The following is a 144179-nucleotide window of genomic DNA, read 5'->3' on the forward strand; positions in this document are numbered from 1 at the left end:
TGATAGGTGAATTATTGTGTATCTCTTGTCTTTGTGTCTTGTTGTCTCCGCCCACTCCTGTTGCCAGTTGTCGGTAAGCTGTACTTGTAATTGCAGTCCAGGTGGTATGCCCCTTTACAGCAGCTTCTTTGGTTATGCAGTTGGCAGCTTTTTTGTCAGTGATCGCACAATGTTATTTCTCCCAAGGACTTATCGGAAGCACTTGAATAATCCTGTGTACAACGGAGTTTTCATGGAAAGAGGTTCTACAGTTTTTTAAAATTATGTTAGAACAAATACAGAGTCACTGAGTAGAAACTACAGAGATGCTGTCATTAGTGATCAGAAACATAGTGCTTCTAGTATAGCAATAAATTCTGCGGTCTTGATATTTGCCTCTATTGGCTATTTGAATAATCCCGATATTTTCAGACATGGAATGTAGAACGCGCTTCCAACAAAGACACTGTTTTGGAGCCGTCACTATCGATATAGAATGCCTCCAGACACTGTCTTAAAAACTGCACCATAGTTTCATTTTTAATGTGAACATTATGATCAAAACTACTGCAAGTTATTACGTTCACCTGCTTCATTTTAATAGGAATGGGATGCTAAAAAATGGTTCAAATGGCGCACTATGGCACTTAACATCTGAGGTCATCAGTCCCCTAGAACTTAGAACTACTTAAACCTAACTAACCTAAAGACATCACACACACCCATGCCCGAGGTAGGATTCGAACCTGCGACCGTAACAGGTGGTACTCTCATGGTCAACAAAAATGGTTCAAATGGCTCTGAGCACTATGGGACTTAACATCTATGGTCATCAGTCACCTAGAACTTAGAACTACTTAAACCTAACTAACCTAAGGACATTACACAACACCCAGTCATCACGAGGCAGAGAAAATCCCTGACCCCGCCGGGAATCCAACCCGGGAACCCGGGCGCGGGAAGCGAGAACGCTACCGCACGACCACGAGCTGCGGACATGGTCAACAGGATCCTGCAATCTGTTCCTTACAAAATATGTGTGGGGCCAGCTTGGATGTCAACTATATCAAGGATATCAAGAACCAGTTAGTTGTGGGCCAGCTTGCCGCATGTATGCATGCAGACCAGATTGGTTGGTTGGTTGATTTGCGGGAGGGTGTCAAACAGCGAGGTCATCGGTCCCATCGGATTAGGGAAGTATGGGGAAGAAAGTCGGCCCTACCCTCTTCGAAGGAAACCATCCTGGCATTTGCCTGAAGCGATTTAGGGAAATCACAGAAAAACTAAATCAGGATGGCTGGGCTCAGGTTTGAACCGCCGTCCTTCCAAATGCGAGTCCAGTTTGCTAACCACCATGCCATCTCGCACGGTCAGACCAGATGGGGTGCATCATAGTGATATGTGGGCTCATTGCTGTATCTTCTGGCACCACAGCCACCAACCATACAGTCATGTTCCGCGGATTGCTGCAGGTTGAGCCTGCTAACGACACTTCCTATGGCGCGCAGACGAAAACAATCCACAGCAACACACAAATACACTGTGTTGTTTACAACCAAGCCTCCACCACCGCCACGGTACTATGGCTCTTACCTCGCCGCCAGAGGCAGCACTACTGCCACAAACAGGGCTGCCAACGTGGCACTACCTCGCTTCTGCAAGTTATGTGCCTCTGTCAATATCTGTCCACCGGACGAGTCTCAATTCCATTGCTCAACCACTTTGCAGTCAGTTCAGACTCCGGACTTCATGCCACCCTACGCCTAGCTGTTCAATTGCATTTCTTCCACCAAGTGCGTTCTATGCTCCGTGCTCCACGCTAGCCGCGCGTAGTATTCCTTAGTCGCAGTTAGCGCCCCGAGCATTCTGTGCTCTATGCCGGAGACGCCTAACAGTCAATCAATTAGAGTCCACCGCGGCTCAGTGCTTCTTGGCACTTCATCTTTCACTATCTCTGAGCTCACCACCTCGCAGGACAGTATCACTTTGGACTTCATTCAGATAAGAACATTCCAGCACAACGTCAGTGATTACCTGTTGGGGCATTCCTGTGCTTCGGTGATTAATTATCAGACTGAATTGTGCAGTGCAGACCTGTTCCAAGAAACTTTTATTGTATTTTGTTTATTAGACTCAATAAAGTTCCATTGTTATTGGCTACCTAGGCACATCAATCTTAGTAGGTTGTTCCTCTCAGTCATTAACACTCATGTTGCCGAATTCTTCGTAAATGTGATTTTGTAGTCACTGAAATAACATCACATACCTGCTAGGAGGTATCAGATAGATTATATAATGGTAAGACAGAGATTTAGGAACCCGGTTTTAAATTGTAAGACATTTCCAGGGGCAGATGTGGACTCTGACCACAATCTATTGGTTATCAACTGCAGATTAAAACAGAAGAAACTGCAAAAAGGTGGGAATTTAAGGAGATGGGACCTGGATAAACTGAAGGAACCAGAGGCTGTAGAGGGTTTCAGGGATAGCATAATGGAACAATTGACAGGAATGGGGGAAAGAAATACAGTAGAAGAAGAATGGGTAGCTCTGAGGGATGAAGTAGTGAAGGCAGCAGAGGATAAAGTAGGTAAAAAGACGAGGGCTAATAGAAATGCTTGGGTAACAGAAGAGATATTGCATTTAACTGACGAAAGGAGAAAATATAAAAATGCAGTAAATGAAGCAAGCAAAAAGGAATACAAACGTCTCAAAAATGAGATCGACAGGATGTGCAAAATGGCTAAGCACGGATGGCTAGAGGACAAATGTAAGGATGTAGAGGCTTATCTCACTAGGGGTAAGATAGATACTGCCTATAGGAAAATTAAAGAGACCTTTGGAGAAAAGAGAGCCACTTGTACGAATATCAAGAGCTCAGATGGAAACCCAGTTCTAAGCAAAGAAGGGAAAGCAGGAAGGTGGAAGGAGTATATAGAGGGTCTATACAAGGGCGATGTACTTGAGGACAATATTATGGAAATGGAAGAGGATGTAGAAGCGTCAGGAAGTCGTTTCTGAAAGTATTCGTATGGAGTGTAGCCACGTACGGAAGTGAAACATGGACGATAAATAGTTTGGACAAGAAGAGAATAGAAGCTTTCGAAATGTGGTGCTACAGAAGAATGCTGAAGATTAGATGGGTAGATCATATAACTAATGAGGAGGTATTGAATAGAATTGGGGAGAAGAGGAGTTTGTGGCACAACTTGACAAGAAGAAGGGACCGGTTGGTAGGACATGTTCAGAGGCATCAAGGGATCACAAATTTAGCATTGGAGGGCAGCGTGGAGGGTAAAAATCGTAGAGGGAGACCAAGAGATGAATATACTAAGCAGATTCAGAAGGATGCAGGTTGCAGTAAGTACTGGAAGACGAAGAAGCTTGCACAGGATAGAGCAGCATGGAGAGCTGCATCAAACCAGTCTCAGGACTCAAGACAACAACAAACCTGCTAGGACATTCCAGTGCTTCGGTGATTAATTATCAGACTGAATTGTTCAATGCAGACCTGTTCCAAGAAACTGTTATTGTATTTTGTTTATTACACTCAATAAAGCTCCATTGTTATTGGCTACCTAGGCACATCAATCTTAGTAGGTTGTTCCTCTCAGTCATTAACTCTACACTCATGTTGCCGAATTCTTCGTAAATGTGACTTGATTTTGTAGTCACTGAAATAACATCACATATCCTCTCAGCCTGTGAAGTTTCATTTCATTTCTTCCTCCTCCCTCCCCCCCTCCCCCCCTGGATCCTTTATTTTTCTGGTCAGGCAGTGTACCTATATTGATGAGAACGAGAACGTGAAGTGGTACTCACATGTGACAGATCTGAAATGTTCAAGCTCTCCAGCTTTTACATTGGTGGTATGGATAATAGCTTAACATCAACAAGTTGACTTATTTATCGTGTTTTCGGTCACTACTGTCTTACGGTGTCACAATCAGAGACCTGGAAAATCCTGAATTACTGAAGAAGTGTCTGCATTGTCAGACTCAAAATCCCAATGAGTCGTTCAATAATCTTGCATGGACTCACTTACTAAAAAATGTTTTTGTTGCAATGAAGACACTAAAGTTGGGGGGGGGGGGGTAGTGATGCTGTTATGACTTTTAATGATGGCAACATTGGTAGGGTGAAAGTGCTACAGCATATGGGAATTAATCCTGGAGCAAACTGCATCAGTGAACTTGAACGGATGGACAAGGTTCACATTAATAAAGCAGAGTATGCAGCACAATTGGCCACTAAGGAGTACAGAAACAAAAAACAAAACAAAACAAAAATCTTGGAAAAGGATCAAGAGGATGATATACAGTATGGTGCAGGGTGCTTCTGAGTGACTAAAAATAAAAAATTAAGCATGCATTAAGTGAGTTACAGTCTTTTGAAACTTTAGAAGCAGTTCCTGAAAAGTTACATTTTCTGTTGCATTTTACCCTAAATCTCATAAACCATTTCGAGTATAGTATTCAAATTTTCAGGGAGTAATAACATACATATCCTGGGTCTACTGAACTAAAAGAAGAACACAATGTTATGTATACTTAAAATTATTTAGGATAGTGGAAAAAAAATTACACAAAATTTTAACAGTGTAATTAAAAAATTTTATTTCCGAAAGCAGTGGCTGAAATGCAATTGTTGTAGTTCAATAGACTCACAACATACAGTTTAGTGTCCTGTAAAAGTTTCATGTCAATGGTTACAGTGATTCCTGAAATACAGGGAAGCCAAGTCACTAAATTTAACATTGTCGGGATAGGGCGTCCCTACTCCTCTATGGTCAAAACAAAGAGTATTCACAGGAAATGAGGGAAAAAACAGTTCTACAGCAAAAGCTGTCTAGTGATGCCTAATACAGAAGTTGCATTAAGAAAAAAATATGTTAGAAGATGTATATCTGGAGGACCGCAGTATACACCGTCCGCCATGGGAATGATTTCATTTCTGGAGTATAAGTGACGTCAGCGCAGTAACTACGGTGACAGATTGAACTAACAACTGTAAACAACAGATGGGCATTCGATCAGTCAGTTGTGCTGCCATAGTGTGCAACGTCGTATCAGGAATCACTATGGGGCAACGAACTGAAGATCTGTAAACAAAGTGTTGATAATATTCTTCAGAATGGCTTGAAGAAGAGTAAAGTGTGTCCATCGTTTGACGCATTCACCTCGATTTCCGACCGAGAACAAAGACGTGTGGACATCTGCCGCGACCTGATTGAAATGAAAAGTACGGACAGTTCATTTCAGAGACAAAAATCCTAACGGGTGACGAGCTCGATGTTATCAACAAGAACCTACCGCAAAACGATAAAGTACAGATTGGGTCTCGGATAATTCGTCAAGACCAAAGAAGGTGCGAATGTGACCTGTAAGCTGAACAAAATCCCAACGTTTCTCACAGTTTCACATTGTTGTATGAGAGTTCTGTGCGTTGTGCTCAGGTGGGGCGAGACTATGTAGAACACCTGAAACATTAAAACCACCAACTTAACTTTTCACTATTTTTTTATTGATCCAGTTTAAACTTTTTGGACTGACAGGGTATGAAAGTAAAATGTTGATACTGAAAATACTATAGAAAAAATTGGAACATACTGTCGTTGAATATCTCGAAAAATAAAGTGGATAGTTTATGTACGAAACTAAGTGATAATACAAGGAATAGACAAACAGGTATTTCGATGGAGAAAAAATGTACAGCATCATAGGGAGTAATAGAGAGAAGATATTGTAGATGCAGGCAAAGAATGCAATATTACAATAGTCTATGGAGAATATTGATTCAGTAGGTGAGCTCAACAATACTTCTGTGGTGAAAAAGCAGAGAGTAGTTCTAACCCATCTTTCGTTTCCAATTGCTATTATGCGATGTTAAATGTGCTGCATATAAAATTAAGATTTTTCTGGTTCTCAAAATACATCCGGCCTGAGAAGTGCAGTAGAAGTGAGAACCAGCTACAATTTTCCTAACGACACTATCTACGTCATATTTAATCGCCGCTGTTTAATAGGCCACCGTCAAACTATAAGTCTTCTCTGTGATTGATTGGTTTCATTAGCGTCCACTAGGTGCTTTCGCCGCCACAGGCATTATTTGGTGTGATCTTACTGTCTTATTGTCAATACCGTTTATCAGGGAAACGTATGTCGTGTATTGTTCAGGCATGGGTCAAAATTAATGAAACGCTCCTGCAGCCACGTAGTAGGTTTGTGAGATCTGAAACACTGATAATCGCAAATCTCATTTTGTCGAACGCCGAGCTGTAACAACAAGGCAATCAGAGGATGGCCCCTCACTTTCATGTCTAGAACAGGGGTAGGAAAGTAATTTTTAGTGGGGTCTGGATACTTTTGAATATCCGTATCGAGGTCCGAAAAAAAGCAACTCATATTCCTTTCTAATATTATTTTAATTTTCACTCAGAAAATAATATGAACTGCAATAGGTAGGCACACATGTACTCAAAAATCGATGGGAGGAACTACATTTGCGGTCTTGGGCCAGTTTTCTTTTTTTTCTTTTTTCTTAAGTTACGTACGCTTGGGGAACAGGTAACGAGAAGAGCGTCTGCAAAGTGGGCGACCGTTAATCTTGAGATATACTGGTTCTTAAAAAAAATCATTTTTAAAAATGAATTACGTGAATGGCTGTAGCTTGGTCATAAGTTGCATTAGGAAGTATCCTTTTTATTTCTCGAGACTTACTAGTTTCGGATAACGGTGTCCATTTTCAAACCATCCGCGTCGCGTGATTATTCAAGCGAAAACCTTTGTACAAAAACTGACCCTACAGAGATGATAAAAGCAGCGTTATGGCCGGTTCAACAGTAAACAGACCACATGCGACAGACAGTGGAACGTAAGTTTCACAAACATATGCGGAGCCAAACATAATAGCAGGTAAATAGCTAATTTTTTGCAATTCCTTATTTTTTTTTTTTTTTGAAAGGAAGTAATTTTCGTCCTTCAAATCCATTATCTCCATTTTGAGGAAAGGCTTTGAATGGCGGAACAACTTCGCAGCCACACCAGTCCATTTTGCCGCTGGAGAAACTTCAAAAGGCGATTTTCAAAATCGCGACATCTTCTCTATGTCTGCGAAGTCTTGGCATCGTGCTGCAGATTCCTTCCAGAGATCGGACTAAAATTTGAAAATACTGCAATGTCTGTTTCAGAATTATTTTTATATTCAAGAATTGCTGAAAAGTGAATACATTCTTGAATTGCATTTCTTTTTCAAAGATATCCAGCTTGTGACTGAAAGAAGACATGTTTTGTATCAGATCGTGTATTAATTTCCCATTTACGTGTAGCTCGGTTCTGAGAGCATCTGAGCATTCAGACTTTCTTTCAGGAAAGCTACAGATAGAATGTTGCGTTCGTTGGTAGGAACTCCAGATACTCCCTAGCTTCTTGTCTACGAAAGAGGTTACTCCTCTGGTTTGCCAAAAATATTATATACAGGGTGTTACAAAAAGGTACGGCCAAACTTTCAGGAAACATTCCTCACACACAAAGAAAGAAAATATGTTATGTGGACATGTGTCTGGAAACGCTTACTTTCCATGTTAGAGCTCATTTTATTACTTCTCTTCAAATCACATTAATCATGGAATGGAAACACACAGCAACAGAACGTACCAGCGCGACTTCAAACACTTTGTTACAGGAAATGTTCAAAATGTCCTCCGTTAGCGAGGATACATGCATTCACCCTCTGTCGCATGGAATCCCTGATGCGCTGATGCAGCCCTGGAGAATGGCGTATTGTATCACAGCCGTCCACAATACGAGCACGAAGAGTCTCTACATTTGGTACCGAGGTTGCGTAGACAAGAGCTTTCAAATGCTCCCATGAATGAAAGTCAAGAGGGTTGAGGTCAGGAGAGCGTGGAGGCCATGGAATTGGTCCGCCTCTACCAATCCATCGGTCACCGAATCTGTTGTTGAGAAGCGTACGAACACATCGACTGAAATGTGCAGGAGCTACATCGTGCATGAACCACATGTTGTGTCGTACTTGTAAAGGCACATGTTCTAGCAGCACAGGTAGAGTATCCCGTATGAAATCATGATAACGTGCTCCATTGAGTGTAGGTGGAAGAACATGGGGCCCAATCAAGACATCGCCAACAATGCCTGCCCAAACGTTCACAGAAAATCTGTGTTGATGACGTGATTGCACAATTGCGTGCGGATTCTCGTCAGCCCACACATGTTGATTGTGAATCGAGCAAGTATAGTACATACTGACGAAACTAAAATGAGCTCTAACATGGAAATTAAGCGTTTCCGGTCACATGTCCACATAACATCTTTTCTTTATTTGTGTATGAGGAATGTTTCCAGAAAGTTTGGCCGTACCTTTTTGTAACACCATATATATATATTCAGATAGGAAACTCTTTGTGCTTAAGAGCAGAAGGGGACCTCATAAAATTAATCAACTTGGTCAAGCCATCTAGAGCAGGCATTGTCTGGAAGGGGAGCGACTGTTAATATCATTTACTACTGTACTTGAAACGTTTAAGTACTACGGTACAGCCAAATTAATCTTTAGACTTGCCAGCCAACTTTAGAGACAATCTTTAATACTGTCAGACAACTTTAAACTGTATATTCTGGTGATGCTCTTGTTCATTTGAAGAAGGAAACCGGAGAACAAAAAATACAAACTGCTACTTGCGGCTGTTTTCGAAACTTGGTCAAACTATCTATTACTCATATCAGAGTGGTAATACGTTTACCACAAAGGGCTGTCTGGTGTATTGTGCGATGATGAGATACTAGCCCGGCATTCTTTTCCTCCATTCTCTCTACTACTCCCTTTTCTTTGCCGATCATCGCTTTCCCACATGATTTACTTTCAGTATCCAAAAATCACGCAAAAGTTGGCATTTGTTAAAACATCATATGACTCATCAAGTGCTACGGCGTGGCAAGGTGTCTTCTGCATAAGTTTGTGCAAACTGCTTCTACCGCCAGCAGCCAGAATTTCGGTGCTTCTTGTATTACTTGTTGCGGACAGTGAATACCATGAATTGCGGCAACAACGTAATTTTTTTCTTCAAAAAGTGCCGCGGTAACTTCCAGCATGATAATTCCTTTTTTCCTATCTCAGAGTGTGGAAATGGCTTCTGCTGTTTATTAAGCGCCCAAAACACACGCAAAACCTTTTCAGCAGATTTTGCTTACACGTTTATAGAGCTATTTTGTAAGGGCGTGCTTTTTTTGCAAGAAGGTGGAGATGCCTACAGATTTTTTTTTGGCGAGCTCCATTCACCACCCAGAGGAAAATTTTTATGGAACTGTTGATGAGATTTTCGGTAGTGCCACTTTAAATTGGCACGTTTAGGACAAGCGACAGTTTTATTCCATATGAGACAAACTGAAATAACTCCAGGCCTATCACGCAGCGTAAAAAAAATTTCAGTTCACTCAGTTAAAAACTTCCTATTGTCACTATCATCTTTAGGTATTTTGGGAGGATCCATATCGATGCAAAGAAACGTTATTAGCTTATTTTTATCACCAGACCAATTAATGACAGCTCCGTACGAAGTCGCAACAACACTTGACGAAGTGACGATGAACTTTGTCTATTTTATTTAGGTTCGTTCTTTATAATGATACCGCCGCCCGGCATAAAGCGCGTGCCGACGCACTGTAAAGGAGACGCTTCCACGTCACAAGTCGCCCCCGCCGTGTACACCCACCCGAAAGACAAAATAATCATTTCACATCAGAGTTTCATAAAGTGGCGTTAAGCTTTCGTTCAAGTTATTAACTCAAAAACTGTGTTAAAATGAATATGCTTGCCCGGGTTATAAGAGGCTTCATAGGTTGCCAGAGTCAGTGACGGACCTATAAAATTTCCTATTTCATTAAATAAAACTTTTGGCTTCGGGTGGCCAGAGCAAGTGTGGATCAAATACAAAACGCTGTGCCGGCGGGCCAGCTAGCTCCCCTTCGCCTCCGCTCTCCAGCGCAACCATCCTGCGTTACTCGGCATAGCGATTGTGTATTGAAACTACCTAACAACCGTCAAGAACTCAAATGAGTCTCGCTATTACTTATAAAATACTATTAAAAGTGGTAGGAGTGACACTCAAAAGTATTGCTATCTACAAAAAAACATTTTTTTTAAATAATTTTCTTCGATATACTTTCAAAATATTTTTTGGCGGACCAGTTTTTGGCCTCCCGGGTCCGGATCTGGATCACGGTCCGCCAGTTGCCGACCGTTGGCCTAGAAAGAAAGAACGTTACTAGTCCATTAAACACCGGGCATGCAGCCGCACAAATAAAATTTCTTCCACTGATATTTCGGCAGCGTATCGTCCGGCCGTCCTCAGAGTGAGTCGCACGAGCCTTGCGGCTCATTCTGAGGATCTTTGTTGATCCATTATGGACTGTGGGACAACGGCTGGCATGTATTTCTTGATGCAATAATTTAGCAAGAACCGTATGTATTGTAGAAGTTTATTTTATGAACTTCTTTTGTGCTACCAGTCCGTGTCACCTAGCCACCAAGAGCTCTTTGCAAAGCAATTTGATTCACAGATCCAGTTATATGGCTCCTTCCGTGTATAGCGATTTTACGACTATGACGTGTGGGGCCTGAAGATGGCATCAGTGTAATGCCGAAACTAGGATTTACGTATTTTCTGTGCACCTTATGAGTAACACTACTATGTAATGGCAATGCATCAACTTCCTGCTGTTGGCAGAATAGTGACTAGATTTTTATCGTCTTCGTGTTTAATTTGTGTTAGACAGTTCAGTCATCTAATGATTATTTTTAATTTGATCAAAATATATAGTAAGAAGTGATTCGAAATGTGATGACAATTTACACTGTTGCTCCTGTTAAAATGTACCACCAACGGGGGTAATAACATTCTGTAACCAAGGTTACTAATATACACTGGTAGTGATACGCTGAGTGATGGCGAGGTTTGAGGCGTCATGTCATGGACTGCGCGGGCTCCCTCGGGCATGGATGTGTGTGTTGTTCTTAGCACAGGTTAGTTTAAGTAGTGTGTAAGTCTAGGGGCCGATGACCTCAGCAGTTTGGTCTCTTAGGAATTCGCACATTTCAACTGGTAGTGGTCCAAAAACTATGCCAGTAGATGGCCGTTCCATGTGGCCGACAAGGGTACAAAAGAAGTGGTGTTCACTTCTTTACTCTGAGAGTGAGTGACGCCAGAAACCATTTCCAGAAAGTTAAGTGATTTAGACAGGAATATAATTTACTTTAACGCCGACAACAAATTAAATACGTGCATTAGTGTATCGTTTAGTCATGCCGTTAAAGGTTTGACTTTTCTTTGCGTATTTTTTCAGAAAACACGAAAAGATCGTAACTTCGCGAAGTCGCGCTTAGGCTTAAATTTTGTAAACGTGTTTCTTTCTTGTTTCACGGCAATTTAACTAGTTTCTCGGTAACAAATAAGTAAACTACCGTAAATAGCGTATAACTTCATTGTTTTAATACAGATTTCAGAAAAACAGCGTAACTTTATATAAGAAACTTGCTTATATACATTTGTTTATAGGCCTAATTCTCGTAACGTTTTTGGAGAATCAAAGTTAAAGTATCTCGTTTAATTGTCCTTTTTTTCATTCCATCGAGTGAAATATATAATAAATAGCGTATACCTTCATTGTTTTAATACAGATCTCAGAAAAACAGCGGAATTTTAAATCGGAAACTTGCTTATATACATTTGTGAATAGGCTTAATTCTTGTAACGTCTTTTTTTTATTTTCGGTAATTTAATTGATTTATTCTAGCTAAAGTATTATTATTGCCATGAGTGAGAAGTGTCTGACTTGCCGTAGAATTGTTAGTTCCGGGGTTTGGTGTGATGGATGCAGTAATTTTTTTCACTGGGGGGACTGCAGTGGCGTGGGTGTCGGGAAAGTGGATCAGGCTCATCAGTGGTTATGTAGGATTTGCAGTAGAGATAGGAAGATAGTGGAATAGGAGGGGAAAATTGCTGCCCTTCAGGCTGATCTAGATCAGGCTAGGGAAGATCTGGAAAGGTTAAGGAGGGAGAAGGGCAAAGAGAGGTGGGAAGTGGCAACAGGTAGCAGAAGGAACAGGCCTAGAACTAAGTCTGACAGTTTTGTGGTGAATGTCAAAAATAAGTTTGACCTGTTGCTTCAGTTAGAAACTAATGAGCCTCAAGCAGAGGTAGGTGTAGACAGGACACAACAAACTTTCAATAGTAAATTGAAAAAGATTGTAGGAAAGTCATCGAAAGGGAAGAAAGTTTTGTTGTTAGGCAGTTCTCATGCCAGAGGTGTAGGCCAACTTCTGCAGGAGGAATTAGGACCAGAATACCAGGTCACAAATTTTTTCAAACCAAGTGCCAGTCTGGATCAGGTGACGGAGGATTTAGGTTCACTCTGTAAAGGATTTACCAGGGAAGACACCGTGGTTATTGTGGGAGGGCCAGGGAACAGCATCGACAGAGATCCTGGGTACAGTATAGAGTGTGACCTGGTAAAAATTCCGTCGGCATCGAGACACACCAATGTTGAGTTTGTATCTGTCCTGAGACGCCATGACCGGCCTCATTTGAACTCTTCTGTTGGGAGGGTTAATTTGGAGTTGGGACGGCTGCTTGGGTCAGGTGCGGGGGCTCATATTGGTGTGGTTCCTGTTGATTCTCTCAGTAGGTGGGACTATACCAGGCACGGTCTACATCTCAACAGGAAAGGGAGGGGGAAACTGGCTGGGGTAATAGCAGGAAATTTAAGGGTGGGAGGCACTGCCATGAATGGTAAAATACCAGTGGTTACAGGTGTTGGAGCAGCACCATTTTTAGGATAGGTAAGACAGAAAGATGTCAAGTTCTACGAGAGGTCAGGATTGAAACAAATCTTCAGTTTAGGAAAGAAATTAAGCAGCACAATTCTAGCACATTGGATCACCAATCGCGGCTGTCAATTATAAATTTTCACCAATCACCAGAAATTTTATCTCCACCAAGTTGTATCTCAGTCCTAGGTAATTGCATTGATGAATTAAAGTCACCCAACCCAGTTGACATAATCTGCCTCTCTGAACACGATGTGACCACTGGTATAGGAACTAGGCCTAAGCACAATGAGAAACTCAGACAGGAGAGTACTGCAAATGTTAGAATAAGGAAGGGTTCTCATAAAAGTATAATTAAAAATAATGTAAGTATATTTCATCAAAATATTGGGAGTTTAAAGAATAAAATAGATGAGCTTCTGGTTTGTTTAGAAGATTTAGAAGCTGAGGATGAAATAGATATACTATGCCTGTCTGAGCATCACATTGTTACCGATATGGATAAGGTAAATGTAAGTGGGTATAAGCTCTCTGCACATGAAATGAGAGAAAATATGGAGAAAGGAGGAGTTGCCATATATGTCAAAAGTGATCATTGTGCAAAAAGTATAGAAACAAAAAAGTTTTGTGTACAGAAACATATAGAAGCATGTGCCTGTGAGCTTAAATTAAATAAAGACACATTTATAACTGTATATAGGTCTCCATCAGGAAATTTTCATCTATTTCTGAAAAATTTGGACTCCTTGTTGTGCTATCTGTCAGACAGGGGGAAGCAAATTATTATTTGTGGGGACTTCAATGTAGATTCTCTGAAAGAGGGTAATAGGAAAAATGACCTTGAAGTATTACTCGGTTCTTTCAGTTTGACACCCGTTGTTGATTTTCCTACTCGGGTGTTAAAGGATAGCAGCTCACTGATAGATAACTTCTTTATAGATCAAGATAAGTTTAACCAGATAAATGCTCAGCCTGTTGAGAATGGTCTTTCTGATCATGGTGCACAGCTAGTTACAATATATGATATAGCTCCATTTAGTAATACTAAACAGTCCTCCAAAGTAGTACGTTCAGTCAACGATTTAACAATTGCAAATTTCAGGGAAAGCCTACAGCAGTTAGACTGGGATGAGGTGTACCGTGAACCTGATGCCAATTTAAAATATAATTTATTTCATGACATTTTTGTAAATGCATTTGAAAACTGCTTCCCCAAGAAAATAGTTAAATATATTTGTAAGAAACCTTGTAACAAACCATGGCTTACTAAGGGTATAAAAATATCTTGTAACCAGAAAAGGGAAATGTATCTGACAGCAAGAAACAGTAGTGACCTAGAAACTATCAAACATTATAAAAACTACTGTGTTACATTAAGGAAAGTTATTAAAAAATCCAGAAATATGTGTATCATGTCTGAAATCAGCAACTCTGATAATAAAATTAAAACAATTTGGAATATTATTAAAAGAGAAACAGGTCAACCAAGAGCACAGGAAGACAGTATTACCATCAAATTGAATGAAAACTTTACGAACAAAAAGTCAGAAGTTGAAAGTATTTTTAATAATCATTTTCTAAATGTTGTGGATATAGTAGGATCCAGGTGTTCATTAGAAGATGCCAGGCTGTTAATGGAAGAGGCCATACCTACGCAAGTTGATACAATTGAAATCTCACCCACTTCTCCCTCTGAAATTAGGAAAATAATAAACTTGCTTAAAAGCAAAAACTCACATGGAATTGATGGCATTTCCAGCAAAATACTAAAAGCTTGTTCTCAACAGATAAGTAAGATTCTCAGCCACCTGTGTAATAGCTCTCTGGGACAGGGCATTTTCCCTGATAGACTGAAATATGCTATTGTTATACCTTTGCATAAAAAGGGGGATAGATCTGATGTCAACAATTACCGTCCAGTCTCCCTTCTAACAGCTTTATCCAAAATTTTTGAGAAAGTAATGTATTCAAGAGTAGCTTCACATATCTGTAAAAATGAAGTACTAACAAAATGTCAGTTTGGTTTCCAGAAAGGTTTTTCAACAGAAAATGCCATATATACTTTCACAAATCAAATTTTGAATAATCTGAATAACCGAACACCACCCATTGGGATTTTTTGTGATCTCTCAAAGGCTTTTGATTGTGTAAATCATGAAATTCTGCTAGACAAGCTCAAGTATTGTGGCATGAGTGGGACAGTGCACAAATCGTTTAATTCGTACCTAACTGGAAGAGTGCAGAAAGTTGAAATAAGTAGTTCTCATAATATGCAAAGATCAGCACATTCCTCAAACTGGGGAACTATCAAGAATGGGGTTCCACAAGGGTCAGTCTTGGGTCCTTTGTTGTTCTTAATATATATTAATGACTTGCCATTCTATATTCGTGAAGAGGCAAAGTTAGTTCTCTTTGCTGATGATACAAGTATAGTAATCACACCTGACAAACAAGAATTAACTGATGAAATTGTCAATATTGTCTTTCAGAAAATTACTAAGTGGTTCCTTGTAAATGGACTCTCACTGAATTTTGATAAGACACAGTACATACAGTTCTGTACAGTGTATGGTATGACGCCATTAATAAATATAGACCTTAATCAGAAGCATATAGCTAAGGTAGAATATTCCAAATTTTTAAGTGTGTACATTGATGAGCGATTTAATTGGAAGAAACACATTGATGATCTGCTGAAACGTTTGAGTTCAGCTACTTATGCAATAAGGGTCATTGCAAATTTTGGTGATAAACATCTTAGTAAATTAGCTTACTACGCCTATTTTCACTCATTGCTTTCATATGGCATCATTTTTTGGGGTAATTCATCACTGAGGAATAAAGCATTTATTGCACAAAAGCGTGTAATCAGAATAATAGCTGGAGTCCACCCAAGATCATCCTGCAGACATTTATTTAAGGAACTAGGGATATTCACAGTAGCTTCTCAGTATATATACTCTCTTATGAAATTTGTTATTAACAACCAAACCCAGTTCAAAAGTAATAGCAGTGTGCATAACTACAATACTAGGAGAAAGGATGATCTTCACTATTCAAGATTAAATCTAACTTTGCCACAGAAAGGGGTGAATTATACTGGCACTAAAGTCTTTGGTCACTTACCAAATAGTATCAAAAGTCTGACAGATAACCAACAAGTATTTAAGAAGAAATTAAAAGAATTTCTGAATGACAACTCCTTCTACTCCATAGAGGAATTTTTAGATATAAATTAAGAAAAAAACGAAAAAAAAAACAAAAAAATATTAAAAAAATAAAAAATACAATAAAAACACAAAAAAATAAAAAAGTTGTTATATTAACTTAAGTATGTTGTTAAATTAACTTAATTATGTCATGTATTGGAAAATTTGACTCGTTCCACATCATTAAGAAATATCGTATTCATGATCCATGGAACTAGTATTAATCTAATCTAATCTAATCTAGTTTAATCTGTCTCGGGTTAAAACGCAAACATGTGTCTTACACAGTGAGAGCAAATAGCACTCTTGATGGTGATCTGTTGATCGAATGCTTGGGCTTGGTACCTTCCACAACACTTCCGAAGAGATGTAGATGCTGTGTTGGCTGTGTATTTCGCTCTTTCACTCCTATACTGCCATTGTCACAACACAAAAACATTTGGTTATCAGTCATAGGCTATAAACGGTCACATTTCGAGCACAACACTCATGCTATTTCTAGGAAAACTGCTATAATACGCAAATAAAGAGCTCCTTTCCCATTTGTTAGCTGAACACTGACTGTAAATGTTGTGGCCAATAGTATTACACTACATAACGATTTTCTCTTCTACGGAAAATGTCATCTAAAACACTGTCAAATTTATGAATTTGTATTATACTTTATTTTATATAAATACTGTTTTCACATCCATTTAAGAAAAACATTGACACCATAGTCTTCCACTTGCCGTCTGCCATTCTTGCTCACAACATATCCATCAGGACGTACTACCAGTAAGACTGGAATTGATGTGATGCCGTATTTCATTCGCAAGAGCCTGTAAACAACAAATTGTTTTTGTTACATGTTCTATAATCAAATCTGTTTGGTTATATACCTCGTCTGTATAAAGAATTATGCGTCGGAGATATTTTATATCATCCCATAGAAGTCAATAAAAATCACTGACCACTGATGCCAATTTCTTTGACATAATCACTTGCGTGTTTACAAATCTTAAGAAATTACAGTTTAATAGTGCAATATACATGGTGCATCCTTCTCAAACTGATGAATATACATGCAATATGACTTGCTGACAAGTACTCTTGATGAGCAACCACAGCAGACATACAGAACAGATAAATTAATAGGAAATATTTATGGAATATTTTGGAATTTCTGAGAGCAATAGCAGCAAAATTTGCAAGACCTGGAGAATTCTGGTCTTCAGCGATTTATTGAAAGAATTATAACAAGCGCTGCAGTCATATTGTGATTACTATACTTAAGCTTTCAAAATACCCTCAGAGGCAGATGCGTGAGTACATATCAGAAGTCAATATTATTAAAAAAATTAACCCAAAGTGTATAATATTATGGGTCAGTTGTATTTTGATAGAGCAGCCACTGATATGTCATTCTCTTTGTTTTGGCAGGCATTTGAATAATTAATAACATAGTTCTTGCTTAATTATATAATCTTCTGCTAATTTGCATGACATACACTTTGTGGGGTATCAATAAATGTACAATCCAATAGTCACAGTTCCAGTTTTATAGATAAGATATGCACCATTCACTCACAGATAAAAATGTATTAAAATAGCATATTGTTACCTATCAAATTAGTTTGGTAACTGCATGAAAATCAATAACATGTATCAGTGTATTGAGTAATATGGGTCAAACCAACCTTTACTTTATATGCTGTAGAGTAAACCATCACAATAAAGCTCCTTAATTGTATTGTCAATCATGGCTCCATTAAAATGAATATTCAGCGGTCCTTTGAATTGAAAGCTTTCATAAATATATATACATTAAAAGAGAAATATTTATGAAATGAGAGTACATTAATAACACACCAATATTTGTGTTATACACACTGCATAAGAAACACTGCAAGATTTTGCTTTCTGATTTACAAAGATGTTAATAATCCTGCAGTAAGTGTTATTTAGACCACATGTCACATTAATGGGTAATGTAAAGAAAGCTGTACATGTCAAGTCATCAGTCTTGTGGCTGGTTTAATACTTCCTTCCTCTCCTTAACAGGATCCCACTTGAGATCCAAATTAAGACCCAATTAATTCGAGAACGATTTAGAAAGAAATTGTCATCCTAACTAATTTAGAAGACATCGTGAATATTGTAGACATGTGTAATCAATTGTATGGTAGCTGCTTCTGCATAAAGGAAGGGAGGAAGATTAGAGTTTAACGTTCCATGGAGAATGAGGTCATTAGAGATGGAACAAAAGCTTATGTCAGAGAAGACTTGGGAAGAAAATCGGCCGAGCCCTCTCAAAGGATCCATCCAGGTATGTGAGATAAGTGAATTAGGGAAATCGTGGAAAATCTAAATCGCCGGTGGATTGGAACTGTCGTCCTCCCGAAATCATCGTGGTGTGCTAACCAATGCTCCATCTCTGAGATTTTGCATCACACTGAACATGGATAATTATTCTATCTCTAAATGAATGTCCAACATCCAGGACAGGGAAGCGACACTGAATCTCGGCACACTTCTTCACTCTATTTTGAAGAGACCATAACTAAATTTAAACTGGCTCTGCACACTAAAAATCTTTGGTAGCCACAGAAAATACATTTTGTTCATTATTTTAATGCATATGTGATGTTGTAACTACTGGTATTAAAGGGTTATAACCTGTATGTAATGTAATCGTTGGTACACAGACCAGCATCCCCGGAATAACTGAACGACACTCGCATAGTTACTACAGTATAGAAGGTCAGAATATATAAACATAAAATGTGGAACTTATGGCGAATTTTTTCATTTGTTTTGTCAACAAAATGGTTCAAATGGCTCTGAGCACTATGGGACTTAACATCTGAGGTCATCAGTCCCGTAGATCTTAGAACTACTTAAACCTAACTAACCTAAGGACATCACACACATCCATGCCCTAGGCAGGATTCGAACCTGCGACCACAGCGGTAGCACGGTTCCAGACTGAAGCGCCTAGAAGCGCTCGGCCACACCAGCCAGCTCTAGTCAACATCCGCACTGTTGCTGTCACCAGGAATCTCACATCTCATATTGCTCAGTACTTCCATTTATGCTATTCCATAATTAGAAGAATAGAGAAAATAATTAGGTTTGACCAATTCCCATACAAGAGAAAACACAACAATACAGAGACTCAAAGGAACAGGAAAGGTGAGATTGAAAACACTGAAGAAGGATTGCAAAATATTAAGAAAAATTCTAGGCTCAAACATACAGATGAACAATACCGAATCAGAGGTAAGACAAAACAGAAATCCACAGCGACATTAGAAGTCACAGGAGTAACCAAACAAGCTTCGTTCTGGGCCATTTGGTTAGTGTTGGTTGCCTACATCAGGGGCAGGTATGCACTCAGGGGCAAACTTATTGTTCTCCTTTGATTGACAGGTACTTAACCTATTGTTCTCCTTTGGTTGACAGGTCATTAACCTATTCTTCTCCTTTGATTGACAGGTCGTTAACAATAGGTTTGCAGTGTGTTTGCTCTGTTCAGTCCATCTGTTGGTGGACCCAGCTTCTAAAATAGAACACATCTTCGGATGTAACGTGTGGTTGGTCCACCTACGAGCCCTAACCCTATCCTACATTTCACACCTTTATTTAGCTGAGCGACAACCGATTGCGGTGTGTGCATCTAGCAGTGAAATATGGGGGGAAGAAACATTTGCTGGTTCTCTAGACATGAGAAACACCTTAGTTGACTTTGTAAATTATAGGGATGATTTGGAATTTGTTACATCACCGACATCAGTATTTGTACGTGGAAATATCAGTTTCTTCTATTTTTTTCGAGTTTTCGAGTAAATGTCTTCACAGACAGGATAAGTTTCTAGTTACTCAGTGGTTTACAGCACGTTTCACCTCGCTAAGGTTTCAGGTTTCTAGAGAACTAATTTCCAGTCTATATCTTTGGAATTATGTTGCGCGAGCGATACTGCTATGCAAGCGATATTGCTGTGTGCTTGATATCGAGAAGTATCGCGAAAACGATATGATATTCTGCCAAACCATGCGAAATTACGTATGTTCTTGTAATCGAAGAGTCTGGAGATGTGAGTAGAAAAGCAGGCAAGCACGCAGGTCGGGGCCGGAAGCAGTAAAGCTTTTGTGCTGAGGGGAGCCGACCCCAAATTTGTAGAGTTCTGAGAGTGACTTTGGTCCGCTGAGGGCGCTCTGGTCATGCATCAGGAGTGGATGACTACCCAACCTCACGGGAAATATCTAGTGCAGCGAGAAGTTTACCTACACTGCATGTGCTTATGCCGTCTGTGTTTGTGGCATATGTATGAGTGTCTAGTAGTCGATAGCTATACAAATGATGTAAAAGGGGCGATTTTGTATGGTGCAGGATACGAATTGTATGTTTACTACATTGACATGGTACGCGGTGTTATATTATTGGGTTGGAGATCCATTTCATGCTCTAATATTCAAGCTCCTGTCCTCAGTGACAGAGCAGTGTAACTGAGTAAGAGTCTTTCCTTATTTGATGATCTGTGGGCCACTTTGCAAGGTTTAATTGTCACTACAATATGGTGATTTGTGCAAAATAGTTTCTTCCCACTGAAAGTCTCATCCGCAGAAAGAAAAAAAATAGGCAGACAGTGCTTCCACACTGGTGGCATCAGTAATTCAGCAGGTAAATTCAATAAAAGCCAGTCATAATGCTCCATTAATTCACAAGACATCCTTTGTGCCAGAACATAGGAGTGTCTACAGACTGATTTGAACAAGATGGAGGCAAGGTATCTATGGAAAGTTCTGAGAAAGCAAGTGTTCAAAGGCAAGTTGAAGCAGACAATCTCTGGTGGGAATGCAGTCGCTCATCCGCCATTATGGCATTAGGACATCACCAGACCAGTAGCTGTAGGATATCGAAAATTCCCGCCATTTTTCTCTTCTGTTGGACAGTGCTTCGAATTCTGTTTGTGTAATTGTTCTGATCCCCCCCCCCCATTCTGTGCTTAGACAGTGCTCTCTTTCTAAATAACAGGGTGCACAGACATGATGAAGGCTTTTAGCAGCGAGAACTTTTAACGTTTCTGAGACGTATGTTGACAGCAAAATGGTTCAAATGGCTCTGAGCACTATGGGACTTAACAGCTATGGTCATCAGTCCCCTAGAAATTAGAACTACTTAAACCTAACTAACCTAAGGACAGCACACAACACCCAGTCATCACGAGGCAGAGAAAACCCTGACCTCGCTGGGAATCGAACCCGGGAACCCGGGCGTGGGAAGCGAGAATGCTACCGCACGATCACAAGCTGTGGACTGTTGACAGCGGGACAAACATTTCATGGTGATGCGACAGTCACGTTGGGCAGGTAAACACGTTTCCATGGCTAGATGCAGTCTGCATGTCGCGTTAGGATCGCTAGGAACAATGCACCCTGTGCTATTCTAGGAAGCATTGGAACAGATAGGTTAAGTGCCAGTCAGTCAAAGGGAAAGATCCTTTTAGCACGAAAATAGGTTAAGGACCTGTCAATCAAAGGAGAAGAATAGGCTCATGGCCTGTCAATCACAGGAGAACAATAAGTTTGCCCCTGAGTGCATACCTGTCCCTGTGTAGGCAACCCACACTAGCAAAATGTGCCAGAACGAAGCTTGTTCGACTACTTGCAGATTCAGATTCTATGGACACATTAAAAGAATGAACAGCCTTACAAAACAAGAAGTTTATTGTTTTAACTACAGAGGCAAAGTCAAAACAGATGTGATGAAATGGGTTGGCGAGATCAAAACTGATATGAAATTGGCTGGAAGTACTTCAGAAGATGCCCAAAACCTGTGAAATCTTCTGGTCCAGAAGTCACAAATGGCAAATTGACCAGGGCAAAAACCCACGAAGAAGACTAGGACAACAGCATCTGAAGAGAGAAGGGAAGTTCACTGGGAGAGAATGAAACAATTATGGGCACAAGACATGGAAGATACAGTCCTCTGAGTTCTCTGAATAGTCCTAATGGACTTATTCGCAAATAATAACAGAGCTCTAAGAATATCACAGTAACATGGAACTTCTTTAAGAATAGAACTGTATGCCTGACCAGCACTTCGTCTTTCACAGGGAAAATGCTCTTACCGATTATACACCAAGACACGGCCTACGATGCGCACACACACAGCCTCAATTATTCCACTACTCACTTACCATATGACACAGAAACTCCCACGGATGAAACAATATGAAGAGGAATGGCTTTGCGACAGCTTAGGTTTCCTGTTTTCCTGATGTATCTTTGAAGATGCAGTGGAAGGTGTGCTCCTTTGAAACATCGTGACAAATTAAAACCACGTAATGGAACCTACTCGTATAACCTTTCTATTCGCAAAAAAAGCTCTTGCTGACTTTTAATACATAGAGAGCATGTTAATGACACCTCTTTTCTGGCTTGGGTCATGATCTAACACCTTGCGCAAGTATCTGGTAGCCTGTGTCCGGATTTTGGGATGAGCTGCGGCCCAGGTTCTCATCATTTCTCGTAACCAACACATTAAGGAAGAGTAGCTGTTCAGTCTTTTCAGTCTCCAAAGTGACTCCGATACTGGCCTGGAGGCTGTTCAGATGTCTTAGTAAGTCACTGAGTTGTTCCTCACCATGGCTCCACACGACGATTGTGTCATAGAATTTTTACGTTTGCAACGAACGAAGTACAGATCTTATCTTTCTACATGTTCCAAAAAGAAACAGGCAACCTCTACAACAAGTGGGCTACCATTGGCGACATCTTCCAAATGTTCGTTGAAGTCGAAATCCCCCACAACGTTATTGTGTCTCTATATTATAGATAATCTCAGGAACTACTGGTGGAATTTTCCTACAGTTTTCACTAAGTTATCGAAAGGTTAGTGTGGAAGGTTTGGCTACAGAATTTTTTTTAGTAATGATGCGTGCATAATAAATATATTTTTATCTGTGTCATATTTAACTGGAGTTGGGAGTGACCTCTCGTAATAATGATGGATGCTGAGAAAAACCGACCAGTTAAAACCAGTTTCGGTATTTTAGTTCTGAATAACCGATATTTTTCGGTATTGGTCTGTTCTCTATTATAACACGGTTTCTTTTATTTTTACTAATAACCGGGTAAAAAACCAAAATATCAATAAGTCAATGCAATTTTTCGTTTTTAAATAAACCTTTTTAGAAGAACGAATAATTTTTATTCCTAAAATCCGTATTGTCTTGAAATATTGCGTTATTATAGAAAATGTGGAAAGCGATCAGCGATATTTTAATAACAACGCTGACAGAAACGAGCAACGAACACACGGCATAAGAATTGGTACAACACTGCTGAGACAATGACCTGTTACTACGTGGCACGTGACTACATGCAGTGCGCGAGACTTGCCCCATACGGTTTATATGGTAGTTACTTGCTGTTGTTGTCGAGCTTTGGTTGTGTTTCAGAATGGCACAATATCTAATCTGGAAGTATTTTACGAAGTGCGATATTAATGAAATACAATGCCACATTTACTTTAAAATATTAATAACAGGAGAAGCCACAACAAAACTGCCACATCATATAAGGAGAAAACTTAATTCCTTCATAGTCTACAATAAAGTACACCCATTAAAAATGTTTTGCATCACCTCAGTTTCCAGAACTCCTGAAGATAGACGTTGACAGTGGATATTGTATCACAGAAACAGTCCCTTTGACTGTTCAGAGATGTCACTAAATCCGCCCAAAGGTGTAAACAACCATGCATGAGCAGCGCCTATTAGACGAAGGCGTTCCGACAGCCGATCAGTTCCAGTCATTCCACCAGGAAGAAGGTACACGGCTCGTGTCGTCTGTAGTTCAGCCATGCCCAGACGGTCAATACCGCGGTTCGATCGCGTCCGCATTGTTACTTTGTGTCAGGAAGGGCTCTCAACAAGGGAAGTGTCCAGGTGTCTCGGAGTTAACCAAAGTGATGTTGTTCGGACATGGAGGAGATACAGAGAGACAGGAATTGTCGATGACATGCCTAGCTCAGGACGCCCAAAGGCTACAAGTGCAACGGATGATCGCTACCTACGGATTATGGCTCGGAGGAATCCTGACAGCAACGCCATCATGTTGAATAATGCTTTTCGTGCAGCCACAGGACGGCGTGTTACTACTCAAACTGTGCACAATAGGTTGCATGGTGCGCAACTTCACTCCCAACATCCATGGAGAGGTCCACCTTAGCAACCACGACACCATGCAGCGCGGTACAGATGGGCCCAACAACATGCCGAATGGACCACTCAGGATTGGCATCATGTTCTCTTCACCAATGAGTGTCGCATTTGTCTTCAACCAGACAATCGTCGTAGACGTGTTTGCAGGCAGCCCGGTCAGGCTGAACGCCTTAGAAACACTGTCCAGCGAATGCAGCAAGGTGGAGGTTCCCTGCTGTTTTGGGGTGGCATTATGTGGGGCCGACGTACTCTGCTCGTGGTCATGGAAGGCGCTGTAACGGCTGTTCGATACGTGAATGCCATCCTCCGACCGATAGTGCAACCATATCTGCAACGTATTGGCAAGACATTCGTCTTCATGGACAACAATTCGCGCCCCCATTGTGCACATCTTGTGAATTACTTCCTTCAGGATAACGACATCGCTCGACTATAGTGGCCAGCATGTTCTCAAGACATGAACCCTATCGAACATGCCTGAGATAGATTGAAAAGGGCTGTTTATGGACGACGTGACCCGCCATCCACTCTGAGGGATCTACGCCGAACCGCCGTTGAGGAGTGGGACAATCTGGACCAACAGTGCTTTGATGAACTTGTGAATAGTATGCCACGACGAATACAAACATGCATCAATGCAACAGGACGTGCTACTGGGTATTAGAGGTATCGGTGTGTACAGCAATCTGGACCACCACCTCTGAAGGCCTCGCTGTATGATGATACAACATGCAATGTGTGGTTGTCATGAGCAAAAAAAGGGTAGAAATGATGTTTATCTTTATCTCTATTCCAATTTTCTGCACAGGTTGCGGAACTCTCGGAACCAATGTGATGCAAGGCTTTTTTTGATGTGTGTAGAAAGTAGCTGATATGTTGACTGTATCTACATAATATGCTTTTATCTGCATGTAGCTTTTGGAAACGGACAAATTAACATAAAAAATAGTTCTTCAACTTCGGTTTTCCCCCGTTAGTGCTGACCATTCGTAATGCCCAAGTAGTGATATGATGCTCGATTGCAACGTGATTTTTGAGCAGAGTTTCAAAAAATTATAAGCAATAGGAGAATACTTACGATTTTTTGGTAGTACTTAACCACTTATCACTTTTCGAGAAAAGCTGCAAACTTGTAAGTACGCTGTTTAGGTTTTTTTATTGGTAACGCCACCTCTCTATGAAAATCACTGGCTGTGCAGTGTGCAGTCTGTGGCTAGTTTGCATTGTTGTCTGCCATTGTAGTGTTGGGCAGGTGGCTGTTAACAGCGCGTAGCGTTGTGCAGTTGGAGGTGAGCCGCCAGCAGTGGTGGATGTGGGGAGAGAGATGGCAGAGTTTTGAAATTTGTCATGAACTACTACATATATTATGACTATTAAGGTAAATACATTGTTTGTTCTCTATTAAAATCTTTCATTTGCTAACTATGCCTATCAGTAGTTAGTGCCTTCCGTAGTTTGAATCTTTTATTTAGCTGGCAGTAGTGGCGCTCGCTGTATTGCAGTAGTTCGAGTAATGAAGATTTTGTGAGGTAAGTGATTTGTGAAAGGTACAGGTTAATGTTAGTCAGGGCCATTCTTTTGTAGGGATTTTTGAAAGTCAGATTGCGTTGCGCTAAAAAATATTGTGTGTCAGTTTAAGCACAGTCTTGTATAATTGTTCAAAGGGGACATTTCATATGTCGACCCTTAGCCGAGGATACTTCACTGGAATCTTCTGATTTTTTCTTGTAGTTTGTGTAATTAGTGTAGCTATTGTTTATTGCTAGCGCGTAATTGTAGAGAGAATCTCCTTTGTAGTTGCAGTCTTTCATTGTTGTACAGTAAAACAGTTGTGGCATGCATGTAGATTTGCAGCAAGTATTTCGTAGCTGCGCTTGCAATTAACTAGATATTATTTTCAGTGCTATGTTAATGTGTTCTCTTATTGTTGCTCTTCAAATTGTGTTTTTCTGTGTTATCGTGTGAAATATTGTGACAATAATGGCGTGTGAAAAACGTAATACTAGGCTCCAAGGTAAACTGAGGAATGACAGTGAAGACGAAAGCAGTGTGTTAGCGCCACCGCGTAATGAATTAACTAATGTTCAAAATAGTAATTTGGTAATTGTGCATAGGGAAATGGAGCGGGCTGCAAATAATGGTGTAGGCAGTGAAACAATTAGTGAACAGGGAAGCATTATCGATCGACCAGTCGGCAACAGCTCGCCTCAGGAATCCGAAATGACAGGACACAATCTCGCAAATACTGTAGATTCAGGTTTTGGGTCCTCACCGTTTTCTCAAATGAGTCAAGACACATTTTCTGCTTGTGAAAATGTTGCCGGTGAAAATGCACCGCAAAAAAGCATAGAGAAACAGATTCCAGACACCAATACATTACTATTGCAATTAATGCAACAAATGGAACAAAATCAGAGACAAATGGAACAAAATCTTAAAAAGTTAGACACAATGGAACAAAATCTTCACACCACGCTTGAACAAACACGTGAAGATTTGACTACTGAGTTACATAACATCGAATCGAAATGTCAAAAAGTCTGTAATGACGTAAAAACACAAATTTGTGAGCATTTCCAACCTATTTTTTCGCGTCATGAAAATGCATTACAGAATCACGAAGCAGCCATAAAAGAACTGCAAACTATTGTTCATGAAAATCATGACACTTTGCAAGCTGAAATTGACTCAGTTGCATCTACCGATTCGGTTACGCAACTTGCAAAAACTCAAGAAAACTTAAAGGACACAGTAGATACGATTTCAACACAAATGGACACTCTGAAACTTGGTTCAGAAAAACACACTGAGGAAATTAGTACACTATCGGAGAAAGTAGCCGAACTTTCGGATCAGTTCACTAACTTATCTGCAATGGTAGATGATGATCTGAATGACACAAGACCTGTAGCTTTCACTGACACAGAAGAGTATGAACAAATTAGAAAATTCAAACAAAATCAAAATCAAATCAATACACAGTACAAAAGAGAAATCCGGGAAGTACAAGATCAGTTGACGCAGGTAATACAAGAATTACATATTTCAGAGGACACTCGCGCTCCAGTACGGGAAGAGGGACATAGAAATACGGAACAACCACAAAATAATAACACAGGACACTTCGGTAATTATGAAAGAAATTGGCAAGGCGCATTGGATTTTGAGATGGAACCGCCGACACGACGTAACAATGACCGATATCCTACTCGCCGACACGATGATTTTGACTATAAGCTGTTCATTACTACATGTAAATTCAAAACATTTAAGAATTCTGGCAACGACATTCATCCACAAGCATGGTTCCATCAATTCTCTCATTGTTTTCCTCCCAACTGGTCGTTAGAACACAGATTAGAATTTATGTGTGGCTACTTAGAGAATGAACCAGCTGTAAGAATGCGATCGGACATTCACGATTGTCACAGTGAAGGAGATTTTTATCATGCCTTCCTCTCAGCATATTGGTCTCAAGCTACACAAAACCGAGTAAAACATGGCATCATAATGATGAAACATTTCGAACAATCTGAATTTTCCAGTCTTGTGAAATATTTTGAAGACATGTTGCATAAGAACCAGTATCTTTCAAACCCATACAGCCCCTCAGAACTCATCCGCATTTGCTTAATCAAATTACCTGAACATTTACGACATATTATTTTAGCAAGACGTTGCAAAGACGACATTGAAGCTTTTCAGGGGCTGTTACAAGAATTAGAAATTGACACAGACAGTCGCGGGATGCGAAAACAGGAAAACAATCACTACAGGTCACATCTGTCACAATTCCGTGACGACAGAAACAATAACTGGACACGACAAGTCTATTCTTACAACGCAAATCGTGACCAAAACAGACACCACCCATATGACAACCACTGGCAGAGTAATAATAGTTACAGAGAAAGATCGCATTTCCGTAGTAATGAATATGACAGAGATTACCTTAGAAACAGACAATATGGGAACCAAAACAATTATTATCAAGGGAGACAGAATAACTTGAGACGCAACAGTTCAGTGCGCAGTCACGATTCAGGAAGAAATTCTCCACCACATGACCGACAAGAAAGAAACTATGTAAACTACCGACATAACAACAGACCTGAATTTTATCAGAACTGGCGGGATTCAAACAGAGCAGGGCACTTTCGACAACGCGAATTTGCAGAAGCTAGGTCTCCTAATCCCAATAACGGCGCGCACCAACAAAGAGACAGACAATGACTCGCACCGCAGGCAGCCACCTTCGCCGGCTGGCTCAGAGAAAAATGACATAGACGCTAACCTTAAGAAAAATTCCAGTATTGTTTAACGACGTATACCGCATGATAATTGCGTTGAAGCTGAAACTCTGCGTACTAGGAAGAGTAAAGGATTGCACCACATTTCACATGTAAAACCGTTTATTGAAAGATAATCTGCTTTTTAACTTTGTCTTTGCCATATAACTTTTCACTTTACATTGCTAGTAGGCTTTGTCAGACTTAGAATCTGTTAACATACAACAATGTTTGAAGTTAAATATCCAGTCTAGAACCTAGGGAACATTTTTAAACAGAAATTACGAATGCATTGTTATAGTGAACAGACGTCACAGTGTTATTGTGTGTGTACATTCTTGCTTGTTAGTTGCACGATTACGTAACGACTATAAGGCTCACATACTTAGAACATTTACCAGTACTGCTAATGAGATTTTAATGCAACATTTTGGTTTACTTGAAATTTGGTGTATCATGAGGTAAGTACATTGGCTTCTGCAGAACTTAGCTTTCGGAGGACGATAACTACGACACTTCACAGAGATTATCTTACAGCAAGACACACATTTAGCGCTACAGGACACGTATTTGAGTGATTAATTTCGCACTTAAAACATGCATTTTTTAATATATTTGAAATACAATGATACAAGGGTTTTCCGTGATATATTTCATTCCATTGCAATAATCTGTAACACCTGAGGGTATAATTACATTAATCCTCAGGGGGGTACACGCCTACTTTGTGTACCATGTGTTTGGCAAGCACAAGGAGCCCTAGCTAATATGGTATTTGCTTATACAACTTTACACATCGGTACCATATTTCTCTAACACACAAGTTACACAGCTATCTGATCATTTAACTGGGAGATAAACTTTTTTTTACTATGTCAGTGACACATGTTTACGCAATTACACAGTTGGGTAACTTCACACTTACGAAATTGTATTTTGTCTGTACTTTGTGAACTGTTCATATTTTTTCGGAACCATTGTGACACTATCAGAACTTTGAATTATGTATTTGGTATGCGATCGTGATTTTTAAAGTACGTTTGAAGTAGATGACACTTTTGACATGAGCAGAGAATTTTTTTTAGGTTTTGAAATTACTGAAGGAAGCTATGACAATTTTGAGATTTGGCTGAGGTTTCATGATGTTATGATGACGATGTGTATTACACAGTTGCGGTTTGTTTATGATCAATAAGCTGATGCTATATGAGGAATTTGATTATGCTACGTATTTATTATGACGAAATATTGAAGAAGTGTCGACGAATATGTATATGTGTAATAAGGTAAGGAATAATGAGTAGTAGTTAGGGACTCTGGTTTGTGAAAAAGGTTGTTGGAAACCAAGAATCGTACTTTAAGAGTTATGAAATGTATGTAAATGCGTGAATGTATCACAATGCTGGCGAAAATTTTTTGGACACTGTTATATCAATAGGATTTTGTTTCTACAGATTTGTAACGCAATTTCTTGACCTGTGAAATATTTTTACATGAGACTGTCACTGTGGCGGAAACTGCCGTCGTAAATATTTCAGCAAGAAAGGTAAGTGATCTTGGCATAATGCGTTTTGGGTGCCCAGCTGAGAGGTAGACGTCTGACAAAAGAAAGCCATTAGGTGCAAAAAAAAAAAAAAAAAAAAGGTCCATTATCCTCGCTATTGACATTCCTTTGTAGAAAGCATCGCAAATACGACACGCTTGAACTTGAAAACATATGATTACACTGTGGAGCTCTTAATTTATGATATTTACTGAAAGGAAATGATGAGAAACATTTTATGTCTATTGTCTTGTTAGTTGAAAGATTGTTTACTGCATTATGAAAAGCCATATGCCTAGTGAATGACGTTTGATGCCTTGCTTTGCCTATTTTTTTAATATCTAGTTTCTAGCTGCACTGCAGGATTGGTTAAAACAAAATTTAATATATGTACTAATATAGTTATTTTATGCCTACAGATCCAGTCAATAAGAAATTAATGATCTACTTCCAAGAAAACGAGGGCACATAAATAGACATTTCCCTTCACAGGAATTGCATAAATAATTTCTTTACGATTTGGTAACTTATCTGCTAATGTAAGTTCTCGTGATGCATCACTCTAGTGTTAAGATGTGACATAGGTATTGGACATGGCCATTTTTAGTGTACTATTTTTTCTGCTTGAGCTTTGTCATGTTTAGGTATAAGTTATTTCATTTTCTGCTATTGTCTGCCAGGCATAGTGCTACTAAATTTCACCAAGCATTACTCTGTTAAGCCAGTTTACTGCTGATTTATTTTTCTTGTTTGCTGCTCATTGCCTTATATTAGTTGTAATTTATGCTGCTTGCTTTGCGTTTTGTATTTTTTATCATTGCTGTTTGTATTAATTGTTTTGTGCTGCTGCATTGCCTTGTTCCTTAGTTTAGCATCTGAGCTCAGTAGATTTAAGTTAGCTTAAAATGGGGTAGGCTATATAAGAGACCGAGTTGTGATGAATTGGAAGAAATGCATTGAGAAGCTATAAGAAACAGATTTGGCAAAAATGAGTATTGTGCACTGAGAAATAATCATTTTGAAAGAAATATGAATAGAATACAGAAAGCAGGTATAGATAAGACTTTTTGGGAATAATGATGAATGAAGGGAGATCTCCAAGAAGTAAAGAAAGTTTTGTTTGCAAAATACTGCAGTAAAAGAAACCCTGTCCTTTCCTTGTGTTATCCCACTATGTGTTTGTGTTCCCAGGTGTATTTGTGTTTTTCCTGTCTTTATGTGTTTAGCTAATAAGATTTATGTTGTAGCATTTTTCAAATACTATGTTATTTATCTTGTAAAGATGTTTAGACATTATTTATTCTGTTTTGTTTTAATGCTCATGTGTAAAGCTGATGTTTCAAAAGTTATTCTGATCTTTTATGTAGGTACTCATAATTCCTGTAACAATGATGTATATGTTTATTTTTATTCTTTTGTAAAGCCTGTATTGCTACAAATGTTATCTGTATTGTTATGTTCTTTAATGATGTATTTTGTACTTTTGTTATTGTATTTTTATGTTAGCAAATTGTAATTGTTACCAGTTCTTCAAATTAAGTATCATTTCACTGCACACGTTTCTGTTGGTCATAGTATATGCACAGTATGCACAGTATGTGAGAAGTTGGGACTGTTAGTGCTTGCACGTGTGTTAATAATTCATCAAGGGACTGGATAACAGCATTTCTGGTGCTAAGGACAATTCCAAAAACTTTGTGAGTGCACAAGTGGTGGTTATGGACTTGCTATATTATCCGCAAGACTCTTCGATGGTGATTGTGCACCTGCACAGTCGCAACAGATCGCAACAGATGGCTGCTGGCCATCTCTACAAGGACTACAGTGGGTCTGCATCTTTGATGACCCACCAATACCATTATCTCTACAAGGACTACACTGGGTCTGCATCTTTGATGACCCACCAATACAATTATTTCTACAAGGACTACAGTGGGTCTGCATCTTTGATGACCCACCAATACCATTATTTCTACAAGGACTGCAGTGGGTCTGCACCTCTGGTGACCCACCAATACCATACTCTCTACCAGGACTACAGTGGGTCTACTCTGTGATGACCTACCTACCAATATTCTTCAAAACTTCGAATGACTCTGTTGTGGGTTTGCTCTGTTGTGACCCATTACCTGTCTGCATGTCAAGAGTCAGCGCTGTCTTTCCGTTGGAAGGACAACACTACTTCTTCAAGACTGCATGGAAATCCACTACTTCTGTGTGCAATTTCTTTTACTAATGAGACTTTGTGAAAAAAAACTGTAATTACTATTATGATGAATGATCAGGACTGTCTTTATGGACTGTGACAAAATTTTAGCTTTTGACCAACATTGTATCAATAAGTGTGTGCATTTGATTTCTTTGTTATTGTAATTATGAAAAATTTTTTCAAATCTGTATTGGCCAGTACCCAAAACAATTTGTAAAATTTTTTGTGGGGAGCATGGGGGCTATGTAAGTAGGCTGTTTAGGTTTTTTTATTGGTAACGCCACCTCTGTATGAAAATCACTGGCTGTGCAGTGTGCAGTCTGTGGCTAGTTTGCATTGTTGTCTGCCATTGTAGTGTTGGGCAGGTGGCTGTTAACAGCACATAGCGTTGCGCAGTTGCAGGTGAGCCGCCAGCAGTGGTGGATGTGGGGAGAGAGATGGCGGAGTTTTGTAATTTGTCATGAACTGATATATATATTATGACTATTAAGGTAAATACATTGTTTGTTCTCTATTAAAATCTTTCATTTGCTAACCATCCCTATCAGTAGTTAGTGCCTTCCGTAGTTTGAATCTTTTATTTAGCTGGCAGTAGTGGCGCTCGCTGTATTGTAGTAGTTCGAGTAATGAAGATTTTTGTGAGGTAAGTGATTTGTGAAAGGTATAGGTTAATGTTAGTCAGGGCCATTCTTTTGTAGGGATTTTTGAAAGTCAGATTGCGTTGCGCTAAAAAATATTGTGTGTCAGTTTAAGTACAGTCTTGTATAATTGTTCAAAGGGGACGTTTCAAACTGTGGATGAACAAAGTTTTCTCTTATTTGCCTGTTTAATTTAATATTTTGATTGTATGTACCTTCAAACTGAGTGAGTCAAATTTTACAATCTTTGTTCGATTACTGTGTTTACTGCAGGAAATTATAGGCATAAATCCCGAAACTAGGCTGTTTCAGAAACCGGTCATTTTAAGCGGTTTTAACACTCGGGCTAAATTGGCACTGAAAAACCGATATAATCGAAAACCGGTCGTTTCAGCATTAACGACCATCCCTACAGAGGAGGCGGTGTCTAGCAGGAATGTTTTACATAGCGGGCTAGCTATCGACCTTGATGACGGAGACGTCCAACATCCTGTCACCCACTCGTGGTTTCACCATCCTTGAACCATTTTCTATGGATGCTCACCACAATGGCTTCGCCATTTCCGAGATGCCCGTTTCCAGGCACCGTACCATCAGTCTGTCCTTTGTCAAAATTGCTTATGTCAGTGAATTTCCTACTTTTCGGTACGTGTCGTCGCTTGAGTGGTTCCTCTTTCTTATCTACTTCACTTATACGGAGTGTTCCACAATTTCTATTACAGGTTCAGGGGGTAGAAGGAACTTTGTATTGTATTGTATGTTATGTTAACCGGGGGCCTAGAAACGACGGAGATGCTCCGTCCCCGCCACAGCCACAGTGGCCCACAACCCCACCACGACTACTGCAGTCCGCTTCACCCTTCTGCTGCCCCACACTGAACCACTCTTTCAGGGTTATTGTGCGGTTCGGCCCTCTGTGGACACCCCCTCCCCCGCCCCCTCCAGGGAGAGTCTCACACCAGACGATTGTAGCCCCTATGTTTGCGAGGTAGAGTAATGGTGGTGTACGTGTATGTGGAGAAGTTGTTTGCGCAGAGTCGCCGACATAGTGTAGCTGAGACGGAATAAGGGGAACCAGCCAGCATTCGCCGAGGCAGATGGAACCACAGATTGGCAGGCTCAGTGGACCTCGACACAAGTCCGCCAGGCAGATTCGTGCCAGGGACCAGGCGCTCCTTCAAAATCCGGAAAGCCGCGCGTTAGGCCGCACGGCTAACCAGGCGGGCCAGAAGGAGCTTAGTAGAAAAAGTTTTGGTAAAAAAAATGTACCGTTTGTGTTGTGTTGGCAGAAGAGCCAACACCGTGTTACTAGAGGAGACCGAAATGCACGCGTTTTAGCTCACGCAGGCTGGCGTGAGGAGGGAAGAACTATATTGACGTGAGGTGTGGAACATGATGAGGAATTAGAATTCTGAAAGCGGACGTAAGTAGTTTGATACTTAACTTTAATCCATTAACGATGAACGTCGCTCTTGATGGTACATGAGTCACAATATTATCTGTTCACTTATAGTAACTGAATATGGCGCCTTGCTAGGTCGTAGCAAATGACGTAGCTGAAGGCTATGCTGAACTGTCGTCTCTGCAATTGAGAGCGTATGTAGACAGTGAACCATCGCTAGCAAAGTCGGCTGTACAACTGGGGCGAGTGCTAGGGAGTCTCTCTAGACCTGCCGTGTGGCTGCGCTCGGTCTGCAATCACTGATAGTGGTGACACGCGGGTCCGACGTATACTAACGGACCGCGGCCGATTTAAAGGCTACCACCTAGCAAGTGTGGTGTCTGGCGGTGACACCAGAGTTTGAATACAGAATAAGTTTGAAGATCGGACCACTTTCAAAAATCCTTCTTCACGGTATGAGATGGTAGACCTGGGCAACTAACATATCGAGAACATTTTGCGGTTCGCCTCAGTTCATTAGGCGAATCGGGTGGCTATGACATCGGCGTCATAACAGTATCATGTTCCTGGAACAGTGGTTCCCAATCTGTCTGAGGCTGTTAGCTCTGATTGCCATAAGAAATTAACTAATAGCCCCTTCGCACCTCACTCCTCCATTATTAGTATTAGCGTCTAACTAAATCTTGGAATAAAAAAGAATCTTTGGACGCTTACACCGTTAAAATGACGAAAGGCAAATGATATTTAGTATTTGTGGGTGTTTTATTAAACCAAAAACTAATGAGTCAATTGGTACTGATTGTTCCTCACAACCTGCATTTATAGAATGGTGAAACATTTCCCAGTGCATTCCTAGTTCTACCTACAACTCCTCCTCAAAGAAGAAAGCTAACTATCCACAGTCAGCGTAGACACTTGTTGCGAAATATGCTCCTCCTCCACCACTCCTCTCCCAAGTGACACTTTATGCTCTATTGCTGGAACTACCTACAACTCGGAGAAGGCACTTTCATGAAATATTGAAGCGTACGTGATGTATATGTCTCAACTTACCTCTCGTAGATACTTGGTACAAACTACGAAGTATGTGTGTAGGGGTGGGTTAAACGAAAAAAGTTATGTCCGCACATTCGTTTCACAACCTCTAACCTCTAGACATTGTGTCATCCGTTAATATAAGTGTTCGGAAAAAATGTGATTATTGGAAGCTTATATAATCAGAGTTACAGTCTTGCGAAAAACTAATGCTCTTTTAAAAATAAATTTAGTGATGTGACCGAAACACAATTGAACACTTTCGTTTTTATCCCTCAGAACATTACATGTTACCGCTGAGGGGGTAATTACCTCTAGGTTGGGAACCAATCTCCTGGAACCTCTATTCCACAATTCTGTCGTTGCGAAATAAGCAGTTATCCTGCTGAAAAATGCCGACTATAATAACAGCTGTGGGAAACTGGTACTTTCGTGACTCGGAAGGGTGACTACAATTTTCCATGGAAGCGCACCTACATTTGTGATCCGTGTTCATCAAAGCACGCTTAGCAGATCTGGTATGCGATCAACTTCTGTAGAGCACAGGGGTCAGAGCTAATTTTCTCCGCTGCACATATCGTGAAACGGGAAATTCGAAAGTGGTCTGATTTTCAAACTTATTTTACATCCAAACGAAAAGTTTGTCTACTAGGTCCCATCTACAATCCCTGGAATCCGGTAATGCGAACTATGAAACGCCCCATAAACTTCCCTTACCACTAATCGTGCCCCCAGCGCCACTAGGTGGCATTCAGTTTTGTGGTAAGCAGTGATTAAAATGTTTTGGTTCGTCAGTGTATAACTATCATTGAGGATATGTGACTATTCTTGTCCAGACATGAGCTTTCTATGGACATGTGGTTCTCGCCCTCTTCCCAAACTGCCACTATCTTTCCCCCAATCTTACTCATCTCTTCCCCTGGCTGACAGAAAAGTGTGACAAGATAGAGAAATCAGAGAAAGAGGGAAAATACGATTTCATGCACAAAGAAGCAATGGATTTGACATTCAGGGAAAAGAGAAACAACAATGGACTAAAGGAAATAGAGGCAGCAGACGGTAAAATGGTGAGTGAACCCCAAGAAATAATGAGAAGATGGGAAAAATATATAGGATGCTATACTCTGTAGACAGCCGACCAAGTGAAGAAGACCTTGGGGTAGAAGAAGAAGATAAAGTTGCAGATGACGACAAAGGAAGTGCAATACTAACTAGTGGGATTGAAGAATTTATGAAGGAGATGAAAAACGGAAAGACAATGGGCATTGATGAGATTCCTGCGGAACTGTTAAAGTCATTGGAGAAAGAAGAGAAAAGGGAGTTGACTGAATTGTGTAATCAAATATAAATAACAGGAAAATGGCCAAAGGACTTTACAGAAAGTATGTTAATACCTATAGGAAAAAAAAGAACAGCAAACAGTGTGAGGGACATAGAACAGTGAGCCTGATATCGCATGCACCCAAAGTCTTGCTAAGGACGCTCAACAGACGGCTATATGGAAAGCTGAATTGCATAATAGGAGATGAACAATTTGGTTTCAGGCGAGGAGTGGGAACCAGAGATGCCATTGGGCTACTGAGAGTGATAGGGGAGAGGTACATGGAGAAGAAAAGGAAGGTGTATGTTACGTTCATTGATCTTCAGAAGGCTTTTGACTGTGTCAGATGGGACAAACTGATGGAAATCTTAACGAAACATGGAGTTGACTGGAGGGATAGACGGCTAATTAGAAATTTATATTTGAACGAGGGAGCAAGAGTAAGAATAGGAGGTGTGATGAGTGAAGAAATTGAACTGGGAAGAGGTGTAAGACAAGGCTGTTGTGTATCACCAACACTGTTCAATATATATCTGGAGGGAATTATTAGTGACAGTTTTGATGGAAGGAGAGGAGTTTGTATAGGAGCCGGAGATTGGAATGTATAAGATTTCCAGACCACATGGTTGTGATGGCAGAGAGTGCAAGAGAGATGGAACAAATGTTAGATGTTCTAAACACAAAATTAGAAGAATAAGTAATGAAGATTAACAAGAAGAAAACGAGAAGCATTGTAATTGGAGGAAAGGGGAAAAATGCCTTATGAAAATAGGGGGAGAGAAAATAGAGCAAGTGAATAACTTCAATTACTTGGGAAGTGTAATAATAGATTATAAGTATTGCTCAGAAGAAATTAGGAAAAGAATTGCAATGGCAAAAGGAGGATTCGAGAGGAAACTAAAATTACTTTGTGGATCACTAAACAAAGATCTGAGGAAAAGACTTTCCAAATGTTACATCTGGAGCGTTAAACTATATGGTGCGGAGACCTAGACATTGAGGAAGGAAGATGAAAGAAGATTGTAGGCACTAGACATTTGGATATGGAGGAGAATGGAAAAAGTGAAGTGGGAAGACCGAGTAAGGAATGAAGAAGTATTAAGAAGAGTTGGAGAAGAAAGAAACATGTTGAAAGTCATCAGACGAAACTAGATTGGACATTGTTTGAGGAGGAACTGTTTATTGAAGGAAGGAATGGAAGGAACGGTGGAAGGAAAAAGGGGGGGAGGAAATATAAGATATCAAATGCTGGACAATATCAAAGGAGGCAAATATTCAGAAATGAAAAGACTGGCTATGGACAGACAAAAGTGGAAGAGGCTTAACCCATGACAAGACCTGCCGTAAGGCAGAATACCATACATGCATACATCCCCTCGCTGAACCCTTCCTCTTATCTCTTCTGTTAGGTTGGTGCATAAGTTCACAGAATTTTTGTTTTGCATGTTGGTATTCCCGTTGCTATTTATTTATCCATTGTCAATTTTTATTTGTAGTTAACTGTTGCTACTGAAGTTTACATATTGTCGTTCGGAGTCAGTTGGTGGAGCTGTGAACGTGATAAAATGTAGTGCCCAGTGGAGAAATCTGAATATTTCCGACATGTTCTTCTATTTGAGTTCAATAGAGGGGTGGCAGCAGCGGAGGCACCCAGAAACATTTGCGTCGTTTATGGGAATAATGCCGTTGGACAGAGCGCGGTAAGAAAATGGTTTCCTCGTTTTAAGGAGGATCGTTTCGACGTTAGTGACTCTCCACGTTCAGGAGTTTGATGAATATCGTTTAAACACATTAATACACAATGATCCATGTCAACGTACTCGAGAACTGGCAAATGTGATGAACTTGATCATTCCACCCCCATGCAACCTCCAGACGCTATGAGGAAGGTTCAAAAATGTGCTGTATGGGTACCGCATGATCTAAGAAATCAGCCGATGGCCATATGTGCATCTCTCATTGCTCGCCATCAATTGGCTCGTGAACAACACCGAGTATTCCTATACTGTGCCGTTACTGGTGTCGACATACGGCGTCTTTATACTAACATAAGGACAAGAAAGATTAGTTGAGCGCAAAAAAAGCAGCAACTCCCCGTACAAAGACCTAAAAGCATCCCCATAATGTTATGCATCTGGTGGAACATCGATGGTGTGGTGTAATACGAATTACTTCCCTGAGGTGTAACCATCCCTACTAAGTTTATTGTCACCAACTAATACATCTTGCAGACGCTATCCAAAAAAACCGACTGGGAAGACTGTGTGAAGTGATGTTACTCCACGATAACGCACGCCCACATTGAGCTAAACTGACTAAAAACACTGCGCAGGAGTTGAGTTGGGAAGACATTTCGTCCTCACCTTATTCAACTGATCCTGAGCCCTCACATTTCCACCTTTTCTGCTCTTTATCAACGTTCAAAGAACTCCCTTTCCAGTTGAAAATGCGCTCTGTACATGGCTCGACGAGTTCTTCGCCTCAAAACCAAGTGATTTCTACAGACGCTGAACCGAAAAGTTACCCCAGCATTGGCAGACTTTTGTACACAGTGAAGGAGAGTATATTATTAGTGACTAAAATCTCTGTTATGTGTCCGCCCCGATAGCTGAGTGGCTGCCGGCACAGTAGCTCAGCGTGTTCGGTCAGAGGTTTAGCTGCCCTCTGTAATAAAAAAACTGAGTTAATGGATGAACGACGAACTGAAACGGGTGTCTTGCGACTTCCGCCCCGAGCAGATGCAACGAACTAAAAAAACTAACAAAATGAGATTAAAAAAAAGAAGTGGTCAGCGCGGCGGTCTTTCATTCCATTCCCCCAGTCCAAATTCACCAACTACTTTTTTCTTTTCTTTCTTTTTCTGCTGTCAAGTTCCAGTCCCCATACACAATTTAATTTTTATGTCCCTCCACTATCTGAATTATTCTTCATCAACTGTTGAGCCAGTTGCATGTAAACTTGTACTGCTGTGGAGAGTGTTGGCTTCATTTCTATCTTGGCCTCTTTTAAAAGGTAATGAAAGGTGTCATCTTGACCCAGTACTGGGGCAAGATGACTTTGACAATGAGACAATATAACTACTCAGTTACCAATTGAATCCACTTTTACTCTGAGAAGGTGAAAAGCAGTCTGCCCATTAATTAAACATTTGTAATTTTGTGTTACTGAATAGGATGTAATGAAAGGATTATGGTTTTGAAAATTAATATCCCAGCATAGGTATTTTTACTAACAGAAACTACACACAAATGTTCCTCCTTTAAAGTTTGAACAATCCTCATACCGTCATGTGTGGCATTTGCAACACACTATCCAGTCTTCTGATGGAGGATCAGTGTAAATCCCATTGCATACAAGACACCGCACTATACTACCGTTGGAAGAGTTAGCTGACATCATCAGTGTCGAAACTTCAAACAGCGTAGTTTTTCCGTTATGGATACCATACTTAGATTCCTTGGTACCAATACCTTTCTTTTTATCCTGAGTCTCTTCTCTTTGTTGCTCTAGACTTTCTAGTTCCATCTTATGCGATTTAATTGAAGGAAGGAGAAAATATAAAAATGAAGCAGGCGAAAGGCAACACAAACATCTAATAAATGAGACAGACAAGAAGTGCAAAATGGCTAAGCAGGAATAGTGAGGGGTCCAAAGTAAGGATTTAGAAGAATATTTCTCTAGGGGCCGCCTATAGGAAAATTAAAGAGCCCTTTGAAGAAAAGAGAAGCAGCTGTAAGAATATCAAGAGCTCAGACCGGAAATCCAGTACCAGGCAAAGAAGGGGACTATGAAAGGTGAATGGAGTATACAGACGGGCTATACAATCGAAATGAACACTAAGGCAACATTATAGAAAGGAAAGAAGACGTATATGAATATGAGATGGTAGGTATGATACCGTGAAAGGAATTTGCGAGAGCACTGAAAGACCTAAGCCGAAACAAGGCCCTTTGGCTAGGCCATATTCCTTTACACCTACTGGTATCCTTGGGAGAGTCAGCCATGACAGACCTATTCCACCTGGAGTGCAATATGTATGAGACAGGCGAAATATCCTCAGACATCAAGAAGGATGTAATAATTTCTATTCCAAAGAAAGCAGGTGCTAACAGGTGCGAATGTTACCAAGTAATCAGTTTAATATGTCATGGCTGTAAAATTCTGGTACAAATTACTAACGAAACAATTGAAAAACGGGTAGATGCCGACCTCGGGAAAGATGTTCCGATTCCGGGGAAATATAGGAACACGCAATGTAGTACCGACCTTACGACTTCTCTTAGGAGATAAATCATTTGTAGACTTAGCGAAAGGTTTTGACGAGGTCGATTGAAATACATTCTGTGAAATTCTGAGCCAATCAGGGATAAAAGACAGATGCTGGTTGTAAGAGTCGAGGGGCATGAAGGGAAGCAGTGGTTCAGAAATTAGTGAGAGAGGTTTGTAGTACATCCCCAATGTTATTCAATCTGTACATTGAGCAAGTGATAAAGGAAGGAAAAGAAAAAAACTAGATAAATAATCAAGTTCAGGGAGAAGAAATAAAAACTTTGAGGGTTGCCGATGACACTGTAATTCTGTCAGAAACGGCAAAGGATGTGGAAGAGCAATTGAAAAGAAAGGACAGTCTTCTGAGGAGGATATAAGATAAACATCAACATAAGAAAACAAGGGTAATGACATGTAGTTTAATTAAATGAAGTGTGGTGAGGCAATTAGATTAGAAAACGTGACTATAGGTAGCAGATGAATTTTGCTATTTGGGAAATAAAATGACGGATGACACCCGATATAGAGACGAAGTAGAATAAAGACAGGCAATGGCACAAAAAGCATTGCTGAAGAAGAGAAAATCGTTAACATCTAATTTAGATTTAAGTATTACAAAGTCTTCTCTTAAGGTGTTTGCGTACAGTGTAGCCTTGTATGGAAGCGAAAAGCGGACGATGAACAGTTGAGACAAGAAGAGAATAAAAGCTTCTGAAATGTGTTGCTACAGAAGAATGTTGTAGAAATGGAGAAACAAGAAATGTATAGTGCAACTTGACTAGAAGAAGGGATTGATTGATAGGATACATTCTGAGACATCGAGTGATCGCCAATTTAGTATTGAAGCGGAATGTTGGGGGTTAAAATTGCAGAGACAGATCTAGAGTTGAATACAGAAAGCAGATTCAGAAGGATGCGAGTTGCAGTAGTTATTCGGAGGTGAAGAGGCTTTCACAGGGTAAGGCAGCCCAGTCTGCAGACTGAAGACCACAACAGCAGATACTTGATCGAAGTTTCGGTAATAAACACAGGTATGGCACTGAGACAAACGTGTTTCGGAAGTCAAGATTCACCACATTCACCCCACTTATGCTGTCCAGGATAACCACTTACTGGGATGTGGAAATGAGATAATGTTGTGTTTGGGGGAGGGGTGGGGTGGTGGGGGGTGGGGGCAGCTCTTGAACTGAAGAAGAACACAAGATCGAATGCTGAGTGGTGATGTTCAAAGTGCTTACCTTTATTCATTCTATTGTTTGTACTTGAAATTTTTCATAGGAGACAAAAATGAGCAACAGCCTTAAAAGACTTGATGGTGGTGTTACAGAACTGCCACAAAACACTGTGATCAAGATGAAATGTTAACGAACAACTATTTTAAAAAGTAGATAAACTTAATCAGGATAAAAGAAAATTATATGTAATGATATATGACAAAGATAAACGTGACTGTAACAATAAGGAACCATTTGTCATGGCATATAAGTGAAAGCTGTAATAAAATTAGATGGCAGATGGACCAAGGAAGATCTTTCTTAGATGGCAAGAGTTAAGATACATAAGACAATGTACTAGAATTAAATCAGGTGACGCTGAAGGAATTACACTAGAAAATGAGAAACCCAAAGTAGTAGCTGAGTTTTGCTAAATGTGCAGCAAAATAATTGATGATGGCCAAAGTAGAGGTCATAAAACGTAGGCTGCTATAGCAAGAAAAGCTTTTCTGAAGAAGAGAATTTTGATAACGTTGAGTGTAAACTTAAATGTTAAAAAACCTAACTTAAAGATATTTTCTAGAGTGTAGTGTTGTACAGTAATGAAACGAGTTCAGACAAGAAAAAAATGGAAGTTTTTGAAAAGTGATGTTACAGAAGAGAGAAAAAGATTAGATGGGTAGATTATCAGATGGTTGTGTCGAATAACTGCTGACAACACACTGAACTAAATAGGGGAAAAATTGGCATGACCTGACTAAAAGAAGGGAATGGTTGATAGGGCACATCCTAAGGCATCAAAGAATCGTCAATATAGCACTGGAGAGAGGCGTGGAATTAAACATTGCAGAAGGAGACCAGGGGACGAATATAGTAAGCAGGTTCAAACGAATGTGAACTGCAGCCGTTATACAGGAATGTACAACCTTGCAGAGGAGAAAGTAACGTGGAGAGCTGCATCAAACCTGTCTTTGGACCGAATCCCTCAACAACAACCAGAAAAGACCGGGACGACAAACTACTGGAGAGCAGGTAGATGCCAATGTAAACAGTAGAAGAGTAACGTGGATGTTTTATAGATGAGGACTGTATAATGAGCGAACGTCTACAGGAGGTCTTTATACAACAGTGGATGAAAATGGCTAATAATGATCCACATTAAAACATAACTGTTTTCTGTCTTCGTTCTGTGTCCTTACAATGTGACAAGTTTCCTCAGAGTTACTATCTCAGTGACAGTGAATGAGGAGTTTACTACAATAGTGCTCATGCTGTTCGCTGAAACATAGAAATGGTCAGGTTCCTGTGGTTCATGATGATGTTCAGAAATGTTTCGAGTAGTGGCATGTGGACTTGAGTGGAGTGAAGTGCAGTTCATTCTCATTTTCAAGACGGTTTGTCAAACGGAGCTACAGACCTATAACACTAATGTTAGTGCGTTGTGGAGTTATGTAAGAGGTTAAACGCTTACACATTATGAAATTTCTGAAGACCGAAAATCTCGTCAGTAGTATTAACAAGGATTCCACGAAAAATACGATCACGTCAAACCCTGTGGGCTCTATTCGTTCACGAGACCAAGAAAGCAGTAGATACTGGCACCCAAATTTATGCCATGACCTCCAGAAAGCGTTTGATACAATTCCATACGATCGCCCAAAGAACAAAATACAAGCGTACACTCGTTATTAAAAAAAAAGCTTTGTTGTAAACCATTATACAAGAAATGCAGCACAATGGGGTATGCTGAGGTTAGACGAATTTAAAACATAAAATTAATTTGAATTTCAATTGAAATACGATATTGAAGGAGCTAAGAAAAAATTATGTTTAGAATTATTGGGGTCCAAATACTAATAAACACTAATAACTGGAAAGCTTATAGAGACTTTGTGAAACACCAATTAAACAAGGCCAAGTACCTAGATGATCCATTATATGAGCAACTTTCAGTGGAAGTGATAATAACTCAATTACACTGTAAAGTAAAAGATAAAATTTTAGGCAAGCACTGGCGAAAAGTTAATAACCAATTAGATTACCTTAAACAAACAGATACTATAGAAAAGTAGGCAGAAAGATAGTGTTCCAGTGGCAATATGGTAAAAGTAATAACGAAAATAAGTACAGTAACAACAATACAGGACCAAAGGATACAAGAGCAGAGAATACTGAGTAGTAAATAATAGCTTTAGACAGTGTTGGAGATATTATTATTATTATTATTATAGTAATAAAAGGAACTAAAATTACTGTAATATACAGAAAGGAAACTAGTAGGCTTCCAGGAACAGGTTTGGCCCCCACAAGCAAATGAAAATGAGCCACAAGTAATATGTCCACATTTGATAAGATATGACAGAGCAAGTAATTTAAAAAGCGATCTGTTAGAAGAACATGTGTTGTCAGTTAGAACCTATATACAGCCAAAGTCAAAACAAAAAAATAGAAAACATTTGTGTAAATGTGGTCCTAGTTTCTGGTAGTGAGATATGCATGACTGACCAACAAGTCCTAGCCCTAGACCTCCTATGAGTGGAGTAAAAACAGTGTGAGTTATTAGAATTTTAGGGGAAAAAATACCTGCAGAATTATTAGTAAGATTGAGTCTTCAAGGATATGATTTTGATTATCGATGTTTCTTGTAACAGGGTTAAATGTCCCAATAGTTACAGAAACACAGTTTCTAATAGAACAAAAGGTTTTGTTAGATTTTAATAACATTTCTGTATGGGACAGTTGGTACACTAGAAACACTATATTTTCATACAGCCATTTTATATAAATCTAACACATCACTAATAACAGAGACAGAGTTACTGTACATAACTGTAAGGAAATTTATGTAAATAATCATAATATGAAAACAAGTGAAAATGGCATTATGCACGTTATTACTAATCTACAGGGACTGGATTAAAAGAGAAGGCAGATGTGATATCATTCACTGTTAAACACATATATATTTTTCTTTCTAATGGGGATAATGAAAGATTTTGAGTGTACTAACAGCAGCAAAAGAATCAATATGAAAAGAAATTGGTAGGTCATCAAGTGAATCTTGTCGAACCATCTGACAGCAGTTATAACAACCTGTTAGTTGTAGTTAAAAACATAATGAATCAATATGTTTAGTACTCAGTGTCAGGAATGTTAACAAAATAATAGGACCAGAATGAGATAAAAAAAATTTACATGAACAAATTAATTAGTAGAATGGACTTAACACAAGTTATTGTCTAATTCAATAAAATACAAAGTCAAGAAAATATACTTTGTTTCTTTTTGAAAAAAGATCATACAATTTTATGGTATTACCACTTGATCTCAATATCTCAGTTTCAATATCTATCAGAACTTCAGACAAAGCCATAGGTAATGACTTAAACGAAAAAATCTTAACCTCTGTTGGTTATATAGTGATCATATCTAAAAGTTGGAGTGAAAAATTTTCAAATCCTTGACCCACTTTTCACTAGATTGTACTCAAGCCATAACAGTTAAATATTCTATGTTGCAGTTTGGATGAAATGTTTTTAGGTCACTTAGGAAGTATTGAAGGGTTGCAGCCTGATCAATATGGATTAGATGCAATAAACAAGTGTCCTGAACCATCAAACAAGATTCAGTTAAGAACATCCTTAGGAGTAATAGGTTTCTATAGAAAAAAATTTCCCTATGCTGTATTAAACATGCCACACTTAAAGGCCCTGCTTAAACATAACACACCTTGGCAATGGACACAAGAATGCAGCACAGAAATTAAAGGAATAGAAAGCAATTATTAGTTCATCCAAATTTTGAGGAACCTTTCTATGTAGTGGCATGTCCTTCAGAATATGGCATAGGATCTCGCCTACTTTAGGAGATACACATATCTAATAGAGTGAAACATTGTCCAGTAGCATTCAGAAGACAATTACTGACAAACCAAGATGGGAATTATGATCACAGAGATGGAGACATTATCTGTTGCATGATCATTTAAGAAGCTAAAATACTTGATTATCAGGAGAGGAACTGTAGAATACAGCGTCCACAGAGTGCTAAGATTTTTACTAAAAAGTAGGCTTCAACACAGCTGATCAACATGGCAGGCTCTATTCCTCCGAGAATCTTTTTTCGATATGATGTAATATGTAATATGCTTACAACGAAACAAGAGTGTAAAACAGAGGTAATTTTGCTGTATACTTGCCAAAAGTTGACAAATATGTGCAGGATATCAGATTACTTTGTAAGAAATTGGATAATGATCAACATAAGCATGAAATGTTATGTAACGATATGTAATATATAATACAAAATCCAGATGATAATAACACAAGCTGGAAAATTCATGAAGAACTACATTTTCATAAAAAATGTCAGGACTATGCAGTCCTAAAAACAGCATTACTATAAACATGTAAGACACACCTATTTTGGAGCAAAGAAGTGCATAAGGTATACAAGAAAATATTATTGCAGAAACATTTCCCAACAAGTCAAGAAATTATTGACTTCATGTGATACTAGTCAAAAAGTTAAAATACAAACTTCAAAGTGGCACACCTTGTTCTACACCGTAACACAACAAACGTTATGGTCGACTGCCTTGAGGGTGGATTGGAATGGTGTATATCTTCGTCATTTTTGAACCCTGGTCTAAATTAGTCAAACTGTACCGATGGAAGACAGCTCTGACCAACAGCATTATTTTAAGCTAACTGATAATTATTTCAAACATGTGGGGAAACAGCTAAATAGTTTAAAGAGTTTTGAGCTTAGTAAAAAGTAAATCACAACTTAATTTCTAAGTACCACCCACAAGCTAACCTGGATGCAAGAATTACTCATAAGCTGAATAAGTTAGGATGGATGAATTGTGCAAACAAACATTCCAAATGGATAGAGTTAGTGGGAGGCTTTGAAAAGATATTAAATGAAGTACTCCACTCTGTAACTAGAATGTCGCTTATGGAAGTGCTAGGCAGACAAATAGAGAAGTATTCTCATTAGAATGTATAGAATGGCCTGAAGTAAATGAGCATCTGTAGGCTGTGTCAATGAATAGTGTTAAAGAGTTGTTAAAGAAGGAGAAAAGAGAAAAAAGTGATAGAGAACAAGTATTTTGGTACTCTAAAAGGTAGTGGATCTAGTTTTGGCTAATAACAACAAAAGTAGTTTGACGAATGAGAAGTTAAGAGTTACGTTTTATCCCTTCTGTGGTTACAAAAATACCACATCCAAAAATGACGAAATTACTGGCACAGTAACTAAAAATGTGAAAGGCATGTACAGTACTAAATATTTAGGGCCGTTCATAGTTAACGAATCCTAAGTAATTATTGCTAATATGAAAACTGAAAGTAACAGAGTGTTCAAAGAGCTTCCACAGTAATTTGGGAACATAATGGATATGAATAAGATTTGATCTCTTAATGATTCATTTTTATATACAACTTAACAAGACGGGATAAAAGAAATGCTATTTTGTAAATGTTCATTGTTGTTGTTGTTGTTGTTGTGGTCTTCAGTCCTGAGACTGGTTTGATGCAGCTCTCCATGCTACTCTATCCTGTGCAAGCTTCTTCATCTCACAGTACCTACTACAACCTACATCCTTCTGAATCTGCTTAGTGTATTCATCTCTTGGTCTCCCTCTATGATTTTTACCCTCCATGCTGCCCTCCAACGCTAAATTTGTGATCCCTTGATGCCTCAAAACATGTCCTACCAACCGATCCCTTCTTCTAGTTGTTCTAGAAGTTGTGCCACAAACTTCTCTTCTCTCCAATCCTATTCAGTACCTCCTCATTAGTTATGTGATCTACCCATCTAATCTTCAGCATTCTTCTGTAGCACCACATTTCGAAAGCTTCTATTCTCTTCTTGTCCAAACTAGTTATCGTCCATGTTTCACTTCCATACATGGCTACACTCCATACAAATACTTTCAGAAACGACTTCCTGACACTTAAATCTATACTCGATATTAACAAATTTCTCTTCTTCAGAAACGATTTCCTTGCCATTGCCAGTCTACATTTTATATCCTCTCTACTTCGACCATCATCTGTTATTTTTACCGAGCGAGGTGGCGCAGTGGTTAGCACACTGGACTCGCATTCAGGAGGACGACGGTTCAATCCCGTCTCCGGCCATCCTGATTTAGGTTTTCCGTGATTTCCCTAAATCGTTTCAGGCAAATGCCCGGATGGTTCCTTTGAAAGGGCACGGCCGATTTCCTTCCCAATCCTTCCCTAACCCGAGCTTGCGCTCCGTCTCTAATGACCTCGTTGTCGACGGGACGTTAAACACTACCCACCACCACCACCACCCACCATCTGTTATTTTACTCCGTAAATAGCAAAACTCCTTTACTACTTTAAGTGTCTCATTTCCTAATCTAATTCCCACAGCATCACCAGATTTAATTTGACTACATTCCATTATCCTCGTTTTGCTTTTGATGATGTTCATCTTATATCCTCCTTTCAAGACATTGTCCATTCTGTTCAACTGCTCTTCCAAGTCCTTTGCTGTCTCTGATAGAATTACAATGTCATCGGCAAACCTCAAAGTTTTTACTTCTTCTCCATGAATTTTAATACCTACTCCGAATTTTTCTTTTGTTTCCTTTACTGCTTGCTCAATATACAGATTGAATAACATCGGGGAGAGGCTACAACCCTGTCTCACTCCTTTCCCAACCACTGCTTCCCTTTCATGCCCCTCAACTCTTATAACTGCCATCTGGTTTCTGTATAAATTGTAAATAGCCTTCCACTCCCTGTATTTTACCCCTGCCACCTTCAGAATTTGAAAGAGAGTATTCCAGTCAACATTGTCAAAAGTTTTCTCTAAGTCTACAAATGCTAGAAACGTAGGTTTGCCTTTTCTTAATCGTTCTTCTAAGATAAGTCGTAAGGTTAGTATTGCCTCACGTGTTCCAACATTTCTACGGAATCCAAACTGATCTTCCCCGAGGTCCGCTTCTACCAGTATTTCCATTCGTCTGTAAAGAATTCGCGTTAGTATTTTGCAACTGTGACTTATTAAACTGATAGTTCGGTAATTTTCACATCTGTCAACACCTGCTTTCTTTGGGATTGGAATTATTATATTCTTCTTGAAGTCTGAGGGTATTTCATGTCCATAGCGAACAGAAATAGTTGAGTTACTAATATAAGGGGTTTTTAGGGGTCTTAGAACCTGGGTATGCAGCTGACAGGCAGCACGTGAAGTGAATACTATTAAGGAAGCAATATGAGGTTGGTATGGTGCCATTCGCAAGAGGTTGACTTCAGAAAGAGCAACAAGAAAGAAATTCTGTTGAATATTAGTATTGAGAAGAATATAGTCGATGGTTGTCAGTGGAAGTATGCATAGTAGTACACCATTGCTGGTTCTTCTATGGTGATTCTCTTATTGCATATACTAATCTGATTTCTTCTGTGTGAAGATGTTCTTCACAGTGTATACTTTCTCTTCCTACTTAGAATTGTCAATGAAACAGACATAATTATTTGTACATATGACTCCACATGTTCATAAGGTTCACTGTTATGCACTTAACGTCCTCTATGAGACTCATGTTTGTACTTTAAGTGTCAATCTAATAACAAAATTTTATACGTCTATTGTGACAAAATTGTAGCAGAAATGAACAAATAAAGAGCTATGACCATTATTTACTTATTAGTAAGTTTTCTTTTAGTGTCTGCATTTTGAATAAGCCTGATTTCTGGGACTGGATTGGCATGATGATGTTTGGAGAAGAATAAGAAGTAGAATAATTGGTTATATTTGTTGATATTAATCAGAAACTCGGAAACAAACTTCAATTTTCTCATTTATGCATCAACAAGATTAAAAGATTTCGAGTAAAATAGTGTTCAGTTGTTGGAAGTTTTGTGGCAGCCTGCTGTACTCTTCATAGACTCTCCATAATAGGTACTAGGACCAACCTGTTTGGGGTCTGTAGGGGTGAAGCTGACGGAGTCCACTCTGTAGAATCGATGGTTATCATTATTCTTCCGCCCACCAGAGAAGTCCCTCCCCCCCCCCCCCCCCAAAGGGAGAGAGTTCGGTGGAGGAGTTGGCAATAGCATCTGTGTTTCCAGCTGTTGTCTTTTTCTTCAGGTCTGGCATCCCTAACCCTCATTTCCTTAACCTGTTATCAAGGGATTGTCTGTGGTAGTGGCGACCTAGAAAGCTTCTGCCAGTGTAATTGTAGTGTATAGTATTTGTAACTTAATGAACGGTTGGAATTTGTTGACACATGCCCATGCCCATCAGTGAACCGGTAAGTTCACTAACACTGATAATTAAGAGGGAGAGAGAAAGAATCGACTACATGTTAATCAAAGACCACTGCATATTTATCGATGGTGAACTGTAATCCTGAAGAAATACTTGAATGCATCTTTTAGCAGACTGTGAATGACTCACTGGAAGAGTTATATTTTATTTAATATCTCTTCTCATATTTATCATCGAGAGTAGTTGACAACTAATTATGACTGACAACTTCGAACACCAATAAGTTGGAAGATTGTGATATCTGAATTTTAAATTTAAATCGCATCCGGTGCCAAAATTGTCAGGACTTAGAATATTATTTTTTGGGTGACCAAATTTTTGTGCAAAAAAACCGGATATTTCTGAAAAATAGAAACGAAAAAATGGGACAATACAGGACAACAGTTAAAAAGAAACTATACTTCATGCATGTCAGCACTGCTTTAACGAGACAAACGAAAAAAAGGTCATCAGTCCCTTAGAACTACTTAAACCTACCTAACCTAAAGACATCACACACATCGATGCCCGAGGCAGGATTCGAACCTGCGACTGTAGCTGTCGTGCGGTCCAGACTGAAGTGGCTAGAACCGCTCGGCCACACCGGCCGGCTTAGTGTTAAGATTCTGAGAACGTACGTTCCGAGAAGTGTCAACCAATATACATACTGCTTTGTCCTATGTGTACATCGCGCAGATACCATGAAGGTAAAGTCACTGTCAGCTGAACATTTGTGGTAAGGACTCAAAAGTGCAGTGTGTGTATCATATGTTTTTCGTCATTTTCCGACGGAGTGAAAGAAGTCGCCTGCAGTAAAATTGTAGCCGTTGCCACTCAGCCGATCAGTTATCATGGGAGTTGAGAAAGCATACGGTCAATGGCGAAAAACATACAGAGAAGCACGGCTAGATGAATACGAGGGGGGGTCAAAGTTTTGCCATTAGTATTTTAATTATTATTAATTAAATTATGTAATTAATTTACTTGCTTGTCTGCAGTACTGGTGCAGAATGAAATCCCCACACCATAGTACCGTAGCCAAACGGAAACGGTACATTCCACTGTTATAGTGTAGTGTCCTAGCAAATTGTTTCGTGCGTTTGCTGAGTCTGTGGAAGCGTACAGCAACAATGCTCCATACTTAGCAATCGTATACAACCGCTCACCCGTAAAATGATCCACAGCCAAAGACTGGAAAACTGCACAGGTCACACCATTACTCAAGAAAGGAAACAGGAGTAAACCGATGAGTTACAGACCCATATCACTAACGTCCAATTTGCATAGGATTCTGAAAAATATACTGTGTTCGAACAATATGAATTACCTCGAAGAAAACGATTTATTGACAAATACCTAACACGAATTCAGAAAATATCGTTCTTGTGATCACAACTAGCTCTTTATTCTCACTTGTCGGTGAACGTCCATCAGCTCCAAACACACGCACTCTTTTATTTTCACGAAGTAATGAGCACTATCGACAGCGGACGTCAAATTGAGTCCATACTTTTTACATTGACAGGAGGCTTTTGACACCGTTCCCCATAGGCAATTCCAATCAGATTGTATGCCTATGGAGTATCATCTCAGTTTTGCGACTGTATTCGTGATTTCCTGTCAGAAAGATCATAGTTCGTAGTAACTGGCGACAAGTCACAGAGTAAGACATTACGAATAGTCAGTTCTAAAAAGTGAAAACTGAGGTTGAAGAACTGTATTTTCGTGTTAATTTGTCCGTTCACCAGAGCTACAAGCAGATAAAGACATGTTGTGTAGCGACAGACAGGTGATCAGCTGCTTTCTATTTTTATTGCAAACTATGATTGAACTATTAAGCTTTAAGTTTTCTCCTTATATATTCTGTCACAAATTCGTGGTGGTTCCTCCCTTTTTAATCTTTTAGATCAAGCGGAGCATTGTACTCCATTGATACTACACTTCGTAAGAGAACAGCGAGGAACTACCATATAGACCAGATGGGGTAAGTCTTGCACACTGCATGTATAAATGTACCATACAATAGGCCACCGCAACATGGAAACAGGTACATTATTGTCTCTGCAATTCCATGCCACTTCTTTTCCATGTGTTTGTTGCTCGTTTCTGTCGGTATTTTTATTAAAACAGCACTGATCGCATTTCCCATTTTCTATAATAACGCAACATTTCAAAGCAAAGCAAAGTTTACGAATAAAAACTACCAGTTCGTGAAACGAAGCTTATTTAAAAACGAAAAATTTTAACACTGCTGCAGTTACTTATTCATATTTCAGCTTTTTTTACCCAGTTATTAGTGAAAAATAAAAAACACTTGCTATAACCGAGAGCAGACAAATACCGAAAAATATCTGTTATTGAGAACTAAAAGACCGGTATCGATTTTAACTAGTTGATTCTTCTCACCCCTACTGTGCATACAGCTCCCCAAAAACGTTGTAGATCCAGCTGTCATCTGACAAGGAGACGTTAAGTGCTTCTTTTTGAACTCCTATCGTGTGACACTAACATAATATGTTCGTAAAGGGTAAATAGTCACAGGAGCATACTACGAACTCTCTTTAGATTAAAGGAAGTTGTCAAGACATATCTTCGCAGGAAGCTATCCAAGAGAGTTTTCTCACAGCATTATGGTTGAATGCTTCCTCGACAGCCTAATGCAGATGTCTACAATCAAGGGCTCCACCAAATCACCCCTTGTTAGGATTGGAGGATAGACATGTAAAGGTCTTTCATAGTCTCTGCTCAATTTGTTTCGATTTGGTAATCAGAAATTTATGACTGTCTCTTGCAGTTCCTCAGTAAAATTATCAGTTTCGTTTTATTTTTATCGGACCCTGAAAGAAAGTACCAAGCTTTTATAATTAAAGTGCAGCAACTCACAGAGGTGGCTGTAATTATCCTACGGCAGTGAAACCTGGTAGAGTTCATGCAGAATAACGTGGTCAGTTGATGCGTTGCGTGGGGAGAGTGATAGTGGTGGGGGTTGCGGGCAGGCGCTGTAGGGTAAATGCTGCGCGCTGGAGGGGAAGTGCAGTTGTAAACACAAGCCTGTGTTCACATCATCCAAAAAGATTCAGTGTAACCTCTGCTTCGGTTAGTATCTAAAAAGTATTCTGCTGAAAATGCAACAAAAGCAGCGATTTATTTTTGTCTGACTTGTTAACCATTTGTAACTTTCAGAGAAGCGTCATGAGTGGCGAATTTTGATTAACACCTATATTTCTCTTGTTGCCATCGTATAATTTGCTTCGTTTGGGAAAACTCAGCGGAGTTTATATAGTGTCACCTCACTAACATGTTATGCAGACTCTGTTGCGAGAGAATTCTGAAACAGTGGTTTATTCAGTGTATTGAGTGAGCAACTGATGACAAGTAAGGTCAATGTTTTACAGAGAAGCACTTCTGCGGTGTTAAAATAAACGCGTAATGTCTTCATTTATGGTATTCCGAAGTCCACAGTATTTCTCATTTCATCAGCAATTCCATGGCCCATCAAAATTACATTCTTTCATCGAAACAGTCTGTAATTAGTGGAATGACACGGTAGACAATGAAGTTTCGCTTAATAACCACATGGCAAAACACTCTCCTCTTTGTATGCCATCATACGCCAAAATCTCATTTAGATATCTCAGACCGTTTATGAAATTTGAGTAACGTTGCGGATATTTCACTTATATGACCTTATCGCTGACGCGCGATATAGCAAACGAGTGTGCTACATCAGATAAGTTTTCTCGAGATTGATGACAGAGACCTCCACCAAAGTCTAAAGAAAAATTAAATATGCTAGCTAAATTCCATACGCAGCAGCATACGACGTAATATGCATAAACGCAAAGTCATAGCGACCCCTATGTTTTTCGAATGTTGCGCAGTGTCTTACTTAATTGCATATAACACAATAACTACGAGAATTGACGAAATGATGGGCACATCATCAGGAAGCTGACATGCAAAGCTATATGTAAGGCAAAAATGAATGTTTTTACCGAGTAGTTCCTGTAAAATCGTTCGAGAAAGACTGCAGGACGTGCTCTTCGATTCTGTCAGCACAGCGCGTCGCGAACAGGCTGAAAGCGGACAATGTCGACCTCGTCTTGTGAACAAACGAATGAACTCATCCAGTGCCTGAGACGGAAATTGATCACTGCGCATCTGTCACCATATTCTGCGTGAACTCTAGATATGCTAATGCATTAATGCGGGACCGATTTACGCTGAAAAAAAATTAGTTCCAATTTTGGCCACCAGATGCAAATCTGACGCTGTACAGCACCTCGTCGATGTCTCCGGTGCTCACGTTGAATAAACTGTGTAATCAGCGATTAATAATAAAGTCAACATTATGCCTTTCTCACTAGTCTGACCATGTCTGCCCACATCCCACTCGTAATCAATTACACATGGAAACATTTCTGTACGTCTTTCTTGCATTTTTGCACCTAGTGGCCAAAACTGGAACTACTTTTTTCTAGAGTAAATCGATTCCGCATTAACGCAATGGAATATGTACTACGTTTTGCTGCCACTCGACAATTACAGCCCACATTGGGCTTCTGTGAGTAGTTTCATTTTAATTATAAGAACCCGATACCTATAGTTTGTCGGCCTTGCGTCAGACAATACTACCGACATGACAGCAATAACATCAAACCTTTGGTCATATCTTGAACCGTAACTGTGGAAAGCAGATTTGATTACGAGAATCTTGTGTATTGGAAGAAATAGCTTGAGTTACAACTAAAATGTTCAGTGCCTCTTTAACAAAATAACCATTTTTCAGAAAGAAAATGCATCTAACAATCTGAAAACCGGTCTGCAACTGAAGTGGAGAAAAGGTTCACAGTACGAAATAAAAGATAAACATTTATTGTAAATAAATGGAAGACAGCATCATACAAAACAATCTTTAGCTATACACAGTTGACTCAATAACCTACTGAAATTTTAAAAAATCAGTTCTACACATAACGCAGATGGAGAGGTAAAAACTGACTCATATGCTTCATATGACATGGGGTTTTATTGAAACAAAAAATTGTACACAAAATGACGAACAGAAGGCGCTTCGTATGATACAAAAGCAATAATTAGCGTAAAAATTGACTTTTAGCAAAGACTATTCTCTTTATAACGAATGCTGAACATGTCGAGCGTTACTGATCAACACTACCGGTAGTCGAGGATAGTGTTGTGAACTGCACTGTACAGCATGTCACTAGGTACGGTGAGAAATTGCCGTCGGATGTTGTCTTCCTGCATCCCTAATGAGACCTCAGATGTCACGCATGACAGACTTGGCCACGCACGCGATCCACACCCAACGATGTGCGCAAAAGATCTCTTACCCGTGTAGCAATAAGGGGTGGAGCGCCATCTTGCATAAAAGTCGTACCTTCCAGTAGGTGTTTATCAGCCAGGTTAGGGATGACCTGACTTCCTCTCCGACTGTTGTTGTTGTGGTCTTCAGTCCTGAGACTGGTTTGATGCAGCTCTCCATGCTACTCTATCCTGTGCAAGCTTCTTCATCTCCCAGTACCTACTGCAACCTACATCCTTCTGAATCTGCTTAGTGTATTCATCTCTTGGTCTCCCCCTACGATTTTTACCCTCCACGCTGCCCTCCAATACTAAATTGGTGATCCCTTGATGCCTCAGAACATGTCCTACCAACCGATCCCTTCTTCTGGTCAAGTTGTGCCACAAACTTCTCTTCTCCCCAATCCTATTCAATACTTCCTCATTAGTTATGTGATCTACCCATCTAATCTTCAGCATTCTTCTGTAGCACCACATTTCGAAAGCTTCTATTCTCTTCTTGTCCAAATTATTTACCGTCCATGTTTCACTTCCATACATGGCTACACTCCATACAAATACTTTCAGAAATGACTTCCTGACACTTAAATCTATACTCGATGTTAACAAATTTCTCTTCTTCAGAAACGCTTTCCTTGCCATTGCCAGTCTACATTTTATATCCTCTCTACTTCGACCATCATCAGTTATTTTGCTCCCCAAATAGCAAGACTCCTTTACTATTTTAAGTGTCTCATTTCCTAATCTAATACCCTCAACATCACCCGACTTAATTCGACTACATTCCATTATCCTCGTTTTGCTTTTGTTGATGTTCATCTTACATCCTCCCTTCAAGACACCATCCATTCCGTTCAACTGCTCTTCCAAGTCCTTTGCTGTCTCTGACAGAATTACAATGTCATCGGCGAACCTCAAAGTTTTTATTCCTCTCCATGGATTTTAATACCTACTCCGAATTTTTCTTTTGTTTCCTTTACCACGGCTCATTTTATTCATGATTCTCATGCAACGTCACTGACGTGTTGCCGTCCGCCGCTATCCGTTGACTAGTTTTTGCACTCGTTTTTGGTTTCAATAAAACTCACTGTCATTTCAGGCATAAGTGTCAATTTGGGAATACTGAAGAATGGGGTACAAACCGTCGGCTTCGAAAAATGGCGTCACGAGTTACCACAGATGCTGCATTGTAAAGGCATAGACGAATGTTGGGAAACAAAGGAATGTAGTACAGAGAAAACAGATTCTGTATATACAGGGTGGTCGGAAATTCCCGTTACAGACTTCTAGGGCTTGTAGAGGGGAGTGAGTACATCGTTTTTTGAATAGGAACCCATGTCCGGAAACGTCACCCAGCGAGACTACAGAGCGTCAAAGTTATGGGAGCGGGCGTCTGTAAATGTACGTATACACATGGTGCTTCCGTGAAGATGTTACAGACTTTCTACGATGATGGAGAACGATAAATGTGTTAATGTGAAGTAAGGATCCCTGTACTGGAAACGAACGAGTTGAAAGTCATAAACGAAAACCGTTCTGAAACCTCTGACAGTTGAACACATGTACCGGTTCTCGTGTTCCGAAGAGTGTAGGGTTGGTAACTCAGAGGTGGAAATATGGACAAAAACAAGAAAAAATGTCCAGTAAACGTGGGCTCTAAAATACATATCTGAGGAGCTATGACCATAAGTTCATCTTGACTAACGTGAAACACATCTCTATTGACCAATTGTTGATAGTTGTTTAAGGTACGCACTTCAGAGCCCACGTTTATTGGATATACGTAACAATGGCTTGGAATACCTCAGCTGACGTAGATAGGTACTATCCTGTACTTCAGTATATCGGCGTAGGTCAAATGAAGTATACGATACAAATTTTACGTACGTCGGTTTTCTCACCTTCGTACTAGTGAGTCAACAAACGTAAAATTTGTATCCAGTGCTTAATTGACCTACACTAGTACTGGTGAAGGTGTCCGCCTTCGTGGTCTCGCGGTAGCGTTCTCGCTTCCCAAGCACGGGGTCCCGGGTTCGATTCCCGGCGGGGTCAGGGACTTTTCCTGCCTCGAGATGAGCCGGCACGGTAGCTCAGCGTGTTCGGTCAGAGGGTTAGTTGCCCTCTGTAATAAAAAAACTGAGTTAATCGATCGACAACGAACTTAAACGGATGTCTTACGACGTCCGCCCCGAGCAGATACAACGAACGAAAACAAACAAAATGAAAAAAAAAAAAAAAAAAAAAAAAAAAAAGATGACTGGGTGTTGTTGTGTCGTCTTCATCATCATCATTCATCCCCATTACTGTCGGAGGAAGGCAACGGCAAACCACCTCCATTAGGACCTTGCCTAGTAAGGCGGTGCGGGTCTCCCGCATCGTTCCCCTACGCTCTGTAAAGAAGCATGGGACTTCATTTCCATTTTCACTGGTGAAGGTGAAAAATGCGACAAACGTAAAATTTGTACCCCGTACTGCAGCTGACTTTTATAGATCAACTGAAGAATAGGATATAACGTTCATAGTACAACTAAGGTACAAGATGCCAGTGTTATGTATGTCGCTTGTTTTGCTTTCACTGGTATTAGTATCCTGCTATTCAGTGGACCTACGAGGTACAGGATATGTATCAATTGCAGAGGAAACAGAAATTGGTACGACTATCAGACAGAGATATAATTCAAAATGTGTGCAGAAATTATTTAAAATTACCACAAGCGACAAAAAGCATACACAATTTCTATTTCTTAATAACACAGTCATGTACAGGGCTATTACAAATGATTGAAGCGATTTCATAAATTCACTGTAGCTCCATTCATTGACATATCGTCACGACACACTACAGATACGTAGAAAAACTCATAAAGTTTTGTTCGGCTGAAGCCGCACTTCAGGTTTCTGCTCGAGAGCGCAGTGAGACAAAATGGCGACAGGAGCCGAGAAAGCGTATGTCGTGCTTGAAATGCACTCACATCAGTCAGTCATAACAGTGCAACGACACTTCAGGACGAAGTTCAACAAAGATCCACCAACTGCTAACTCCATTCGGCGATGGTATGCGCAGTTTAAAGCTTCTGGATGCCTCTGTAAGGGGAAATCAACGGGTCGGCCTGCAGTGAGCGAAGAAACGGTTGAACGCGTGCGGGCAAGTTTCACGCGTAGCCCGCGGAAGTCGACGAATAAAGCAAGCAGGGAGCTAAACGTACCACAGCCGACGGTTTGGAAAATCTTACGGAAAAGGCTAAAGCAGAAGCCTTACCGTTTACAGTTGCTACAAGCCCTGACACCCGATGACAAAGTCAAACGCTTTGAATTTTCGGCGCGGTTGCAACAGCTCATGGAAGAGGATGCGTTCAGTGCAAAACTTGTTTTCAGTGATGAAGCAACATTTTTTTATTAATGGTGAAGTGAACAGACACAATGTGCGAATCTGGGCGCTAGAGAATCCTCACGCATTCGTGCAGCAAATTCGCAATTCACCAAAAGTTAACGTGTTTTGTGCAATCTCACGGTTTAAAGTTTTCGGCCCCTTTTTCTTCTGCGAAAAATACGTTACAGGACACGTGTATCTGGACATGCTGGAAAATTGGCTCATGCCACAACCGGAGACCGACAGTGCCGACTTCATCTTTCAACAGGATGGTGCTCCACCGCACTTCCATCATGATGTTCGGCATTTCTTAAACAGGAGATTGGAAAACCGATGGATCGGTCGTGGTGGAGATCATGATCAACAATTCATGTCATGGCCTCCACGCTCTCCCGATTTAACCCCATGCGATTTTTTTCTGTGGGGTTATGTGAAAGATTCAGTGTTTAAACCTCCTCTACCAAGAAACGTGCCAGAACTGCGAGCTCGCATCAACGATGCTTTCGAACTCATTGATGGGGACATGCTGCGCCGAGTGTGGGAGGAACTTGATTATCGGCTTGATGTCTGCCGAATCACTAAAGGGGCACATATCGAACATTTGTGAATGCCTAAAAAAACTTTTTGAGTTTTTGTATGTGTGTGCAAAGCATTGTGAAAATATCTCAAATAATAAAGTTATTGTAGAGCTGTGAAATCGCTTCAATCATTTGTAATAACCCCGTATTTTTAATTGCGATTATGACGCTTTGCCACAGATCATAAAGTATTTATTATCTACGGCTCGAAATAAACTAATATTTGTGTACAAAATATGACGTTATTGGCCAAAGCCGATGAGTTGCATGCCATTCTTCACTTGACTTGTCAATTTTTACCTCCCTACCCACATTATTCAGTGAACTAGTGCAAGAGACTTCCTGGCAGATTAAAACTGTGTGTCGGACCGAGACTCGAACTCGGGACCTTTGCCTTTCGCGGGCAAGTGCTCTACCAACTGAAAGCTACCCAAGCACAACTCACGTCCCGTCCTCACAGCTTTAATTCCGCCAGTACCTCGTCTCCTACCTTCCGTAACCAGCGATACATCAGTGTAATTTAGGGTTGCCATCCATTCCAATAGATCGGCACCGTCACCATTATGGACCTTCTTGTCCCGACATTCCGCCAATACCCAATTTAGTCCCAAATTTCCAAAATACTGTTACGAGCTTGGTTTAAGTACTGAAATATCGCCATCTGTTGGTGCAAGATGTAAATGGAGCCTCAATTAGTTTTATTTATGCAAACAAGTTTATGTTGACGAGGTCGTCTCACAGATGTCGTTGCATGTTGCGTAGCCTGCACGACGATGCAAACACCCTCTAGCTCTAGTGTCGTCATTCGAGAAAATACCAGACAGCTCCAGTAGTTCGGGGCTGTAACTATTTAAGTGCCTCACTGAAGAATGGGGCAGTTCCCATTTGAACAGCGATCTGATAAGACATTCTCTCTAAATGTACTACGAACAACGAAAGCACTTTAGTTATCTGTACTGAGAACAACCTGTCCAGAGTGCAGATTTCACTTTTTTTATTCATTCGATGGCTAGTTTCGGGCCGGGACCCATTTTCAAATCATCGTACTGGGCAGAAAACGAAATTTACACACCTGTATAACAAGTATTGCCAAATTTTAAGCACATGCCAAAAAACATAATATATTGTTTCAAGAGTTGCGTAACATAGTCAAAAATATATTTCCGAAAATGCAAAAAACTATTTCAAAAATGTACAGACGAACAGTTCCAGCGCCTACAGTAACTGGCAGTCCACTTCTTTCGCTACAGTAAGGAAATCTTGGGAAGCGGCCGCCCTATCACGATACAGGAAACCTTTTGTATTTATTACAGTGTTCTCCAACCGTCAAAACCATCTTGCCGTCCTGAGGGATGTTAGCACATATTATCTGTACGATTACTCCTGAGTAACGTATGGTTTCTCTGTTGAATATAGCAGTTCTTACTTATTTGATTATAAAAATGATGAAAAATCGTTTCCAGTCCAAATTCAATAATTTTCTTGTATTACTACTGACAATATATTATATAAATTCTTGCAATGTTGCCTACTTGACCCCCTCCCCTTTTTGCGCTCCATCTTCATACTCCTCCTCTCTCTCCCCGTTTCCCAGCCCTCATTCCTTCGCCCCCCCCCCCCCCCACGACCCATCTCATCTCCTCCTTCCTCGTACAACCACGCTCCCATCCTACACGCTCATGAGTGTGTTTGTACTTTGTCTTCGTTCAGGATGGCAAGTACATTTTTGGTGCTTTGTAAAAGACAACTTTGTGGTTTGATTTCTGTTTCTACCTGGGACATTTTAGAAGAAGATGGATGAATAGGATACAGCTTTGGTAGTTCAACTGAGGTACAAAAAATGTTCAAATGTGTGTGAAACCTTATGGGACACAACTGCTAAGGTTATCAGTCCCTAAGCTTACACACTACTTAACCTAAATTAAACACACACACCCATGCCCGAGGGAGGACTCGAACCTCCGCCGGGACCAGCCGCACAGTCCATGACTGCAGCGCCTTAGACCGCTTTTTTTTTTGCATTATGTTCGGTATTGCTCGTTGTGTTTGGTCTAGGCGGACGTCACAAGATATCCGGTCAAGCTGATCGTTGATTCCTTTACTTAGTTTTTTATTACAGAGAGCGAGCAGCCCTCTGACCGAACACGCTGAGCTACCGTGCCGGCTTTTTGTGTCATCCTTGCGCAGGGGCCATGCTAATCTTCTCTGTATCGTTCCAATTTTAGTATATGTACCGCCGAAGTGAGTACTCTCTGCTAATCCCGCGCGGCAACTGAGGCACAAGATGCCAGTGTTATGTATGTCACTTTGACCAACGTCATATTTTGGTCACAAATATTGGTTTATTTTCGAGCCGTAGATAATAAATAGTTTATGTTCTGTGGCAAAGCGTCATAATCGCAATTAAAAATAAATGAATGTGTTATTAAGAAATTTTAAATCATTTTTGCACACATTTTGAATTATATCTTTGTCTGATAGTCGTTCCAATTTCCGTTTCCTCTGCAACTGATTCATATCTTGTACCACGCAGGTCCACTGAAGAACAGGATACTAGTACCCGCGTAAGCAAAAACTTTGTGGATTAATTTATGTTTTTACCTGGGAGATGTTAGAAAAAGTTGTTTTATCATCAGATATTTTGTGAAGTTCGTTATGGTAAAGGTTTCACTCTTGTAAATGATTGGAAGTGATGATTCTTTAATCTACTATTGTCTGGTGTCCTTTAATACTAATGTTGTCCACATTTAATGATTTTTATGTGCCAACACGGCATGCAACTTCTTAATAGGCGCCGTATACAGGCTGTTGTGTTTTACTGTTAAGAGATTTTTAAGTAATTCACTGATCTTGGTAAAGACGTTAAAAGTATTAATTTCATTTCATTGCAAATTTATACGTTTATTGTCTTAATTGTTGTATTTTTGATGGTTGAAGAACATTTTAACCAACGCAAAAGGTTTTCTATATCCTGACAGGGCGTCCCTTTCCCGAAGTCTTATTCAGTTCCAGAATGAGATTTTCACTCTGCAGCGGAGTGTGCGCTGATATGAAACTTCCTGGCAGATTAAAACTGTGTGCCCGACCGAGACTCGAACTCGGGACCTTTGCCTTTCGTGGGCAAGTGCTCTACCATCTGAGCTACCGAAGCACGACTCACGCCCGGAAGAGCTTCTGTAAAGTTTGAAGGTAGGAGACGAGGTACTGGCAGAAGTAAAGCTGTGAGTACCGGGCGTGAGTCGTGCTTCGGTAGCTCAGATGGTAGAGCACTTGCCCGCGAAAGGCAAAGGTCCCGAGTTCGAGTCTCGGTCGGGCACACAGTTTTAATCTGCCAGGAAGTTTCTTATTCAGTTCATATATGGGGAAGTGCACAAGCTGGCTACTTAAAAAGAATATTCACAATTCAGAAAAGGGCAGTGAGATGGATTGCAAAAATACCACGAAAACAGACCTGTAGGCAAGCTTTTGTACACTATAATATTATGACACTGTATTCACTGTACAGGGCTATTACAAATGATTGAAGCGATTTCATAAATTCACTGTAGCTCCATTCATTGACATATGGTCATGACACACTACAGATACGTAGAAAAACTCATAAACTTAAATTAGTAAGCACTGGTGTCAATAAGCTTACGGCGATCACATAGACTATGTGATCGCCGTAAGCTTATTGACACCAGCACTGAAGATGGTCACTAAGTGACCGTAAATCGATTTTGCGATAATAAACAAAAATATACGACCAATGCTGTCTCTCCTTTCAAATAAATTTTTATTGCTTTTCTATACCCCCATCTCAGTGTCCCGACGAGGTCCAAGCTAGATATGGCAACCCTAGTGTAAGCTGCCTCCTTGCTCTTATTTGAATGGTATCCGAAACCTTGAAGCTTGCAAATCTTACTTCTAAGACCACAAATATAAAATGTAATAGTATCAGCAAAGGTACACACGGTCTTACGTCGTCATCGTATTTCACAGCATACCAATGACCATGGCTCTCAGAGAAGTGTTGCAACATTTCAGATTCACTGTTATCTGCTGATACGTAAACTACCTGGATAGGCAGCTCAAAATTCATTGCTTCCTGTAGATTGTTAAGATACATTACTGAAGCTCTTCAGCACAGAGAATAAAAATACGTTACTCCCTCAGACTGGTACTCACTTCGTGCACAGCTCTCAGTTTTTCAACGAACAATATGGAATATGGACACCAAGCCGCTGCAAAGTAAAGGAGAATGAGTTTAGTTCCTTGTAAAATTTCTTCCACAGGAATTGATGCACCATTTTTGTCTATCAGAAATTTTCCAGCCAACAAATTCATAGCTTTGATTCATATAATAAAGTAGTGACTGTGCTGCGTAGCAGAGTGCAAGGTCAAATGAACGAGTAAATAAGAGCACAACTCTGCGTGAAATTGAGAAGGAAACTGAGGCAGGCACATTTCATTATCTCTGACACGTGTCAGTGAAGTTCAGTAGAGCTGAATAATTACTCTTTGGTATCTTTTCGTTACTTGTACGTATTGAGCCTCTATCACATGTTTTATTGCACATTTAATTATCTTCCACATTTTTCGAGACTATATCTGCTACCTAGAAAACTTTACAGTGCCGAATTTCTATAAAAATATATGATATTTGACGTGGATTTGTAATTATTCCAGCAGGGAGAAGTATGCAGGATTTGAAATCAGTAATTACGTGCATCCATATGTCCAGCTTTCATTGGATGTAGAATTACAATTACATGAACGTAAGCGTAAAATCTACGTCATAAAAATTATCGGATGTCTTACTAAACCAGCGAAAGCACGCAAATAATCTAGTTCTATTTGAATTAACTGATTTTAACCCTCGATTACTAAACCGGATCAGCTGAAGAATGGAATACAACTCGTTATCATTGACCAGTGACGTCATATTTCAGTTACAGATATTAGTTTCTTTATTTTTGAGACGTCATTATTCAAAGCCGACGGGTTCTATCCCTTTCTTCAGTATTCCCCTGAGACCCCGTAAAATGTACAATTGCAGATGGTATGAATTCGCGGTTCCCGTCAATCCGGTATTGCCAGTATTGTGTGTAAAACAGGACATTTTGTACTTATTTTGTATGTGACAAGCCATTGGAGACCTTATAATCGTAATTAACTAGTGCATAAACGATAAATTATGACATCCTTTGCCGCGCGGTCTAGGGATTGCGCGGACCCTCCCGCCGGAGGTTCGAGTCCTCCCTCGGGCATGGGTGTGTATATCGTTCTTCGCATAAGTCAGTTTAAGTGGTGTGTAAGTCTAGGGACCGATGACCCCAGCAGTTTGGTCCCTTAAGAATTAACACACATGTCATCTTTTGAATAAACCTGGAGTAGTAAAAGTTACGATGGTTTAGTAACAATGTAACATTTTCCCCCGTTTAGTGTTTTAAAGTTAATACACTTTTGAACTATGGTACAAGGGGACCACAGCTACTTGTCATCATCGATTTCGTCTAAATTAGTGGCTTATGCAGGGCTTGACGGAAGTAAAAGTGACAGGAGCAAGGGCTTTAGATGGCATATTTTTTAAAAACAGCATTTTTGGTGCGTCTGTCGGGAGAGGCATCTGCCTTTTCTGTCAACCTAGCAGCTCGGTAGCGCTTGGCGTAAAGCTAAGCGTATGGAGTACAAGTCCGCAGGGTGTGAATCGATTACCTATGCGGGAACTTTACTTTACTTTCAGTTTTTACGTCACTTAACTTCAAATAAGCCGAAATAATGCTCTGTATATCACATTTACTAATACTTCAGAAAAGGTACGAAAAGGAATGGCAAAGGAAAATTTGGAAACGCAAATAAATTTCCAGGAAGGGATTATTACACGAGAACTTCGAACATAAAATCAGATACGTTTATTAATTTACAGTTGATGATTTACGCCTACTGCGGTGGTATTCATCGTAAAAGCAGGGGGAGAAGTAATTGTCTCGACATCTGACACATACAATAAACGCTGCACTTTTACAATTATATGGTTGTTCACTTCTGTAGAAAACATACTTGGTTTACATTTATAAAAAGTTCCCTCTCACTGCACAGTTCGGCAGCTAGCCATGGGTAACCCGTTGTTTGCCAAATATTGGCCAGGATTGTGGATGATAAACAATAGGACGTATTTTGATGCATTCTTCTCGGCGTGTGATTTTTTCCCATTCTCGATGGGCCGATCGTACCTGCACTGGGAATCTAGTGCTCACGTATCGCTGCTGAGAGCTGCGGGAAGGTCGAAATGAAACTAACAGAATACGGAGTCCTGTACGCTTTAATTACAACCCTTTCTTGGAATGTTATTTGCAGAGTCCTTTTACGCGCTTTAAGTGCTATCCTTTCTTCGAAATTTATTTGCAATCGCAAATTTTCATTTACCTTTTATTTTCATGCCTTTTATAAAAATATTAATAAATGCAGCATATTGAACATCATTTCGGCTAATTTGCAGCGTTAGTATTGTAAAAATTGAAAGTAAAAGAAAAAAGTTTACTTATAGGTTTTCGTCCGCACAATTTTCGTATTAGCATTTTGTACTCTTTGTACTACGCCAAGCGCTACCTGTCAACTACATTAACGTAGGCCACTCATAAATGGCTTTTGCCTCATCCGACCCGTATCAACAATGCTGTGTCTTCGAAATGGCTGGTCACCTGGAGTTCACACTACGGTCACTTTCATTTATGACCAAGCTGAGCATAAGAAGTCCGTTCAAAAAATTACGGAACATTCGCAATCGTGCCAATGGTGTGTTGGAGCGAAATGCGAGTGCCATCCTTGCACATGCCTGTGTTTAATGTGCAACTCCCGGTAGTTTCATTGTTGTATGTCTGTTAGTTATTGTTCAGTGCTGTATTGAGTGGAACGTTGTGTCGCATAGTTTGCTAATTTCGAGATGCATAGTTACAGGAACAATGCGCCTGCATTAAATTTTGCGTGAAACCCAAGAAAACCTTTACAGAGACACACCGAATCATGCAGGAAGCCTACGTTGATGAGTACTTAAGCCGTATTCGATGCTACGAATGGTTCACACGGTTTAAAAATGGCTGGACGGAAGTTAAAGATGATCCTCGTTCAGGACGCCCTCCAGCGTCTACCGATGACACTCATGTCAGGAATGTCAACGAAATTGTACGTGCCAGTCGAAGATTGACTATCAAGAGATTGCAGAAGAATGCAATATTTCGGCTGGATCATGTCATGAAAATCTGACACAGCGTCTTGCAATGAATCGTGTTGCCGCCGAGTTCGTCCCACGGCTCGTGATCAGAAAGATCTTCGCCTCGCAATCTGTGAAGAGCGGGCCGGCCGGTGTCACAGAGCGGTTCTAGGCGCTTCAGTCTGGAACCGCGCAGGTTCGAATCCTGCCTCAGGCATGGATATGTATGATGTCCCTGGGTTAGTTAGGTTTAAGTAGTTCTAAGTTCTAGGGGACTGATATCCTCAGATGTTAAGTCCCAGAGTGCCCAGAGCCAATTGAACCATTTTGTGAAGAGCATTTGGATCGTGCAAATGAGGATGAGATGTTTCTTAAGAAAATCATAACTGATGATGAGACGTGGGCTTACCGTTTTCTTGTTGAGGCCTAGAATCAATCTTCACAATAGATGGGGGAAGGTTCTCCAAGATCAAAAAAAGCTGGTCAGGTCAGGCTAGATGTCAAAGCCATGCTGATAGTTTTCTTTGACTTTGAAGGATTAGTTCATCATGAATTCGTGCCACAGGTACAACGTGTTAATCGATGGTGCTAACAGGACGTGTTGCGACGCCTGCGAAAAAATGTGAGAAGGAAACGGCCTGAAATGTGGCGAGACAATACATGGCACCTACATCACAATTAACACATCCACACATTCATCCCTGGTGGTGAATGACTATTGCACAAAAAACGAAATCACTGTGCTGACTTGTCCTCCGAACTCTCCAAACCTGGCCCCTGAGGACTTTTTTTTTTATTCCCAAAGTTGAAAATCCTATTGAAAGGGTGAAGATTTGCAACGACAGACGAGATGAAAGAAAATTCGCAGACGGCGCTCCGCGCGTTCCAGCCAGAGGAGCACTAAGACTGCTTCCGGAAGTGGAAACGGCGTTCGGAGAGTTGTATCAATTGTGAGGAGAGTATTTCGGAGGACACCTTACACAATAAGTAAAAGGTAAGCGCAGAAAAATTTTGTGAACAAACTTCAGGAATTTTTCAAACAGACCTCGCGTACCTTAAATTTTGACGTAATCGGTGTTGAGTAGGCGCGGTCCGCGGTTATTAACGTTAATTCAGATGTATTTGAAAACAACGTATACAATTATTGTGGAACACATATTTTCAATATCTTGACTGCTGTGAACACACACCTTAAGAAGAACATACAGGGTTTGTTGGTGGCCAACCTCTTCTATTCGACTGATGAATTTCTTAGCCGAGCCAGTTGACTTTTGACTGTTGGGCCTTCATGGCCTGTTCAGACGGAGTTTAATTTAGTTTAGATTTTATTAACTACGCAACATTACATAATGCGATCTAATATCTGACTTACATCATCAGCGGAGTAACACAATCTGTTTGAGTAATTTTTGTGTTAAACTTCTTTACAATGTTGTTTTTGATGCAGTCCTCAGTCCAAAGACTGGTCTGATGCACTTCCCCATGCAAGTCTATTCTACGAAGCAAACGGATTTTCTTGCTATTGCCAGTTTGCGTTTTACATCCTCTCTTCTCCACAAATGGGCTGTTATTTTGCTAGACAAGTAGCAAAACCCATCTATTAATTATAGTGTCTTATTTCCTAATGTAATTCCTTCAGCATTCAATAAGTTCTGTTACCCTTGTTCTAGTATTGTTGATATTCATTTTTAAGAGGGCTAGTACGCAAATAAGCGTCATGAAACCTATTTTTTAAATTTTTGTCTTAAAAATTCTCTGTAGTTTTCAGAACAAGAAAACAATTATTTCGAGGAAATGGTACCGAAGAGAGTCCCAAAATTAGAGAATTTAGAGGTGTCTGCACACATAATGACACCCTGATGTCATGCAGACAACTCTGTTAAAAACCAAAGTTTGTTCTCAGTTTCTATTTTTCGCGACTTTTTAGTCTCTAATTACACAAAATTGTTAGAGAAGTAATTATATGGCAGGATTCAAAACCCAGATGACAATTTTAACCAATGTATATGAGAATAGATACCATCGTTCTGTGAGACTAAATACTTTGGAAATGGTTGTGCTGGATGCTCTGCTATGTTACAGTGGTGGTACAGTGTGAAGGTTTAAGGTCATAGAATTGATGGAAATGCCTTGTGGACTAAATATACAGAGAACTTCAATTGTCATTGACTCTTCGAAGCAGAGAAATCAGTACTGGAAGGCCCAAAAGAAGCTAGAACATGATGAAAACGTCTGAAAAATAAAATGGAGGGAAAACAACATCTGAAACAAGATAAATATGGATCTGGGATGGATTAGTATTGTGCAAGGTAGGTAGAGAAACATTCTTTAACTTGAATTTCCCTGAGGTTCACTTTTTCTTATATTCTGGTTAAAAACTATTAAAAATAGATTGCTAAAATTTTGTATACAGTCTCAAAACATATTTAACTAAAAAGCAGCCTTTTCTTATGACTTAAATTTGAAAAATAAACAATTCTTTAAAGAAACACTATGAGTTAATTACTGAAATTTTTGATAATCAGTGTTAAAAATTTTTCCGTAATTTGTGAGAGCAACATCTTATTAAAAGTCTGTTTTAAACATAATAGTGTTAGGAACTTACAGAAAAAACAAGTTTCTACTTTGTTTTTATTTCGAGATATGTGTACCTATGCTGCACATAAATAATTAACATGCTTTATTTCCTTGCAAAACGAAATATAACTCAGAAGAAAGTGTGAGACCAAAACCTGTGGTTCATACATCAAATTGTTCCAACATTACATGGGCTTCCAACTCTTATCCTTTGAGCAACACTTTTTAGAAAACTGACAACTTTTTAAGATTTTGCATTGTGTTCACGAACCAGTCTCCTTAAGCCTGATCTTCCAAAGTCATTGCCATCTCTGATAGAATTACAGAGTTATTGGCAAACTTTAAACTTTTTATTTTTTCAATATCAGAACAAAAGTTTGTTGACTACAAGCAAATGCAGGGAATTCTGCAGGGTATCAACGCATGCAGCAGGATCTGGTAGGTTACACTCAACGTAAAAGCAATGTGTCCTAGTGAGAAAAGTAGGTGGAATGATTGGTTACCATTTGACTGCATAATTAGTAGTCAGTCACTGAAAATAGTGATAACCATTATGTATCTAAAAGTATATGTCTGGAGAAATTCGTAATGAAATGACCATATGGAATTGATTGTAAGAAAGTCAGATGTTAAACAGCAATTAACTGGAAAAGTCCTAAGAAACTGTAATTTGTGTAGGATGAAATAAGCTTATAAAAGCATCATTCAACTGATGCTTCGATGTTGCTCTTTACTTTAGGATTCCTAGCCAGTAGAGTTAACAAAGAGGATGGAGAATATTGTACGAAGGACAGCATGATAGCATCATGTCTGTGTCAGCTGGGGGTATCGATAAAGAGAGAGCCGTCACTCCACCATGGGTGGCTGTAAAGGTGTATCATTACTGCCAGTCAGGCTAACTGCCCACGAAGCAAATTACAGAAGCACAATGTAACCGGCCTCTCAGTGGAACTAAGGCAGAAGAAATAGGTGTGACACTTTACTTGTCAAGTAAGCCATCGACCTTACGCTCTATACACTTAAATAAATAGACCTACACGTTAATTGTGGTGCAGCACATATTTTCCGAGAACCAAATTAAAAATAGTTCTCATACCCTGCCTCTTATCAAAGTTCTTGATAGTCTTACCTCAGTTGTAACATAAATGTTAGAATTGGAAATCCCTCCCACATATTACCAACTGGGGCTCTCTCTGCCCCACTGCTAGTTCGGCTAGAATTTGCCTGAAAAATACTTTGTAATCAGTCATTGCACGAACGGCCCACTAAGGCAGCTCACATTAGGCTATGTGGGCTTTCTGACTGTTGTGTTTCCCACCCTTTTAAAGGTGACACATGTACTGTGGGGCTTCCGACCAAGCAGTTCTGCACCGTGGGTTTTCCGACCAGAGTGTCCCCCACTGTCGATTTACGCCAGTCGTTTACCAGGAGCAGAAGAGTTGTCACCATCAGTAAGATACTGCCCTCGCCGACAGTCTTCGCTTCCATATAGTTTGGAAGGCCTAAGTAATGAATGAGAAGCCCTGCCGTCACTACTGGGTGCACAGAAAGTGTGATAGGTATCTGAACTGTTTGTGAGTGAATTGCGAACGTAGTTAGTGTGGAGACTGTTTAAAAATTGCAGATGGCAGAATCGTGGCTGAATAGCAACATTCTTGCCAACCTAACGAAGAAGATGTGCATTTTAAGAAGAGAATTCGTAACTGCAAGAAAAGAGTCCATGAAGACAAGACAGTGCTTCTCTATCAAATTTTTGAGAAGGAAATTTAAGAGTTTAAAGATATAGGTGTAGATTTTGTCGCAAAAATTCGCCAAATTATGAGAACTTCAAAAGTGCTTTGCACTAAGCAAGAAGGGAAGCTATTGGGACAACCCAGAACCCTGGCACTAGTTTGAAGACATTCTGAAACTAACTGCTGCTAGCAGATTTCAGGCAGGAAACAGAAAATACCCAGACACTTAGAAACAAAGTAAAATACACCACAGTAGACATTCCCATAACTTATTGGAATATATATGCTTCCAAACATGTTTAAAAAATCTATAAATTGTCACAGTCGGTATATTACATAACTGAGGTATTTCACTTCATTAAATCCTTCTACAGCATGTATAGATTCACACATGTTAGGTATTATTTGGCTCAATGCTTGCTTGGACATTGATGTCGAAAACTCTAAAACTTTTAATGTCTTCCTGTTGGTAGGAATCGTTATGTCGGTGTCAGCTATTTATTAGATGAAATTGCTTAACTCATACAAGTATTTTGTCGTATAATGTGAGGAGCTACGCATAGGATCAGTAGCTGTTTGTAGATCTCCGTGTCCCATCACAAAAGATTTCGCCATCATTGGGTTTGCCCAGTAATTCGCAAACTAAATTAACGGAATGTGAAAACTGCCATCGCTTACGGAATCATTGCTGTAGTCATTTGGTACTATATTTCCGATACTGCATTTTGTTCAAACTTTTTTTTTAATACAAGTTCTGAAGTCAACTTTCAAAACTATTTCTTCCACAGCGAATCTGAAATGAACTGAAATAACCTTTGTGAGAACATTTCTGCTTGCCGCTGAAATCTCTTTACACCAATAGATGGCGGCGTTGCAGTAGATGGAACTCACGGAGGTATAAATAAATATTTTTTTACCTCCATGATTAAACAGTGGTGTGTGGTCACACGAAAATTGCGGCGATTTACTGCACCCACAAACATCAGCTCATGCAGATCGTTGTATGTGGCAAGGCTTAGGAAAGAGAGAAAAAAAAGCATAAAATTTCCAGATAAAAAGATCTGCTCTCCTGAAGTTGACACCTTCTTGACATCTATGGGCTGCAAAATAGGTCACCTGCAGTCATAGAGATAGGAATTTGGTAATCCAGTTAGCATGGCTACATAATAATTTGTCAAGTTGGAGTGGCAAAGACAATCTTGGATTAGTTACAAGCTCTTTAAGAACCGGTTCTATAGACCATCCTGAAGGTGGGTATGGGAGGTTATTCATATTTATCTAGTCGCATTTTGGGCCTGGGGAGCACTTTACATATTCACCTAAAAAAATTAACTTTCAAAACACATTTACTTACGTCATTCCATAATAAACAACATACGAAGCACAAAAATAGCGCACCTATACATGAAAAGGGTAAGATATGAAGCTTTGTAAGCAAATAGCTTTAAAGACTGCAACAAAGTTAAATAACAATTTTTTAAATTATATCTTGTATCTTCTCTTAGTGGACTGTTGCTCGAATGTATTTTCTGTTAATTATTTTTTTTATCTCCAACAGGAATTTCTCAATACTGCTTTTTTCAGGTTCAGATTTTTGGTGTCAACCTAACGACATTTCTTTTGTAAATTTTTATAGCTTTCCCTGTATTTCGCTACTCGTTGCATACGCTGGATTTACTCATATACAGATGTAGTTTAGGATCATTAAGTAAAAATAATCATTAACTAAAACTAGATGGCATCCACATTCATATTCATAACACAGAAAGATGTATGTTATATATCCTAATGAAATGGGCTTACCTGTTAGGTATCAAAGCAATTTGCTTTAAGAAGTACTGAATGGACATCTATTACCACTCTGAGATACAATACATTACATGTATCTTCTGTAATGTTTAGTTCTTGTGGCACAACCTATCTATAAACTCACATTAAATCTACTTACTCATCAAGCTATATCTATAATGAAAAATTTATAATATGGTCTGCTTTTGGACAAACTTCTGCAGACACCCATGACCAAAATTACAAATCTTGAATTATCTTGTGTTGTTTTTCTGGCTCGAGAAATCTACATTTGGTTTAACTGTACATCTAGTGTATAAAAAAGTAACTGTGTCCACTTGAGTGTTGATTAATTCTTGTGGAACACACCAAATGGGAAATAAGATGTTAAGTACTTCTATGTACAATACAGCAGGAACCAAATATACATTTGTCGAGTCTGCAAAGGTAGAGATCTTGAAACAGCACACCTAGATGTAGCACCATCAGCAGCAGCTTCTTAATCAGCAACAGAAACTCTTGGAACTGCCGTTGGCCTGCCTAGACATAGTTCTAAATAAATTAGCACAGCTCCCATTCACGCCTTTCTACATCTATAGCAATTCTCACCAAGCCATCTGACAGTATGTGGTGGAGGGTACTTCTGCTGACACCATTATTTTCTCTTTCTCTGTTCAGTATGCCAGTGGCACGCAGGAAGAGTGATTGTCTGTAAACCTCTATGAGCTCTAGTACCTCTGATTTTGTTATCTTGCCCTCAAAGAGGGCCCACTGGGCCAGGTTCCTAAATAAATACTAATCGATTGTAAGTTTTAAAATCTGCACCTATGATTTTGAACAAAAAGACCTCAGCTCTGGAGGCTCTCACTGAACCTACAGGGTTAACTGTTTTCGTGTTCAGTTATACTCATCACACCTGGGGCAGCTGAGGACAAACATCAGCTGCTGGACCATATGCCGTTTTTCAAAGTGTGAAAGAGAAATAGGAGCATATCCTTGCTGTTAATGAGCCATCATGCTTTCATGCTTTAATAACGTTAAATACAATTCATTTGAAGCATCTTCCTCTGATTATTGATCATATACAGTAAATTCAATAAACTGATACAAAAGGTTTTTTATTTAATGGAGATGTCACACATCCCCTCATACAAACTGTTTTCAAATTGTAGATTTTCAGGTCAAGTAGTTTCAGCCTGAGAAAGATTCAAATCTGTAATTACCTGTGTATTACAGGATGAAACTATGTAATTTTATTTTTCGTTCATAATAAATTTTATAGTTTTCAGTTGTCACTTCAACAACTTATAGTTCATATTTGTACTAAAGGTTAACCTTACTGACATTAACTACATGTTTTGAACCATTTTCCTATCATTGATGATAATAAAGTGGAAAAAAGCACGAATTTTAGACTTCACATCGAATTATTTTTATCATTTTATGAGGCAAGTCTTATTTTTATGCTAGTTATTTAAATCACTAACCAATGTTTGTAAGCTTATTCCTTTAAGATAACACAAATTTTGTGTAGAAGACATTTGTAAATTATTTTATAAAATCATTCACATATGAAAATGCACATCAACCTCAAGTGAAGGAAGCACTCAAACATATAAAATTATAAAAAAAACATTTTTAATGGGGTTACAAGCGTTTAGAGAAACTCCAGTACAATTTATTAGTATATGATGTACGGCCCTTAAATTGTCAGTATATGATGATACAAATTATTTGTGTGCTTGCCCACCTTATACACCCCTGTTCTGGTCATCTGCACTATAGTATATGCTAATTTTTTTTGTATGTGCACATGCCAATGTGGCTTCTGTTTGTGGTAGAACAATATTTACTCATTTCATTGCATTACCATCATAACTCCATTCTGACTAGTTTGAGAAAGCTATTCACATTATTGTCAAATCACTACAATTTGATGAGAAAAAGAAATAAAAACACTGTAATACTTTTCACTGACACTATATGCCAGCTTCAGCACTGGCAGTATTAACTTGGTTGCAACAAGTGGCTGTCTTAATTGCCTCAGCATGATGACCTTGCACTTTTTGCAGACTGCATGTGTGAGTCTGAAGTCTGAGTCTACTGGTTCCTTCTCCCATCACACATTGAAATATTAACACATGGAAGGAAAATAGTAAGTAACAGATGCAGCAAGGGACACACATTTGATTACCTATTAAAAATTCTCTTAATACACATTACTTTAACTTAACTAATCACACATGACTGTACATTATAATACGATTTGTTGATGCAAGTTGTTTCATTCATTGATATGACCCATTTTTCTTATTTCCCTATATTGGTATCGTCACCTAAATAGCTGGCATGAAATATGGAAAAAGGTTGCATTGCATGTAATGGTCTCCTTCTGCGTGGCTAGCATGCTCTGCAGAGTATTATTACACACCCTCTGTATGATACACTCTGTTTGGAGTACTTCATTACTCATAGTGCTTGAGCCCCATTCAGTACTGTTTGTGCTTAGTATTTAGTGTTCAAACTCCATTCAAAACTGCACTCTCTCACATCACACTCTTTAAAGCAACGCATTACATAATAGCAATTCCACTCTTTGTGTTTAGTATTTAAGTGGCACTTTGACTCGTCACACACTCTGACTATACTACCATCCTGACAGAAGAAAAATTAATCAGACACAGGCAGTTTCAGGTGTTCTTACCCAATAAGAAAAGTACACACACAACTGTGTTTATCAGAGCATTTCATGGAATGTTACTGCAAACATCGATGGGTGTGCAAAAGGTTTCCTTTGTCACAAGTTAAATACATGGGGAAGACGCACTGTGGGCAACTGAGGCAATGGAAACTTGTCATAGCTATTAAAGATTTGTGATAGCTCTCCTGGCAAATTGTTGTTCAACAGGAATCCAGGAAAGGTTACACTGACAGGTGTTTGAACTCGAGATATTCAACTTTAGACAAGGCAGTTTGAGGCGTTATTTTGAGAAATACCTCAACAAAATCTGGGTCTGAGATGAGTCCATGTCTCATCATGATCTTTTTCGCATACTAAAGGCAAAACTACCGGTAGAAGAGTGTGAATAACTAATTTATGTTAGTGAGTCAAATTTAGGAGATATCATGTCTGTCCTTGATTCAACTGATCTTATTTATCAAGACACTAAAATTGCTAATAATCACCAAGTAAATTTGATGGCTATTGCTAGTACTGTAGTCGGCGCACCTCACGAGGAACACATTTGTTGTCAGCTCAGCTGAAAGTGCAGAGACAGCACCTACATTACGTTCTTCCACTTGGCAACGTCGCAGACAGGCTCGCCTGGATCTGTCTCACGTTTTAAGAAAGAGTACATTTAAAAATGAGGTTTCCTACCTGTTTGTGAAACACTTGACGCCTTCTAGGTGTTGCAACCATTATACGAAAACTCCCAAAAGACACAGACTACCACAGAACTGAATCGTAGTATCGCACACGTAAAACACGATAGAACTCTCAAATATGTCGGAAGTTTACACAGTTCGGAACACAGAAACATACTGAGTGTTGATTGGCTAGCTGTGCAGCTGACTATGGCGCCTAGCCAGCCAAGAGACCTTAAACACTATTGTGAAATGTAGTAAAAATACTGAAGATAGACTGTCTGCAACTTTGCCAAGTGCAAGAACGTAATGTAGGTGCTGTCTGTGCACTTTCACCTGAGCTAACAACAAATGTGTTCCTTGTGAACTGCGGCGACTACAGTACTAGCAGCAGCCATAAAATTTACTTGGTGATTATTACGAATTTTAGTGCCTTGATAAATAAGATCAATTGAATCAAGGACAATCTAATGACCTCATAATGACTTACAGCAAATTGTCAGGAACCACACCAATGGTAACAGTCACAATCATAATAATAATTATGACAACAACCACAGTAGGCAGAACAGGCAAGAGAGGAGATATAACCCAGTTTATGTGCCCCAAGGTGGCAATACTAACCATACAAATACTTGGCAGAACTTTAGCCAACCGGATCCAGGGAATAACCAAGACGGGGGAACAGACCCTTAATCACAGAATTAGCCAACAATAATAATAAATCGTCGACTAATATGCTGGAAACTGGAGTGTTTGTCAAAATGCAGATAATAGTGTAAACTTATTCAAATGTAATTATGGGATAGATATCAGGAATAAATTGTTTTATGACAAAAGCAGAAATAACAATGAAGGTTCAGCTACTGCACAGTCAGTAATTAATTTGCAGATATTTGACATCCCAGTGACTGTTACTATCGACACAGTCTCATCTGTGAATGCTCTGTCATCTGACCTGTTTCAAAAAATATATGACTAAGTAAGAGTTCCAGCTTTACTAGTAAATAACTGTAGGATTTTGGGGACAGATGAAATCTGTACAAGGAATATCAAGGTACAGACGAGACTCAATATAATGCTAGAAAATGGAGCAATCAGTTGACATTTCTTGTAGTCATACTGGTTGTACAAATCATAATAGGCATTCTTTCACTAAGGGCAATGGACATCAAGATGACTTTGAAATTTCTGTACCAAAAAACCGTCAGAAATATATATATATATATATATATATATATATATATATATATATATATATATATATAGCATCGTTCTGGTGAGAAATTCTTCATTAATTGCAGTTATATTTTCTTTGTTCTTTGACTTGAAATGACAGAGCACTGGCAGTGTAGATGCTGAGTTTATGTGCCAACATCCAATAAGTAGGAAGAGAAAACAGATGAAATGAACAAACAAATTGCAGACACTGTAAGTATCCCCTGCCCTGGAATCAAAGGGTGGTTTCTCGCACATTAGTTTTTGAATTTTGTGCATTATCTGTTGTCTTCTTACTCACGTGAAGTCCATGGGAAACCTGAGCTAAAAATTAGGTCATGTCCTTCAGACTGTAACCACTATTCATAATGGTAAGCTTTATTGATTACATTAAGAAGTTTAGAATTTGGTTGTGTATAACTGATGTTAAAATCATATAGCTTTTCCCTTTTCATAAATTTATGTCTTGTAATAGTTGACACATTTAGAGATTTACTGAAATGTAGAATCTTATAGATCATGAATATTGTCCAGTAGCAGTGAAGTGTGAATAGACAATACATATCTGATGTATTAGAGTTTCTGTTTGCTTTAAGGAAGCCATATTGTATCGTTTCAAGAGTCAACAGTCCGTTTGTTACATTTTTGTGAACAAAAAACTTCGTTAGTTCTTAGGTCAGGTAGCTGCCGACGCGGTTTTTCCAGGGCATGGTGGCTTGAGTTGGAACTCACGTATAAACGTGATGTCAGTAATCGGTGCCAGAATCCTTGGTGGAAAGTAGGGGCCTAGGTGAATAGGCCAGTGTGTCAGGAAATGGTTACAGGGCTCAGGAGAGATTGATTGTATTCCAGTGAGACAGATGTCAGGCAGCTCCTCAAATAGTGAATACATGAAACAATTGTAGAGCTGTATCAGTAACACATAATATAAAACTTAAGCTACATCATTCCGAAATTAAGTTTTGTTAGTACATACACAACTTCTTACTGTATATTAGAAAATCATTCATCAATTATATACAATGACAGAAAAAAATCGCAGCACCAAGGAGTTGTGCATGTAAACAAAAGTTGGTAGGCGTGTTTCAACATCTGAAAAGTCATGTCTGTTCCAATTTAGCGCCAGTGGTATAAAAGTGGCGCTAGTAGCGTAGTATGAAGATGCAAATCGGGTTCGCCATATCTACCCACTGTAATAGTCGTGAGTGTTAGCTATCTTTGAGACTGGATGTAGCGAGTTGATGTTAGTCATGAGTGCCATTAAGATAATGGAGACACTACCGAGAGAGAAGACCAACATACTCAGCGTATGGCTCTGGTGCATCATACTGCAATTGCATCAGCAATTTGAACATCAGTTAGCACAACAGTGACACAACGATCTATTACAAATCGGTTACTTGAAGGACAGCACTGAGCCAGACACATTGTAGTGTGCATTCCACTGACCCCAAACCGCCGCCAGTTGCGACATCAGTGGTGTCAAGAGAGCTCACTGCCGGGCAGGGTGGAGTTATATTGTGCTTTTTGAGGAAAGCTAGTTCTGCCTTGGAGCTATTGGTGGCCATGTGTTGGTTAGAAGAATTCAGTTGAGCACCTGCAACAAACTGGTCTGCATGCTACACACACTGGACCTACATTGGGAATTATGGTCTGAGGTACGATTTCATAAGACAGCAGGAGCATCTTGTGGTTGTCCCAAACAACCTGACTGAAAATTTGTACGTCAGTCTGATGATTCAGCTGGTTGTGCTGCTATTCATGAACAGTATTCCAGGGTGTGTTTCCCAACAGGATAACGCTCGCCCATATACTGGTGCTGTAACCCTACATGACCTACAGAATGTCGACATGTTGCATTGGCCTGCATGAACACCAGATCTGTCTCCCGTTGAGCACATTCAGGACATCATCAGACGAAAATTCCAGCATCATGGACAAACAGCATTAACCATCCCTGTATTGACTGATCAAGTGCAACGGGCATAGAACTCCATTCCACAAACTAACATCCGGTACCTGTACAACATAATGCGTGCATCTTTGTTCGCCTGCATACAACGTTCTGGCAGTTACACCGGTTGTTAATGTACCAACATTTCACATTTGGAATGGCTTATCTCAAGCTCATATTAACCTGTGATCTTGCAGTGTTAATCATTTAAATACGTTATCTAGACAAATGTATTCCCAACTTTTTATTACTTTAAAGTGATTATTTTTTGGTGTTGCAATTTTTTTCCATCAGTATAGTTACACACTGAAGAGCCAAAGAAACTGCACACCTGCCTAACATGGTGTAGGCCCCCATGATACGCAGAAATGCCACAATAGAACATGGCATGGATTCGACTAATATCTGAAGCAGTGCTGGAGGGATTGATACCATGAATCTTGCAGACCTGTCCATAAATCCATAAGAGTACGAGGGGGTGGAGATTTCTTCTGAAGAGCATGTTGCAAGGCATCCCAGATATGCTCAATAATATTCATGTCTGGGGAGTTTCATGGCCAGCGGAAGTGTTTAAACTCAGAAGAATGTTCATAGAGCCAGTCTGTGGCAATTCTGGACGTGTGGGGTGTCGCATTGTCCTGTTGGAATTGCCCAAGTCCGGCGGAATGCATAATGGACATGAGTGGATGCAGGTGATCAGACATGATGCTTATGTATGCACCACTCGTCACTTGTCAAAGTCTCTAGAAATATCAGACGTCCCATATCACTCCAACTGCACACATCCCACACCATTACGTAGCCTCCACCAGCTTGAACAGCCCAGGAGAAATGTAGGGTCCATGGATTCATAAGGTTGTCTCGATACCCATACATGTCCATCCACTCAATACAATTTGAAAAGAGATTCATTCGACCAGCTAACAAGTTTCCAGTCATCAACAGTCCAATGTCAGTCTAGAAGGGCCCAGGCGAGGCGTAAAGCTTTGTATCATGCAATCATCAAGGATATATGAGTGGGCCTTTGAGTGCGAAAGCTCATATCGGTGATGTTTCGTTGAATGGTTTGCATGCTGACAATTGTTGCTGGCCCAGCACTGAAATCTGCAGCGATTTGTGGAAGGGTTGTACTTCTGTCAGTTTGAACGATTCTGATCGGTTGTGGTTGGTCCTGTTCTTGCAGGATCTTTTTCCAGCCACAGCAATGTCGATGATTTGATGTGTTACTGGATTCCTGATATTTGTGGTACATTCATGAAATGGTCATTAGGGAAAATCTCCACTTCATCGCTACCCTGGAGATGCTATGTCCCATTTCTTGTGTGCCGATTATAACACCATGTTCAAACTCACTTAAATCTTGATACCCTGCCATTGTAGCAGCTGTAGCCGACCTAAAAACTGTGTTAGATACTTGTTGTTTTACGTACTCACCGCTCGCCACTTGTCAGAGTCTCTAGACATATCAAGGGTCCCATATCACATCAACTGCGCCAGTTTCTTTGGTGCTTCAGTGTATATTTTTATGTGTGTGTGTGTGTGTGTGTGTGTGTTTATCGAATTCCATATTTCATAAATCATTTGAATGATTCTTTTATCAAAATGATGTGGGAGGAATTATTTTCTGGAATGCATGTATGATTATTGTAAACATTAATGACAACATTATTATTTTCATTCCTCCATACAAATGTATTGTGATGGTGCTCTTAAAATTCCTAGCTCCTTGAAGAGGTACCTACATGACATCCACACTCCAAAGGTAAACACTATATATTATTCTTACTTCTCGCTTTTGTGCAAACAGTACTTTCTTTCTAAGTGATGTGTTAGCTTCCTTTCTTTTGTGTCCCATAGGCCTTTTCATTGCTCACTGATAACCATATTTTATTAAGTGTTTTGAACTGTTTACATTGTTCATAACCTGTTGTGTGTTATGCGGACATGTATTATTAATTTCAATGTCCACTACACACTGTGTAAGTGTCTTTGTAGGCAAAGTTTCAACTGTAACATCACATATTTTAAAATGTTAACAATCGCACATACAGCACTTTCCAATGACACTCAGACATGATGCAGAGAGTATTGTGGTATATCACGAGTGCAAACACAGGGATCATTCTCTGAGCCTTCACAGTGACCTTGCATGTGTATTTTGTGTAGTTTGTCGTTTTCTTTTATTAAAATATGGAGAACTGTGGCTATTGTGCTCATGGTTGTCTACCAAAGGTACTGTCGATGGTGGCATGATCATTGTTCCTTTTGTGATTGTTGTAATGGTTGCCTGACAGAGCAAATGGGCCGACACCATTGCCATTACTTACTTTTGTGTATTCATGGACTCAGTAAATGGAACTCCTAATTACTTTCTGGGGCATGCACTAGCTTTTCCCTAATAATGAGAGGTAGTTTGGCTTTGAGAAATCTTAATATATTGCAGTACGAGATTGATTCATCCCAGTACTGTTTTTTTTTTTTTTTTTTTTTTTGTAAATTGATGGATTTGAACAGATTGCTTTTTTTACTATGATATGGGTTGGGAATGTAAACTTACCTTGGTAATCTTTCCTGTTCACAGGTAGGCAAGTATTTTGACAGAAAGCCTTTTTGAACTGTTTGTACGATTTGCAACATCCAGCATTTAAGCCGCTAATAGTGCCACATCCCCTTGTACATGGGCTGTATTGAACTCTATTTTTTGTAAATTGGCGGTGGTACTTCCTTAATGCATTTTATGAAAACTACAGAATGAATTGTCTTTTTGTTGGGCGAAAAAACTTGGAGCTTCCTATGTTTTAATATACTTTCTTCTAAAACAATTGCTGATGTGGCCAGAACTGCCCCCATCTCAGATGATACGTACCTAGGTGACAGGCTACTATGGTCTATTTTGTCTCTATTTACTCTACCAAATTGACTTAAAACATTGTAAGTATCACCTGCCCTGTAACGAATGGGTGGTTTCTCATGCATTATTTTTTGCACAGTGGGTAATTCCCTTCTCTGCCTTTAATTTGTGTAGCTACATTACTATATAACTCAGGAAGCCCCTACTTAATGTAACTTTAATCTGACATAACTCAGATTGAATTAGTTGTCCTGAAGCATCTCATTCTGATAATGATACGGCACTAGCTGGTAATTCAGAGTTTTTTTGTAAATTGGCGGTGGTACTTCCTTAATGCATTTTATGAAAACTACAGAATGAATTGTCTTTTTGTTGGGCGAAAAAACTTGGAGCTTCCTATGTTTTAATATACTTTCTTCTAAAACAATTGCTGATGTGGCCAGAACTGCCCCCATCTCAGATGATACGTACCTAGGTGACAGGCTACTATGGTCTATTTTGTCTCTATTTACTCTACCAAATTGACTTGAAACATTGTATGTCCTTTTCATTTAACTATCTTGAACAGTAATTTGAAAATTTCTGTTTCTGTACATCAAATCATTCTTTAATATTGTTCTGCTATTCAGCAACTAACTTATTTATTCTTTCTGTTAGCTGCTGGACAGTTTATTTTAAGCTAGATTGTTCTGACCGTATCAAATAAATTTCATCCAATAACATTTTTATAGTATCAGGTAGGGTGCTCAGTTTGAGCTCAGATACGTTCTGTTTGGATTGAATGTTGTTCAGTTTGGACTTAAAACTGTCTTACTTGGATCGAAATAAGTTCTGCAGAGTATTAAGAGCGTCCTGTTCTGATGACAAGCTATCGAAATCTGTCTTCATTGTAGCTTCTTGGTGTAAGGACGTGCTTTCGAGATTTTCATTCATCATTTTATCTACTCTTTTGTGCAATTTCACAAAGAGACCCATGGTATTGCTAATTGCCACAGTTAATTCGTCACCTTCAGCTTGCAGTTCCGTTTCACTTGCTGAAGGTTCCATACTATCTATCAAAGGATCAGCAGATTCGCTGCCATCAGGTTGTTTCCTAGTTTTGAATTAACACAACAATATGTAAATATTGTAAACTTAATGAATGAATTTACAACAATAATAGCACAATCTGGACAAACGAACTACCAGCACTAGTGCATATTGCTCGTACAACACACAAAGTCAGACAATTTGCCATGAATAATCTGATGCACAGTGCAGTTACTTAACACAGTTTCAACATTCAATATGCAGTGTGTCATGACTCATGAACATCTACCCAACTGACATAAAATAGTAAAATGCAAAGACAAATGTACCAATAATAATATCCTTACCTTAGATATTGTGGTATATTTCAATCAGTAAATTAATGCATTCAGAATTTGTTAAAACTATTTCTATCTTCTTTGCTTGATTCTATTTGTTATTGTTATATTTGTTCATCTTCATATTTTCAATGCAGCTTGTTTCAATGGTTGATCATAGCCACTGTAAAAGAGAACGCAATCTATACTCCTGTACTGGTAATACAAAAATTTTCCACACACATAACATCCCATGTTATCACAAAAATATGTGTCCTGCGAACAGGTTACCATTTGAAGTGGTTCTTTTTCTTTATTTGTTATTGTTATATTTTTTCATCTTCATATTTTCAATGCAGCTTGTTTCTATGGTTGATCATAGCCGATGTAAAAGAGAAAACAATCTATACTCCTGTACTGGTAATACAAAAATTTTCCACACACGTAACATCCTGTATTATCAGAAAAATATGTGTCCTGGGAACAGGTTACCATTTGAAGTGGTTCCTTTTCTAACACTCATTCAACTTCCACAAATGTCGTATTTTTGTAAGTATTCATCAAAAGGACCTACTTCAACAACAGTGGAACAAAATTTCTGTACCTTCCTTATATGACAGCAATTATATTTTTCATTACCTACCTCAAATTTCTTTGTGAATTATTTCAATATTTTTCTTCCCTTTAAATGACTGAAATTACAGGTCAAAAGTCAATGTTGGTTGTCGATATGTTGATGACATCTGAATATGTAAGTTAATATTCTCATGCAGAAAACTATTTTGAAAAAGATTATCACACTTCATGTTAAAACTGCAGGGTCGCCATGCAGTAAGTAAAGAACTAACAATTGAGCACTGATGGCGCTCAACCATTGTGCCATCAAATCAACTGCCTCCAATTTACATCATTAAAACAGCCAAAAATCATTTCAAGGACTTAATTAAGATATGGGGAATCATAGATTAATCAGTTCATTGAAACAAAATTGTTTTGAATGAATGATTCACAAAAGTAACAGAGTGCATTAAATTTACATCTGTATTATCCAGCGTCATGAAAGGGAAGACAGAATAACTGAAAACAGTCTAACCATACTATTAATACAGAGATAATTCTCATTTGAAAACATGATCAAAATAGTATCATTGTGTTTCACATACTTTGCTTTTTTACAACTGGTTGAAATAAGTAGGTTTACAGTGGTTTCGATGAAAATGACATTACATTATGAACACTTGTGATAATAATAATTACGCAGTAGTTCATAAATAGAAATTTATTTAATACTACTGTTTCATAATGTATCAACGATTGGAATGTTGTGATTATTAAAAAGACATGCTAGAACACTTAAAGCTGTAGTTTTTTCATATTGACAATAAAAAATTCAAAAGAGAAAAGGATTCTCTTCATCAGAGCTGAAATGTTTATGGTGTGATACAACATGTTCTAAGCAGTATGACAGTACCTGTATGACTCTTCAAAACATAGAAGTGCTACCACAAGCATGGAAAACACTTTATTCTTACTGGCTGATTATTTAGACAGCCAATCAAAATATCTCCCGCCCTCAAATACTCACAGTGATTCCTAACTCATCTGGTAGAATTACAGAAATCTGAATTGATGAAACTGAATAAAATAAAAGAAAGTCTGAATCATCCTTACAAATATAATATGAAATAATTGATCACCTAAACGTTCTTCTAGCTGCTTTCATATAAAAGCTTGCACTCTGTACATACATCACATGACTCATGATTGCACAAGAATTTTCCCACACATACATTTACATAGTTTTTAGTAGAATAAAACATCCACACTTCATGCATGTCCTCACACTCTCCACAGCAATCACACAACAAAACGCAATTAAATAATAATTTTATAGTTAATACTTTTAAATCATTAAGCTATTATAACAAAACAAAGAAAATTCTAGAAAAACACTTTATACATACCAAATCAGATGAAATACCAAATAAATACATTGAAATATCTAATTCTGTGTTGCAGTACAAGATAATTTATGATGGGTTTTGGTATTTTTTGTATCTGAGAGTGCTCTAGGTAATGAACTGAGTTTTTAACAGTGTTGCTCTTATATCAACACAAGCTTGTATATGCAGTATGAAAAAAACTAATAAAATTTAATGCTGTTTCTTTATATTCGTAGACAGTGTGTCTAGTGTATTGATCACATGCTAAGCAGGTTCATTGCGCTAGTGCTCAGCATCAGCTGTGCAGATATGAGAGCAAAAACAACTACTCTCCCTCCTGGCAGACACACTCTAAGACAGTTTACTTCACTACAAGGAATGAAGATTCTGCATTATCTGTTATGTTGGAGATACTGGAATCTCACACTATGAGGAATTGAGACCAGTGTTGTTACAGCTGTATGCTTGTCTAGGCTTGTAATACTTTATTTTATTATTTAAATGATTTAAATTTTAGGATAACAGAAGAGAGCCAATGTCTATGTATATGAATATGAACATAAATTGTTGAATCAGTTTTAGTTACATAACCTTTTCTTAAATAAAAAAATCGCCTCTACAAAAGGAGCAAAATTCAGTTGTACAGTACCGTGTATTCTCTTACAAATATTGTTTGGTATTTTTGTATGTGTATATCTTCACTAGCAAACAAATGTAACGTTTTTAAAATGTTGTTTCACTTCTCACCAATTAACCAAGTAAAATTGATCAAGAATATAAATTATGAAGTTAGCTGTGACCAGTAATTTATATTTATCGTTGTTAGTTCTTCAATTACAATACTTAGCTCATAACCTAATTTTAACCATTGGGCACTGGACTACGTGAATTGATGTGTGACAGGCCATGTGTATCGGTCATCAAGGCAAATTCGCACTGGCCATTACGGCACGAACACATCATGGCGCCATCACATCACGATGTAATCACATTGTCCATCATGCCGTGTCACAACCAGTCAATTCAAGTCATGTGATCTCAGCTCACATCATTGTTTCCAGTCTATAACAAATAACAGAGAATGAATAACAAATAACGAGTAATGGAGTCATAGAACAGCAACTGATATCAACCACAGGAACCAAGACCTAATGAATGCATGATAAATTGAAGCATGGAGGATTAGAACATTATTGTGTATCAGGAGGAGATGAGACTAGAGGTCAACTGATCAACAATCGATGTTGACCTCATCTATCAAAACTTTGTTCCTGAGAAACCTTGAATGTGCCATGCATGACATGACATTATGTGACTTGACAGACTGTATGGATGCCACTATTTGAAATGTGTTGTGGAATGTTTTGATGCGCCATGATGTAACATGACAGCCACTGTGAAATCACCTTTAGTTTCTACTTACAGATATCTCACTTTATTTTATAATGGAAATGAAAGTGGTAGCATAACTGGGTTTCTTTATTTTGTTTCACTTTATGCTGTTTTCGTAATAATTTTATGATTAAAGGCCAATTCTTAATGCTGTCATGTCACATCATGTCAAGGCATATCAAAATATTCCACAATGAATTTAAAATGGCAGCATCGCCACTGGCCATCATGTCACATCATATCACTTCACAATGCTGTCAAAGTTTCTCCGGAACAAAGTTTCAACAGGTGAGATCTTCGCCCACTGCTGATCATGTGACACCCAAGTTCATTTCTTCTTGAAATACAGCCATCCTCTCATTCTCAATACTTTGTTTTGTTGCCATTCCGTCAAATCTTGAGTTTAGTTGGTAATAGTAGTTGTTATTCTGTGTCTTTATTATTTGTTCTTTGTCATTCATTGTTTGTTATTTGTTAAGACTGAGTTGATACAGCTACGCAAGTTGAGATCATATGACTTGAATAGGACATATGCGATATTTTTAGCATGACATGTTTGGGTGATATGTTGCCAGCCGGTGTCACCAACCACACAATTTGAATCATACGTGTACAATAATTTAAGATGGTGTAAAAACATAAAATCCACCCTTCACATCGTACATCTATTGTACAATCTTATGAAACGCTTCCTTATTATTAAGATTTCATCCTTTTTGTTATTTTAGTTTTTAGGCTTTGTTTTATTTTTGGCAATTTGTTTCACAAATACGACTTTGAGCTGCCTACATGCCAGTCTATCATGCTGTGAGATTTCCCAATTTCATTACACTGCGGTTAGACAACTCAGCTTAGCTTACTCCCTGAGATGAATCTCTTAGGATACTTACTATGATGACTATGTTGCACTGTGCACGGTGCTCTTACATGAGTGGAAAGGATTACAGTTAACTTGTTGTCTCAGATAAGGAAAGCGAGTGCTAGTGAGTGATCAGTAAGGTGTTAAGCAGTGAAAAACAGTATCAATGGAAACAGAAAACTGTGATAGTTGTCCTAGTAATCCCCAGAAATCTACAGCAGGTGTGTTTAAATATAAGAGGCGAAAAAAAAAAATAAAAAAATTCTGGGACACTAATTCTGAATTTGAAGATTGGTTGTGCTCTAATGAATCAAACTCTGAAATGGCTAGATGTAACGTGAAAATCATGCCAAAAATTGATGAGCTGTCATGTAAAAGCCAGATAATTTTGAGTGTATTTGTGGAAGCAGCTATCACTGATACATATTTAAATGAACAGGCTCACACTGCAGAAATTAAATTGGCAGGACTCATGGAAGAACACAATTTTTGCTTTTCATTTTGTAAATCACCAGAAGGACATAGTTAAGAGTAGCTTTGCTGATTCTAAAATGGTCAATGCTACACATCTGCTTCGAGCTAAATATGTCCAGATCACAAAGAACGTGATGGCAGTTCTGTTCAAAACTTCCTGTGTTGGCTAGGTATTTCAATAAAAACACAAACAAAATTGAAAGCAAAGGTGCAACAATCAAAACGTTTATTCTAATCTAATGCTTTCATTTTACGAGTATCATGTTTGTGAAAAGTATATTATGGGATTTGCTTCTGCTGGTTGTAATTCTATAATAGGGTGTAGAATTTCTGTTGCTTCTTGGTTAACTAAAAATTGTCCTGTATTAATTATATTGAAATGTATATATCACTCAAGTCACAAATGTGTTGGTGAAGGTTGTAAATATCTTCCCAGGCGCTGTGGAGACCTAGCTAGGAACATTCATAATGGTTTCAAAGCGACAGGCATAGGGTTTCAAAGCGACAGGCATAGCTGCGTGATTTTCAAACTTTATTAGACATCAAAAATCATAAAGCCTCACTTCTACCACAAACAAGATGGCCATCCTTATGGAGCATTGTAATGACAATTTTAGAGCAGCTGAATGCTCTGCATCTCTATTTTGATTCTACTTGTGTAATGGAGTGGCTGGCTGCATTAGAAGAACTTCACTTATTTTTGACCTGTATTTTATCGAAATTCACATATTTAAACAGGTATTTCCAGAGCAGCAACGCTGTTGTCATTGACTTACATGAAAAGATTGTTGAAGAGCACAAGGAAATGTTGCTTTGCTACATGGACTAGCAGTATGTCGCAAACAATAAATAAATTGACATGGACCCCAACCACAGATGAAAGTTTCTTCTTGACAGCCAGATGTATTTAGATGTTGAAGCTCAGAAACCAGAAATGTATAATGATCACGACACTGTGAGAGACGTTCGACACAAATATAGGGATTTCATGCACATGTACAGAGCTGACAATGATAGATAACTCTGATGGATTTAGTGTCATTGCTTGCATCTTTGCAGTCTAAAAGGGCTCTTTCAAACAAAGAACAGTAAAAAAACATCCTCTCATACTTCTTGCGACAAAATTTCCAAGAATAATCCCTTTCGATGATGATAATCAGCTACAACAAATCGATGATGTCTAGAGGAAACTTCCTATTGTAAAAATACAGGAAAATATTAAGAACTGTTCATAAGTGGATATGTTATGGGTAAACATACCCAATGTAAAAAATTTATTTGGCGGTGAGAGAATTCCTGGTCATAGCAAAGTTTGTGCTCTCATGTTTACTTCTTCCACTCTCAACCGCTGGAAGCAATAGGGGTTTTAGTAAGATTAATCTTATGTAAGTGAAAAATAGGAGTAAATTCATTGCTTCCACAGTGAATGGATGTTTACCTGTCACCCAGTGTGTGAGAAGGAGCAGCTCATGCAAAACATTTGTTCTTACTGCAAACATGCACAATAGCATTAAGGAAACGCAGTTCTACTCGCAGCCATGTATTTCCAGTTCCCCTGTTTCTAATCCTCGAGAGGAGGAAGATGATGATGATCATGCATTCCATATTTATATTGTGTAATATTTTTCTTGTTTTTGTAATTATTTGTATAACATTTATACTATCTAATATTGACTTTTCTAGTGCCTCAGATGATCTCTGAGGTCTCTACAACAATAAAAATCGATCAATCAATCAATCAATTTTTAAGTCTTTTCCCAAGGCAAGCAAATAATGAAGTTATTGTTGTATAATTGTATGGACCCTATTTAATGTGTGTACATGATTTCCTAATAAAAAATTAAGAATCAATAGCATTAAAATGCGAGTAATTTAACGTGAAATAATCTGAACATGCATGTTTTCTATGTGGTGTATGTACGACCTCCTAACGAAATGTACGATGTTTTCGATGCAGTTGTGCGATACAGTAATGCTGAAAGATTGTCAATGCTAGCTTATTATTTAGGAATAGTATCTGGCGACACAGACTGCGCCAGTGCAATTTTATATTTGGTGACGCCACCTACAAAAATGTAGGGCGTATGCGATATTTTTAGCGCATCTCGTTCAGGTGGTATGTTCATGTTGCCAGCAGTGATGTCAACAGTGAAGCGTGTTGTGAATTCGGAGGAAAGACCAAAGGAGCTGGACAGTGGGTATTGCATTATTTTTGCCATTACTTTTGTACTTTGTAGGTATTTATAATGGATGACGAAGCAGAAACCTATAAATTGTGGAGGGTTAGAAAGACAGTTATGCAGGTAAAGTTTTATATTGATGGAATAGACATACCTGTTTTACTGGAAGTACGTCGTGTTATTGAAATTGCCGCTTCATTTTTAATTCTTTTTGCTGTAGCTGTGCCACGATCGTGGATATCTAGTTACTCAAGATGAATTGGACCAAACTTTGGAACAATTCAAAGAACAGTTTGGGGACAAACCGAGGTAAGAAACAATTATAACTTGCCGATAGTTTAAATTAGGTAGCAGGTTTATTTTGTCATATTTGCTTGTTGAAAAGTAATTCCAATTTTTCAGCATATTGACCTCAAAATATCGTGCTTTGGCAACAATTGATATGTTATTAGTTTAACCTATAATATAAGTAGGTCCTTTAGTTGTTGGTAATGCTCATTGTAGTATCATCAGCGAATTGAAAAAAGAAAGGCTCAGTGAAAAGCATTTAAAATAGTAGTTACGGAACAGTTTCAAAAGCAAAAGCTCTGCTTTTATTTGACCTCTGTCGGTATGGTAGTTAATGGTTCACTAACCTTTGTATAGTAGTGCGTTGTAAGGAGGAAAATGAAACTTTAGAGATTTTGATGATATCGTTTTTCATCCCACAGGTGTTGCATTAAGAAAACTACTTAGAGAATGTACGTGAAAAGTGCATCGAATACTTCAGTGCCTGTAAAAGATTTTACCAGTTTGTAATCAGGCTTTTCTGGGATGTACATGTCAAAATTTTCGAAAACTAGCACTTCTTCACATTATGGATTGTGCCTCAAGTCTGTACTGGTGTTACAGATTGCTTGTTAATCTCTTTTTAACACTTCTTAATATCATTTTTCTTGCTATTGTGTAAAGTTATGCCAGTTTGGGAAGCTGTTTGGTGTTTGCCACCCTTTTTAGTAGGTATTTATTAACCTGTTGTCCTAGCTCTTGTCACACTGTTTCATTTCTCATGTGGTTTTGTTTGTGAGTAACTCGGTTCCAAATACTTACTGTTTTTCTAGCAAAATGAAATGCCTATTTGCTCCTGACAGAAAAAATAGCAAGTTAGGAAGTTTTTAGTTTGGCCACCAACATATGATGGCCTTAACTATGAACTCCAAGCATGTACAGATGATATGTGTACTTAAGATTCATTCACAGAGTATTACCAGCCCCAAAATTCTTTTTATAAATATGTATATTTTGCAGGTTGATGACAAACACTGGGTTGTAGTTCACATCATCCTGCAGTTTCTCTTTGTCGAAGGATGTTGATTGCCGGTAGTGACACGGAAATTTCAGAGAATTGGTCCCTAATTTTATCTTTCTTTGAGATTTTTTTTCTGTTTTACCGTTTTGAAGTACCTAAGACCTAGTTGGAATAAGCACTAGATTTTTCTATTCATGTGTAGCTTTAATATGTCTTGCTAATCTATTCCATCACGTTGACAACTTTTCTGGGCTGGGAAAAAGGGACAGTTTATTTGTGTGTTGTTGATGCGAAGTGTGGAAGAAACTGGATTAAATTAGGACCAGATGAAGGGTCTGATTCCACCCATCTGATTTAACCTAGGCTATGATGTAAGTGTGTTGTATGGTGTGATGTATGGAAGAAATTGGATTACATTAGGACCAGATGAGGGGTCTGATTCCACCCATCTGATTTAACCTAGGCTATGATGTAAGTGTGTTGTATGGTGTGATGTCATAATGGCACTGTGTTGGTTCGTGTTTGCATATGTCATGCTGTAAAGTTAGGTGGTGTACCCTTTTGTTGGATGTTCATGTTTTGAAGTTGTTTGTGTTAGGTACGGTAATGACTTTGTTCGGTCATTGTGTTGAGTTGTGGTTGCAATAGTGTGGTGCTTTTCTAGTGAGTTACTTCAATTTTGTATGTTGGGGGTTAAAGGTTTATGCCTGTATTAGGTATTATTAGCCTCTTGTTTTTCTTGTAGGCTGAAATTTGATAGTGTTTTTATGTTTTTGGTAGTACTGGGTGTGACAGAAAAGTTTACAAGTCATTTGTTGCTGGTTGCATTGGGGGAAGACATGAGTACTATAAAGTTTTTGCAGGGTTTCGCCTTGATTGCCGAGTTTATTAGTTGTCATGTTTGTCATGAACACATGAAGTTGACCAGAGTACCTGCTCTCGAACCAAGAACTTTTATATGCGGTGGTGTTGCTGTGATGTGTGTGGTGATCCCTGTGTAAAGGGACTTGGTTCAAGAAATCTAGGTTGGACGTCAGAGACATAGTGTTAATGACACTGTTTTTGTTATCGTTGTTCATTTCATTTCTGTGTACATGAGACTGGAATGAGTGCTTGGAATGTTTTGGATTGGTATTAATTTTGTAGAGAGTTTTGTGAGGTGTACGGAGAAGTTGGGTTGCCTAGGGTTGTAGGGTAAGTTGACATATCATGGTTCGGTAGAAGGAAGTATGGGATGGATGGCTCTTGTGTTGGTTTGGGAAACTCCAGGTAAGAATATCTACAATATAGGCAAAGACTCACATATAGATTGCTTTTACAGCCTTAGTAAAGAGACGTGCACACAACATTCACATGCACACATGACTTGCACGTGATAACGTGAGTGACCGATTCCACCCCTCTGCTTTGACCAATGATGTCACCAATATGGTGGAAACGACCATTCACAACTCCCATACCGCTCCTATGACGTCATCACAGAAACATAACAAACATGAAAGTAGTTCGAAAAACCACCAGATATTCCTCCAAAAATATAATGAAACTAATGGGACAAGTGGAGGAAATTTGGGGTTTTTGGGTGGGGACAAACTAAATATAAACACATGCCACTACACCAAACGACAAAAAACACTAAAATAACAAGACCTCACAACCTTTCCGAATTCAACTACACACAAAATCCACTGGAATCGATCACTTCCCTTGACCTATATAGGTCAACAGAAACAACCGATACCACACTACAAATCTCAGAAATTTCACCACCACACTTTATCCTACCACAAAAAGCACACCTTTAAAATCAAAATTGGAATCGGAACTCTTCCCTTGACCTGTTATCCTTACGACATCTCCAAATCCCTGGTTCGAGACCCCGGAACTTTAGTAAGCCTCGTTTCTTCACGACACACTGAACACTTCACGACTTCAGCCAACAGGTCGAATAGCAGAAGAAATTTTATAAGAGACAACAGTGTCCCCCATCGTCGCCGACAGCCGAAAACTGTTGACCTTGTCAGTCATATCCATACCTACCAAAGACATAAACAAAGCAATTTACCAAAATTCACACATGTTGAACAGAAAAAGCTACAATAATGTTGAAATAACAAAACCAAAATCGTTATCTCACTGTCAAATATTCAGCTGAAAGCACAGTCACCACCGATACCACACATGTGCAATGCTACAATGCAAATGATCCCCATACCCCACATAACACGCTGCCCATAAACATACCACCAGAGAGAACCACCGACCGCAACAATATGTCACCTATAAACATGCCACACACACAGACTAAACCAGAAACATCACCAACACACAGCACATAAACACGCCACCAGAGAGCACCACTGATCACATCAAAATGACACCTACAAACATGCCAGTCTCACAAAATAGACTCCGTGCCATCGTGATGTCACACACTACAACAGCCTTATGCCACGGGTCAAAGCAGACGGGTCGAATTGGATGCTTCCGTTCACCCGCTTGCACATGTCATAAATACACGGCTGCCTACTCTAGCATCTTGGGTCGAAAGCTACATGTGAGTGTCTTTTAATTGTGCCTGTCTGCGACTTGACGTGTCACCTTTGCGGTAAGTGGCAATTGTTTTTTCCTACATTCTTGCATTGATTTGTGGGTCTTGGAGGCTATTATGTTGGGAGGGTGATTTTTCAGACATTTTTCGGGTGCTGCAGAACAGAACTGAGTGTTGGTGGTTTGACCGAGGACATACCGGGTCGTATGAATAAAATGTGGAATGAACGTTGCACTTGGAGTTTCAGAGAATATTCTCAGGTTCAGACGAATAAAATGAGTCGGTGAATATATTTCACCTGAGAAAGTTCAGTGCGAGTAAAAGGGTGAGAGAAGTTGCTCAAAATGAAGAACTTTCTCCAATTTCATATGAATAAAACCAGAGATGTTTCTCACAAGTGAAGAACATTCTCTGTTTTTTGAAGTGGGATTTATGGCATACTTTGAGCTGAGTAAGTTGTGTTGTGATTGTGTTATTGAATGATTTTAGTGAAAATGGCAGAATTTTTTGTTCTTGAAAGGCAAAAAAAGATACATGTAGCACAAAGGAAGATGGAAGAAAGGAACTGTAAAAGTTTACATAGATTTGACAGTGGAAACATCACTTTGCCGGGTATCACTTTCTTCCAGAAACTCATGAAAGAAGAAAAGGCGCTCTTTCCAACAACTGTAAAATGAAAAAAAATTGTGCTATTTCGGAGGTGTGGGATTTCAGGCTGGTGTAGGAGAAAACTTGGGAGTACTACATCACTGACATTCTCATATGTATTACAGCAGGTTAACAGAAAAGCACCGTTGATCAAATTTCAGTGACATAAATGAACTAAAAGCAACAAAAGTTAAGTTTCAGTCTAGATATCAGTTTTCAGGAGCAGTGGAGGCCCTCACAATAATCAAACCTTCTGCACATGGAGACAAATAGGTTAGTCAGAAGGGCTTCCCTTCTGTAAATGTGCAGGCTACATGTGATAACAGTGAAATGATCACTAGTGTTGATGCTTTGTGACTTGGGTCTGTACATGATCTAAGGTATGGAGAAACTTCGATGTATACCATATATTACAGGAGAACCCCCTCCCCTGTGGGACCAGGGGTTACAATAGGCCCGAGGTATTCTTTCCTGTTGTAAGAGGCAACTAAAAGGAGTCTCGCACATTTCGGTCTTTATGTGATGGTCCCCTGTAGCTTGTGACCCCCATTTTTCAAAATTTTCGTGAAGAGCAAGCCAATTGGGGAAGGGTGCCTTACATGGTGCATCACGTCCATCGTGTATTGAGATCTTTAGCCCACTTACTCATCAGGGCATTGCATTCCCACTCATCCTCCATCTCTTGAGCGAGGACACCTTCCCGGGTGTGTTTTCCTCCGTCCACTATGCAGTTTCGTTTTCTGTGCTGACAATGATCATGGAATTCTTCGCACCTCATATCCAGCACGGTAGCTAGTCCATTGTGGTGCAGCCACCATGTACCCTGTTGGTTGCGGCCCCCTGACTACAAACGGATCGCTCTGCTGATGTCTGCGCCTTTAACTCCCCACATATGCAAAGGAGTAGATGCCCATCCTACCAGGTGGCCTTTGCTGCAGCTGGGTGGCGCCCGTGGGAAGGAGCCCTGGTTGGAGTGGGTGGCATCAGGGCGGATGACACACAAATGCCAGCAGTTTCTAAGCGTTCCAAGTCTCAGTACAGTGCAAGGAAGTATGATCCTACATCGTTCCCCTCCCTAGCCACACCATGGGAGCAATGCCAGGCTAAGGATGGCAGTGAACCTTATTCACCCCAGTACCTCGTATGTACAAGAGCTGATGGGGACTCCTTTGTCTCGATGCAGCCTCAGTTTTTTATAGAGCATTTAGAGGACAAGTTTGGGGAGGTGGAGGGCTTTTCCTGTGCCCAGCCATGGGCATTACTCACTTGTGACAAGCCAGGGGATGTTTCCGTTACCATCACACCTTATAAGAGCTTAAATATGGTGCAGGGCATTATATTCCACAGGGACCTTCTTTTACAGTCTGACGAAGAGCTGTGCGCCAACTTGGAACAACGAGGAGTTCATTTCGTTTGGCACGTCCATTGGGGTCCGAGGGATAATCAGGTTGCCACTGGTGCCTTCATCTTTGCCTTCAAGGGCGACACATTACCTGAGAAGGTCAAGGTGATGGTCCACCGCTGTGATGTCGAGCCAAATATCCCTCCCCCAATGCGGTGCTTTAAGTACTGGAAGTTCGGCCATATGTCTTCCCGCTGTACTTTCAGCATCACATGTCGAGATTGCGGACGACCATCCCATCCCAATATTCCATGTGCCCCACATCACATCTGCGTCAACTGCGGAGAGCATCATTCCCCTTGCTAACCAGGCTGCAGGATTTTACAGCGAGAAAGGAGAATCATGGAATAAAAGACTCTGGACCGACTGACCTACACTAAGGCCAAGAGGAAATTTGAGTGCCTACATCCTGTGGCTATGACCTTCTCTTATGTTGCCGCTACGAGAACAGTTGTAGCCCCATCAGTTCCAGTCGGCTCAGAGTCAGAAGACTACACCTGTCCCCTTGACGGTGGGGGGGGGGGGGGGGGCACTTCCCTCCCCGTTGCTCCCGCACCAAGTACCTCGGGAGCACTGAACCCCCCCTGCCCCGCCCCTACACTGACTGCTCTCCTCTCTCCCTAGGAATGGGTAATGGGTCACTTCCATCCCAGGTTTATGCTCATGGGAATGATAACACCCGCAGTCCTGGAGACTGAATCAGCGAAGCCCTCCCAGCCAGAGAAACCCAAGGATCAGTGAGAGAAGTCCAGAAAGAAGACACCCAAGACCAAGGAAATTGCTGTGGCACCCACACCACCGCTGCTTACAAGCTCTGTGTCTGAGGATGATGTGAAGATTCTGGTGTCTGCTGAGGATCTACATTTCGCCAGACCCTCAGACAGTGGATATAGCCTGTTCAGGAAATAAGTCGGTGGCAGCAGGTGACCCTGAGGTGTAGACTACCTGATTATTTCATACCTTCCCAGTATCACGATCACATCATCCTCCAGTGGAATTGCGGCAGTTCTTTCCACCACCTGGCTTAGCTATGGCAACTGTTAAGCTGTACACCTGCTTTGTGCATTGCCCTCCAGGAAACCTGGTTCCCAGCAACGCTGATCCCTGCCCTTGCGGCTACAGGGGATATTACAAGAACCATAGCGAATATAATAGTGTCAGGTGGATGTTGCGTCTATGTCCTGAACTTGGTATGTAGTGAACCTGTGCCCCTTCAAACTACTCCTGAAGCTGTGGTTGTCAGGATACGGATGATGCAGGAAATAACTGTACAACGTGTATCTCCCTCCAGATGGTGCGGTATCGTTGAACGTATTGGCTGCACTGATTGATCAACTCCCTAAGCCTTTCCTAAATTTGGGAGGTTTTAACACCCAAAACCCCTTGTGAGGTAGCACCATGCTTACTGGCCGTGGCAAAGGTGTCAAAAATTTACTGTCCCAACTCGACCTCTGCCTCTTAAATATGGGGCCCCCCACACATTTCAGTGTGGCTCATGGTAGTTACTCGGCCATTGATTTATCAATTTGCAGCCCAGGACTCATCCCACTGTCCACTGGAGAGCACATAACGGCCTGTGTCACTCCCCCAGAATCATGCACACAGACGCCTACCCAGATGGACATTAAACAAGGCAGACTGTGTAGCTTTCACCTCTGCTGTCACTGTTGAATCTCCCCCATGTGGTGCCATGAATGTTGTGATTGAGCAGGTCACTAGAATGATGATTTCTGCGGCGGAAAACGCGATCCCTCGTTCTTTATGGTGCCCCCGGTGAAAGACAGTCCCTTGGTGGTTGCCGGAAGTTGCTGAGGAGATTAAAGAGCGTTGGTGAGCTCTACAGCGACATAAGCGGCACCCTTTCTGGGAGCACCTAATAGCCTTTAAGCGGCTCCGTGCCCATGTTCGCCTGCTTATAAAACGATGGAAACAGGAGTGTTGGTAGAGGTACGTGTTGACATTGGGTGCCATACGTCACCTTCCCAAGTCTGGGCGAAGAGCAGACATCTTTTTGGGTACCAGACCCCAACTGGTGTCCCTGGCATTAAGATCAGTGGCATGTTCTCTACTGATGCAAACACAATTGCTGAGCACTATGCTTGAGCCTCTGTGTCAGGGGGGGTACCCAGCCTTTCGCACCCACAAACGGTGGATGGAAAGGAAAGTCCTCTCATTCACCTAGACGCCACATTGAACCCTATAACGCCACATTTACAGAGTGGGAGCTCCTCAGCACCCTTACACATTGCCGAGACACAGCTCCTGGGCCAGATCAGATCCAAAATCAGATCATTAAACATCACTTGTCTGACTACAAGCGATAACTCCTCGTCATCTTCAACTGGATCTGGTGCAATGGCATCCTTCCATCGCAATTGTGGGAGAGCGCTATCATTACGGTGCTAAAATTCGGTAAAAATTTTCTTGATGTGGATAGCTATCGGCCATCAGCCTCACCAACGTTCTCTGTAAGCTGCTGGAACATCTGGTGTGTCAGCAGTTGGCTTTGGCCCTGGAGTGCCGTGGCCTACTGGCTCCATGTCAGGGTGGCTTCAGCCAGGGTCACTCTACCACTAATAATCTTGTGTGCCTCAAGTTTGCCATCCAAACAGCCTTTTCCAGATGCCAACACCTTGTTGTCGTCTTTTTTGATTTACAAAAAGCTTATGACACGACCTGGTGACATCATATCATTGCCACATTGTAGGAGTGGGGTCTTTGAGACCCGCTCCCTATTTTTATCCAAAACTTCCTTTTGCCCCATCCTTCCATAGTCCACCCCTGTGCTCAGGAGGATGGCGTTCCGCAGAGTTTCGCATTGAGTGTATCTTTAGTTTTAGTGGCCATAAGCAGCAGCTGTAGGGTCGTCGGTCTCCCCTTCTCTGTATGCAGATAACTCTGCTGACTTGGCTACCTCACCTCCGTCAGCTTAAGCGAGAGTGCTGGCAGCACCTCAATGCTCTCCACTGTCTGAGCAACACCAACTGGGGTGCAGATCACTCTGCGCTGCTGCACCTCTACAGAGCCCTTGTTCAATCCTGCCTTGACCATGGGAGTCTGGTTTATGGTTCAGCGGTGCCCTCAGCGTTGCATTTCCTCGACCCAGTGCAGCACTGTGGCGTTTGCCTAGCGGCAGGAGCTTTTAGAACAAGTCTGGTGACCAGTGTCCTGGTGGAGGCCAGTCCCCCCATTGCGGATCCGACATGCACAACTGCTCGCCAGTTATGTTGCACACATTCGTAGTTCTCCTGAACATCCAAATTACCATCTCCTTTTGCCACCCGTGACAGTTCATCTCCTGCATCAGCTGCCCAGGTCAGGGCTCACGATTGCGGTTCGCATTCGATCCCTTCTCTCCGAACTGGAGACCTTCCCTTTACCACCGCTGCTTGAGGTCCATTCATGTACACTTCCGAAGTGTACACCTCGGCCAAAGCTTTGTCTGGACCTTTTGCGTGGCCCTCAGGACTCCATTAATGCTGCCGTTCTCCACTGTCACTTCCTCTCAATTCTTGTCTTGGTCCGGGGCTCTGAAGTTTTAGTTGTTTACACCGATGGCTAGATAGCTGATGGTAATGTTGGCTTCGCCTATGTCTTCGGAGGCCATTTTGAACAGCATTCCTTGCCCACTGGCTGCAGTGTATTCACTGCAGAGCTTGTGGCCATATCTCGTGCACTTCAGTACATCCGTTCCTGTTCTGGTGAGTTGTTTCTTCTCTGTTCTGACTCCCTGAGCGGCTTATAAACTATCGACCAGTGCTACCCTGCCATCCTTTGGTGGTGAACATCCAGGAGTCCATCTCTGCTCTGGAATGGTCCAGTTGTTCAGTAGTGTTTGAGTGGATCCTAGGACACATTGGAATCCTAGGCAATGAACTTGCTGACAGGCTACATAGAAACCGCTCCTGGAGATGGGCATCTCTGAAACTGACCTGTGTTCTGTCTTACACCGCAAGGTTTTTCGGCTTTGGGAGATGAAGTGGCGTAACAGTGTGCACAACAAACTGTGTGTCATTAAGGAGACTGCGAATGTGTGGAAGTCTTCCCTGCGGGCTTATCACAGAGAATCAGTTGTTCTTTGTCTACTCCACATTGGCCATATGTGGCTCACACATGGTTACCTCTTGCATCACGAGGACCCACCTCTGTGTCGCTGTGGCTCCCAAATGACAGTTGTCCACCTCTTGCTGGACTGCCCACTTTTAGCCACTCTGCGAAGGACTTTTAACTTTCCCAGCACCCTACCTTCGGTGTTGGGCGACAGTTCCTCAACAGCAGCTCTAATTTTAAGTTTTATTTGTGTAGGGTGGGTTTTATCATTTGATCTGAGTTTTAACGCATGTCCTTTGTCCTCTTGTGTTCTCCTCCCTAGGGCTTTTAGGGTGAAGTTTTTAATGTGTTGCAGAGTGGCTGACTTATCTTTTCTTATTCTCATGGTCAGCCAGCTGTGGTAATCTGCTTTCTTGTTTTTAATTTCCTCTCCCTGTTTCTTGTGTGTCTGTGGTTTTCTTGTCCTGTTTTGTCCATTGTAGTGTTTGTTGTCCTGTCATTCTTCTGGTTCTTCCTTTCTCCTGTTAATGTGCCATACGTCTTCTTTGTTTTCTTCTTTCCCTTGGGTAATTGTTCTGTTGCAAACAAGGGACTGATGACCTCGTAGTTTGGTCCCTTTCTGCCCCCTTTAAACCAGCCATCCAACCAACCAAAAGAATAAGTGCAGTGCTTTAATTTTAGGAGATAAAGGGTATGGCATTGCACTGCAATTAATGACCTGTTCCAAAATCCTGGAACACCTGGTGAGAGGTCTTACAACAGACTTCACTCTAAGGAAAGGGTGATAATCCAAATGAAAAACCCCATTGTGGTAATAGGCTGTTTTGTTTTGCACAACGTAGGAAAACAAATAGGGGATGAGGATTTTGAGGCACATAATGACAATGGCAACAATCTTCCAACATTGGGAGAAGAGGAAGCGGCAAACGTACGTGTATGTTGTACAAACAGAAGACATGAAATTGTTAGTGTAATTCATCAGTTGTAGTGTGTGGGAGTTTGTTCCAAGCATTTTATAAATGAACCTAATTTGTGTATCTTTTGTTACTAGAATTATATTTACATCTTGAGATATAACAAAATAACATTTTCATGAAAACAAGCATTGCTCTGTTGTCACATAACAAAATGCAGTGTAATGTTTTTCTCCCTCCTCTCATTGGTTTCACTTTTATCAAAAATTGTTTAACCTATAACATTTTGAGAGAGCAGATAATACAGAAAGTAAGTGCACATATTGTTTAAAACTGGGAAAAGTTACTCGTTATGTTCCACTTCATCAAAAATTGTTTCAAAGTTGTGGTGGAGTTATTTACCATATGTTCTAGTAAATAAGTGCCCATATTGTTTAACCTGTAGCTTTACAAAATGCAACATTATTTGTCACATACTGCACTAATTGTTCCATTCAAAATGGAACATGTTACTCTTATTATTTCAATGAAAAGACATTTGTTCTGACTCATTTATTTAAGAGGATATAGAGTTTTGATGATGTTAAATGTAAACAAATATTTAATTTAAAAAAAATCATTTTTAATTTTACAAATGTTGCATAGCAAATGGCGAATGCGAAGAAAATAAAATGGTGCTTTGTTACATAAAGAAATGAAAAGCACCGTTTCTCCTCCTCTTGTATCAATTTTTGCCTTTTTTTTCCTGTAGAACATCCAACTGCTGGATCAAAACCAGCCTCTTCAGCTCTGCGTTCAATAAATTTATTATTTCCTCTGTCTCCATGGTTAATTGCCATCATTTTGTAGCTGAAAGAGGAGACGATGCAGCTGTCATCACTTCAGAACACGTTTGTGTTTGGTCTTCAATTGCAATTAATGACATTTGCAAAAATTATTCAAGATTTAAATAGTTGATGTTGGAATTGTGGGCTTCCACAATTTTGAAATTACCCTCTGAAGAAGGCATCTTTGTTGAAGCAGTAGCCTCTATTGCTGCTAAAACAAATAGAAAAATGAGAGTACTAGTGCGTGTCAAGACTCCTTTTTCTCCTTAACTAAAAAGTGTTGAGTGCTCAATGAAAAATGGGGAGGGCGGGGGGCGTACCGAGAGTCATTTGCAGTCGTTCCCGTCTAACAACTTAAAAAAATAAAATAAAATAAATAAATTCTTCCCACTTTTTTAATATTGTCATCAAGGTCCCTGACTTCTTTAAATCCATTTTATACTTTAATCGTGCCTTCATGCTATGCACTCTTTAAAATATTTGAGTATCTCTAATCTCTTTTCCAAAACTAAACATGTATCATTGTTGAATTTGTCTTAAGCTATCTCCTTTTTCTTTTCTGGTGATGGGCTTTTCAGATTTTCTAATAACAGGTGGATAGTCTTTATCATACTAATAAATGCAAATTCTGTGTCTTCCATTTCGTGAGCATAACACACCCTTTCATGTCGCACTTGTAACCGCGACACACTTCGGCTGTTCAGCATAAAAATGTAACCAACACTAAAATGAAAGAGGTTAAGTTTTAACCTCCTTGCTGAAAACTTGGTCGAGGAGGAGGAGTGGTAATGCGAAAGCACTCACTTGTCAGATAATATACTTCAAACTTTTTATTCATATGAAGCTGATGATGACTTACTCAGAGAATGGTATTTTTCTCCGAGAATCTTCGGCGGATGTTCTCATTTTTATTCATATGATCCATCGAGGAGGGGACTGCTGTAGTTTCAGGTGCTTTTTCATCATGTAGGGTTTCAAAGAATAGGGGGTAAGAGATTGAGATTCCATAATATGGAGAAACAGGACGAAATAGTATGAAGTATTTTTTTTCTATGAATTGTTATACTGATTTGAGAATCAAAGTAAAATTTTCTGATAATTAGCAGAATGCAACTGATGAGCTTTCTCATTTTCACATCTTGTCTGTTGCTTTGTGAAGTATTGTTACGTCTCATTCCATAATGCTGTTTTCCTTTGCTCATTTTTGTTATATTCTTTTACCATGATAGTGCAGATTGGCATTTTCATTTAGTACGAATGATTGCCAGGGGAAAAGTAAGTGGTAACTGAAGGTCTGAAACACCTTGGCTTTTATCAGTGTGACTTTGTATACTGGAACACCTCAGCATCCGAAAGGTATTTTTTAACTTTCTGTATCGGTCACTGATTTATGTGCATCTCTTGATATTTTAATTTGTGTGACATTAGCTTTACATAATTGCTTATTATCAAATTTTCTGTGCCTTGAAATGGAGGCTTTTTGTCAGTGGTAATTTTCTGGAAATATGCTTTGTGTTAATGCTGTTGAGATACATCACTCATAGTTGAAGGAAGTATTGAAAGCATGTCTTTTTGCATATTGCATGCTATGTTCTGTTAGCAGCAAACCTTATTTATATTTTCTCCCTGAAGTGCTGGCCAGTAATGCCAAATGTTCTGTCCGAGCTGTAGCAGGTTGTGCATACAAAATTGAAAATAATTTAAATTGATGTTTACTATTATTTCTTCATTCAGTTGAACAGTGTACATGGGTGTCTGCAGAAATTTATCCAAGAGGGGGCAAGATCCTCAAATTTTCTTTCTGGTTGTTACAGATGTGAGAATGCCACTAGAACTTTTCTTAACAGAAAGTACGTAAAAGTTATTATTTGTTGAACAATTTGTAGGTATCCACAAAGTGCCTTTGAGGCAGATTACTATAATACCCTATTTATAAGCACATTTCATTAGTAGACCTAAAGAAAATCTTTCTATTTCATTAATAGGAATTGGAGTGCCAACTTTTTGATTCAGCAATCTGAAACTACATTGTTTTTCTGGTAAAATTGAGGATATTCAGTAAGCTACTAAAACATATTTTTATTCTTATACCAATAACATTAGGGTGAGAAAGAAAACTAAAAATCAGAAATAGGAAAAAAATCTGAATGATTATAGTGATTGTTGATAGCAAAAAAAAATTGCCAGCTCAAAAATATCCCACAAATATATACCCCTCAGAGCATATTTTTCTTTTATGATGCCATCTATGGCATTTTATTTTCTTACAGAACTTTACATCTGTTTAAGTTAATGAATGTATTGCATTATTTTTGTACATACTGTTATTTAATTTTGACTGGCGTAATTTAATTTGAACAAGATTAGTTTTTGAAGTAACATTATTTGCAGGAGCATCATCCGACTAGATGAATGTGGAAAATGTTCCAAAACCACTGTCAAAGTGTGCAGTAGAATCAATTTTAACAGCCAAGAAGTAATAAAATCCTTGTCTCTCCATTTTGACACATTATAGTGCAACCATGCCAACTGGACTGCAGGATTTGCAGCTCTACTACTGCCTGTTGTTCTTCATAGCAGCCATAAATTCTGAGAAGGTCCCACTTCCTGGAGAGCACATGTGTTTTGTCTTGAAATTTCACATTTTTTTCCCTCTGTTCTCGATGGATGCATATATGGATGTGTAGATGAATGCATGTACAGGGTGTACATAAAGTCCGGGAACACTTTCAATTATTTAATGCACAAGAACCAAACATTCTACAGATGTCATGCTTTTTTTCGTGTATACCGCCACAGTGTAGTTCGGTAATTTGCCGATAGTCGGCACTAGTCATAAACATGGTGAGTTCAGGTGTGGAGCGAGTTTTCAGTGTGTTGGAGTGTGCTAAAGCTGTTCAACAGATGTTTAGAACCAAGTATGGTAAGGAGCCACCAACAAGGAAGGCCATTTAAAACTGGGACAACAAATTTGTTTACTTGTTCCCCGCAAAGAGAAGCGGATGTCTCAGTGTGAGTGAAGTGAATGTCGAGTGTGTATGAGAGCACTGTCACTGGATATTCCTACTTGGACATGTTGCAACAATGGCTGATGGCTGAAATGCACACAGAGCTGCCACATCGATGGATCGGCCATGCTACAGAAGGGGACAGCTGTTTCAGGGAATGGCCTCTCCAATCATCAGATCTCATTCCGTGTGACTTTTTTCTGAGGGGACACATTAAAGATCTAGTGTATGTACTGCCTCTACCACGTGATTTAGTAGAGCTCCGGGAGAGAATACAGGAAACAACTGCCACAGTCAACACTGCCATACTGGGATGGATATGACAAGAATTCGATTACCATATTGACATCTGCCAGATCACTCATGGTTCGCATATCAAATATTTGTAAAAAAAACTTTCAGAGTTTCTCTTCAAAATGCAAAATGTATGACGTCTTTACAATGTTTAGTTCTTGTGCAATAAATAATGGAAAGTGTTCCCATATTTCATGTACATCCTGTATTGTAAGTGGTTTCTTTAGAATATACTGTTGTAGCACTGCTGTGTAAGACTAAATGTAGGCTCAGGAAGCCATCACAAGTTTTGTCCACAAACTGTAAACCAGCATTTTAGTTAAGTTCTACTGTAGGGAGAGGGGCCTACATGTTGGGAATGATGACATTGTTGGCCTGGGATACTGCAGCCACGTTTAGGAAGTACTGGAAATTGGTGCCAGAATCTGCACGTACAGTGTTAGACCAGTCCTTTCCTGCAGCTCAATGAGGGCCGTATGAACAACCAGCATAGGAAAAACTGGAGACTATTTTAGAAATGTTCTGTAAAGGTTTACATCCACTTTGACTACAGGACAGCACTGATACTGACAGCATGCTAAGGTAATATGAATGAATTCCTATGAACAACCAAACAAATCCATGTCAGACACTGATTGCTGAAGTATCAGTACATTCAGTTAATTCAATACAGTACTTCCTGCAGTACTTGGTGGTAATATATAAATTTTTTAGTAGATTTGCAGACACCCACTGCTATAAATACTTGAGGATTTTGTAGTCAATTAAGTCTACATTCTGTCGGACTCCAGGAGGGTACTGTATGTTCAGCTATGACTGTGTGCAAACCTTTTAGCATTCACACTCGGGCTTGGCATGTATAGTAATTTGACCTCTTGTTGGCTGCTGTGTGTCTACAAACAGCAGTACTGGCACCATTCTCCCAACTTTATATTTTAAACGCCAATACTATTATTAGAACAGTCACTGTTATTGTATGTATTTTAATGGGTTAAGATTTTGGCTTCATGATGCTAGTTGACAGTATTGGTGAGTTGGGAAACTGTATTCCAGTTAAGTCACTAAGTGAGTGGTTGCAGTGTTTTGCCGGAACTGCTTTCATTCCCCTGCAAACTGATTAATTAATTAAGAATTAATTAATTAATTAATTAAGAATTAAAAATATGACAATTTTTTTATGCACATTATAGAGCTAGCTGGTTCTCTGAGAGCTACAAACATGTTGTGGGTCATTCCTTCATTTGTTTTCCTTTGCTGGTGAAAATGTTTATTACCATGAACAAAATTATGCTGTCTGGCAAAGTAATTTCTTTGATGAGCTGCACCAGTACTGTCTAATGACCTGCTGTCGTTTTTTGATCATATAATTCAGCAGCTGTAAAGCTGCTGACACTCAAACTTCTGTGTTATTTCTGTTTCTCCAGGTAGAATGTCTTGTTCACTGGCAGGTAACATTGTTCGAAGCATGAGAGCCTCAATCACAACTATAGTTCATGAATTGGTTCTGACTGCAACATCTGAGAATGGAGCACACATCATTCAGCCATGAACTGTAAGAAAGTAAGCAGCAGACTTTGTAGTCGAGGCAACCACTGCCTGGGTATATCGTTTTGGGTAGATAAGCCAGATTTAGCTGTAAGTGTTTTATTTATATGCATGACCAGTTTTGTGGGATTTTAGCTGCATCTTAAGATGCAATAAAATGAAATCATGTATGATCAAGAAAAGAGAATGGGATGACCCAGCTGTCATATTCAACAAGTTTTTAGCTACATAGCAGATGCCAAACATAAAATAACATAGAATGCTAACGTGATACCATGAGTAACAGTATCTGGTATCATGAGTGTGTTCAATGTTATTTTATATTAAACATCTGCTGCTTAGCAAAAAATTGCCAACTATGAACGCTGGGTGATCCCTTTTTTTTTTCCTCGATTGGGACATGGCTTGATTTTTTTTGCACCTGATGATGCAGCTAAAATGCTGCAAAACCGGTCAAGCCTATAAATAAAGGACTTGCAGTTTTTATTTATTTAATCGTGTCAGAAACACACACTATAGCTTACAAGTTATACAAAATGTTCCAAAACATGGTACTATAAGCATTACAATTACAAGTAAATGCAGCCTACCTAGTGGAGTGATAAGTCACTTAGCAGTCAGATGTGCCAGCCAATTGCATATACCTTGTAGCCTATAAGGCCAGGAGAGCAAAATTTTAATAAACAAGTAAACAAAGCAAGAGATACTATGAACAACCTTTGTATCATGTAGATACTGTCATCAGTATTATAGAAAGGGTAGAATGTTAATCACCATAAAGATGACACATTTAGTTGCAGCCAGTTACAACATAAAGCCTTCTTCAGAAAAGAACACACAAAAAACAGACAGACTGCAAGCACACACGACCACCGTCTGTGGGTGCTGTGCCCAGATTGCAACTCTCACATTGAATGAAAACAGCATTCCGGAATTGAATAAACCACTCATGTAATGTACTTGTCTGATGTCACTTTTCTTACGTGTAAGGCACCATCTAAAGTCTGAAACAGGGTACTGTCAATTGCAGCACTTTTTGTGTGTGTTGTGTAGGTTGGCAACACATTGTTTTGCATTTCTAAAGGGATAATACTTTCAGGTAACCAAGAAGAGCTGAGGAAATATGTTTTCAGCACCGAAATTGAAACCATTTGAAATTCGTTGCAGGTTTTTATTATTTTAAGTCATGGATGATGCCCGTAAATTGCTACCACCACAGTCTTTATATTCTTATACCGCTGGAGAACTCATGATTGTGGTGGCAGGTGGATGTGAAGCATAGCTCACCCAAGGTCGAGCTTAGGTTGGAGATCAACAGGTTGTGAGTCTGTAGATCCAGTAAATGTGATGTGACAGTCATCCAGTGGTGCTAGACTAATTTGGTGCAGACCAAGGTCTGGGTTAGGCTGAAAGAGGATAGTTTGGTTGTATTTGGTGACAAGAAAAAGTTTGCCCACAGCTAATGAACAGTTAAAGCATTTATTTTGGCTGTATACCATGTGCCATATAATTGTCTCGTTTTGGTGAATTTTTCATGAACTTCTTTGGTTAATGCTTAAATTTCTTAAATGCTTAAATGAGTAGAGAGAATAAGGTGAGAGGAGGAGTTGCCATTTATGTCAAAAGTTATCACTGTGTAGAAAACTTAGATACAAAAAAGTTTTGTCTAGAGCAACATATAGAAGCATGTTCCTGTCAACTCATTACTACAAAACACTTTACCTGATTACTGCTCCCTCGTTGTATGCACAGTTGGTGAAACACTTTCTTGCATTCTTGTCATGTCTCGCCATGGCAACTCCCAGTATTGTCCTGCAAAACTCATAACAGTTCTGGACCCTTACCTGATTGGAACTTTCAACTGTAAAAATATGGGAAGAAAATGAAGGTGACTGACACTGATGTAGGGGAAAATGAATGTGCATAAAGCTTATAGATTTCATTAGGTGTAATGCTAGCATAAAACCTGAATGCCAACCTTATGGAGCAAGCAATAACCCAAGAGAAAAGACGAGGAGAAAGAAACAGTTGTTACTTAGAAAACTGTACATACATCTTGATTAATTTATCTCTAGTCTCTGCTTAATTCTGTTAGGAACAATCCCAATGATAGTATAAGAAAATAGTGCAGTGACCATTGCCAATTTTCCCTGTATCTAATATGTATAAAAGTGAAAATTAATTGTTTACTTGTATATGATTATTGTAATGAAATGTAAACAAAATACAATTTTCTGAATGCCTCTGCTCTTTGCTGTTTCCCTGTGTGTCGCCTGAGGTTTGCAGCCTCACACATGAGGGAGAATAAAAATGAGGTAAAGATGTGACTTGAGTGTATCAGTAAAAGTGTTGTTCTTTCTGGTTTCAGTGAAAAAAGGCCTGCTAGAAGTGACCTGATTGTTCTTGTTGCTCATAATGATGATCCAACAGGTAAGTTGAAGACATAACATTAACTCAAACCATTATGATGATACAAAATTCATTTCTTTTAGTGAGCTCAATAGAAGTGTCACAAAATTATAGCTCAATATATAGTTATCCAGCAACGTACCAGGGGTAGTTATAAACATTTTTTAATTATCATCGTGAAAAACTAAAGACACACAGTTAATTTTTTGTTTGTTTGTAGGTAAATGACAGCATTACTGGTACACATAGAAATCCCCACTTCAGAGTAGCATTCGGGAGGACGACGGTTCAATCCCGTCTCCGGCCATCCTGATTTAGGTTTTCCGTGATTTCCCTAAATCGTTTCAGGCAAATGCCGAGATGGTTCCTTTGAAAGGGCACGGCCGATTTCCTTCCCAATCCTTCCCTAACCCGAGCTTGCGCTCCGTCTCTAATGACCTCGTTGTCGACGGGACGTTAAACACTAACTACCACCACCACCACTTCACAGTATCATATTAGGCTACTAAAGGAGCCAAAGCAAAATGGCGGAGCTTGGAGCTTACTGTTAAAGTGGTGATGGGCTGTTCCATTTTGTTCTGACTACTGCAGTGGCGTGTGAGGATACTGCGATTTGGATATTTCAATGTGTACCAAGACTGCTGTGATGTACCTGCAAACAAACAAAAAATTAATTATAACAGATAAATCTGGCTGGGATAATGATTTAGGACATATTGCTACTCACTACATAGAGCAGACAGTCAAATTTAAAAGTTCAGTCACTATAAGCCCAATGATGCACGACTGCCATGCTGACCTGTAGCCACTGTCTTGCTCATGTTCAACACAGGGAAACATGCCCGCACACATTGTAGCTCCATCGCCCTGTGTACCACATTCTCTCTCTGCCAATATAATTATTCCTAGACTTTAAAACTGTTCCTGCCATGTCCCTTCAAGCATGCTTGCTTTCACATTGTTTTCCTGATCTTGCCTGCACCTCATATATATTCTTGCTCCTTAAACCCTAGTAACAGACCCCCTCCATCTTCTCCATATTCATGTCAGCATCTTACTGACCTCGCCCGATCCATTTACACCTTCCGCCTCCTCTTCTCTGATACCTACCTTCTCACCTGCACCCTCACATTTTATTGTCATTTTATTTTTATTCCAACCTGTGCCATCATTAATTATCGTCATTTTATTTTTATTTCTATTTTTACTTTGATCTCATTTTGTTTTCATGTCAGTTTTATTTCATTTTCATCTATTTTTTTATTTATTTCCTTTGGGAGTTTTTAGGCTGTTTCTACATTTTTTAGGTATTCTCAGGTGTTTTTTTTTATCTTTTACTGTGGATCATCGATCCTCCCACGAGCTTCAGTACAGAAGAGCCTCCCCATCCATATTCAGAATCTAAGCGTATTCAGGGCTAAGCGTACTTGCTTAGCTCATCCCCCCCCCCCCCTCCCCCAAAAAACGGGCATGAACCATGAACAACTGCAGCCTATTGTTCCACAATGACCTCTTATCTTCTCAAGTTCTGACAGTCCATAGTACTCACCAATTCAGTGCTGAAAAATAATATAACTCAGGCCAAGTCTACTCCTGCTCTGCAATCCTGAATTCGTACATCCCATCTAGAGACTGAAACCCTTACCATCCAGAGCAAGCACTCATGCGACGTAAAACAACTGTCCAGTCTATTCACTTCACACTCCCATCTGCAACAACTGCAGGGGCCTCCATCAAACTTTCCCCAAATCCCATAACAGCTGCCAAACGATGCCTTGCAGATGTACTACATCTGCCACACACTCTGACACTCTGTCCCATCACATTACAGATCCAAAAGCTGAAACAGGCAGACTACACAGTTACGAACGGATCCTCGAAAAGCCTCAGTCACATAGAAGTCCATTTCAAAGACCTCACCTTTGTCCTCATTCCAAAATTCAATTTAGCTGGGCTTGTCCAAGAATTTACCTCCTCCCAGTCGACATCAATCCTACCAGCCAGATTTGACCCAAAACCATTACTGAACCCTGCCTCACTCAGTGTATTCATCTACCTAACTGTGATTCATCCTCAATCTCCTGCAACCCCCCCCCCCCCCCCCCAGATATTCCTCCCGCAACCTTCTTCAGAATTTCCTAATCATAAACCTTCTCTCTCCATCACTCCATCATTCCCACTGATCCATCAACATAGGAACCAATCTCAAATCTCCAGAAAGAATGTGATTTACAACCTAGAAACCATCCGTACTTTATAATCCTACCTGCTGCCACTGGGCAACACTGTTGTTATGAACCTTAGGGAGTACCTGACTGAGTGCTTCCACCACCTGTCAGACATGTCTGCCTACAAGCCTTGTCACAGTGATCCCTTTCCAGGTGTCCATGTTCTCCAGTCCTGCCTGGTGGAAATCAGTATAAAGGCAGGGTTCCTACAAAAGTAATATATAATGTCTGAAGCATACAGGTATTAAGTTTATTACAAAAGTAGTAGATAACCCTCCTGTGTGTCTGGCAGTTAGAATAGGCCTGTAGTATTCCTGCCTGTCGTAAGAGGCGACTAAAAGGAATCTCGCACATTTCGGCCTTAATGTGATGTTCTCCTAAAGAGTTTGACCTCCACTTTTCAAAATTTTCTGTTAAGTGCATACCATTTGGGGAAGGACGCCTTACGTGGTGTATTGTAAATCCATCATACCCTAAGATCTGGCAAACTCACTGTCGTCGTGGAGTCGGGCTTGCACTGAACTTCCAGCCACTTCAGCTGCAGTGTGTTCCGGGTAGCATACTTTCCCTCCATTGTGTGCTTCCATCTTCGTACTCACGATACAAATGGATATTCGACACTCAAAATCCAGCACGGTAACCAGCCCATTGTGGTGGGGTTGTCATGTACCCTCTTGGTGGTAGTCCCCTGACTACACAGGGCTCGCACTGCTGATGCGTGAGCTGCTAACTCCACACGTGTGCTGAGGGGTAGATGCCCATCTACCTGGGGCATCAGGACTCCCAGCAAACATCATCCGGCCTGGTGGTCTTTGCTGTGGCTGGATGGCACCCGTGGGGAGAGCCCCTGGTCAGAGTGGGTGGCATCATGGCGGATGACCCACAATGAAGCAGTGTATGTCATCTGTTGCTGGTCCTCAGCCAGCAGTCTCAAAGCGTGGAAAGCATCAGTTCAATACCAGGAAGTATGATCTGAACTCGTTCCCCTCCCTGGCCACACCGTGGGAGGACCGTTAGGCTAAAGAAAGGCATGAGCCATATTCGCCTCAATTTTTAGTTTGCGCGTGATCTGATGGGGAATCTTTCGCCACCATGAAGCCTCAGTTCTTTGTTGGTGATTTAGAAGAAAAGTTTGGGGAGGTGGATGGTTTGTCCAAGATGCGTTCTGGGTCTGTCCTAATACAGACAGCATCCTCTGCCCAGCCAAGGGCGTTCCTCGCCTGCAACCATCTGGGTGATGTTCCTGTCTCCAAAACGCCCCATACGAGTCTTAACAGGGTCCAGGGTCATATCTTTCACAAAGACCTCCTCCTGCAGTCCGATGACAAGTTGCGTGCCGATCTCGAGCGACGAGGTGCTCACTTCATCTGGTGCGTATACATGGGTCTGAAGGACAATAGGATTGCCACTGGTGCCTTCATCTTGGCCTTCGAGGGGGACACCTTACCCGAAAAGGTCAAGGTGATGGTGAACCGGTGCGATATCCAGCTATACATCCCTCCCTCTATGTGGTGCTTAAACTGCTGGAAGTTCAGTCGTGTGTCTTCCAACTGTAATTCCAGCCATAGGCCTATATGCCGAAATTGTGGACGTCCTTCTCATCCCGACACTCCATGCGCTCCCCCTCCTGTCTGTGTCAGCTGGGGGGGGGGGGGGGGGGGGGGGCGGGCATTCCCTTGCTCACTGGAGTGCCCAGTTTTCCAAAAGGAAAGAAAAATAATACAAGATCCTGGACTGAAAGGCCTACACAGAGGCTAAGAAAAAGTTAGAGCGGTTAAACCCAGTCCACATGGAAACTTCATAAACTGTAGCAACTGCACACATTTCACATTCCTCAGTGATGCCGCTTGTGGCTGGCCCTTTGGGCCACAAGATCACACCTGCCCTCTTAAGGGCGGAGGCTCCACCTATCACTGTTGCTTCCACGACTCCATCTTCGGGAGCAACGCCCTCTCAACCATCGGGGCCACTGGTCCCCACATCTGAGCTGAAGGAGTTGCCCCTTCTTCGGGCGCTCTCCCATGTACGGGGCTCTTGGGGCTCTACCCTCCAAAGCCCCACACAGTGAACAAGTGCAAGGCTCAAGGAGCCACAGGCTGCGGTTTGAAGGGCTTCCTGCTCTTTGTCCTTACCTGATGCTGCTTTAGGGAAGCCCTCCCAGCAAGCTCCGAAAGAGCAGCGGGAGGACAAACAAAGGTCCAAGTAAAAGAAACAACCTGTTCCACTGAAAGAGGTTCCGGTGGTTCCCACACCACCACCACCACCAGTTCTGCCTCTGAGGATGAGGTGGAGCTTCTAGTGTCCCCCGAGGTCCCCACTCTCGCTGATGCCTCCGAAGCAATGCTCCTAGCTGTTAGCCCTCCACCGGTGGCAGCAGCTGACCCTAGGGAGTAACCTGCATTCTATGTCCCTTCATGCCTTCCCAGAACACAGAAAGCATTATCCTCCAGTGGAATTGCATTGGTTTTTTCCACCACTTGGCTGAACTAAGACAGATTTTAAGCTCAACACCTGCTCTCTTTATTGCCCTCCAAGAAACATGGTTCCCAGCAATGCGGACCCCTGCCCTTCGTGGCTATTGGGGGTTTTATAAAAACCAGACAGACTGTAACAAGGCATGATGTGGCATATGTCTTTATGTTCTTACATCTGTATATTCTGAATCAGTGCCTCTTCATACAGCTTTAGAGGCTGTTGCTGTGAGGATAAGGATGACCTTGGATATTACTGTCTGCAATACCTACCTTCCTCTGGATGGTGAAGTATCTTTATCTTTTAACGAATTGGCTGCTCTGATCTCCCCCCATCACCACCACCACCACCACCACCATTCTTGCTTTTGGGGACTTCAACACCCATAACCCCTTGTGGAGTGGCACAGTGATTACTGGCCGGGATAAGGATGTCGAGAATCTTCCCTCTCAGCTCGACCTCTGCCTCTTAAATACAGGAGACCCCACACACTTTAGTGTGGTTCATGGCACTTATTCAGCCATTGACCTATTGCTTTGCAGCCCAGCACTTTCACCATCTGTCCACTGGAGGGTTCATGACGACTTGTGTGGCAGTGGCCACTTTCCGATCTTCCTGTCACTACCCAAGCGTCACACTTCTAGACGTCTGCCACGATTGGTCCTTAATAGGGCCGATTGGCTGGCTTTCACATCTGCTCTCACCGTTGACACTCGTGCACATGGCTCTGTTAATGTAGTGGTCGAGCAGGTCACTGCATCAGTTGTATTGGCTGCAGAACATGCAGTTCCTCTTTCTTCTGGGTGCCCTCAGCATAAAACTGTACCTTGGTGGCCGCCAGACCTCCACTGGTTCTCATACGCCTGCCTCCCAGCTGTGGACTCGGATTCCCCGCCTTTATGGTTACCTAACCCTGCTGGGGGTGCCTGGGATTTCAGTAAATGGGGCAGTGTGCACCGCCTCAGGTGAGATCACCGAGCATTTTGCTCGGAGTTCTGCATCTGCAGACTATAAACTGGCTTTTCATTCCTTGAAAGAGCAGGCAGAATGACAGCATTTGTCTTTTACATCGCGCCGCTTTGAGCCGTGCAATGCTCCTTTTATCGAGTGGGAATTCCTCAGTGCCCTTGCCCATTGCCATGGCACAGCTTCTGGCCCTGACCGAATTCACTCCCAATTTCTCAAACATCTGTCTGTGGCATCACTGCATCAGATTCTGTCTATCTTGAATCACATCTGTGGTGAGGGAGTGCTCCCGTCCCAGCGGCAGGACAGCATCATCGTCCCAGTGTTGAAACCTGGGAAGAACCATGAAGTGTTGGACAGTTACCGCCCCATTGGCCTCACTGACATACTCTGCAAATTACTGGAACGAATGGTGAGTCGGAGGTTGTGTTGGCTCCTGGAGTCTCGAGGCCTTCTGGCTCCATCCCAGGGTGGTTTCCGCCGAGGCTGCTGAATGACAGATAATTTGGTGTGCCTTGAGTCTGCCGTCCGAACAGCTTTCTCCAGGCACCAACATCTGGTCGTCGTCTTTTTTACTTACGGAGGGCCTACGACACACCTGGTGCCACCACATCCTTAACACGCTACATGTGTGGGCCTCTGTGGCTCGCTCCCGATTTTTATCCGTACCTTCCGTGTTCAAGTCGGGGGCTCCTTTAGCTCCTCCCATATCGAAGAGAATGGAGTCCACCAGGGCTCTGTATTGAGTGTTCCATTGTTTTTAGTCTCTATAAATGGCTTAGCAGCAGCTGTAGCCATCAGTGTCGCCCTCGTTATATGCTGACAATTTCTGCATTCACTTCAGTTCCTCCACAATTGGTGTTGCTGAACACCGACTCCAGGGAACCATTTGGATTGCACAGTCATGGGCTCTCACCCATGGGTTTCACTTCTCTGCTGACAATACCTGCGTGTTTCACTTCTGTCGGCGATGGACAGTCCATCCTGACCCTGCAGTTTTTCTTGATGGCCATCCACTACAGGTAGTCGAAACGTATCGCTTTTTAGGATGGGTTTTCAACACCTGGCTAACATGGCTCCCCCCACATTCGTCAGCTTAAGTGGAAGTTCTGGCAGCATCTCAACGCCCTTTTCTGCCTGAGCAACACCACTTTGGGGTCAGACCGCTCTACGTTGCTGCGGCTCTACAAAGCCCTAGTTCAGTCACGACTCGACTATGACAGTGTAACGTACGGCTCGTCAGCGCCCTCCGCGTTGAAGTTGCTTGATTCTGTGCACCACTGCAGGATTCGTCTAGCGACAGGTGCTTTACGAATGAGGCCAGTGTATTAATGGAGGCTGGAGTCCCTCCATTGCACATCAGGCACTGCCAACTGCTCGCCAACTATGCAGCGCACATCCATAATTCACCTCAGGATCTGAATTACCATCTTTTATTCCCAAACACAGTGGTTCATCTCCTGGAACGGCGACCTCTGTCAGGGATAACGATCACTGTACATGTCCGTTCCCTATTGTCAGAACTCGAGTCCTTTCCTTTACAGTGTCCCGTGCGGGTCCATAAACATTCGCCTCCATGATGTATGCATCAGCCAAAATTACAGCTGGATCTACCACATTTCCATAAGGACTCCATTCCTCCTGAGGCACTCCTCCGTCACTTCTTATCGATCCTTGACGCGTCCCAGGGTTCTGAAGTCATCTACACCGACAGCTCGCTGGTTGATGGTGGCGTAGGCTTTGCCTATGCTCACTCGGCACATATCTAACAGTACTCCTTGCCGGATGGCTCCAGTGTCTTCACTGCCAAGCTGGTGATCATCTCTCGTGCCGTTCAGCACATTCGTTCCTGCCTCGGTGTGTCCTATCTGGTCTGCAGTGATTCGTTGAGTGGTTTACAGGCCATTGATCAGTGCTTCCCATGCCATCCTCTAGTAGCATCTATCCAGGGGTCGGTTTATGCACTCGAATGGTCTGGTCATTCAGTGGTCTTTGTATGGACCCCGGGCCATGTCGGAATTCCAGGAAATAAGCTCGTTGACCGGCTGGCCAAACAGGCCTCTCGTAAGCCGCTTCTGGAGATTGGTCTACCCAAACCTAACCTCTGATTGGTGTTACTCCACAAAGTTTTTGGGATTTGGGATGCTGAATGGCACAACTTAGTTATGTTCAATAAACTCCACACCATCAAGGAGAGCACATATGAGTGGAAGTCTTCTCTGCGGGCTTCTCGCAGGGCTCTGTGGTCCTCTGCCGCCTGTGCATCATCCACACTTGGCTGACACGTGGGTATCTTCTCCGGCGTGAGGCTCCACCATGTTGTTGCTGCAGTTCCTGTTTGACAGTAGTCCACATTTTGTTGGACTGTCCACATCTGACCATTGTACGACGGAATTTTGATCTTTCTGACACACTTCCTTCGATTTTAGGAGACGATGCCTCGACGGCTAACTTGGTTTTACGTTTTCTACGTGATGCCCATTTTTATTCTTCGGTTTAAGCTTTAGTTCCTGTCATTTGTCTCCCTGTGCTTACTACCCTAGTACTTTTAAGTTGGAGATTCTAATGTGTTGCAGAGTGGCTGGCTCGTCCTTTTTTATCCTCGTGATCAGCCAGCCCAGGACATCTGCTCTACTGTTTTAAGCTCTTCTCTCTGTTTCTTGCATGTCTGTGCTTCTCTTGTCTTCTGTTGCCCCCAGTGTTTTCAGCTTCGTGTTTTTGTATCCATCTAGAATTCCTGTGGTGTGTATTGTTTGTCTTAAGTTTTCTCCCATGGACTTGGTTCAATGGAACAAGGGACCGATGACCACACAGTTTGGTCCCTTTAGAAATAAAACCAACCAACCGACTGACCTACACTGAGGCTTAAAAGGAAATATGAACGACTCCATCCTGTGCGAATGACTTCCTCTTATGCCACTACTACGCCAACAATGATAGCCCCATCAATTCAGCGAATTCCAGTCGGCTCCCCGAGCCATAAGACGACACCTGCTATCTTGACTGTGGGGGATACTGCCCTCTCTGTTGCTCCTGCACCACCTACTTCGGGAGCAACACCCCACCCAGCAGGGACGTCCATACCCACTTCTAAGCCAGAGAAGCGTCCAACTTCTGCAGCTCCTCTCGCTTTGAAGGGGTCCCTTGGGTCCCTTCCTTCCCCGGTTTCCACCAGTGGGAAGGATGACGCCTGCCAGTGGTGTAAGTACCCACAAGCAGCTGGTCGTAGGGCTTCACGATCCTCCTCAGTCCCAGAGACTGAATCAGTGAAACCCTCCCAGCCAGTGAAACCCAAGGAGCAGCAATAAAAGTCCAAGAAGAACACCTCTAAGACCAAGAAACTTGTGGTGGCGCCCACCCCACCACGACCTACAATCTCTGCGTCTGAGGATGGGGTGGAGATTCTGGTGGCTGCTGAGGACCTAGATTTTGCCGGACCCTCAGACACCATGGAAGTTGATTGCACAGGTACTCAATCAGTGGCAGCAGGTGATCCAAAGACGTTATGTGCCTCCTCAGTTGCTTCACGCCAGTGGAATTGCAGCGGTTTGTTCCACCACCTTGCTGAGCTCCGACAACTTCTCAGTCTTCACTCTTTCTTCTGCATTGCTCTCCAGGAAACTTTGTTTCCGGTGATGCGAACTTCTGCCCTCCGTGGTTATCGGGGTTGTTATAAGAATCAGGCAGCTTATGAGAGGGTGTCTGGTGGAGTCTGTGTCTACACCCTTAACTCTCTTTACAACGAGTGTGTCCCTCTTCAAACACCTTTATAGGCTGTCTCTGTTCGGGTGTGGATGCCTCAGGCTGTTACTGTCTGCGTCTCTTATCTTCCACGGGATGGTGATGTCCCACAGCATGCATTGGCTGCGTTGATAGCCCAATTGCCGCCACCTGTTCTGTTACTGGGTGACTTTAATGCCCATAACCTTTTGTAGGGTGTATTTGTGACAACAGGCCGAGGCATTGTCGTTGAGCAAGTGTTGCACAGCTCGACCTTTTTCTTTTAAATAATGGTGCCTCCACACATTTCAGTGTGGTGCATGGCATGTACTCAGCCATCGACCTTTTGCTCTGCAGCCCTGGCCTTCTACTATTTGTCCAATGGAGTGTGCATGACGACTTGTGCGGTAGTGACCATTTTCCAATGTTTCTGTCACTGCCCCAGCGTCACTCACCTGGGTGCCTCCCCAGATGTGCTTTGAATAAGGCTGACTGGGACTTATTCACCTCCATTGCCACTCTTGAGCCTCTTTGTCATGGCATCATTGATGTGGTGGTTCACACGATCACCACTGGCATCATTTATGCCGCGGAATCTGCAATTCCCTGTTTTTCCGGGTCCTCTCGGCGGAAGACTGTGCCTTGGTGGTCACCGGAAATCACTGAGGTGGTTAGAGATCGCACGTGGGCCCTCCAGCGTCATAAGCGGCACCCATCATTGGAACACCTCATTACCTGTAAACAGCTGCGTGCCCGATCCCGACGACTTATTCGCCGACAGAAGGAGGAGTGCTGGGAACAGTATATCTCCACCATTGGCACACGTACCTCTTCCTCACAGGTTTGGTGCAAGATTAGGCGACTCTGTGGGTATCAGATACCCGTCAGCGTACCTGGGCTTCCCTGATTGGAGCAGTTTGTATCAGACAGGATTGCAGACTCTTAGCAGAGCATTGTGCTCAGAGTTCCACTTCTACGAATTACCCATTGGCATTCTGCTCCCTGACAGAGAGGTTGGTTAGTCGGAGCCTTTCATTCCATACGCACCACTCCGAATTGTACAATGCTCCATTCAGTGAGTGGGAATTCCACAGTGCCCTAGACACTTGCCCTGATATGGCTCCGAGGCCAGATTGCATCCACTATCAGATGCTCAAACATCTCTCGATGGACAGCCAGCGACACCTCCTCAAACTTTTCAACCGTATCTGGGTTGAGGGTGAGGTCCCCTCTCAATGGCAGGAAAGCATTATCATCCCAGTGTTGAAGCCTGGCAAGAACACCTTGGAGGTGGACAGCTACTGCCCCATTAGCCTCACCAACATTATGTGCAAGTTGCTCAAACGCATGGTCAGCTGGAGATTCAGTTGGCTACTTGAGTCCCGGAGCCTTCTGGCTCCGTCCCAGGGTGAGTTCCGCAGGGGCCACTCTGCCACCGATAATCCGGTCTGCCTGGAGTCTGCCATCTGAACGGCATTTGCCTGCCGTCAGAATCTGGTTGTTGTCTTTTTGACATGCAGAAGGCGTACGATACGGCGACATCACATCCTCACCACACTTCAGGGATGGGTTCTTTGGGACTCGCTCCCACTTTTTATTCAGAATTTTCTGTCTCTTCGTTCCTCCCATGTGCAAGTTGGTTCCTCCCATAGTTTCTCCCGAGTCCAGGAGAATGGGGTCCCGCAAGGCTCTGCTTGAGTGTCGGCCTCTTTTTAGTTGCTATCAATGGCATAGGTGCAGCTGTGGGAACGAGCGTATCGGCTTCTTTGTATGCTGATGACTTTTGCCTGTAGTACAGCTCCACTGGCATTGTGGTTACTGAATGGTGGTTACAGGGTGCTATCCACAGGGCGCAGTCGTGGGCCGTCACGCACAGCTTCCAGCTCTTGGCTGCCAAGACCTGCGTCTTGCATTTCTGCCAGTGTCGCATTGTTCACCATGAGACATGGCTTTATCTTGACAGCGAACCTCTTGCCGTGGTGGAAATGTGTCGGTTTTTGGGCATGCTTTTTGATGCCCAGTTGACTTGGCTGCTTCATATTCGGCAGCTTAAACAAATGTGCTGGTGGCATATTAATGCTCTTTCATTGCTTGAGTCGTACCAGCTGGGGTGCCGATCGGTCTATCCTTCTATGACTGTATCAGGTGTTGATTCAGTACTGTCTCGATTACAGGAGCCTGGCTTACAGTTCGGCATCGCGTTCTGCGTTGCAGTTGCTTGACCCCATACTTCACTGCAGGATCTGACTCGCAACTGGAGCTTTCTGCACAAGCCCTGTAAACAGCCTACTTGTGGAGGCTGGTGTCCCTCCATTGCAGATCAGGCACCAATGACTACTGGCCACTTATGCTGCACATGTTTGTAGCTTGCCCGGGCATCCAAATTACAGTCTCCTGTTTCCCAACTTGGTCGTCCATCTTCCAGAGTGGTGGCCCCAGTGAGGGTGTACAATCGCGTCCGTGCTTTTCTCTCTGGGCTTGAGTTTTCCCTCTCCCACCTCTTTTCCGGGCCCATATACGTATACCCCCGTGGTGTGTGCCCCACCCATGCTTTCGGCTGGATTTGATACAGGGCCCAAAGGACTCAGTCCCTCCTGAGGCCCTCCGCCACTGCTTTCTTTCCATCCTTATCGTGTTTCACGGCTCTGATGTGGTCCATACCGATGGTTCCTGGTTGAGTTGGTTATGCTCTTACTCTTGGCGATCACTCTGAACAACACTCATTGCCGGCTGGGTGCAGTGTTTTCACTGCCGAGCTGGTTGCAATCTCTCGCGCCCTAGAGTGTATCCACTTCTGCTCAGGTGAGCCCTTCGTTACCTGTAGTGACTCCCTGAGCAGTTTATGAGCTATCAACCAGTGTTTCCCTCGCTCTCATCTGGTGATGGCTGTACAGAAGTCCATCCATACTCTTGCCCGTTGTGGCCGCTCCGTGGTTTTTATGTGGACCCCGGGTCATGTTGGCATCCCGGGTAATAAACGTGCCGACACGCTGGCCAAACAGACTGTCGGTGCACTGGCTTTGGAGATTTGCCTTTAGGAATGTGATCTCCAATCAGTTTTGCGGCAGAAGGTCCTTGGTACCTGGGGTGATGAATGGCGCACCCTGCGTTCACCCAACAAACTTCGCATTGTCACGGAGACTACCAGTGTGTGGCGCTCCTCCTTGCGAGCCTCTCGCAAGGACTCTGTTGTACTCTGCTGGCTGTGCATTAGCCACACCTGGATGACATTATTGCACAGCAATGACCCACCTCTCTGTCGCTGTGGTTCAGCATTGACTGTGGTCCACATTTTGTTGGACTGTCCACTTTTTAACTGTACTCAGGCAGACATTTGCACTGCCTGATTTGCTTCCTGCACTTTGATCTGATGACGCTACCATGGCAGGCTTAGTTTTGAGTTTTATTCGTGCAGGGTGCTTTTATCACTTAGTCTGAGTGTTTCTCTCTTTCTTTTGTGTTGAGTCTAGCCTTTGGCCTATGGTTTTAGATTGGGCTTTTTAGTGTCTCTCTTGGTGGTTGGCTTTTCTTTTTTTTGTTTCCATGGTCTGCCAACCACTGTAACACTGTGTGTTTTTAATTTACCTTTTCTGGTCTTTCTTTCTTGTTCTTTATCATCCCTTGTCATCTCCGTTGCTTGCTTTTGTTCCTTGTGGGTGTTTCATGATCATGGAAAAAGGGACCTATGGCCTTTGTAGTCTGGTCCCTTCAACACCCACAAACCAACCAACCAAGTAGTAGATACATATAAGACGTAAATAATCATGATGGAATTACATAGTCTCCATCATCATACGCATAATAAAATTAAGGCTTCTTCATTTCCTGTATAGAAATTAATATAAAGGCACTCGCAGTCCTGCTGTGTTTATTGCATGTTAGTACTTTATCCAACCTCTTTTCTTCATATTTACCTCAAAAATTCTCTTTGGCATTGATTTCGTTAGGGTCTGTAGTTCATGCCCCTCTTCTCGTGTCACTCTCTGCATCTCATATATGGCCTAAAATTGCCTTCCATGCGGTAAATGCACCTTTCAAATATTCCTGAAAGGTTTTCCACAGGTGTCAAGTCCAGGCCACATGCAGAACAGGGAAAACGTCAATATCTATATCTTCAAACCACTTTTGTTGTAGCAGATACATGCGCAGGTGCATTATCTTGTTGAAAACTGGAACATTCATTCCCTAGGTCCTTATACATTCTAATTCATTCAGTCTCTAACATCTCACTGTATCTATTAGAGTTCATTTTAGTGTTCACTGAAGCCATACATGATTTACCTTTAGTGCAGAAGGCTGCCCAAATCATAACATTTCCACCACCAGAATTTCTGCTCTTTCTTACCTGTATTCAGATGATGCTAATCTTATTCACATCCATCCACATCATCTTGATTAAACTACTTCTCATCACTGAAAATCACTTTGTCCTGTTCTCAAGTCCATGACGTATGTTTTTCAGCAAACTGTCTAGCCTGTTTATGTTTAGGTGTTAGAGCAGGTTTCTGCAGTCATTTCTTGAATGCAAGACATTTGTTGTTTGACACAATTTATTATTCCTGTCTGGCAGTTATTGGCAACAGCTAATTGACACCAAGTTCAGAAGAATAACAGTATGTGGCCTTTGCTTTAGCCAAATTAACTGTTTCGATGCCTCAGATAATATTCAACTTTGCTCATATTTTCCAATTTGTCCATATAATATTCACAATCTAACAAGATTATAAAGAATTGTACTTAAACAGTTCAGTTTCTTTGTGATTTGATGGTTAGTGTCAATTTCCTTGTACGCACCAATTTTTGCTTTTTCATCACATGATAACTGTTTCCGTGTGGCATTGTCACAGTCATGGTGTATGTACTCAGTACAAATTGTCACTAATGGTGTCTGTTTCCTTTCAGTAGGAAAGGCACTTTTGCACACTCTTAACACCACGCAGAACCAACTGTCATTATACTGAGTTCCACCCTCTACCACCTTAATCGTTGATTCTGTGTTACATACTGTATTACTGACATCAGATGTGATACCATTTGATTGCCCTAGCCAGTATACTGGATCTCATACTATTGCATATGCTATGTGCACAACTATTCCAACTCACAATGTTAATTTTCCTACAAATATCATGCCTTTATACTGATTCCACTATTGTATGTCTGTGCTTTGAGTCTGTCACCCTTCTTGCCTTAAACTACTTGCACTCTTACCTTCTACAAACCCAAACACTCAGGGTACCCCATTATGGCTGGATACTGTGCCCTTACAGAGAGAATATTGGCCAGTGTTGGTCACCACCTTCGGTCCTGTACAAAAACCAGTAACCATTTTCTCTAATGACCCACCATTTTTCCTGCCCTATATTACCACCTGGCACACTACTTGGCACTGTGATACCACCTCCCTCTACCCAATGTCCCCATTATCCAGTGGCCATGGCATTGCTGTTATCACACGTGCAACCTCCTTCCTGGTCACCATGACCACGTGTGTACTTAGCTATAATTACTCCTTCTCACTTACAAACTGATCCATGGTGCAGCCATTGTCGCTTGAATTGTCATCCTATACCAGTTTATTCATGAGAGGGAACCTTCCTATCCACTCTGAATCCCAAACCTCTCATGTTGTTCAGATTCAGTGATGACATCTTCATGACCTGGATATCCTGCTCAAAATTACCCTCCATACCTTGTCCACTTTGCACTTTGTCTCTCGAGTTACCTATTATCCCACCTCATTACTTCGTACTGCATACGGTTGGAACAAGTGAATCACTTTTTCCACCAGGGTTTCAAATTCTTGTCATTATGTCATGAAATGAGAAACATTTTCCCCACCATTCCCTCTATGGTATTTCATTGCCACCCAATCTATGCAACATCCGTAAATAGTCCACATTCTACCCCTGCTTCCAACACCTTGCACCATGGTTCATATTGCTGTAAAAGACCTAGCTGCAAGACCTCTCCCGTGCATCATCTCACTTCCAAAGTTTTCACAGGTATTTCCTATACCATTAAAGGCAGGGCCAACATTGAAAGCAGCCATGTAGTCTACCAACATTGCAACAGCCACTGTGCAGGAAACTGGGGATTTGGACCATCCAGTTTCCGAACATTCCACGCAATATTTTGTGCGTAACTTCAAAGACTGCTTCACAGCCCATGCCATATTAGTCTGTGTCACCAACACAAACTTTTCTGAGTTGTACAGGTGGAAACCCTTTCAACATATCGTTTGTTCCTGTAACACCCCCCCCCCCCTCCCCCGACACAATCTTTGCAACCAATCCAGCCTCACATACACCCTCTACTCCCTCACCCCACCCCACCCTCCGCCAGTTCACCTGCATAGTCCTTTCCCTTCTCTACCTCTTTCCTCTTCGTTTTCTGCCCATCCAATGCTGTGTATAGCCACCCATCATCCTGTCACTGCCATGTCCCTGCACACTGTCACAGACAGGACTACGGCAGCTTAGCCCACTCCTTTTGTGCATCCCTCCCCACTTACGTGTCTTCTGCCCCACAACTATCTACCTTAGCACAGATCATTAGTCATCCCAGTGGGGCCACAGTGCTCGCAGTGGTGTGTGTGTGTGCGTGTGTGTGTGTGTGTGTGTGTGTGTGTGTGTGTGTGTGTGTGTGTGTTCATCTGATGAATTGAATTTTGTCCAATAGCTAAAAAAGATTCAACAGCCTACTTTTAATGTGCCTTTCTGCTGTTTCACACCTTCTTAATGTGTGCAGCAGCATTCTATCATACATCCAATTGTTACATAACTTTATTGTCATGACATTAATTTACTTTCTCGAGGTAGCAATTATTTTCTTGAGGTAGTAATTAAAACCTTGCCTTGACGATGCAAATGCTGGCCGGTGTGGCCGAGCAGTTCTAGGCGCTTCAGTCTGGAACTGCGCGACCGCTACGGTTGCAGGTTCGAATCCTGCCTCGGGCATGGATGTGTTTTATGTCCTTAGGTTAGTTATGTTTAAGTAGTTCTAAGTTCTAGGGAACTGATGACCTCAGATGTTAAGACCCATAGTGCTCAGAGCCATTTGAACCATTTGAGTTGCAGATCTGAGTGCTTCTTGTGCCTTGCTGTGTGCCTCCCATTGGATCACAAGATGTTACATTTATTTTAATTACTGAGAAAACTCTATTTCATAAGTACTTACTGTGATTTTGAAGTTAAACAGTGAATTTTCACTCTTGCTATGAGGCTTTTTTAATCTGAGCTTTCTTCCTAGCTACACACTAATTAATTATAGTCATTTTATTGTACACTTTTATTGCTGTACTTCTATAGCTCCTTTGAGTATGTCAACAGCTGCTTTTTTTGAAGCAGTGATTTCAGTGAACTGTTTAATGAATTGATGAGTAAGCTCTAGCCTTTCACACTGGAAAGGCTGTGGCTCTCCATTTCTTGTTAGCTCTTGGATGTTTCTCTACTGTATCTTAATTTATTATGAAGGCAAATAATAATTGTTTAACATTTGTCTTCAAATTCTAAGACTTACTTTGTAGTTTAGTGTGTGTACCTTCGTATACATAGCTCACACTGCTCTGTCCAGCAACTTGTCAACACATTTGTTGTGTGCCTAAATACTGGTTGCTAGTTAATGCTTAAAATGTTGTGACAGAGATTTTCACATTTTAACAGTGGAAGACGAAGATTCGTGTTCTGTCCTAATCATTTTATGTAGTATCTTAAAGTGGTTCCATTCTCATAAAAGATCGTAGTAAATATTTTTTTATAGATGTGTTTATATGGAATGACTGTGTGGCATATTCTAAAAAAAATCAGGCATTATGTTTGAACTTAATGTAAAGAACATTTTGCATCAGTGCCACTTAATGACCACAGTTTGCATTTAGGGCCGGTTACCACACTAAACAGTTCATACTGGTTCATGACAAGAAGACAGGGTACAGTGTATTGATATTGAGAGACAAATTTGTTATCCAGTACATACCTACTGGAGGCATAATATGCAGTACTGCCCAAATACACACACAAAAGTAAAGGGACACAATAGCTAGCTTTTAGAGCTAACAGTTTCTTTCTTCCTCAGGGATGGGGCGGGGGGGTGGGGGGGGGGGGGGGGTGGTAAGGGAAGGTTATGCAGTGCATGTAATTGAGACATCATGATGATAAGATCATGATAGTGAGGACAAGAGTGCACATAGAAAAGGGGACATTGGAGAGAGTAAGTCAGAGATGGTATGTTGGTACGCACTGTGCCAGCTTCAGTCCAGAGACAATAACTATGAAGTGAGAAGGAAAGTTAGATTAGGGTGTAAGATAAACAAATAGTGAGTTTAAGAATTGGGACACAGAAAAACACACACACAAAATTATTCATTTGTTTCCTTGTTGTCTGAAGTTTCTGATGATGGCTTAAGCCAAAATGTGTAAAGTTCGTAGTTTTAAAAACAATTAAAAAGCAGTCAAGATGGAAAACATTGACAAGTGATACAACAATTGTGGATATGAATAAAGGCGTAATGTCATTTATTGACATGACTGCTGTTCCACACCTGAAACACGCCTGCAGCTGCAATTTATCTGAGGTAGTGTGTGCCTTGGTTTTAGTTGCTGTGTCTATTTTTGTAAATAAATGTTTCATTGCTTTTAATTTTTGATCTACTGTCTTCGTGCCAGAATACTGTTTATAAATTTCCTTGTATATTTGATTGATGTTAGCATTAGTATTTGTCCGGAGAAATAATTAAATGTAAAGAACCTGGGTGTCAAAATCGTTATTCCAGTCTCAAAACATACAGTGATTGAATCCTTTTTACACATGCTGTAGGCCTAGTAATAAAGTTTGTGGATGTCATCAACTAGAGCAACATTCATGTACATTGAAGTAGAAAACTGCAGAGGCATGACTGGTCATAGAAAGAAATGATTGAAGATGTGAACATTGGGCAGTCCTGTGGTTCAAGAAGGAAAAATAGGTGGAATACTTGTTAATTTTAAGTTAAAACAGTATTAGAAATAGATCATTGTTGTGCAAATACAGACAAAAGGAGTTCTTCTCTTACTGTCTATATAATCTGATGCAGTATCTCACAAACAGGATCTCAAGCAACATGTGGTGGACAGGTGGAAAAATAGACACAAGGGAAGTCTACCAAGCAACAATGTCACTACCAATGGATTCACATTAATAAATTGAGAACTTCAGTTTAATTAATGTTACTGTATATGGGAAATATATTTCACCATAAATAAAGAAGACATAATATTTCCTAAGATGATTTGAACAGATATAATCCTTCTTGGTTACATTCTAGTGCACAAGAAATAATAAAGACGTATTCAAGATGAGAATAACCTATGTAGTTATTGAAATGTCCTAGCAGATTAAAACCCTGTGTCAGATCTTTTTAGAATTAATTGTCCAAACTAATAGATGCCTGTTTGTTTTCAGATCAGATGTTTGTCTTTTTCCCTGATGAACCTAAGATTGGAATTAAGACAATTAAAACTTATTGTCAGAGAATGCAAGAAGAAAATATTCACCGTGCAATTATTGTAGTGCAGCAAGGAATGACACCTTCTGCAAAACAGGTAATTTATTTCAGTGTATTTTGCAGTTGTTATTTTAGAATAGTTGTTAGTGTTAGAGGACTTTACTCATCAGTGGATGACATTAAAAAAGAATGAAATGTATACCTTTCTTCAACTTGCGACAATCTACAGTTTGACATTGGACACTGGACTGTCATGTGGCATTTTTCACAGTAAGAAATCATTGCTACAGGTGAAAGGGATGCTACATCACAGAAAGAAAATTGTTGAATAAAGTGAATATTGTATCAGTGACCTTTGGATAAGTAAATTGACACCCACATAGTCTTAGTCACACTTAAAAAAAGAGAATAAGCAGTCAGTTGTTGGCATAATGAGACAGAAAACTGTAAAGAAAATACACTCTCAAGGAACTTGGGTTATGAGCTATGATGAAAGTAATATTATGACAATGTAAATTCCATGGTGAATCAAATGATGGAAAATCCAGAATGGAATATAACAATATTATGAGAAGGAAAGTTGCTACTCACCGTATAGCAGAGATACTGAGTCGCAGATCGGCACAACAAAAAGATTTTCACACTTAAAGCTTTCGTCGGCAAATGGCCTTCGTCAACAATACACACACATAGGTTTCCCCCCCCCCCCCCCCCTTCCCACACACACACACACACACACACACACACACACACACACACACACACACACACACATTGGCTGAAAGCTTTGAGTGTGAAAATATTTATGTTGTGCCTATCTTCAACTCAGCATCTCCGCTATATGGTGAGTGAGTAGCAACTTTCCTTCTCATAATATTGTTAAATTCCATGGTGGATACATCAAACAATAATTCGTGAATGCAATTTGTACCTCTGTAGATGTGTTATGGATAGCGCATACGAACATATCATATCCCAGGAAATTGCACAAAATTTGAACTAGGCAAGGATTGAAGATGAAGGAAGGACCCATCTAGATGGCATATTAACTGTTTGATGTAGGAAGGTGCTATTTGTGTATCTATAGCTGTTCTGCAGATATATTGGTAGATTTGCTATCTAAAGAGGAAAATGTTTGGGTCAGAATAAAGGTGGACAGAAATATTGGAAAAGTAGGGTGAGTTTGGTGTCGAGGACACAGCAAGGTTGTGAACATGGATGGCGATGATGTACATTCATAGTAAGAAGGAAGGCTTGTGGTTATAATGGGATGGAAACAGTGGGTAGGCAGTGAAAGAAATAAGTAGTTTGGATGCAGGAAGTTACGGTGCACGCAATTGCTTGGAAATGGTGGTCAGCATTACCACTGTAACTAGACTGGTCCAGCCTGTACAAAAGTAAGAGAGATGCTGGAAGTACCTTGAGTTAATTGCAAAAAGTACTCGATTCATTTGCTAGTATTTTTTTAGGTCAGTATGTGGGTGATGGAACAACAATTTCAATAAAAGGTTTGATTTGTTATATAGCATGTTATTTGAGTACCAAAATGCATGAACAGCAGTGAGGGGCATGCCTTATAGCTAGCTTGACAGAGGTGTCAAAGGAGGCAATTAAAGAAGTCAGTATGGCACAGAAGAGTAGTCTTTTTTTTCCACGCTAGCTTTGTTCCATGCTATGGCAATGTGCTCAGCGATATCGAAGAGAAAGTTGCATGCAAATAAAAGAAACTTGCATTCCGAAATTGAGTACCACGTGTTGCCTGAACACTGTTTTCTTTCCATAAATCAAAACTTTTGTCGATTACTGTTGCCCTTCTTACATCCACAGATTTAAAATAAAGTTTAATAAATATAAGATGGGTCCCTAGCATGATGTCAGAGTCTCAGTGGTAAAACCAAGTTGCACTTTGGTTTAGAGGCCTTGTTAGACTATTTGACAAAATCAGTTCATAGGTGGAAGGAAAATGTACATCTCCTTGCTGCACATTTCCAAATTATTGCATTGCAAAAGTATCTGTGAAATTATATGTAGATAAAATTCTCTTGGTAGTCAGTTCTGAGGAAAAATGTTGCACAGTAAAGATCAATAAAGGGAAGAGCATTTTGAAGTCAGATTTTGTGCTAGACAAGGAGATGCATTTTGAAACTCCTGGATGGTTAAAACTGTGTGCCGGACCAAGATTTGAACTCGGGACTACTGCCTTTTGTGGACAATTGCTCTACTGAGTGAGCTGCCCAAGCACGATTCCCGACTTGTCCTCACAGCTTTGCTTCCGCCAGTACCTCATCTCCTACGTTACAGACTTCACAGAACTTTTCCTGCAAAACTTGTAAGATTAGTACTTGTGGGAGAAAGGATATTGTGGAAACTCGGCTTAACCACAGCCTGGGGGATGTTTTCAGGATGAAATTTTCACTCTGCAGTGAAATGTGCACAGATATGAAACTTCCTGGCAGATTAAAACTGTGTGCCAGACTTAGACTAGAATTCGGGTCCTTTGCCTTTCATGGACAACTGCTCTACTGGTAGTGCTTGCCCACTAAAGGCAAAGGTTCTGAGTTCAAGTCTTGGCCTGGCACACAGTTTTAATCTGCCAGGAAGTTTCATATCAGCATACACTATGGCCAATATTTTTTAATTTTAGAAAAGATAGGAAACACCAAAAATTAAACCCAGCTGAAATAAGACTGTGTAACAACACAATTTCTTGTATTGAAAATGTAGATGTTGTTGTTGTAATAAGTGATGGAGGAGCAAGAGAAGACAAATGGTCTCTCAGACCAAAATAACAATGGAGGAAAAGGAGGAGGATGAAGAGAAATCAGTTCTGTGACAGAATGCTCATGCCAAAATCAAACTGCTCTACACTTAAGATTTTCTTACCTTTTATGTTCTACGGATAAATACGTGTAGCATTTTGGAATTATATTAGGTCTACATGGTATTCCTTTAATAGTATTTGTTTCAAAAAATTCCTTTGGAGCAGTGCATGAAATACAAAATGGGTTTCAAACTTCTCCCCTGTAGTAACAGAAAATTCTTCATTTGGGTATAAAGTAAAAAAAAAATTTGCTGTTAGCTTCTTAATCTTAAAACCAAATAATGTTTGTTACAAATTGCAATTATATGTTCAAAATAATGAAATTTTGATTTGTCATTGGTGGTGAACCGTTTGCTTTGATTCTTTAGTTTTATTACATGTAGTACTTAGTGTTTTTGTTATAGAAGAGTGATGTTAATTTGGTGCAAGATAATTCAGAATTATAATTCGTGAACTTTGTTTGCAGTCACTGGTTGACATGGCACCAAAATACATTTTGGAGCATTTCTTGGAGTCTGAACTGCTGATCAACATCACAGAGCATGAACTGGTACCTGAGCATGTCGTAATGACGCCAGAAGAAAAGCAAGAGTTGCTCGCAAGATAGTATCCTTTATAAAATATTACTATTACCTGTTGTAAAAAGTTTGTGTTGGTGGTATAAGAATAAAACTTCCCATATTTCATTTACGGAAGTGACCTACCATTACATGTGTAACTGCTCTGTGTTATTGTGAAAAAAAAATTGTGTTTATTTTACCGAACTGTAAGATTCTTCCTTCTAGTTAGCAGAAAGTTGGGAGGACATGCATTTTTGTACCATGCTTGAGTTTTTAATTCGTGTGATTGTCACTTTTATTTGTAATCAACACAAAAACAATTTCCAGCATGCAGTTTACATTTTCATCTAATGTCTGGTAGGCAGTGTGCATTTTCATCATAGTTACCATATGTACATGAATAATCCACGCACTATATTTTCCCAAATTTAAGGATGAAAAACTGGAGTACATGGGTTAATTATAACAATGGTTGTACTGCTCCGCCTCCAACAATAGATTTCGTTATACTATAGTGTTGTTGCAGCCTCATTTGTGATTCATTAGTAGCACAATAGAATCCAGTATTAACCACAAGTTAACTTGTAAATTATGGCTACAAGTTCTTGTTATTGCTTACATACATCTTAAGAAAAACTTGAAGTTATTGACAAAGCACAGAACATTGGAAACCGTGCAGCAGTAAGAAAATTGATGCAAGCAAGGGTTGTATTCATGACTGGTGAAAAAACTAGATTTGTCTTAAAAACAATAATCACCGCGCATTTCGTGCCCAAAAAAGTTCAGAATCTCGACCTCGAAAAAACTCTGTGATCATGTAGACGAGAAACAACAATATGGATGCGTGATGACTACTGAAATGGGCCAACTCAGAGCACTGGTGTAGCCAAAGAACTTGTGGTGTCTGGTTTCAAAGCTAGCCGTGGCTGGCTGTCTTTTTCAATCAAAATGGATTAGGCTTCTGGAGGAAAAAATACTATAGCTCAACAGCTTCCAGACAGTTATGAGGAAAAAGCAGCAAATTTTTTATAGCTATGTGATAAATTAGTGCTGCAAACATTCCTGTATATTATCACAAATTGGTAACATCTGTAAAAAACGAGTCTATTGTGACGTGATGCTCGACAACACTGTGAACAGGAAAAGGGAATCCAGCATCACGATACGAACCGGCAGCAATGAGAAACAAAGGTGTACAGGAATCCTGTGTGTAACTAGCAATGGATGAAATCTACCACCTTATGTGGTATTTAAAAGAAAAACTATTCCAAAAATATCAGTGATAATCTTACTGGTGAGAGCGAACCCAAAAGAGTGGATGTAGAGTGACCTTATGAGTGACTGGGTGACACATGTTAGGCATCATTGCCCCGGTGCATTACTGAATTTATGTGACATATTAGTCCTGGACACTTTGCTGGGACATACAACTGAGGACATGAGACAAGTTACAAAAAGGGAAAACTGACTTGATCTTTATCCCAGGAGCCCTAACATCTCTCCTGCAACCACTAGAAATGTACATAAATTGGTCATTCAAAGCTGCACCTAAACAATAATTCACATAACTGATGGCTTATGAAAATCACAAGTTTGTGGGCAGCTGGATTTCTCCCATGTTTGTGAGTGGGTGAAATGTTCATTGATTCCATTCTGTTACCACAGATGGAAAAATCCTTCAAAAAAAGTGGTATCACAAATTCAGTGGATGGAACCAAAGACTACAGGAAGAGGTCCAAAGCAACAAGGATTCCTCCACTACTAGTGATGAGGAAGAGAATCATTAAGTTAGTATAATTTATTTTGTAAATAAACCATAAATGAAAGCCTTTTTCCCTCTTAAAATTAGGGTGTGCAGATTATTCGATGGTGTGGATTATGTATGGTACTTTTGATGGTTTTTAGTGGCAATGACAGCTACGTTCTACAAATTTTTGGTCAGTAATGTGACATATTTACTTCATTTTTCTGTTCCTATCATGTAGCTCATAGAAAGAGTCAGAACATAGTGGACCAAGAAGGGGACAAAAAGAGAAAACCATTCAAGTCTGAGCTGTGAAAGCTATTTAATTCTGTTGCATATGGCATGTAATGAGTTCAGAAAATCCGCTTTTATGTTCCTGGAGTTAAGGTTTTCCCAGTGTTTACAACATTTTCTTGTCAGCCCCGTCATGTTTGCTATGTTAATTCCAACTCATTTTTCTGTTAACATGATTATAAAATACTTTGGCCTTAAAGTACATTGAAGTGCCAAAAATTACTTGCTACCTCCTAATATTGTCGGACCTCCCTTCTACCCAGCGTAGTGGAGCAACCCAAAGTAACGGGGGCTCAACAAGTTGTCTGAAGTCCCCTGCAGAATTGTTAAGTTATGCTGCCTCTATGGCCATCCATAATGTTGAAAGTCTAGCCAGTGCAGGATTTTGTGCATGAACTGACCTTTAGATTATGTCCCATGAATGTCTACTGATATTCATGTTGAGCAGTCTGATTGGTTAAGTCATTTGCTCAAATTGTCCAGAATGTTCCTCAACCAGTCGCAAACAGTTGTGGTCCAGTGACATGGTGCATTGTCATCCATAAAATGCCATCGTTGTTTTGGAACATGAAATGTGCGAATGGATGCAAATGGTCTCCCAATTGCCAAAAACAATCGTTTCCAGGCAATGATTGGCTCAGTTGGACCAGAGGACTCAGTCTATTCCACGTAAAGACAGCCAACACCTGGTTGCGCAGTGCCTTGTTGACACCTTGCATCCGTGGCTTTGTGGGGTCTGCAGCAGACTTGAACACCACCCTCAGGTCTTAATCAATTGGAATGTGGGGTCTGCAGCAGACTTGAACACCACCCTCAGGTCTTAATCAATTGGAATCAAGACTCATCTGATCAGGCCACAGTTTTCCAGTCATCAAGGGTCCAACTGATATGCTTACGAGCCCAGGAGAGGCACCGGAGTCGATATCATGCTGTTAGCAAAGACACTTGCATCGGTCGTCTGTGGCAATACCCCATTATGACGACTGATGACCATAGATGTTAAAGGCAAGGCTTACATTTGTGTTTTATTACAAAAATAAATTATTCTAACATAATGATTGTATTCATCATCGCTAGTAGTGGAGGACTGATTGTTACTGTCACCATTTTCTCATGGTGTGTCGTCTTCGGTTCCATCCACTGAAGGTGCAACCATTGTGCAGCATTCTAAGTAGAGATCACCACTAACAAGTAGTTTGTCTGCATGAATGGCCATTGCTGAACTCTGGGCAAGATACATGTGGATCATCCAGTTTCCAAGCATCTCATGGAACATTTTGTGCTGAACTTCAAAGGTTGCTTCGCAGTCCATGCTGTCCACACTTAACTTCTCTGAGTTGCACAGGTGGGAACTCTCCCTTCATCATATCCTTTACTCCTATAATCCCCTCTGACACAACCTTTGCTAGTCCCTGTCCTCCACCTACCCAACCAGTTTCTGAGCATGCTATGCAACATTTAGTGCTTAACCTCAAAGGCAGCTTCTCTAGTTTCTATAGAATGCATTATATTAAGGTCTCTGTACCTGGGCCACAGTGCCGTGATTACTCTGATGTGGTCGTTTTTGCGATATGACGAATTTATGTAATACTACTTAATTTCAAACTATTTCATACTATAAAACATCTGTCATATTGCTGGACAGCCATTGTTAGTGCCTTCACATTCCTGCATGTGCTGGTTCGTGAGCCAGCTGTCTTCAGCTCTCTCCATGGGACTCGTGTGAAACACGGCTTCTGGCCACCTAACTCGCTCACTGCAGCTGGCAGCCACTTGGACCTGGTCTTGTTGCTGGACCAGCCCACATCAGCTCTCCTCAACAGAGACAATACTTGCAACTCCATGATTCCAGTAATTTTACCCAGTTGCCAGCATACATGTTATGTCACACGTGGTTCAGATATGTTGTCAGGAATTCAGTGTTTTATTTGATGACATATTTGTGAGACAGCAGATGTCAGCCAAAGAGGGGAACATTAACATTAATCATATTTAGATAATGCATTAGTACTGTGTTCACTTATTTTGGTACATGTTTGTAATCCTCAGGGTTATGTCTCAAACTATGTTTTGATTAGCATTCTCTCTTAATAGATAGTGTCAGATGGGAACTGCAGATTTATCGTACAATTTGTTCAACTGAGTCTCATGTAAAATGTGTGTTGCCAGCAGCAGCAACTTCTAATAACAAAAGAATAACGGTGTGTAGACTTGTGTGTTCAGTCTAATATACATTTTTTTGTGTTGGGTGAAGTGACCCTATGGAAGTGACCCTATGCTATGTACTCTCTCTCTCTCTCTCTCTCTCTCTCTCTCTCTCTCTCTCTCTCTCGCCCTCTTGTCTTTCTTGTTTGCTACTGACATTGCCTGGTTTGAAGTGTGCTTTTTATAACCTTAGCGAATGTTTAGTAAACTGAAAGAAAACCAACTGATGCGCATCCAGGCTGGTGACCCTGTTGCTCGCTACTTTGGATTGAAAAGAGGGCAGGTATGGCATAATCATGTAATATTGATACATTTCTAAAATCGAGTATTTGTTGTTAATTGTTTGAAACGTGTTTTTCTTGTAATCGGTACAGGTGAAGAATGTGGCTTACTGTCACAGTTACTAGCACTGGTTCATTTAATTTCAGTTGTATTTTGTTACAGAATTTATACTACTTGAAAGATCTCTTAATGTTGGCTGCTTGCCGTGCCACATTTTTCTGTTAAATGATGATGTATTTTGCTTTTCATGATTGGACTTTTAATCTGAATTGTGTGTAAAACAGCTAAGCCACATTATGTGGGTCAACATTTTGGTATTGTGAATGTTACAAATTGAATTGCAGTTCTAGTAGACAAGTGCCCTTAAACCAGACAGAGAGAGTATTTTATTGTGTTGGAGATTAATCTTGATCAAAAAATTATGTTCCTGGTTACTTGGACAAAGATTAGACATCCAAGGCAACCTTTAGATGGATTTGACAATTTAGTTCAGTGTTCCTGTACTTTCCACTTAATAATTTGCTCTGCTTTGGAGGAGTTTTTAAGCAGATAGATTAGTATAACAGGAAGTTCTGCATGCATTTGGAAATTGAGATGATTATTGTGTGTGATTTGAGCTTAAAACAACAGGAAAGATTGCGATAAACCTTCCATTTTGCTGTTGAATCTTCTGTAGCCTTAGGTGTCCATTGGCTTCCTTCACAATTACTGTTTAGTGCCTGCTAGAAAAAATTTATGTAGTTAACTAAATTATCCCCTTTTATAATGCTAAATGGCTCTTCACAATGCAGATTCTTTATTTTCCATTGACATCGTGTAGTGGCTTTACATTGATGACATGATTCAGTAGCAGCCACTGTATTGATTAATTTTCACATTACATGTACAAATTATTTATCCTACATTGACTAGTTATACAGAATTGCAGTCATAATATTAAATCTGAGTTCGAACACTGCAAGTATCGGAGAATTCTCTTAAACTGTAGACCTGATATATAACTTACATTTAAAATTGTTGAGAGGTGTATGTAGTGTAGAAAAGAGTTGCAAATTTTTGTGCGCCTATACCTAGGAGTGTCAATATTCCTTTTGTTTCTGGTGTCATGGCAGTGTATATTTTCTCTTTTGTTAAACCATTACTTTTTTTAGCATATAACAGTTATAACTATATATAAATCTTTATCACTGTCAGTACTCTGATCTTGGTGAACAAAGGATGACAGTGTTCCCATGGCCCAAGATGGTATTTGAAGCAATCACAGGTCAAAAAATATGCTACCTAATTTGCCTTATTAGTGTGCCCGCATTATACCAACTTTTGAACTTACGCTAAAAAACAAGCGTGCGTGTTTCTTTGTCATAAAATGCTAGGTCCCACGCCAGAGTATGGTACTGCATTGTATTACGTGGTGTGCAACAAACTATTCAACCACCAATAATTAAAACAGCAACACAGCATCAAGCACATTGACACATTACGTTAGTGCACTTTTTATTTTGCAATTGGTTTCTTATTATACAGATTCTCTCTCCAAATTGGGCTTTGCCAGGTGATGTAAAATACCATTAACTGAAGTTGGTTACATTTTCGATATTTATATGCAGAAAATAATGCTGTTTCAAACTATCTCTGATAAAATATTTTACCTGGACACAATTCCCTATTAGGTAATTTCGCATTTTGAGGCATCTTCTGCCATCTTCAACAAGCAATTGTACAGTAGCTGTTCTCAAATGCTTTGTGTTGTGTTTTGCTCATTGTTTTCTTATTTTAAAATTAGTTATGTGACAAAACCTGGTCCATCATGGATTTTGAGTGTGACCCTTACAACACCAGAAGAGATCTTTCACAGAACATTAATTTGGGCTGCTGCCCTATGAGAGGGAGGTGGGACTTGTTTCCCTGCACCATTCCTCCCCTCTCTGGCACTCAAAATTCTAGTTTGTTTACGTACATGACAGTCACTATATAGTGTCCGCACTCTGTGCTATAGTGACTGGAAAATAAATTTTTTTGAGTGATGCTGCCACCATCTGACTGTAATAACTTTTATTCTGTACTTTTACAAAGGTGATTATGGCCTTAGGCCATTTTCAAGTACAAAAACTTATTTATATGTCAAAAATAGGTCAGACTGCTATTGAAATACAAGTTGTAGTCAGAAAAGCGTATCTGATAATATAGTCCAGATCTGTCATTAGTAAAAGTGGGAACATCTCTAAAACATCGAAATAAGTTGCAGACTTTCATTTCTGGACCCTACATCACAGCTGTTATATGAAACTGCAACCAATAAACAGGTATGTGGATTTTGTAATTATCAAATTGGGTGGGACAAGGCAAATAATGTCCAGAAACACTTTAATTCAGACACACATTCAGTTCACTGGTGGGGAAAATGCTACTCTTTCCGACAGAACAATCTTTTGTTGAAAGCTTAAATACAGCCAAACAAAGAAAACTAAGGCCACTTTGGGAAAAGACTGTTGAAGTTCTTGCAAAACCAAACATTTTAATCATAATGTTCCCAACCAGTGTTTTTTTTAAACAGTCAGTGTAGATGTGAATTTGGCCAAAAATAGATACTACATTTTCCAGTCCCTGGTAATTATAGTCACATTAATAAAATTTTTCATTAATTTTGCTAAGCTATTATAAGTGCAAGCTTGCTTTTGGTTGATCAGTGTAGCGTTGTTGTGCTGATCAACGAAACCATGGTGGAAATTAGTAATTTAGATTCTGTGTTAAACAATGAATCAGAAACAATTGATGTTCTGCAGGTTATAGACACATTAGAATTCCTTATCTGGTGCATGTCACCATAGGTATGGAATAAGACTATGATACATAGATACAGTAAGACCTCCTATTGTTTGAAATAAAGTAGTTGAACAAATACAACTTTTTAATTCTAATTGGTGATGCAGTTGCATAATTTCAGAATGATCTAGGCTTATTTACTACTTATACGTACATAATCTGCAAGTTACCGTGAATGCACGGCAGAGGATACTTAGCATGGTACCAAACATTAGGGTTTCTTCCTGCTCCAGTTGTGTATTGTGCATTGAAGAAACAACTGCGTAAATGCCTCTGTGCATGCTGTAATTAGTCTAATCTTTTCTTCCTGCTCCGTGCACAACCAATATATCGGGGACTGTAGAATCTGTGTAGATTCTTCACTTAACATTTTTGCTCACTTTGTAAGTAGGCTTTCACTGGATAATTGGTGTCTACAATCAAGAGTCTGTCAATTCAGGTTCTTCAACCTTTCACACGAGTCAAGCTAACTTGTGACTATTTGTACAGCCCTTCTTTGTAGATACTCAGTTTCCCGTGTTAGTTCTATTTGGTATGGACCCCACACATTTGAGCAATATTTTAAGATGGGGTGCATAAGTGATTTGTAAGCAGTCTCTTTTTGTAGACTGGCTGTATTTTCCCAGTATCCTATCAATGAACCAAAGTCTGCAATCTGCTTTACCTGCAACTGAGCCTGTGTGCTCATTCTGTTTCATGTCCTCACATACTGTTACACCCAGGTACGTGTAGAAGTTAACATTCCAGTTGTGATCCATAGGATAGAACTCTTTCCTGCATTTGATGAAGTGCAGAGTTTTACATTTCTGAACATTTAAAACAAGTTGACAGTCTTTGCACCCATTTGAAATCTTATCAAGATACGATAGGATATTCATGCAGAGTATGAACAACAAGATTTGCGACACACTTTCGAGGGCATACATGAAGTTATTTCTACTCCTGTCGATGACACATTAGCCAAGGTAATCTGCTGCATCGTACATACCAAGAAATCCTCAGTCCCATTACAAATTATTTTATATCTCATATAATCATACTTTTGTTAATAATCAAAGGGGTGCTACCCACTCAAATGTTTTTGGAAATCAACAAATACTGCATCCACCCAGTTTTCTTGATCCGTCACTTTCAGGACGTTATATGAAAAAATTGATAGTTTGGTTTCGAATGATAAGTTCCGGGTGATCAGAAAGTTAGTATAAATTTGAAAACTGAATAAATCACGGAATAATGTAGATAGAGAGGTACAAATTGACACACATGCTTGGAATGACATGGGGTTTTATTGGAACAAAAAAAAAAAAAAAAAAATACAAAACTTCAAAACATGTCTGACAGATGGTGCTTCATCTGATCAGAATAGCAATAATTAGCATAACAAAGTAAGACAAAGCAAAGATGATGATCTGTACAGGAAATGCTCAATATGTCCACCATCATTCCTCAACACTAGCTGTAGTCTAGGAATAATGTTGTGAACAGCACTGTAAAGCATGTCTGGAGTTACGGTGAGGCATTGGTGTCGGATGTTGTCTTTCAGCATCCCTAGAGATGTCGGTCAATCACTATACACTTGTGACTTCGGGCAACCCCATAGCCAATAATCGCATGGACTGAGGTTTGGGGACCTGGGAGCCAAGCATGACGAATGTGGCAGCTGAGCACACAGTCACCACCAAACGATCCGCACAAGAGATCTTTAATGTGTCTAGCAATAAGTGGTGTTTTTTGTTCTAATAAAACCCCATGTCATTCCAAGCATGTGTGTGAATTTTTACCTCTCTATCTACATTATTCCGTGGTTTATTAAGTTTTCAAATTTATACTGACTTTTTGATCACCCGGTATTTTCAGAAGCCATGCCGGTTGGCATGGCGCGCACTCTATTAGTGATACGTCGTTATGTTTGAACTCAGAATTTGTTGTAGGGTTTGCAACAGATGAATGTCAAAGCACTTTTGTAGACCACTTTTGCTTTCCTTGTAGATTTGTGTGACCTGTGCTTTCTTCAACTACTGGGCACAGCTTTTTGTTCAAGGGATGTGTGATGTCCTATGGTTAAAATGGGAACTAACCAAGCTGCAAACCTATACTACTATATAAAGACAAGACATTTCTAAAAGTCTCAAAGTTCTTGAACAATTTACTTCAAAGTTTTGCATGACACGTACTAAACACTTAAGACATAGGCTCTGTGTGTTTCTTTAAGCGACAATGAGCAGGTTTTCTGTTAAACCTGATTGTGAGAGAGAAAATTATGCACTGTTTTGTGAAAATGTATAGTTTTGTTTTCTTCGTTGCTGTCTAACACAAAACAGGAAAGTTGTATTTGTAGCCTGTTGGCTTATGATTATAATACTACTACAAAATCAGGCTCATCCGAACTTTGTAACTCTTTGTGTTGGCAGATTAAAACTATGTGAAATACTGTTGTTGAAATATTATCCTCACATATCTGGCAGCTGGAGAGGCCTCTCTCATACCTTGCATGCCAGTGATCCCAACCAGTTTACACACACAATTTAATTGACTTCAGTTTCATTTGCAATAACAATAAACAAGTCTCAAGGTCAGAGTGAGGGATGAAGAGGAGATGGATAAGGTGAAAGGGATTGGGACTTGTTTCCAGTTCCCATACATATTTAGCAATTGTGAAGCATTGCCAGGTTTGTTAGTTCTGTATAAAATCTGACAGGCTTCCTCTGGTCGTAGTCTTGTTTGATTTTGCCTGTTTCTCAATGCCACCGATACTAATACCTGTATCATTGATATTTGCAGTAGCACGAGAATGATACTTGACGGTACTTCTGTAACTTCCAACTACATGGAGCAGTGCTGCAGCAATGACATGTTAATAGTGTATTTGTGGCTGTAGCAATGCAGAATTCACCCACCTGTTCTTCAGATGTCACTCATTTAACATCACATTTGACAGGGAACATTCATTTTTCCTCTTCTGTTCTGTACAGACTGGCAGTATCACATAGGTCTTCAGCCTGTAGTTTGTAAAACCCTTATTCCAAGCCAACTCTTGACAGGTGCTTCTTGTGTGTCCTTAACATCGCTGCTTGGCGTGTGTGCTTTTTCATACAATGACTGTTTTAAGCAAATGAAGCCCTACCTGACCACATGCAACTGTTAAACAGTTGGAGTATTGCAGTGTTATACTTCTTAGCAGGTAGTTCATTACTTCAGTGTCATATAACCGTGATTGATTTATGCAGTATGTATCATGAGGAATATCGCCACAAGAGTAGAAAGTTGATAAATCACCCTCTATGTAGCACCACCACCCAGACTACTAAAGTGCTACACAGCATCAGTAGGTGTTACTACTGTCATCATAGTATGTTTCAGTGAAATGAATTGTTTATTAATCTTTAACAAAGGGAAGGCAATGTTGAGCTCAAGATGTGACAAACAGTGACCCACAGAAGCTGTATGAGATTCTGCCTGAGAGTCACTAGGCGACATTAACAACAACAAAAAGTCTGACAGAAAATATTCCCATATTAACGGCATACACCCATATAACCCATCCTAAAATATTACTCAGGTGTGCAAGACCCACAAACATGTGGAAAGAATGGCAGTGCATACTGGTCAGAGGTTTGTGTGCCCCCTGGGAGAGCATTACAGAGATGCTGAAATACCTGAACTGGCAGATGTTTAAAAATAGGAGACACCAACTGTCCTTGAAAACCTACCTCATAGGTTCAAGACCCGGCATTAATGTATTGCTCCTGCAGGGACTGAAAGAACGAGATTTGTCCAAATACAGTGCAGGGGTGTGGAAGCAGTCATTCTTCCTGGAATCTGTACACAAATGGAATGGAAAGAAGCCTTAAGAAATGGTACACTGTGGGGTACCCTCTGCCATGCACTTCAAAGTGGTTTGCAAAGCACATTTAGACATATATAAACAAAAGAACTACCTACTTTTGGCCATCAGAATAATTTACTCTTCAGCCATGTTTTGCAAAATTTAGTGTGAAGCAATAAGTCCAACCCCTCGTCCAAGTCGTGGGAGATGGGCAACGGCACAAAGTAGGGGATTGCCTTTAGGGGCGATGTACAGCGGGGACTTCGTGTGCCCCAGGACCGCTACGGTAGCTGAGAAGGCCCTATGGGAACCCTGAAACGTGACGGCTAACGGGGCTCTGGTGAAGCTGCGATAGGCCTAGCAAGCCAGTAGTGGATAAATCAACTGCTTTCAAAAAGGGAACATGCCTCGGATCACGGAACGGATTTAAAGGAAACGGACCAAGCAATGGAAAAGGATTACGAGATGGTTTACGGCTGGGCACCTTAAACATAAGGACTCTAACTGGGAAGTTAGAAGAAATTGTAGAAATGATGGAAAGGAGGAAATTGGACATCTTGGGACTTGCTGAGACTAGGTGGAGAGGAGTTGGTGAAAAACCACTAAGTAAAGGATGTAAACTGTACTGGATAGGGAATGAGAGGGGAAGAAATGGAGTGGCAATAGTGGTCAGAGAGGGTCTGCAGGAGGAGGTGGAAGGTATCAATGATCGAATGATAAAAGCCAGAGTACGGGTGAAAGGAAAAAGCATTGAAATCATCCAAGCATATGCCCCACAGGTGGGGTGTACAAAAAAGGAGAAGGAGGAATTTGAAGATGACATGCAAAAGCAGCTAAATGGAGGAAATCAGATTATAATAGGGGACCTCAATGCACATGTTGGCACAGACAGGAAAGGATTCGAGGAGATAATGGGACCAGAGGGCTGGGGGAACCGAAATAGAGAAGGAAAATTGTTGCTGGAATTCTGCAAGAGGAATGGGCTGGCGATCGCAAATTCGTGGTACAAGAAGAGGAGTAGTCACAAAATAACTTGGTACAGTGGGGACTGGTCCCAAACTTCAGTAGTAGACTATGTACTAGTGGATAGGCAGATGATGAGCAGCCTCACAGATGTTAAGGTCATACCATCTGAGGCCTTAGACAGCGACCATCGGCTGTTGGTAGCCACCCTAAGAGAGAAAAAAGATAGGAGGGCAACAGATATACAGGAGAAAAGGTT

General features: G+C 40.3%; 2 protein-coding genes and 1 non-coding gene across 5 annotated transcripts in view; 1 reads left to right on the forward strand and 2 right to left on the reverse strand.

The window, feature by feature from the left end:
* Positions 1-16716: 16716 nt before the first annotated feature.
* Positions 16717-71394, reverse strand: LOC124799112 (nucleoredoxin-like protein 2). The gene is given in 4 exon segments (XM_047262649.1): positions 16717-16852; positions 63710-63810; positions 63891-64051; positions 71373-71394. Coding segments are annotated over 4 exon segments (420 nt in total).
* On the reverse strand, positions 61863-61969 carry LOC124799723. Its single transcript, XR_007017072.1, has one exon. It is a non-coding gene; the product is annotated as a U6 spliceosomal RNA (small nuclear RNA).
* Positions 71395-90646: 19252 nt separating the features above from the next.
* LOC124799236 (DNA-directed RNA polymerases I, II, and III subunit RPABC1) overlaps positions 90647-144179 on the forward strand; it is a 58593-nt gene continuing 5060 nt past the window's right edge. For 2 of the 3 annotated variants that reach the window (XM_047262775.1, XM_047262776.1), the window contains exons 1-6: positions 90647-90719; positions 90817-90905; positions 109492-109553; positions 128360-128499; positions 131690-131829; positions 136231-136309. In XM_047262775.1, the coding sequence (XP_047118731.1) occupies positions 90663-90719; positions 90817-90905; positions 109492-109553; positions 128360-128499; positions 131690-131829; positions 136231-136309 (567 nt within the window). In that variant the 5' untranslated portion in view covers positions 90647-90662. The remainder of the gene's footprint in view (positions 90720-90816; positions 90906-109491; positions 109554-128359; positions 128500-131689; positions 131830-136230; positions 136310-144179) is intronic. The other variant, XM_047262777.1, reaches the window with a different exon arrangement.

The sequence above is a fragment of the Schistocerca piceifrons genome, chromosome 5, assembly GCF_021461385.2.
Source record: "Schistocerca piceifrons isolate TAMUIC-IGC-003096 chromosome 5, iqSchPice1.1, whole genome shotgun sequence".
NCBI classification, from domain to species: domain Eukaryota; kingdom Metazoa; phylum Arthropoda; class Insecta; order Orthoptera; family Acrididae; genus Schistocerca; species Schistocerca piceifrons.